The sequence below is a fragment of the Elgaria multicarinata genome, chromosome 8 (assembly GCF_023053635.1).
Source record: "Elgaria multicarinata webbii isolate HBS135686 ecotype San Diego chromosome 8, rElgMul1.1.pri, whole genome shotgun sequence".
NCBI lineage: Eukaryota > Metazoa > Chordata > Lepidosauria > Squamata > Anguidae > Elgaria > Elgaria multicarinata.
In genome coordinates, this window is record NC_086178.1 from 98,507,299 (window position 1) to 98,651,477 (window position 144,179).

The window sequence follows — 144,179 nt, forward strand, 5'->3', positions numbered from 1 at the left end:
TAAAATCCAACGTGGTCCCTAGTAGCTGGCTCACCAGGGGAAACAATATGTCTCTTTGAAGTGCACTGTGGTGCCTGTTAGGAGTACTATTAGTGTGGACCCTGGAAAAAATGTTGCCGAGAGAAGAATGGTAAGGGAAAGAAGACCATTCCCCCTTCTTTTGCTTCTCCCCTGCTTTTCCCACCACCCCTAATTACGCTCTATGGAGCTAACTCCAGGTACAGCTGCCTCCCCTTGCTGGAGCAGGAAAGTGCCCAGTTCAAGCAGAAGAGCTGCACTGGTAGCTTGGCTAGCCCCTGTGACTGCTTTGGGGGACCCAAGGGGTGAGTGAGTGAGTCTGTTTTCTGTTCCCCTTTGGACCTAAAGGCAAGACTCAGGAAGACCCCCACCCCCTGCCCCATAAACCGATCAGTCTATAAACCGAAGGAGCAAACCCTTATGTAAGGTAGGGGTGGACTCCAACTCCCATCAGCCTCAGCCAACATTCCAGGGATGATGGAAATTCCTGCCCAACTTGTAAAGGGCCACTGGTTCCCCAACCCTGGTTTATTTATTTATTACATTTTTATACCGCCCAATAGCAGAAGCTCTCTGGGCGGTTCACAAAAATTAAAGGACTCCTTCCTCCCAGCCCAACTCACATTATCCCTCCTTCTTCGTCTTACCCATCCCTCCCCATTCCTGCTCACTTTCCTCCCATCTCCTCTACCTCCTCCTCCGTTGAGGCTGGCTGTGGGAAAGGAAGTAGTCGTCCTCTGGAAGATGACTCTGGACTTCCTGGCTGTGCAGGAAACCCACTGATGACATTGCAGGGAGAGAGGAGCTCCTTGGAAGAAAGGTGGGATATAAATGTAACAGACAAACAAATGAATAGAGTTCACCTCATCATTAGGCGCCCGACTGAAGCGAAGACAGTGGCAACCTCGCAGTTTCCATTCTGTCTCTATGCTGACACCCACTGGCTGAGGGATTTGTGCCTCTGCCCTGTTCTTGGGTGGCCAGGGATCTACAGCAGCAAAATGGTGGCATTTGTGGATAGCCTTCAGTCCCCGGTGCTTTTGGAGCATTTTTAAAAATGCCCTGCAAGCTTTGGGGATTCCCTCCAGCTACAGAAGCCTAATGTATTTTTAATAATAGGAGTCATGAAGTAATTGGTCGTATTGGATGGCTATCTGTTAATTTCCTATATTTTACTAGGAGATTGCCATCCAGATTTGTAAAAGTAATGAAAGATTGCAGGGGGGGGGAGAGAAGAGAATTAACTGCTTTATTGGATGAGCTAATTTGCTATTTTAGGTACAAATCCAAATACTGTACAATGAGGTTCCTTTCAACATTAATCTATCGTCTTCGATCTTTAGACCTATGCCTTAAGATCTCCGTCACAGCTGGTGCACACAACTGCTGTAGTAGTTTTTATATAACTATATTAATATCCATTTATAATTAATTATTACAGAATCACTTAAAAGTAATGACATAAATTACAAAGTAATAAACAAAAGTCAGAGTAACCCCATTAGGCTACTTTAAAATTTTAATTTTAATGCTTATTGCGTCTTCCAGGACCAAATCTCTCAACAATATTTGAATTAGTATATGTGGATTTCAATAAATAGAGAGCTAAACTGTCCCAATGATGGCCATTGCTTTTTCTCCACGGGGGGGCCTTTCTGTGTACTGCCTGTCAATCTAATTTTCTGAACTGTTACAAAAGCGGAGTCAAAACTACTTCTGTCTCTTTGTTAACTTTAGGCTCTTATTGCGTACACATTCGTTTCACGTCAATCTCCTCTTTTCCGGGTTTCTTCTTTTTTAAAAAAATTCTTTGGCCTAATTTGCCCACACTGCTGTTTAATCCTATTGGTTGAAGCAACCCACATGATTTTGTTGATGTCATGATGCTACTTCCACCATGATGGCAAAACAAAATCACATGTGCCGCCTCAGCCAATAGAATTAAATGCCAGTGGAACAGAAGAGGGCACTGAAGGCAGAGGAGGAGGGGAACAGAATGGCACTGAGAAGCAGCTGCACATGGGGAAGAAAAGGGTACTGAGCAGCAGAGACCCAGTGGGGATATCTGGCCACTTGTTCAGACCAGATATTTGCTTCAAATATTAAAATTTGAGACTTATTTGGTGCAACCCTGCCAGTTCTACTTCTGTTGCAAGTTTGTTTTAGCGAGGGAAACAGACCTTAAAGAAACCAGTGCGCTTATTTGCTCAGAAGCAATAGCAGCATGGATTTAAAGACACGGGTGTGATGGTCTGCGCCGTTTGCAAGTAATATTGCACATGGCGCCACTTTGCTGTTGTGGTAAAAATTAAGAATGGAAGCAAAACCAACACTTTTTGGCAAACTCACACTGCCAAGCCCATGGCATTTGGGCTATGGTGCTGTAGCTTTTGGGCTATCAACCTCTTTCTGGAATATCCTGCTTTCCCAAGGAGCCCTAAATTACCACGCCCACTGAGATGATGAAGTCACTACACTTAGACCTCAATGACAGTCCTTGAGATGGAATTCATGAAAGCTCTCGGCTAACATTAGCCGAGGGGTTTCCAGTGTTTCTGTCTTCACCAATGCCGTTACAAGCATCAGAGTACAGGAGGGCACCACCAACAGACCCTATTGAGCCTCCATGGTGTTGCGGACAGGGGACTTGGCTATTTGCTCCCTAAACATTAGTCATGCTCTCAAAAAGCTGTGGCAAGTTGAGTATACATCCACGTAAAGCAGTGATTTCCAAGCTGTTTCAAGGAATACTGGGATATATATAAGCTTATTGGCAGTAACACTGACCAAGCATCCCTGAAAACGTATCTACCACTACAGCAATACACAACCATAGGAAAATGTTGGGTGTATTCCAATATATACTTTCAAATTCCAGGTCGCCACATGAGCTAGCTATGGACCTTAGAACATGTCCCCAGGTCTCTCCTCAGTAGATGGCGACATAGGATTCCCTAAAAAGAGAACTTAAAACCCACTTCTGTAGGGAGAATAAACTGCCTTTAGGATTCTCCGGGGAGGAGCTTGTGAGGGCCAACTGTGCTGTAATAACAGGATCATAACGGATGATACAGCAACGGTAGCACGTAAGCACACCTAACCCTCTCTCTAGTTATAATTCCTGTTGTAGTTCCATGTTGGTTCTTCCAGGAGTACCAGACACCCATGGGAGCAAATTCTGCAGAATGTTTTAGAAGCCAGGAAAAGGTTTTCTATACATGGCTTGACTTCTTAGTTTACAGAGCTAAGCAAATAGCTTAATAAAAGCAGAAAAAATAACATTTTGAATAGGTTCGTTCCTTTCCTCCTTAAAAACATCAAGAGTGCTTCCAGATAAGGTTTTTACAGCACCATCACTCTGTCTCATTCTTGGGATTTCATAGGGGATTGAGAGGGTCAGCTTCCTCTCATGATCCTCCTGTGTTTTCCCACCCCTTCTGTCATCTTTTTTTTTCTTACCACAAAAATCCTGTTATGGAAAAAAGATGGAATTGATGCACAATGCCTTCTGAATGATAGTGCTAGGAGCCCTCTTTCTGGAAGCACCCTAAATCTGGCATATTGAGGTGGGGGTTAGGGAAACATAGAGAGAAAAGAGTAGCTAATGAACTACATGGCATTATAAAGCTACTCCGTCCTTTGAAGCAGAAATGGCCAAGACTTGGTTTATAGTAACCAAAATTAAACAGAGTGAAGCAAAAGTAATGTTGGCACATGCCTGTTTTTTTGTTTTGTTTTTCTGTAGCACTTTTCCTTAGCCCAATGCTATAAACATTTGCTTTTTCGGACTACCAAAGCTTGTTTGAAAGCATGCACTTTGTAGGACCTTAATATTTCCTGTGTGATGATTGCCAAGATAGTTTATTAAAATAGTGATAATAGTTTATTGCATTATGATATTTTGGATAGATCAATGTATGCAGAATATTTAATCTAAGTGTCATGGTTATGAACTGAAGAAAGCTGGGTTTCTTTTTTTGGTTTATAGATTATAAATATGGATAGTTTTTTCCATCCTGACATTAAAGGGGAACACACTTTTAAACAGAGAGAGATTATTCTTGCAATTTGCAATAGATCACTTCTGAGTGGATAATGTTTCAGTGGGAGATGGCTTGCTTTGCTTACCAGCTAACCCAGGTTTAATGGCAAACAAGTTCAAGGAAGAGCTCCAGAAGGAGAGATGTACTGTCTTTAATGTTTTTGTTTTGTCATTTTGTATTAATGACATGAAAAGCAGGGGCAGAACCCTCAGTCTTCCCTCTCTGCTGCATCTGTAAAGGGGGATCCCTATAGGCAAAAGAAGTGTGTGGTGGGGGCCAATTAATAATTGCATTATGCTGGGCGGAAGGGCGTGATGTCATTGGGAATGACCAATCACGTTGCATTGTGCATGACTCAGTGGCGGCCAGCAGCTTCCGTAGACGCCTATAGGGGTCCCCTCCATGGCACAGAGCTGCATGCAAAGGGCAAAGGATTGTACCTCGGCTGTTTTTGCTATAGTAATAAGCTATTCATATTAGGAAGTCTATTATCCACCAACCCTGTTTGTATTTCTGCTGTATGTCAAGTCTAAGCATGATTTTTTAAAAGGAAAAAATAAATCTTTTCAAAAGAGTTTGGGAGGGGATCATGTCACACTACTAACCTAAGTGGATTTTAAAGGGGGGGGGGTTGTTGTTTCTATAAAGTTTGATGTTTCAGTGTAATTGGCTTGATCATTTATAACTGAATCAGAATGGTCTCCTTCATAAATCTGTTTTAATTAAAAGTCATGTAAGAGCAACAGGAACAGATACACAAGTATTTGAAGTTTACAAACTACATCTTTGATAAGGGAAAATGGTTTCATGACATATGTATACAGTTGCTATTAAAATGTAATCTATATATTCTATATGATTGTATAATATTTTATACAACAGTACAAATAAAATATTTTTCTATTTATTATGTTGAAACACAGTTTGTCTGTTTGTTTGTTAGCTAATATAAATAACATAAATAACACTGTCAAACAACACATTGGAAGTGCTGACATTTTTCTAGGCTGCGAGAGTTAAATCATGCTGCAATTACACCCTTTCATGCTGTTTGGAGATATCCCAGTTAAGTTGTTCAGTAGATTAAAATGAATGCATATTTAACACCATTTAGAAGCCAGTAATTTTTTTTTATTTATTTTGCTAAAGCTTGTTTATATAGATTTGTTACATTTGGCAATATGAAGAGAAGGGGGAAAAAGAAAATTTAACACCAATTGCAGCATCTAGATATATAAATGGACGCTAGAAAGAAAAACCAAAGATTTCTAACAGTTGAAAAGCACTGGTGGACCAGGAAGGAAAGTGGGAAGAAATACTAATGACAGAACTACATGCTATGCTCGATACAGGGCTGCTGTTGCAGGTGAGAACATTGTGCCCATGTTAAGCTGTCCTTCTCACTCCCCTGTAACATTTGGGCATACTTACCTGTACTGTAACGCCACCATGTCATATGTTCCCCACCGCCACCAGCTAATTACAGGGATAGGGGGAAAACACAAAGATGAGGACATCACAGCAACATGGGTAAGTGTGTCTACCCCAAAACATTACCGGGGAGAAAGGAAAAATGTGATGCAAGGTACCATTTTTGGCAGCTGCCCTGTGATAGCTGTAACGTGTAGTTCTGCTCGGAGAAGACTATTGAAGAGTTTCGAACACTGGTGTTTTCTTTTGGTAAGAACGGCATTATGCATGCGTCTGATGAGAACGGCTGACGATGGAAATAGGCAACAGAGAAGGCTCCTAAGGAAGAGGGGGAAGGATTGGAATTAACGTCCAACGCTGATGTTACACGTCTTGCAGCTGGGATCTTTCTTCGCATTGGTAGTCGATGAGCTCATTAGCTGATGCCCGGTAATTTCTGCAACTGTGCCAAGGGAGAGATCCACAGGATCAGTGTAAATCACTTCCAAGATTACATCCTGTGCATGGTGGTAAATCATGACCCCGTCTTCTTCAGTGCAGGTCAGAAATTTGTTATCCTGCAAGTTCAGCTGAGGGAGGCGCTGCTTACAGAATTCGTCTCCAGGCGATCCGACGGGTGCAAGGACGAGGATGACATAGTGGTAGGCCGTGTACATGCAATAAAAGTCCCCAAAGTACAAGTTAGTATTTGGGTTGAAAAGTTTTTCTGCCGCAATCTCAAACCTGTATCTTCCATAAGGTGAGTCCTGCGGAGGCTTTCCAGTGTTGAATTCAGTGTTGCAGCTAAAAAAGATTCCCTCCAGCTTCCCGCTGATGGGAGAGCCATGGCTCCCACTGTTATCCTTGACCGAAGGCTGTAGAGCACTCCCGTGCTGCTCTCTAGAAATGAAGGATGGGTAACGGTTTATTTTTACAGTGGAATCAGCAGGACATTGATTATGCAAGACCATTGTCCCAAATAGAGGAGGGTTACAATAGATAAGGGCAGCATTTCAATTCAAAAATGGAAGGAAAATGTGCACAACTTGGAAGAAACAAACACCAAAGATAAGCCACCAAATTGATGCATCTTTTCCATATACACCTGGGGGTTGGCAACATTTCTGGGCCATGGGTAAATCTGGCAATTTGACATACTGTCCAGAGATCATCACAAAATGGCTGTCATGGGAGGCATGGCAAAGGAGGAGTAACTTGCTTAAAAAATGGGAGTACAAGGTAGAGGTGTGGGCTGAGCCACAACACACTAAAGGCCTTTGTACCCACAGTTTTCAGCACCATCAGAAACCTATTTCACAACGATCTCAGCTGCCAGTGAGAAAATGTTTTAAAAAGTCGGACGTAAAGGACAACTAGGCGGGTGCCAAGAATGAGTTCGGTCCAGGATCTGCCTTCCACAAGATGAAGGGCTCTACTCATAGAGGGTCCCTCTGACAGATTTTGGGCGATCCCCCCTCTCTCACACATTTAGCAGAGTCTCCTGACTCTCTGCAGCATTTTCAGGGGGCTGAAAGGGGTGCCATGGGAAGTCCACTTCTGTCAGCATAGTTGATCCAGCATCAATCTGAATCCAATTTAAGTCAAATGGTAACTTCCCTGATTCTGTAACACAGATTCTGGTTTTGTAGGCTCAAGTACAGCAACATAGAACATGCTACATGTTTGCAAACAAGTGTTTGGAAATAAAGCTAATTATTTGCTTGAGGACAGATGGGGAGGATGTGATGTCCAATGTGAATTCTTGGCCATTCATTCTAGTTCTATGCCAGCATGCTGCAACACTTTTTAAGTAAAACCACAAGGCAAGCTTTAGGTGTGGTTTATCTTCTCAAAACCTCAACCTTTCCATTTTATTTTTCAAAAACAAGACTGAGAAGGAAAGGGCTAAAAACTGAGATTAAATGACTGCAGAGGAACTAAATATCAAAACCAGAGATAATTATCGTTTTGAAAAAAATCATCCATGAAGGAAAGCCAGGTAACCATCCTTGAATGGTGACACAGTGACATCCAGTGGCCAGTTAAGCTAATTGAACCAGGCTGGTTCAAACACAACAGCACACACTAAATATATGTCAAAAGAAAACAGTCTCTCTAAAGAAAGGAGATGCACATGCGTAAGCAGACTTGTTCAATCCACTTGGTGGATTGGGAACGGCAGGAATAAATCAGATGTGCATCTAAGCGAGAATGCAGCCCATCCACAATATACTACTTTGACTGGAATGCAGATTTTGTTGTGCATTCCGATCCATGTTCTTATATAGCAAGTCACCTCTTATTTATGTACAACAGGATCTGGATGTCTTGGAACCAGGGAGATGGACTGAGAAATGTATGTACACTGTATACAGCACATGTACTTCACTGGGCTTCCTGGACACTGTGGGGCACATGTATCTACCTTCTAATGAGATAGTTTGTGCTGCCTTTGGTCCCAGCCCAAAAGGCAGGCACAGTAGTGGGGTAGCTTCTGATCATCTGTTTGGAAGGGGAGTCAGGATTCAGTCTCTTCCTGTTCTCCATATAGGTGATCAATGGCAGTGATGACTATATGCACTCATGGTAGCTGTGGATAGAGCAATCCTAGGAATTGCATACACTCATCACTTGTATGGAGGGTGTGTGTTTCACAATCCAACAGTGCAATGAACACAGAGCAGTCTGCATTCTTCCATGTATCCCCTCACTGGACTCTGGGCATTTGTGTCTGTTGAGCAGAGTATTAGGGCATGTCTACACAAGATGTTATCCTGGGGGTCGCCCCGGAATCATCCCAGTGTGTCCACATGACGCACAGGGGATCCCGGGAGCGGGGAGGGAAGATAACTGGGATAACCAGGACGGCTTTAGTCCTGACTTTTCCTGTGGTCTCGGGATTGTCCCGAGACTGCAGGAGGTGTGGGCGGCTGTCCCAGTTTCATCCCAGCTAAAAGCCTTCCCAGTTATCCTGGGGAAATGGAGGGATCTTCCCTCCCTGCCCCCGGGATCCCCTGTGCATCATGTGGATGCACAGGGATGATCCCGGGGCGATCCTCGGGATAAGGCATGGTGTAGACATGCCCAAGTAGTCAAAAAAAGGGGGGGAGAGGAGCAGGAGAACTGCACATGCATCTGCTCACAGGGGAGCAGTGAAAGAGCAGGGAGCAAATGCAGAGGTGAGGGCTCTGGTCAGACAAGCAACCTGCTCACATCATCATCAGCATGAGGTACATTTGGACCGTTGCAGGTGAACAACTGCTGAAACTGGGCTATGAGTGCAAGGGAAGAAGCAGGGAAGAGGACATGAGATGGCGGGGAAAGAAGCAAGCGAGGACATGGAGGACATGAAAGCAGAGATGGAGAGAAGAAAAGTGCCAGGCCGAGCAACAAAGCACAGGCGAAGAGGGAAAGAGACAGGAGCAAAATGGAAGACGCAGCAGCACATAGGACACAGCACAACAACATTTCATTGCAGGTCCCACTTGTCCATACTGAATTCAATGACAAATTATGAATGGCCATTTCATTTGTCTACATTCTTTCTCAGTTTTAGAGAGTTTGCTTTATAAAACATATTTTATAAAGCTGTTTTCAGGGACAACGCAGATGATAAATCGACATAAACAAACATCTGGTTACTAACCAATCTCCCCACATAGTCTAGTTACTGGTAAGTAATGCTAAATAATAAACATGTTGCAACAGGTCCATATGTAGGCAGCTTTCTTGTTATGTATAGAATGGAGAAGACCGTGTTCTTATTGGCTCTATGTGGAGAGTTGAGTCTTTGAAAGGTCCCAGTACTCTTACCTGATATAGTCAAAATATTCTTTGTGCTGATTCCGATAAAAGACCGAAAACTTAAGCATGCGTCCTGCAATCACCTCCGCTTTTTCCAAAAGCTGTGTTAAGTGAACCTTTGAATAATCTGTGAATACAAAACATTCTGCTAGTGAGAAGCAAAACACTGTCGCTTCTGAAGTCCACATGGTAAACTAATAGAGGTCAATGGGGACCCTGAAGCTGGTAACATTTTGGAAGGCTTCCAAAGTAGAATGACATCCCACACTTTACTATATAGGAATGCACAGAGGAATCCTTGGTCTAGATAGAAGACGAGAATCCGGCCTCTTAATTCCCCCCTAGATCACAATGTTTATACAGCAGCCATCCAGCAAACTGTTTCATACATTAGATAGCAACAAACCCAGGTTTGCCACTGAGTATATGCTCAAGAGCAGGGGTCAGCAATGCATCAAGAGGGAGTCACAGCCCCTTTGGGCTCTCTAATGCAGGGGTCCCCAACCCCGGGGCCACAGACCGATACTGGTCTGTGGCCTGTTAGGAACCGGGCCGCGCAGGTGAGCTGCTTTCACCCACCACCCACCACCACCCCAGCATACCTGGGTGCAGGGCACCATCTCGCCTGCCCAGCTGAAGCGAAGCTGGGGTGGAGGTGGGTGGTTTCGGAATGGTGTGCCCGGCCGGAAGCCGCTCTGGGAGAGCGACTTCCGGGCACGCCATTCTGAAGCCGCCTGCCCACCCCAGTGTCCTGGCTTTGCTTTGGCTGGGCAGACACCCAGCCGAAGCGAAGCCAGGATGCTGGAGTCGGGGGTGGGGGGGCTTCCCAAAACCATCCCCTCAACCCCCCACCCCCCGTCCATGGAAAAATTGTCTTCCACGAAAGGTGCCAAAAAGGTTGGGGACCGCTGCTCTAATGAGTGTACCCATATTTCAAACATCTGATTTTTCCACCTTCACGTATTTGTACATGTACACTTATGACTTCTTTTAAAGATGTAGGTCTGAAACACATAATGAGTTGGATTCAAAGTAAGTTAGTCACACTTGGGTGCCACTGAAATCAATGTATGAAAAGTCAGGTCCAGGTGGTCTCGCTGATTTCGATGGGAGGTAAGTCTAGATCTAAATATGGCGTGAAAGGCCCTTTTTAGAGCTCCCTTTCAAAGCCACGAACACCCCATTAACACAATGGACACCAGCTTCTGGAGTATTTTAGTGCTTAAGTGAACAGCACTAATGAGTAGTGAAGTGAATTATGAAGTTATTTCTACTAATAGCAGAAGTATTTAACTTACAAAAATCTAGGATTAATGTTACAGGAATCTTGGCACAGTCCCCTGACAAATGTTAATGTTACTTGGGAAGGGGGAAAATTAGGAGGCTGCACAGCTTTGTTCTGTGGTTAGTCCAGCTAATGCAATCTTCATACACAGAACCAAACAGCGACGCTAAAAAGACGCCGGGAAAGGTATGTATTGTAAAAATAAATAAACAGTTTATAAACCAGAGTATCTGGCACAAATAGCTTCTTTTCTATGGGCTGAATCTTCATTGCAGAAGGCTCACCTGCTGTACAAAACTCTATGATTTCGCTCCATTCTGAAACCATGTAATCGCCATCAACTTGCTTCGACGCAGTCTGTACAGCAACTGTGTACTCGGTTCTTGGGCTCAGGAACCAATGTCCACGGACAGTCATAGGCAGGGGGACAGCCTTTGCCACTAGTTTTGTGGGAACATCCTAATTGGGCAAACAAACAAAAAGGGAGGGGGAATCATAAGATAATAATAATAATAATAATAATAATAATAATAATAATAATAATAATAATAATAATAATTTCTTAAGTGCCTACCTAACATACCTAGACACTGTATAATAATATAAAAGTAAACAAGGTCCTGATTGCAGGCTTACATCAGAACATTTGGGAAGTGTGAAATTCGAAGGATAACTACATTCCAATTCACATATTACTCAGTGGTGTATAGATCAGATCAGTACATACTGGAATCCACAAAGCTCAAAACTCCTTAAGCATCCCTATTTACAAACTAAATAAATGGATTCTTTAACGTTCTACTGATGCTCTATTGACTCCTAGGCTGCTGCATGAAATGTGTCAATACTTTTATTTCTTCTTTCTTCTTCTTCTTCTTCTTCTTTTTTTTTTTACTTTCTTTGGATGGTTGCCTACCCTTGGTTGCCTTAATGGAGTGGTTGACTTGGGGCCAGGCAAAGTATTTGCTGGGAATCCCTCTAGAACTGTAAATGCTTTCTGATAAAATTGATGAATACTTTAAGTCAGAATGGTGTTATCTGTTCTGATTTAAAGTCATCATCAATCTGTTATTATACAAAAACTCAGTGCATGGATCATAGAAATTAATTTCTATTTCAAAACACATACACTTGAAAAAGTGAAAAACAACAACCAGCTCATTATTTTTCTCACGGTACAGAATATGAAAGGGAATCTGTGTCGTATGGCCCTATTCCTGCCAACACTGAAGCTCTGACTTTGGAACAAAAGTCTGGAATGCTCCAACTGCAGCCATTAGGTTTCTGGCATTACTTCTCAGAAAGCATTAAGAGCTTTAATTGCAAAATTAGAAATGTGGCCAGTGGATCCTAATCCTTTATTTAGGCAAGTTAGCTTTTGTGAGAAGACTTAATGAGTTTGTTGCAAACAATAAAATATACAACTGCAGGAAACTGAACAGGTAAAAGCAAGGGAATAAAAGGAAATACAACAAGTGATATGTTACAAAACAAGTAACATTCGCTAGAAAGGCAAAAGCAGCAATATGCAGCATTAGGTTGTCTTGGGTCCACAGTTCAAGAGGAACACACTAATTTATTTTCTAAACAACATAAAATAAAGCCCAGCATAAATGAACGCTAGAATTGTTCCTAGACTGGACTATGTCAGACTGCAGTTGGAAGATCAACCTTGAATGCTTCCTTCTACCCATCAAAAATAAAATCCTGCATGTAGAAAGCAAGTTACTCAGCTACTCTTGACATACTAATTTTCTATGTACAAAGATTTTAAAAAAAATTTTTTTTAGAAGAGCACTCATATTATGCAATTCCCCCTCCCGCAGTCTGAAGTAGTACAGACCAGAGACAATTTTACCACGAGGTTACAAATATGAAGGCCTGGGGAAAAAATGTGAAACTTACATTTCCCCCCACTTGCCTCCTCCCCAGGCCTTCAACTCTCTATGTGAGATCAGCAAAGACTATCTGCAATTTATTTCTAAGACAAAGGTTCCCTTCCCTTCCTATGCTAATTTGAATATATCTACCAGCATGTTAGGCACAAAGTTCTTGCAATACCAGTATAACGTACCTGCCTGGACCCTAAGGTCATCCTCAGGGGTCCTTTTCCGTGAGCCCCTGCCAAAGGAAGTGAGGCAGGTGGCTACCAGGAGGAGGGCCTTCTCTGCTGTGGCACCCCGGCTGTGGAATGAGCTCCCTAAGGAGGTTTGCCTGGCACCTATACTATATTCTCTCAGTATTTTAACAGTCTATTAATTTAATTTTAACTTTGCTGCTTTAAATCTGTATTTTAAATTTGTATTTCTGCACTGTATCAATAGGTAGAACTAATTGAGACACACAGGAAGTTAGATGGAAGAAGAAGTCAGGGACACAGACTTTGATTGAAGGAATACTCGCCCAATCAGTCAGGGCTGGAGAGAAGTTAGAAGCTATGTTTGTTTGAGGCAATAAAAGTTTTATTTTTATATAATACTGCATTCCTCATTTGCAACAAACCTATCTTTGAAACATGCACTGCTGCTAATTTTATCCTGTTGTGCTTTTATATTATATTTATATCACGTTTTTATACTTTTTGTTTTATACTTCGAATGGTTTTAATTTTTGTGAACTGCCCAGAGAGCTTTGGCTATTGGGGAGTATAAAAATGCAATAAATAAATAAATGTTGTGGCTTGAGTTGTTGCGTAACAGTTGATAAAACCCTTCCACGTATGTGCAGGAAAGTTTGGACAAAGGCTACAAAGTGTAGCATACGAAGTCGAGGAGGAGTTGAGATTTATTTATACGGAGCAAAAATGAGCCAGTTGCCCACAATTTTGAAAATGCCCAGCCTCAGATTGATACAGACTTCGAAGCTCAAAACACATGCACACAGCAACTGCATGTTGGCTGTAGGCAACACCCCACTAATGACCACCATCTTCTCTTATGGCCCTTGTACATGAGTTTTTTTATTCTGAGAAATGCCAGAGGACAGGATTGGCAGAGAAAATGAGACACCTGTTACTGCACAGAAACAAGATAAAGAGAAGCTGCATTTTTTCTGAAAATGTCTGTTTCCCCCTTAAAAAAACTGGAACCCCCCACCATTCCCCCCCCCCATGGCTTCAAAAATTGTGGAAATTTTACATCTCTAGGTGTGTGTGGTCATTTGATTCTTTGAAGGTGAGACCTAAAGACCCAATGGCAAAGAAGGCAAGGCTGCAATATATAGCCAAAATCCAACAGGTAATGGCTGGGGAATGGGTGAGAACGGGATTGGGTGGGGGGTACTTCTGAGGTTAGCTTTTAATAGATTATTGGTGGTTCTAGACAAGGTTTTTACCACGCCATCACATCCTGCCCCATTCATGGAATTTATGGGGAATCCAGACGACAACAATGTCCACTCAAAAGCCTCGCATGTTCTTCCATCCTTTTTTCTTGCTGCAGCAAATCCATTAAGGAGAAAAAAACAGAACAGCTTTGCAATGCCTTCTAAATGGTAATGTTAGGAATCCTCTGTTTGGAAGCACCATAAGAGCTTTATCACACCAGCGTTATACTGTGCAATCACTGCGAATTGCATGCAAAGGACTCAGAAGTTTTCCACCTTATAATCTGCTTTGATTGTGAAGTACTCCCATGCATCCTGCCTTAATTGTGCTCTAAAGCCAAAAGATTCGCCGTATTTAGCCCCTACTTTTTGAGCGTATCTTCTGAGCCGCCGCTGGGGCGCAGGAGCAGGATTTTAAAGAAATGCTTACATCTGCGTAAGCTTTAAAGATAAAGACACCAAAATTGGCACAGTAATAGATATTAGAGAGAGCTTTAAGCATACCAAATTAGAATTGAATTGGGTCATCCATTGATTTTTTTTTACATTCCCCCCCTTAAACTCACTTCCTGGTATGCAAAAGATTGCTGTCGCCCGGTAGCAAAAACAACAACCGCGAAAGCTTAGCACTACGGGGATAATCCGAGGGAAGCAGGTACGTGGGATGAAGCCCTATATGTTGCAACATGTTGGGCAGGTGAGTAGCAAGGGAGATGAACCTACCACTATCCCGCTCTCCCAACAGGTAGATACTTCAGACAGGTGCTCCTGTTTTGCAGTGAGGCCAGGCAAAGAAGAGGGTATAAAGATTGCCCTCCCTGCCTTCTCCACCTCTTTTCTCCTCACGTGCCTGAAAGAGGAGAAAAGGAACCCAAGTTCAGGCGTTGCCTTATGCCTCCTCCTTTCCTCTCAGGCTGAAGTCCAGTTGTCCCAGAACTCAAATACTCTTTTCCTTGCCATGTTGGAGAAATGGCCATCTCCCCGGCCCTCCTCCACAGACAGAACTACTATAGTGTCTCATTGACAATCAGATTGGTCCTTTTGATAGAATATTTGCAAGAGTTGGAAAAAATGATTTATATGTCTGTGGATTCAACATATAATGTTGGTGGATTCAGTACACAATACTGTGCTGGCTAGAGAGACGTAAGAATATTATAATGTTACTGTATTTAGGGAACTAACTAGTAAGAACATGTCTGACATGAAGAATGCCTTAAATGTACTACGGCCTTGTATGTTCTGTATATGTGTTTTTATAAGTAGTATTGTTCTGTTTGTTAAGTTTTGTCTTTTAGTGTAGAAAACAATAAAATAGTTGAATGGAACAACCAGCCCCTCTTTCTTCCCTCTTAAAAGGGGCCCTCCCTTCCGTGAGATGGGAAGGGGAGGCAATGTCTCTTGTAAGAAACCACCTGCTTATGATTTTTGTTCACAGGTCTATAACTTTAAAAAGAATCTGCTGCTCATTTAATGGGGATTTTTTTTTCTTTAATGGACCAAACCATTTGTTAATCAATTCAGTTATCTAAACATTGCAGGCCTGTTGGTTTTCTAAGTAGCTCTGCTTCCCAGGGTGTGTGTGTCTCTCTCTTTTAATAGTCACATTCACACCTCAATCAATTCTAGGCAATCCTATTGCCCCCACCCCAATAACTACACTGAAAGCGAGGAGCTCTCCTTTGGGGGGCAGGAGTGAGGGGAGGTGCCAAATTTGTGGAACCCCCACATCCTCATGCAACTGAAAATCTGGAAGAGGAACAAGTCAAGTTCTTGTTCCTTTCCTCTCAGATTTTGTATGTGTATTAGATTGTAAGCCTATGCGGCAGGGTCTTGCTATTTACTGTTTTACTCTGTACAGCACCATGTACATTGATGGTGCTATATAAATAAATAAAAATAATAATAAATAATGTGCAGAGAGGGAGAGAAAAGCCAAGGAAATCCTGCCTCAGGGCAATAGGGAAGGGCACCACAGGCAAAGACCTCATCGCCATGGAACGAGGTGGCCTGGCATGTAGGGTGACCATATGAAAAGGAGGACAGGGCTTCTGTATCTTTAATAGTTGTATTGAAAAGGAAATTTCAGCAGGTGTCATTTGTTTATATGGGGAACTTGGTGAAATTTTCTCTCCATCACAACAGTTAAAGGGCAGGAGCTATACTAGAGTGAACAGATTTAAAAGAGGGCAGGGCACCTGCAGCTTTAACTGTTGTGATGATGAGGAATGATATCTGCTGAAATTTCCTTTTCAATACAACTATTAAAGATACAGGAGCCCTGTCCTCCTTTTCATATGGTCACCCTACTGGCATGCCATCTCCAGAAGGGGAAAACTGTAGCAGGCCAAATCCAGAATCCCAGCCCAGTACAGCCAGGACTTCTCTAATCCCAAACCATGCAGCAGGGAAAGAGGCATGCACTGGCTAGCAGCCCCCAAAGTTAGGAAGCACCAGGAGGAGGAGGAGAAGGCAGCAAGGTCACGCCAGCCAAGGGCTCTGTACCTGCACTGCCTGCGATGCCCATCCCGCCTCCCTCCTGACATGAAGCAGGAGCAGCAGCAACAACGGAAGCCATAGTAGTGGCGATTTCTGCTGCAACCTAGGTCTGCTGGGCTTCCTCTACTGCACAAAGTGCACCAAAAATTTAACATTGCCACGGACAGCCAATCCATTGGGCCCCCACAACAGCCAACCTGAGAGCCAGGAAGAATTTTGTTGCCAAGAGCAGTCTAAACATACTTTTTTAAAAAGCAAAAAAACCCACCACGCTGCTTGGCTCTCACAGCCAACAGGGAAGAAAGCAGGTGGTCACAGCTCCTTTGCGTGACTGCTGAGAGAGGAACCGCTAGCTTCTCCTCCTGGCAGGGGCCAGGTGCTCTGCTCTCCGCCCTCCAGACAATGACAACAACCAAATCACAGCTCACAGCAGAGAAAAGGCAGCCGTCTCAGATTACCTATAAGAGTTAGCAATCCACTCATGATATTTCATGGCAGTGATCAAAACATTCAGGGCGCATGCCCTGGTGTGCCCCCCAGCACCCCAATGACTTGAACGTAAAAGGGTAGCTCCAATAGTAACGCAAGCTCAACTCTCACCGAACTGTCATGATCTCACAGAATTATGGTCTTACGTCTGAGAGTTTCTCAAGACAGCTCCGAATACACCTGAATTATATTGTCTTCCTTTATAAACTCTAGCCCTGCTTCAGTCATGCTGAGGATGAGATCTGTAGTCTTCACAACTACAAATTGGGTTTTTAAGATTCCTGCTTTTGATGCTGCTGAAGGTCTGTAGAAGCTGCTGTCTGTCTGCTTTATCTGTTAACAAGGCGTGAGAGGGGAGGTCTGGAAAGTTCATTTTAGAAGGAAGGCTTCTGCACCCTGCCCATCCACTCACTCAGAACACCACCAGAATTGTAAATTACCCCTGTGGCCCAATCCCCAAGATCTTTTTTTAAGCTTTAGTTCATTTGCTCTGGCTGTTAGGTCTTTAGCCTTGCCCTGGAGCTTTGTTTCTATGGCAACAGCATTATTTGCTATCTCCTCTGACCCTCTTCATACCCTCAGTGACAGTGTCCAATCAGGCTGTGATAGGAGAGAAGCAAGAGTACCTCACTGTTACCTGTCAACCCTCAAGGCTCTTATATGAGCCGGTATCTCAGCTATATAGGCTAGAACAGTCTAAGTTGGTCATTTAGGCCATCACCCAACTCTAGCATTGTCATGTTTTGTCTCAGGGAGGCAGGGGAGGGAGCTGTAACCGCTGGCTATTTTGAATAATATTTTTAGATAGCAACTTTCCTTTAGTGTGCCCTGTTCTTCCTAATACCTGGTTGTGACATTGAGAAATGCTAGCAGCTGTTCTAGCTTTTGACAGCTCTTGATTTAGCTCACAAAAATAAGGAACATCTTTCCTTCACTGCTGTCTTGTTCAGCAACAGTAATTCTTACAGTCGTATTTAATCCAAACCAGATTTTTCAAGGACTCTATTATATTCAGCAATATAAGGAGGCTTGCTATAATTATACGGCATCACTCTCATATTTCCTACAGTCATGCAACATGGATCTTCAGTCCAGATAGAGTATCAGCATGTGTATCAAGTGCCATTCTTTCTGGTTAATTATGCTTAGTCTTGATAAAAAGGTCCCGTGCCCTTGCATCTTCACAAGAGACCTTGATATTATGTCAGCAGTGCCTTATATCACACCCCTACATATCCATTCTGTAATTATTCAAATATCACTATTATCCAAAGTCAATGAATGCTCCCCATATTTCTTTAATCAGACAAAGAAAACCCAGTAATATGTAGCAGAGCTCTAGACCCAGTCAGCAAAGGAAAAAAGAGGGGTGTTCCCCCCCCCCCAGATTTCAGTATGGTAGGGGCGCACGCAAAGAGATTGTAGTTACATGGGCAAGAGTCACAACAAATATCAAAGATCCAGCTGTTGAATACACTGAAGACTAGCAGTGCAGTCCTATGCATGTTCATGGGGCTTACTTCCAGGTAACAATGCACAGGATTATATCAATGCTGGTAATATTATCAACAATTGTCAAAACAGCCGCATCTGCTTTAAAAAAATGGACTTGTGCCTTTGGCATGCATAGCTAGTCCATCCTTGTATTTAAGCACTAGCCTGGTAGGCAAAAACAACAAGGAATGGCATACAGGTGACTGTGCCCAGCATAGAAACCAAGCAAGCTGCCAGAGGAGCGGAAGACTCATCCTCTGTGCCCAGTGCAAAAATAGAGCAGGAGGGACAGAGCACTTGACCAACCCTCAGCAGGCTAAAACATTTTTTTTTAGAAAAAGAGGTTAATCATTTTTGTGAGTTTATTTACAAGGCTGAACTAGTACATACACTATTTTAATTGGTTAATATCAGACTTTGCATGGGAGCTGAGGCAAAACCAGCATCCCTCGTGCACTCTTATCTTGGGGGAGTGACATATAAAAATCCCTAATTTTGGGAATACTTAAGTCAGCCCCTTTTTGAAAAAAATAGTTCTGAGTACTCTACAGCTTAGTGATTGGGCCACTGACGAAGACAAACAAGCCGAAACGCGTATGGCCAGAGTCTAATGAGCCCTGTTTTTAGTTTATTACTTTATGTGTAAATGTATGAGTGCTCTTTTGAAAGTATTAATAATTTTAACTTCATTTTTATTTAATTTTAATTTATAATCATATCCTTAACTTCTTTTAATTGTCTGTTCTTGGTTAAGGTTAGCATCTTGTTTTTTGTGCCTATAAGAACTGTATGCCATTTAAAAAGAAAAAATCTAACCACCACCCTTCAATGAGCTGAGCAGAGATATAGATGCACCTGAGAAATAATCAAATGTGGTTGGAAGCACTGAGATCAGGTGGCGCTGAGAAATGTCCATCCACCTTTCCTCCCTAAAAGGCACCCGTGAAAGTGGAAGATCAAGAAACGTTTTTCAAGGCAGCAGCTTGAAATGCATTCCTGAGATACTGCTCTTCGTTTTCATCTCTCCACCACCACCACATACACCTCTTTTAACACTGATACTGCATTTGGTCCAAAGAGATGCAAGCAGAAGTGGCTATTTATCACTTCTGTACACTCACATTCTGAGGCTGATTTGATCAGCATCTACTTCCAAAATGCCAAGGTCGTGCTGGGATGTTCACACCCTACAAAGCTACTACCACACAGGAACGAGGAGCGCACACTGCAGCAGAAATTGAAAGAATGTGAATAGTTTTACTTGGGGAAAGAGAATGAGAGGGAATAAATAACATCACAGTAGCCCATAAATGAATGAAAGGGCAGTGACACAAATGTGGGCAATCTGCAGCCCTCAGCTTAATTTAATGCGGCCCTCAGCCTAATTTAAAAAGCTTTCTGTAAGCTATCAGTTCAGACCACTATGAAGAGAAGTCCAGAAGAGGGAGAGGGCGTGGCCTGCCCACTTTTGCTTATAGCCGTACCCACTGCTGGCTTTGGTCCCGCCCCCTGCTAGAATGCAGCCCCCGAAAGATCACTGCCAAGGGAATGTGGCCCTCAACCAGAAAAGGTTCCCCACCCCTGTGGAAGGAAGCAGAGAGGGTTTTAGTTTAAAATGAGGCTGTAGCTTTATGAACAAATTGCTACAAATTGGCCACAGACAAACTTTACAGGTATCTTGAAAAATAGCTTTATCGTTTTTACCCTGTCCTTCCCCCGGGGAGCTTAGGGTAGTATCCATGTCCATCTCTTTTATCCTCACAACAACCCTGTAAAGTAAGCTAGGCTGAGAGATAGTGACCGGTCCAAGCCACCCAGTACGTTTGATGGCTGAGCAGGTATAGAACCTGGGTCTCCCTTGTCTGAATCCACAGTGGCTCTCTCAGGGAAATGGGCTCATTTATAAAGGGTCTTTTTGTGGGAGTTTGTTCTGGTGCTTCAGTTGGGACCTGGGCCGGATCTACACTACTGCTTTAAAGCGTTTTATAACAATTATAAAGCGCTTTAACTGCTTTAAAGCGCTATAAAACTGTTATAAAGCGCTTTAAAGCAATAGTGTAGATCCGACCCTGCTGGGATCAGAATGAGGCTTCCTGCAAATAATGTAATCTTTTAATTTTCCTCCTGTCCTCAGGGGCAACAGAACAACCATTGTCAGTGACAGGTTGCTGAAAGGTTATGCATTACATTACATCTAGGCTATAACAGAGGATTTGGGAATGCTAGGTTAACATCCTAGGGCGCGGGGGAGATAGTAACTCCCCTGATGGAACATTTTATGGGATTGCCACTAGAAAGCCATTACTTGCTTTTGGTTTCAGCGCCATAGTAAAGCCGGTTATTCCTCATGACAGAATTTAATTGAAAAAACGCAGCCTCACGGATCTTGAGACTACAGATTAGGGCTCCCCAAAGGTTAAATGCTTCAGACATTACAATGAGGATCTAATTACATAACTGATGAATCATCGCTAACTAGGTTCCAGTCGAAAGGCATTTCAGATAATGGCAAAAGAAAAGTATATAAATGAGGCAATATTATAACGATAATTTTGAAACTTTCCTGACCCATAGCAAAGAGACTGGATGCCATCCTATGCATGTTTAAATAGAAAAAAAAAATGTCCTATGACTCCAAGCATTCCCCAGCAAAGCACAGCATAACTGGCTGGGGAACGCTGGGAGTTGCAGGACATTTTTCTCTCTAAGCATGCATAGGATTGCGTCCTACAGCTGCTTCCAAATGGCGGGCTCCTAGTGCTATCTCCTTAATGGTGTAAGAAGCAGTGGGAAAATGCAGGGGGGTTACGTGTAAACACACCCTGTAAAATTCCATGAATAAGGCAGAGTGATAGTGTGATAAAAGCCTCATCTGAAAACACTTGGACCCTTTCTACACCTAAGGACTATCCCAGGAAAATGGAGGGATCGTCCCTGCCTGCCCCTGCGCATGCAAATGACACACATCCCTTGTGTGTCATTTGCATGCACAGGGATGATCCCGGGACGATCCTGGGATATAGGGCTGGTGTAGAAACGGCCTTGGAGTCATATCCTGGATATGGCCCCATTAAGCCCCAAACAAGATTGTGCTATGCACACAGATGGATGCTCATTGGTTATATATACAGAGAACAACCTGGACAACCAACTCAAAAGGCTCTGACTATATTATATTATATTATATTATATTATCCTTTATTATATTTAGAACAAGCCATCATAGTTGTGGCTGATTAAATCTCACTTCCAGGGGGATAATAATAATAATAATAATAAATTTCTTACCCGCCTCTCCGATTGGATTGAGGCGGGGAACAGCAGCAAGCATAAAATACTAATTAAAAACATAGTATACACTGTTAAAAAAAATCCTAAAAGCATACTAAAAGAAAACAAAGACTGAAAAAACAGCATTATTAATCTTCAATCCACTATAAACTAATGCCAATTATGGCTTTAAATGAAAAATTGGCAAATTGTATTACTAATGTGGGTGATATTTACCACAATCCTACATATGCTGTTTGTAATCAAGCGTACAAAAAGATATAAGTCATCTTGCTGATACAGAGCCTTTAACGCCTCAAAACAAATCCAAAAGGGCTAGAAGCCTCCAATATATATATATAAATAAATAAAAAATAAAAAAGATTTTTTTCAGGAATAATATACAATTGTATCAGCAATTAATTATCAATGACAGCATTTTACAAAACAGCATGTGGATTTTTTTTTTTAGTTAAAGCACAATCTTGTACCACCCAACACATTCACTGTTCTAGGCGTCAGATAAAAAACGGGTGTCCGGTACAGTGTCCGTTTCGCAATGTCTTCATCAGTTGGAAGCTTATTCATAGAAGGAGCCGTGGCTGTAAGTTTCGGGTGGAGCCTTCCCAACGACTCTAATCACCTTGTAGTTCTCCTGTAAGAATCAGCCACATAATGCTCTCAACTGCTTGAAAAATGAAAAATTAGCAGGTGGAGGCAGTACGTGTGGTTTTATAATTTGCTTTATGGTGGGTGTTAGGCGTAATTAATCCTCTCACTAATCTGGAATGCGAATGACAGGCGGGGGGGGGGGGGGCTGGAGTACGGAAAAGGGTGAAAAGTCTCTGACGGACACCCTCTCCCCCCCATCATCACATTATATTGTTTATTAATGTAATGTGACTGGTGGATGTGAGGAAGTGGGAACACGTTCAATCAAGTTAAACACAACTGCATGGCTTGACAGTTTGCTTCTGGGGCCATTTCAAGGTGATGCTTACCTTTAAAGTCCCATATAGCTGGGGGTCTACACAGGGTGGTCTCTAGGATATACAAGTACTGCTGCTGGTTCACTGAGATGGCCCCAATGCTATGGAATGATCTCCCAGTGATCATTCCATAGCATTGATTTTATCAATGGTTTATTTCCTTCCTGACCTTTCAAAAGGGATGTAAGACTGATCTGTTTCAGAAGACATTGGGATAGTTTTTTTTTGGTAGGTTTTCTGTATTATGAGTTTTGCACTGTGTACATATTTGTACACAGCTAACATTTCAGCCTAATCGTTTTATGTTTTGTGATTAACCTTATCTTGTGATTTTTAAATAGTGTAACTATCCCCAAGCTATGAAGGACATTCTGGGTTGAACCATATAGCCCAGAGCTTCATGAGGATCCAGTTCGCACATAAAAATCACATGTGAGCCTGGACTGGCCAAATTCACATCAATAAGGTCAAGTCCAGAACTGCACAACAGGGCTAATAATTTTCAGCACACATGTTTGGAGGAGACCAACTGCACTGTTTTATAACAGCCATTGATCTGATCTACTTATGCCTATAGCATCAACCATTGATTTTGGGGTGCGTGTGTGTTGTTCCAGTGTTGCCCTCTTTGAAATGGCTTATTTGTGCTGTGAGACTAAATGCATCTTTCGCTTCTTCAGAGTACTTCACAGGATGAATTCTTGGTTTTAATTCTTTTCTTTTTAAATCACCTCAAAGCCCAATGCTATGGAGAACTTGTGCAAAAGATGTAACCATCCAGACAGAATCAATAACAAAATTGATGCACTTGACAATGCAAACACAACTGGTCTGAGACAGCTTTTAGATGCTGCTTATATAACGACAGGAAAGCCATTTCGTTTGTTCTCAGTAATGCCTTGCAGAGTAAATTAAGCCAAACATCTCGGGCAAAGGACTTAGATAACAATATTTTAAGTAATAACACAAGGCTATAAGAACCATCCAGGATGGTTCACACATGTGTACCAGCTGCTCCCCTGACCCCCACTTCCCCATATTATCTCTCATGTCTGTGGCATCATGTGGAGAAAGGTCAACGTCAATCAGGATTATGCTAGGAAGTTCTGTTTTCTTAATCAAACTTTGGATGCCTGCAGGAACTTGATAACTTATTGTTGACTTTGGGGTGCTGCCCTTTTGCTATGGGACATACTATTCACCAGTCCCCAAAACAACATTTCCTTACATCTTACTTGTAAATGGCATAAACCCATTTGCATTAGTCACCTCTCCTGTGTGGCTGTTCACCCCTTCTAGGACCTCCAACTAGACCAGTCCTGAACACCTCATGACCCACAAAGGCAAATGCAGCACAACAATGACCTATTGTGGTTTGTCTGGTGCTACACACACCTAGATATCCTCTCTGGCTTTTGCACTCCTGGACAGGCAAGAAAACCAAGAGTCTAATTAAGTCCCAGGCAGATCATAAGGTGTGATGGCCTGAACTAGAGAAATCAGCTAAATATATCACAATATGTTAATGAAATTCTCGTCTAGGGTAAAGACTTGAGCATGGCTCAATACAAGCCTCTTCTTTGGTAAAACAGCCCTGAAAGATTTAAAATTCCCACCACCCACAAACTATCCCAAGCAAAAAATGTTGCAGGGATCTGAGCAGAATTTGAGGCTTAGCTCATGGTGATGCTCTTCCTTCTGCCAATAAGAGACAAAAACATACCTTGTGCTTAAATTTGTTGGAATTCTTATTCTCTTTCTTATTTAGGTCAATGAAGTAGTGAGTGATGCGTTCCTTGGACTTGGAATCCATGTCCCACGAAATCTTGAAGGAATCGCAGGTGATGTTGCTGATCTTGATGTTGTGTGGAACAGGAAGCTCCTCCATCTCTGCAATCCCACTATCTTGTGATTTATTTCCTGTACAAAGATGGGCAAAAAAAATTGTCTTCATTAGCAAGAGCACCATGAGAGAGTTTATCACTTGCACTTTTCAGTGAAATGAAAAGAAATTGTTTCCTTTAAACAAAGCAAAGGATGGAAATCCCAGCCCAGGGGTTGGGGGAATCCCAAAGGGGGATCCCAGAGTGGGGCACCAAGAAAGGCAGAGCCAGGACAGAAAATGTCAGGTCAGGGCTAGAGGGCAGAGCAGAAATAGGCAGGTTATGGGTGGAACCCAGCAGAATTTGGAGCTTTTCAGATCCCCAGGATTGGTCCACAGTCAGCACAAAAAGGTGGTAGAATGGGCTGTACCACTATTTATTTTTTATTTATTTAAAAAAAAAACCACATTTATATGCCGACCCTTCGTTCTATTTGGATTTCAGGGCAATGTACTTTTTAAACAACAACAACAACAATTAACACAATTGATTTAAATCCAGTTTCAAAACCAGGAGCTTGCCAAATTGTAGCAACAGAAATTCACGATTAGATGTCCCTATACCGGAACTGGTGTGTGTGTGTGTGTTCACATTTTTTAATGCTTCTCCATGTAGAAAACCCAAATGGAAACCCTTTTGCAAGTAAAAATTATCAAGAAGACTAGTTCAAGCTCAGCCTGATCCTTGCTCTGTTAGTTTTCTACTCACAGCAGTGAAATTTAAAAACAAACGCAGGGAGCGTTCAGAAATGTGATCGCCCACCTGCAATCTGAAATGGTAGGGTGCATTCTATCACCTCATTTTGCTGCTTGAGTAGACAACACTCAAGTGGTTACCTGACAGAACAATATATTGCTGTTTGGATCGGTACCAACCACCTGGGAACCCCACACAAGGAGACAGAAGTAACAAAGGAGGAGTTAGAAAATGTGCAGCTTCATGCACAACGCATGAGCAGTTATGTTCACGTAAGCAGTGCCTGCCAACTAATGCAATGGGACTAAATGTTCCCACATGACTAAATGTTCATCAGCGTTAGTTAAGACTTCACAGTCTGGTTCACAGTAAATCATAGAAAACGTGGAGCTGAGCCAACATGACTTTTTTCTTTTTTGTTTTTTTTTACTATCCTGAGAGACATATGAAGTAATTAACGTCAGAGAGAACTGTTACTGTTCCAGAAATTATTGCTTTGCTCATTTAATAGCGAACCACAGCCTCTAATACTCAACTGGAAAAAGAGCACAAAATTTAATCTTGTGCATTTTGAGCAGAGACATTATGAAGGCTTTAATACTTACATGTAGGAATGCAAATGTTTGAAGATGATAATAATAATAGCAGCATTTTTTTTTATTGTGCAACCCTTCTAGACCGGAATATTTAGGCTGGCGTTAAGCACTCGGTACCAATGGTACAAAATGATCCAAGGATTGTATTTATTAGAGGACACAATCCAGCCAGATTTAAGCAGTTTTAGATCTCACTGGTATCAGTAGAAGAGTGTGGTGTAGTGGCTAAAGTGTTGGACTGGGAGTCGGGAGACCCACGTTCTAGTCCCCACTCAGCCATGGAAACCCACTGGGTGACTTTGGGCCAGTCACACACTCTCAGCCCAACCCACCTCATAGGATTGTTGTGAGGATAAAATGAAGAGGAGGAGGAGGAGGATTATGTACGGCGCCTTGGATTCCTTGGAAGAAAAAAGGCAGGATATAAATGCAATAATAAATAAATAAATAAAAGTTAAGCACTTGCTTAAACCTTTTCCAATGGATTCAACGGGGTTCAAAATATGCTTCCCTTAGATGAGATCATGCCCTCTTTATTTATTAAAACGTTTACTAGCCACTTTCAGCTTTGGCTCTCAGAACTGCATGCAGGATAAGATATAAGGAAGTGAGGCAGGTGGCGACTAGGAGGAGGGCTTTCTCTGCTGTGGCACCCCGGCTGTGGAACGAGCTCCCCAGAGAGGTCCGCCTGGCGCCTACACTGTACTCCTTTCGTCGCCAGCTGAAGACCTTTTTATTCTCTCAGTATTTTAACACTTAATTTTAACTTAAATTTAAATTTTACTGTTCTAGCTCTGTATTTTAATCTTATATCAATTTTTGCTGCGTGGTTTTATCCTGGTTGTGCTTTTTATACGTTTAAGGCAGGGAGAGGGAATTAACGGTTTAAGGTACTTAATCAAGGTTTAAGGCACCCACAATTCCTGGCTAAATTCCTTCTGTTTAATGTTTGCTGGGCCACTCTTTATAAAAAATCCTGGGATTATGTAACCCTCTCTCACTTACAGTTACTGACTCTTAATTGCCTGCTAGCTCGGTTTGCCCGTGTGTGAAATGGGTTTCCTGGTCTACCATCTATCTCCCTTTCATTTAAATCTTGGAGAGGTGGGCTTGTGTACAAATGCCTTTCTCTGTGTTGTGACATACTCTGGATAAATTGGTGTTGTTTTTTTTAAACCTTCCCTTTAAAAAAAAAAGCCTGGTCTCTATTGGTTCTGTGAATTTAGTATGCTGATTATGTAACCCAAACTTACTCTCCCTCTTGCAGTCATTGACTTTATTTGCCTGCTGCCTTAGTTTGCCTATGTGTAAAATGGGTGGTTTCTTCCTCTCTCCCCTCCCCCCGCTTTCAATAAATGGGCTCTCCCACAAACTGCTTTCTCTGTGTTATTATTCTGGAAAAATATTAAAGGGGGGGCATTGGTGAATTGAACTATGTAGCAAAAGGCTTGTGTATAGCAAAACAGGTGCCCTTGGGTCTACCTCTGATACCCTCCTTGGCTCCGCCTCCAGTGACTTCCCCTCCACCCCATCAGTTAGATTGGCCACGTCTCCAGTGCAGAGACCTAAACACGACCCCCCCAAACCACCCCTCCTAGTGCCCCCCCACCTGGAGCCCCCAACCAAGCTCTCCCCACATGTTCTGACAGCCACCCCTGGCATGAACTGCAACCCCAGACACCCATCCCTAGCACAAGGCCCCACCCAGCAGACCCAGGCAAGAGCTTGTTATACGAATTTCCACTGTTTACCTGTATTGTAGGTTGCCAAGCAATGCCTAACAGGAAATCAAAGCTACTAACCAAAGATGCCACTCGAAAAGTGCCTTCTAGAGTGGCCCCACATATGGGGACTCAGCCTCAGCGCTGAGTAAAAGTTACATAGTCTAATGTTTGAGGAGGTTCCCACGGGCTGAGAACAAAGAAACCTTAAGCTCAGTGACGTAAATCATCAAGTGAACCAATAGGGTTCAAGTGCTAACCTAGCAAAGAAGCTACATTTCCACTTGCATGTTTGCAGATCTCAATAAATGTTCGATTGCACTAACAAGCACACACCAACACTACTAACCACATGATGAATCACATGGACCAATGAATAAAGGCTGATGGTGCCGATAACCAAAATGTATAAAACATCCCCTCAACAAGGGAGGGGGCGTGACATTGTATTTGCATGAGCGACAGTGTTACGCTTAACTCGAGTTCGGTAAACTCAGAAAACCCAAGAGGCCTCCAAGTCGTCTTTCTACCCAGTGTATACGTATCTGGCCACTCTGTTGCACTTGGTCCCAAACATATATTTATGTAACAAGCTCCTCCCCAAACCTGTGCCCCCAGCCACCAGACCCTCACGTCAGCCATGAGCCCTTAACCCTAGCACCCACTCCCAGCATGAATTTGTGATTATGGCATTGATATTATAGCATTATGATTATGGCATTCTTCTGAGAAAACCCCTTGTGTGGGGTGGCTGGGTGGGCTGATGTATTCCCATGCTCTAAATCTAGGGAAATCTTCTCTTACAACCCCAGTGTTGATAAACACCAAAGTCTCCATACCTTTCCTAACAAAACCTGTGATATCAGTGGCAAAACACGCAATAAATATTGAAACAATAAAACCTGAGAGCAGGCTTCTGAAACTCGCCATCCTCTCAAAATCAGATGTCTGGAATCCCAAATCACCCTTCCAAACTTGGGAATTGGGTTAGCTTTGATTTCTTTGTGTATGAAGTTTGTGAAGAATGCATAATACTGTGCCTTCACAAATGCAATTTCAACTTCAGATTTGCTTTCTGACATTTATTTTGGCTCAGCTCTCTAAGATAGCAAAACCCTTTGGACTAGCCCATTAGTATGCAAAGCATTGCACAAATCCATCTCCCGTTAATGCAATCTGCTTTTTTTTCTTGTTCAAGCCACACTGTGCAAATAGCCGAATAAAAGAACATGTCTTTTTAAACTGTATCTGAGCTTTTACAAAAGTGTGTCTAGCAATTATTTCTCCAACCTTTGGTGACCAGTCCAGGTGTATTAAGGCTGTACTGCAGTTTCCTAAGAGTACTCCATCAAATTTCTGCAGTTTGCTTGAGAACGAAAGTGAGAGACACTGACCAATTGCCTACTGACCCCCACAAGGAGCAGCAACTGTACTAAAATTAGACATTCTCCTGCATAGCAGCTCTTTCCTGCAGTGATGCCACCAGCCAGTGCTAACGTGGCAAGGGTTATGTGATGTTTATCAGCTTCTTACTGCGTATGAAGGTGGAGAGATGCAAACAGACAATGCAGAAGGGGAAATAGGCAGAGGAACAAGGAAGGGTGAAAAGGACACTACAGCACGGAGCTGGGAAAGTGTGAAGGAGAAAGAGATAGAAAGGCAGACGGGCGTAAGGAGAAAACTAGAGATGTATGAGAAATTAGTTTCAATTTTGTTTTTTAAGTAGGATCTACTCAGTTCACGCCTCCCGGATTGAACATGGACTTGAACGCGATCTCCAATCAAAGTCCATGCACATGTTCAACAAATATGTACAACATCATGTGTCTACTTGAAAAATACACACAGACTTGCTTTAATCAATGGGAGAAGAATGTGTACATTTCAAAGATGTGGACAACTGATGCATACATTTGGGGAAATATGCATAAATATATGCATGAAAAGAAAGAACGAAGTTTGCAATAAATACAGAAATGAGTAGCAATAAGCTCTGAGGTGGAATTTGAAGAACCTCAAAAAGCTCAGGTTTGGCTTATACTCTCATCACTAGAGAAAGCCAAGCTAGAGCATTTGGCATTAACGCAAACTCCTGAAGTTGCCAGCCAAATGACAGTGGCCCTTATTCCAAGATAAAAGATCTGCATCTTCTAGGACTTCTCTTTAAGTTGACAGAGGCTTGTGCAGTGAACAGATGCATTGCAGGCAGGAATTCAACAGGTGCAGTTCTCACCTAGATGGGGATGCAGTGAGAGCAGCACCAAGCCTCCAAAAGGGGGTAACATTTTGCCTCAAAGGTGCCAAACAAATAAGTAATAGCCTGGTTCTTAACAGGCCTGCAAGTGTCTGGGTTTTCTAACAAAAGAGGATTAATGAAGATAATGCAAATTGGCTTCCTTGGTTTATTTGTAAATAACTATATAGGTTCTCCAACTACTGGTTACACATTTCAGCACTATTCAGAAGTCTAGCAGAAAATACTCTGTGATTGTAACATGTTCAACAGCTGCAGCAGCCATGGCAACAAGGTGGGTGGGGAAAACTCCTGACCATTACTGATCAATGACTCTAGAGATGCGAGCTATCTTCATGAGACAGCAATGGAAATGCCCATCAACTAGAAGTATGCAAAATTACTATATGAGGAAGAGGTAGTGGTCTTATAGTGCTGAATTGTTTCATGTTTGAAACCAAACAAGCCTAGATGGGAGTATGCCTGGCAGGGGCATAAGTAGCAGTTTCTATGTCTGAATCAGGTTCTCAATTCTACACCAAGGACCAGAAAGATATGGGAGAACACATTCCAAGGACCAGAAAGATATGGGAGAACACATGCAAGTATATTGCAGAAGTAGACACCCCTGGACTGAACCTGATGTTCTACGGTTGCAGAATTATCCTTGGAGGATAGCAAGTATTTGGAAATGGTTAAATCCACATGGTCAGGTCATGAGGGATAGCAACTTGTCTTTTTTTAAAAAAAAAACACACCCAATGGTACAGAATTTAACACAATACAAATCCAGTGTTGTGGCACAATCAATATACTCAGAAGAAAAGTAGTTCCAAATGCAGGCCTGGGTCTCTGGATGTGTCCAGGAAAGGAGTGCCTCCATCAGGCAGTGAGATTGAGCAACAAGAGAAGAGGCAAGGTGAAGGAAAGGAGCCAGACCATCATATGCATGGATCTGTCCCCATTCTCTTGCTCATCAACATTTCACCCCCTGACTGTGCTGGTCCCGTATCCTCTACACCAGCCTTCTTCAACTTGTGCCCTTCAGATATTTTGGACTGCAACTCCCAGCATTCCTGATCATTGGCCATGCTGTCTGGGGCTGATGGGAGCTGAAGTCCAAAATATCTGGTGGGCATCAACTTAGGGAAGGTGGCTCTACACAATCATAGCTACTGTTTTTTTATTGCTAGTGTTTCTTCTTTATCTTTTAAACACAAGTCTTTTCTTGGTCAGACCAGCCTTGGAATCTCAACAGAATGCAAAATAAATGACCTCCGTTGTCTGTTCCTTGTCTCCGGTAATCAGAGGTATGCCATTTTACAGAGAGTAGTGTTGATCATGGATTTTGCACAGGGGAAAAACAGAGAAGAGAAGTCACTACTTCCCTAGAAGAAAAGGTACAGATCCCTTTATGGAACATAAGGAATCTTTTTAAAAAAGGAATAAATACAAGCCGTCCAGGAAAATCGACTAAGGCATTGGATGCTGCACAATCTGCAGCTTGGATTCATACAGTAGAAATCCAAACTCATTGGAATCCGCTGCAGATTTCTCTGGAACTGAATGTTCAAACTGCTTCCATTAAAAAGCATTGTGCGACTGTGATGCAATATGGAAGTTCTATCTATGACAAGTCAATTTCTTTGGATGACCTCTAAGTCCTACAATATGAAAGAAGAATCTCTCTCTATTCACTCTTGCCACATCATTCAGAAATGTATATGGCTCTTTTCCTGGTTATTCATCTTTTTACTCAAGTAAAAACAGGCACAACCTCATCATAAGCTTTTCTTCGTAAGAAAGGAGCTTCAGCCAGGGAGATCATCTTGAAGCAGAATTGAGCACAGGATTATAGTCATACTTTTCTTTATTCCCCAGCCTTTTTAAAAAATGGGGAATCAAAATTGCATACCGCATTGCAAATGTGGATACTCCAAAGACTGATACAGTCAAATTAGTTTTGATGGTTTATTCTGAATTCCTTTCCTTTAAGCACTGAGCTTGTCTTTTCCACACTGAGCTAACATTGATTTTGAGACTGAACTCTGAACCCACCCAAAGAACATGCACAAAAGGTTTCAAGAATGCTTGTCCCAGATGTTCAGAAAAATGGTTTTGTCTCAGCGCATTTTTCTGTTTAATAACAGCACCACATATTTCATGGTCTAGAACCTTGTTTATTTGTGTTTTCTCTTTCGTTGTTTAATAAACTATTTGATTACATCGTTGACAGAAGAATTTTGAATTAACTCATGCAAATAAAATAAAATAGAAAGCCTAAGGTGGGTCATAACCTGCTTTGAAGAAGATATTTATAGTTTCTATGGCTACTAACCAAACAGAAAAACTGTATTACTTCGTATCTAATAACTGTGCTTTTTGAACGGATGCCAGAGGAGAAACAGATTTCTCCACAAATTTTTATTCTAAAATCAGATACTGGTAACTTCAGTAAGTTAAACAGGGGAGGGAGAATTCTTTGAACTGAAAATGTGAAGAGTCTAGTCACTGGGTTGAAACTAGATTTAGTCATAAAGTAGACTCATTGAAATCAATGGAACTGAAGTTAATTACAACTAACATAAATCCCACTAATTTCAATGGGTCTATGAGAAATTCGTTATCAGTACACTCTGTATAGGTACCTGATATCAAGTTTTGCATAATACAAAATCCAAAGCTTATTTGGAAGTTTTTGCCCAAGTGACACAACTACCAGAATTTGGAGGGAAGAAAAAGAAAAACATTTTCTAATAAGATAGTGGCAAAATTCCTCAGGGATGTTTCGCATCGTAAGTGCTGCTTCACACCTTAAAAAAAGTAATGTAAAAATTGAGTGTGGAAAATGCAGAAAAAAGGTGACATTCAGTTGTGCCCACACAATGTTGGTTTTCACCCATATATATAATCACCAGAGAGTCAGGATTGGTTAGAGCTCCCTGTTGAGTGTACATTTTGTGGCAAATCCAGATTTGCTGCTGTATAAAGACGTGAATTGATCTAAATTGCCAGAGTTAAAAGTAGAGTTTGAGAGGTTTCTGCTTAGAAGATGAATGATCTGTAGAAATTTCATAGGAAGTTAGAATTTTGATACAATTAGCAAACAAAAACAAATTTGTCATGTAAGGGAAATGCAAGTCCCTAAACTCTCCAAAACAAAACCACAAGATTACTCAATTGACAAGTACATTCAAACATCCATAGCTGTATTTTCATGCTTATGTTTTTCTCCTCTGATTTGTGAATAGCATGGACGTTAGACTTTGCAACTTCAGCTCAAGCTTATGAATAATCACCTAGGAGAGGAAAATTCACCTACAGGTAACCAACTGCAATTTACATATATGCATAGACAGGTAGGCTGCTAAATGTTTGATGACTGATATTTTCAGACTTAACACTTCAGCCATATGATGACATGTAAATGTACAAGTTTTGCTGCCTTGAGTTTAATCCAACAGGAAAAGAAGTGAAAACACAGAGAACCCTGCTCATGGACAGAAAGTTCATTTTCAGATTCTGCATCAAGAAATTGATATTGCCTAATTATATTTGGTTGATTTTGGATAGGCACTTATGTTAGACCCAGCTCCTTTCAAAATGGAGAGAGAGAGAGAGAGAGAGAGATTTTCTACACGAGGCTGTTAATCTGCTGTATCTACTTTCACTTTCTTTGCAAAATTAAGATCCAAGCACAACACGAAGACCGCTTCCTTTCCTGCTTTTTCGTTATATAAGTGTAACGGAATAATGCAAATACACAAGTGAAAAAGTGGTTTCTTTTGCTTTTACAATTAAATACTGCATTTTCCCTGCTCTAAAAACCCTTATCTATAGCGCCAAGAGCTCTTGAGATACAGAAGTAAAACTGGAGGGTCACGTCATCTAAAGAACCCATAAACAACCATATGTACGGAGTGACAAGTGCACAATAAATGCCTCATGTAGAAAAACCCAGAGAGAGTGCCAACATGAAAACTGTCTCTATCACAGGGACCTCAGTAACAAAGCCCTGCCCTAGTTGCTCAGACCAAAGAGCAAGCCTAAATTGAAAAGTCTTATAACCCTTTCAGGGACAACCATTTGACCAATGTCTCTGCCCAATTATTGTTATGAGGCCTCCCTACTGGTTTTCCTGCAGTCCTCTTGGTTGGCAAGACTTGGTTGGCATACAGGCTGGGTCCCTGCTCAACATCCTTCAGATTGTTGGTTGGTTCAGGGCTTTTGTGGTCCCTGAATGAATTCCAGACCAAATTCTGTGATGTTTGTCATTGGCTGTGCTTCCCACTATAAACAGAAGTGTCAATGCCTAATAAAGTGCTTGAAATGGGTTTTTTTTTAATCACTAAAGCAAAGACTTAGAAAAAAGTTTTAGAGGTGCTGTGCTAATTTTAAATATATCACCAAAAATAGCTGTTCCAGTCATGCACTTTATGGGGAGTACCACATATACTCCTAACCCACAGACCCACACATAGCAAGAATATGTCTGAACCAATGTTAGCGATGAAAGCTGTGAACAATTGTTTTTCATTTCTTCCCACTACCATTCTATCACATGTCTGATTCACAAATGGCTAATTGTATAATTAAGTTATTATCCATATGAGCAGTGACTAAAAAAAGAGTCAGAGCTGTCGAACACAGTGCTAGTTCATGTTGTGCTATCAGACTCCCACTCTTCATTACTGCCTTCCTTCCAGAGCAAACATCCAAAGGTTTGCAAAATTACTTTTAATTGCAAAAAGAACAACCCTTTTAAAGGGCACACATTAAATAGCCGGGTTTGTTTTCCTCATTTTCCTGATTTAAAAACAAAATAGCTCTTCATTCCCTCTAGGTCGCCACATGCAAATATAATTAGTTAATTCTTTGATAGTTGCCTTTCCAACACACAGTGGCACTTCCTGCAGCCCTGCCTCCCAATTCTCTCATGAACATATAAACTCCTCTTAAGGTTTAAGATTATATAGAAGTTATGGGGTGACTATCCAGAGAAGCTGCGAATATATCCAATATGTACAATAAGGTGTCCCCAACTTTTTGGGGCTGGCAGGCACATTCAGAATTTTGAAGGAGTATTGCAAGTGTCCTCACAAAATGGCTGCAACCGGGGGCTTACCCAATCATAAAATGGCTGCTATGCTGGGCGTAGCTGGTCACAAAACACTTATTTCCCAGAAGGCAAACTAGTGTGACTGAAAGAAAAAGTAAGGTAGATTCAGAGGTAGATTCTGAGCTACAGTACAGAAAGCCACTCTTTTGAACTCAAATACAGATGGTGCTGGAGGGCTGCACTTCATTTTTCAGTGTGTCAGTCTCTCACCTAATTTTTGTTTAAATCTTAAGAAATAAAACAAAGATCATGATGAATAGGAAGTCTGGAGGGCACCAACTCAGGTGTCTGAGAACACAATGGTGTCCATGGGCATCACAATGGTGACCCCAGGAATAGGCAAACTGTGCAAGAATAAAATACTGCTGTCTAGTCCATCGTATGTTTCAATTACCAACTGGGTACTTCTAGGATGCTTACAAGCAGACCATGTAAGCAAACGTCCCTTATACTTTGTCCCCAGCAAATGACAGAGATATTAATGGAGGACAGATCTATGATAGATCCTCATAGGTCTATCTTGTCACTTTCTTTTAAAGCTGTCTAAGCTAAGCAGGGCATGAGTTGGGATTGTGATCTTGCATCAGCCTGCATTCAGGTGATCTGGTAGCAAGGGGCGCTGCAATGACACTTTTTTGTAGACAAAAGGAAAGCGCAATTTCAAGGGATTTAAGGATCCAAATATTCTTCAGGACTCTTCAGAGGGAGTTTACTCTGCACATTCTGTCCGTGACTGTGTCAGTTTACGGAACTGAAAGTTGACATGATCTATCAACACAATTTCTACATAGACAATCTCTTCCCAGGAATTCATGCCAAGGTATCCCTGATTTACAGGGGGAAGAGTGGGTTATAAAGCAGAAACAATTGCTGGAACATAAATGGAAGATTTGTGCCAGAGCTCAAACCCTAAAAAGAATTAATCTGAAGATCTATGCTGTGATGGTATAACAGCAAATAAATATTTTTCTCCTCAAAGTCCACTGAGCATCACCAAGTAACAGCATGTAAGTGGGCCTTCTTGGTAGAGGCATTCACTCTCCAGAACACCCTCTCCCACTTGTTGATCAAGAAATGTGCTGAGCTTTAAACACCTCTTGAAGTCATAGTTACTTACACAGACTTTTCCTGACTTGTAATGGATTATGATTGTCTTATCGTAATGTGTTTACGTATTCATTGTTTTTTCACTGGATAGCGACCTTAGAATATTAAACATATTATAAAAGTAGTATAAATAAAAGTAGTATAAATAAATTACATGCCATTTAGTGGGGCTATCTGGAGTGTTAAGGGGACATCCATTCAAGCCTTTTTCTCCTCACTGTTGGACTGGCTTCCACAGCTGAAGCAGACCCAAATCCAAGGGATTTACACCAACACCTTATAACAATGACTGCATGGATCTGGGATACAGTTATTGTGATCTGAGAATAAAATGCTTGGAGAGGTCTGTCCAACCAAGTGAGTTCTTTATCTTGACCCTCACTGGTTTAATATATCAAGGACTGCCCCCAAATAGTTCATTAATTTAAACAGTAACTTTGAAAGCACATTTCACACCACTGGATTGATTGCTAAGGGATACTCACAGAACCTTTTAAAGTTTCAATATTGTTTGATAACTTTCTGTGCCTCTGGAAGCTCCTCCTCCTCCTCTTCCACCCTCACAATCCTCAGTTTCATTTACCCACACTAATGTCAGTGAATCTGATTGGCTGCAATGACCCATGTAAGTGTGTAGAGCATCTATGACACATCAGATATGGCATTATGTTGCAAGTGGCAAAATCGCTTGGGTTGCCACAGCAACAGCACATAGAACTTAGCAGTATTATCTGTGGACCAATGACAATGAAGGCAGAGGGCAAAGTGGAAGGACAACTGTGCTGAGAACGGAATAATAGGAACATGGCTCCTTAGGCCATCTCGGACTATTTGTTCACCCAGCCCAGTATTGTATATCCTAACTGGCAGCAGCGAGGTACTCAAGCAGAGGGCTTTCCTGTTACCTGATTCTTTTAAATGAAGATGTCAGGGATTGAAAGTGGGACCTTCAGCATAAAAACAATGTGCTCTACCACAAGAGCTATGATACCTTCTAAATGCGTAGTGCCAAAGAAGGAAGCACTGGGGATGCTCATGCAAAACACACACACACACACACACACACACACATCAAATTAATAGTTTTGGCTGAGCCCTGATAAGATCTAGCCAAGGATGACTCAAAAGAATATATGAAGAGTGTGCAGAATAGGTAGAAATTGTCTTACCAGGGTTCACATGCCGATCAATTATGTCAATTGGCTACCTACTATTTACCCATGGTCAATGTGTAGATAAGAATTAACTTCTTTTTTAAAAAATAACATGTTATTTATTAGCCAGGGCAAAAGTGAAGGAAGCTGGAAACAATCTAGCAGCATTACAAAATGTCTCCCACTGGGTACCTGTTTGAACAACAAGCAAATCCAAATAGGAACACAAGCAGTCATCAGTGCCTAGGGATAAAATGTTGGACTAGGAGCAGGAATACCCAGGTTCAAATCCTCCCCTACCTATGAAGTTAGGTGACGTAGGAATATTCACAAACATTCAACTTAATCTACTCCATAGGGATGTTGCAAGAGTACAATTGGGGGAAGGTATGTACACTGTCCAAAGCTTTGTGGGGGAGGTGGAATAAAAATGTAATAAAATAAAATAAATTCATTATGATGTTTTAAAGTTAATGACTTTGTTTCACAATGGCCATCTGGTTTTTTATAGTTCACAGAAGTATTAGACTTGATGATTGCCATTTTTTTTTGTTCTCATAATGTTAATGCTTAAAAACACTCAACCATAATTTGATAATGTTTGACCAAACAATTGACCAATTCTTTTTTGATTGGTCAAGTACCCTCCTCTGTCATTACAGAGTTCATGTAAATGGTCCACTTCCAATCTTAATGACATAAAACTCTTATTTATATATTATTTGTTTGCTTGCAGGCAGCATTTCTCAACCTATATGGAGCTCATGTCACATTTGCTCAGCTGGAAAGGCTTTGGCCTGCAACCGGACGGGTGACTGCACGTGGATGTTGTCTGCTATGGATTACTCACACAGGTAAGTCACCAATTCACACTAAAGCCCACCCTTGCCTTTGGAAAAGATTCATTTGAATCATCCCTATATTTCATTTCACACAGACTAGTTTGTGGCTTACTGCTTCTCCATCTGCCCATCTTTATTTAGCGAAGGTGATTTTACAGTCCTCCCTTCCAAGTGAAAGCTGTGGGGGAAGCTAGATAGAATGAAGAATATCACAACCCCATATTGAGTTTGCCTCATGTATACTGCAGTAGAAGAGACATAGGAAACTGTCTTACACTGAGTCAGGCCACTGGTCCATCTATCCTAGTACTGTCGACACTGATCGGAAGTGGCTCTCAAGGAATTCAAGCAGGATTCTTTTCCAGCCCCTCTACTGAGGATGTTGGATCTGGAACCTTCTGCATGCAAAACATGTGCTCTACCACTAAGCAATGTTCCCATGCGGCATGACGCACATGGCTGCAAGAAAGGCAAATGCTATTTTGGGCTGCATTAATAGAAGTATAGCTTCCAAATCGCGTAAGGTACTGGTTCCTCTCTATTCGGCCCTGGTTAGGCCTCATCTAGAGTATTGCGTCCAGTTATAGGCTCCACAATTCAAGAAGGACGCAGACAAGCTGGAGCGTGTTCAGAGGAAGGCGACCAGGATGATCAGGGGTCTGGAAACAAAGCCCTATGAAGAGAGACTGAAAGAACTGGGCATGTTTAGCCTGGAGAAGAGAAGATTGAGGGGAGACATGATAGCACTCTTCAAATACTTAAAAGGTTGTCACAAAGAGGAGGGCCAGGCTCTCTTCTCGATCCTCCCAGAGTGCAGGACACGGAATAACGGGCTCAAGTTAAAGGAAGCCAGATTCCGACTGCACATCAAGAAAAACTTCCTGACTGTTAGAGCAGTACGACAATGGAACCAGATACCTAGGAAGGTTGTGGGCTCTCCCACACTAGAGGCATTCAAGAGGCAGCTGGACAACCATCTGTCAGGGATGCTTTAGGGTGGATTCCTGCATTGAGTGGGGGGTTGGATTCAGTGGCCTTGTAGGCCCCTTCCAACTCTACTATTCTATGATTCTATGACGCTTTCATGTTGTGCATTTCTCCACCGCCAGTCCTCATTGTCGGCTGCTAATGGGCAGAAAAACCTGCCATGCCATCATCACATCCCATTACTAAACTTTTTTTTATTACACAGATCTGCATACTGCTTTCAATAAAATTGTCAAAGCACTTATCATCACCATCATCAACAACAACAATAACAACATCCAATTGAAAAATCACTCTTTGGCAATAAAACTAGAAGTATAACTGGCTGGGTCACACCTCAGGGAAGGCTTGTTTAAAGCGGTAGGTCATAAGCAGGTGCCTGAAAGTTAAATCTGTAGAACCCTGCCTGGTGTTAATAGGTAATGTGTTCCAGAGGACGGGTAGGGTGCCCTATTACATGTGGCAGCTTCAGAAACACCCCTGAAGATGGCAAAGACTGGGCAAGGGAATAAGGAGTGAGGCAAAAGTAATGGGGTTCCAAGTTGTTTAGGGCTTTATATGTTAACGACAAAACCTTAAACATGGCAGTGGCAGTCCCGTGTTTTAGGCTATAGGAATAGTTCCACCCAGTATTATAGATGAACTGGCTCTTTGTTGAGCTCTTCTCATATCGTTTCCCAACCTCGTTAAATAATTTCTGCGTGATAATGATGGGGTAGAAGACCACGTGTTCTGACATCACTTGGTTTGTATGTATTACATCAATGCCTTTTAAGCACAATTAATATATATTTAAAGCTGCATTTCTTCTGATGCTTCATTAAAGGGAGAAAGATCCAATCATGATGCTTACAGAATCTTGTCACAGCCTTCTTAACACCATCCATTCTTTTTCAGCAATCATTATGTCTCCTGGTTCTTTGCATTCTGCAACAGTGAATTAATTTGTCAAATACATTTCACAAGCTCCTTAATCAAAACCTTTTCCCCAGCATTTTTTTTTTGAAACCCACCAAGCTACTGATTATTTTCACCATTCAATACACCTCACAAATGTCTGGAGTCTTGAGTTCAAAACACACAGATCTGATTAATTGTTCCCCCATTTTGAGTTCTTATTTTAATAGACAAGATATTCTAGTTCCCTTTAGTTCTTGCACTCCAATATGTCAAAATGGAGCCATTATTACTTCCTATAGGGAGAATGAAAAAGAAGCTTTGAAGGGAAAATTGGAAGGTGGAGCTAAAGGCTCCTAAACAGAATTGTACCCTTCGAGCAGCAGTTCAAACACACACACACACACGCAAGGGATTCTGATGTTCTAGATGGTCACTATGACCAGAATTGTGCTTTTTAACCCAAATTCTGTGCTTTCACAGAATTGTAACATATGGTCAGCCCTGGAAATGTCTGTTCTACAAGATAGAACCATTAACGGGCAGTACAAGTAAGCATCTGTCTACACACTTCCAAATTCTTCTGCCTCCTCTTTTCCCAGCAACCAGCAACAAAGTAACAGTGTAGGACAGTGGTTCTTAACCTTTTTGGTGTCACACCTCCCTTGTGAAAAATCTTATGACCAACGCCTCCCATGTGTTAACAGCCCAAAATCTAGGCTTAGGCAGGACGAGTTTGCGTTTTTTAGTTCTGTCTCTGAACTAAAAAAAAAAGCATATTCAATGAAAAGAACACAAACACAAGCAATGAATAGTTTTGTAGCCGACTGTGGAGGAGTCTTGTTTGTTTGTAAATCACCCCTCAGCACTTGGAAGATCCCAGCCGCACAATCCAGGGAGAAGAGGCCTATGCTGGGAGTTGTAGGCTAGGGTGACCATATGAAAAGGAGGACAGGGCTCCTGTAACTTTAACAGTTGCATAGAAAAGGGAATTTCAGCAGGTGTCATTTGTATATATGGAGAACCTGGTGAAATTCCCTTTTCTATGCAAGATACAGGAGCCCTGTCCTCCTTTTCATATGGTCACCCTATTATAGGCCTTTTCTCCTGTGCTCCTAGGCGAGCAGTTGGAGACCATGTGACCTCACCCTCTTCAAATAGCATTCAGATAGAACTCTTGGGCTCCTGCATTTTCAAGGGGCGCTTTTAAAAATATAAAAAAAAATTGAAAGAAGAAAGGAACAACTGCTTAAACTTCAAAAGGTGGAAACCCTGTCCCTTTCCCCAAGGAGAAATTCTCCAAAAATTTCTCCTTCCCCAAGCCTTTTTCTCCAGAGTTTTCATTTTCCTCCCACCCCTCCACGAAATGCCAAAAAATGGAACAATCAACACTTTCAGCCCAGCTCAACATTTTGCAATAAACAGGGGGGGAAAGCGACTTAGAACAAAGCAGTCATTTACCTTGAAAGATTGATTGTTCTTCACGAACGCTAACGCATGTGTAGCAGGTAACAATAACTACGATAACGCAAATGAGCTATGTCATAGCTCCCAAGATTAGTAGAAAGAAATAAGTAGGGCCAAGCTGCGCTGCTATGTACTTGTAAAATGAACAATTTATAGTTGAGAGGCTACTCACACCTCCCCTGGAGTCAGTCCAAACCTCCCCTGGGGAGGCGTACCCCACCGGTTAAGAACCCCTGGTGTAGGAGAAAAGGAGCTGCAAGTGACATGCTGAAGATCATCCCTAGTTAATGGTTGGTCCCTAACAAGCTGGGAGCCCAGTGCTGCCTCTGTCCTGAAGGCAATGGAAATCTCTACATCAGCCTTCTGCAACCTCACACCGTCCAGATTTTTGGTCTACAGGTCACCATCATTCCCACTCATTGGCTATAATCACAGGGTATTATGGGAGTTGGAGTCCAAAACATCTGGAGGGCACCAAGTTGGGTAAGGTTGCTCTATGTATAGAGGCTATATACCAGATGTTGGAGATAACCAAGAGCAGAAGGACATAATTTTTATGTCCTGTTTATAGTGACCAGGGACACCTGGATGACCACTGCTGGAAGCAAGATGCTGGACTACATGGACTTCAGTATGATCCAGTAAGGCAAGGCAACTCTTACGTTCATTTATATTTAGTCTTAACTGGTTGGCTTTAAGCGGGTCTGTGTGCCACTTGCTATAGATCAGGGGTAGTTAATCTCTTTCAGCCCAAGAGCCAAATTCAATTTTAGAGAAGCTCTCAAGAGCAGCATCCCAGTGGTGGGCAGGCTCAAGGCAAAGGGGCTGTAAAAGGTTCAACATCCCTGCTCTAGGCAGTGGACACCTTAAATTTCTGGAAGCTTTTTTGGCTTGTCAAAAGGCCTCGTTTGCTCAAGTGAAGAGCCAAATAAATTATCTTTCTTTTAACAAAAGCCAAAGAATGAACACCATTCACACATTTGAGTGCAAAATCCAGTAGCCATTAAAAAGTCAAAGACTAAACACAACCTGCCAGTTCTACTAAGATCAGCAGGCCCACCAAAAGATTAATGCTTCATGCTCCTGTTCACAGGCTTATCTCTCTCTGCCATAGTCAGAGTTAAATTTCAAGTTAAATTGTCTAATCAATTTTAAAGCCGTTGTGATCATCACGACTACAGCTGAACCAAAATCCCAGCAAACAAAGCATCTTCTGTGCATTTTATTATTCTCTTTATGGTTTGATTTCCACCAGTGCACACTGTATAGGAAAAAGAAGACTGTATATTTCTGTCAAGTTTTCAAAGGTTTGCCCTGTCACAGTCAGAGAGAAAAACAACAATACCTGGAAGAAAATAAAATCAAGTAAAAACAAAACAAAATCCTGAAAAATGGTTGAGAGTGCTGAATTTGCTTTAGCTTTTGAAAATGGAGGATGACTAGAAAGGAGGGCTTGGGAGGTTTACATACTGCATTATATATTAAACATGAATCAGCACTATAGGATGCCACAAGAGATTCTAAGTGGCATTAACAAAACATCATAATAAAGACTCGGGAAATAAGAGCTGATCTATACACATGCAGGATCAGGCACTGAAATATAAGAATTGTGGATTGTACCACTTCAGACCATACACTATGTAGGGAATCCTGTAAATCAGGGATGGGCAAGTTGTGGTCCTCCAAATGCTTTGGCCTACAACTCCCATCATCCCTCACCATTGGCTATGCTGGCTAGGGCTAATGGGAGTTGTAGGCCAAAATATCTGGAAGGCCACAAGTTGTATGTAGTAAGACAGCACTTCAGAAAGATTTAAAGTACTCCAACTCCCAAAGTGCAAGCCTTAATATAGGTAAGGACTTTGAGCTTGGTAGTAAAACATACAGAAGGAACATCCACACTACAGATAGAAACCATTTTTAAACCAGTGTTACCATTATGACTTCATCTAAAGAATCTGGGGAACTGTATTTCCATAAGAATGTTAATATATGACTTTCACCAAACTACAAATCCTTGACTGTCAGTCATGACACTTAAAAACAACCCTGAAACTGTTTTTAACATCGTATTGTAGTTATACTGACAGAAGCAAATCTCTATAATTTTGAATAAAGATGTGATAAAGGTGTACTGTCTTCTGTTCCCCCAACCCAGTTTCGTAAAGTCTCATAAGGCAAGTCCTCTGAGTAATGTTAAGAATCAATATCAGGTTCCAAATCGCTAATGTGACCTTCACATTCCTCAGAATACGCATGTGACCATTCATTGGCCTGGTGAGTCTACATCCAAAACAGATGCTTGCTACAAATGAGTTACTCCGCCTAAGGGGTGGAAAATATTTTTCCATTCAACATGGCTATTATTTCAACTCTGCAAAACAGCAGGACCTCTACTAATGGTACCAATTGCTTTTCACAAAAAGAGGGCCACTACCTATGAAGAATTCTGACTGCCAAAATGGGCTTTCCAAGGAAGCTTCTTATTTCCCAAGCCACAAATGCCTGCAAGAAAAATCTACCTACCAGAGAAAGATATCATAACATGGGAAGAAGCAGTTTGGAAAAGGAAGTAAATTAACGTCACTCAAGGTGGGTGCAACAGCTCTAATAGTGTGAAGCTTTATAGTGGATTATATCCCAAGAGCATGAAATTTTCAAAAATAATGGTATTATAGCTATGCTAGTTTTATTTGTGTTTTGATATATACTACATATAACTTAAACCTTGATTTTTAATTTCCCCCCTGGAATTTGCCAGTTTAATGAGGAACTGTTACTAATTCTTCGATGTAATACATCCACGACTGGAGGATACAAATGGGTAAAAGGGAAAAATATCCTCAGACTGAACCAGGCAAGCAAAGCTCCAAGGATGACTCTGTTGCTGAGCTATACCATTCCAAGTCAGAAATGAGATCGGAATACCCAAAAAGTTTCTCCATGTGAAATACTCCCTCTACACACACACACCACTAATGTGTACGTACTTACACACCACTAAGATTCTAGATTAGCCTTAGGAAAAATGTTATACATGTAAGGTGCCCCCTTTTTTTGCCATACAGTTGCAGTACAGCTCAGCCACAGATAACCTCATGTGAGGATTCTGCTCATCTCTTTCAGCTCTCAGTTTTAGGCTTTTTGGACTCACTTTGGTGTTGTGTTTAAAGTTCCACCTAGATCACTACTTCACACAGGGGCAAATTTATAATGGATGATGACCCAGAATACAAACAACCACCAAAATATCAACCCTCAAGCTAGAACAGATCATTCTTCTTGCATAATAGTGGTATCTCACGGTTGGACAAGGTCATTCTCTAGATGGATTTCTGCTTGAAAGGGCATGAGTGAGTAATGGACCTGCATAGTTTTTAAATGCCAATACCGATTGTCTCTAGCTTCCCATTAGTTTCCCCAGCCATGAAATTCATAATGCTTGGAAAGATGTACTTTAAAGGAGTTGAGAGAATTAAGGCACAATCCTATGCATGTTTAGACAGAAATAAATCCTACAACTTCCAGCATTCCGGCTGGCTGGCAAATACTGGGAATTATAGGACTTATTTCTGTCTAAATTTGCATAGGATTTCACCCCAAGGCACTCGGGCTGCAAGTAACACTGACCAGGAGAAGGTTACCCCATTCAAGATGAATGGTAATAACTTTTAACCATTATCTAAAAGAAAACTAAACCTAAATCTGGTTAGTTGACTATTTCTGGCATTCCAGTGGGAAAATATTTTCTGAATTTCGTAGCTTCAGGAATTGGTTCCATACCCATTTTTTGTTAAAATGAAGCCCTAAACTTCAACCAAAGCCGGCATATTCCTAGAGCAGGGGTGGGCAGAAAATAGATGTCCAGATGTTTTGGACTTCCAACACCCACCATTCTTGCCCATTGATTATGCTAGCAGGTGCTTCTGGGAATTGGAGACCTACATTCTGCCCACCCCCATCCCCACCAGTAGAATATGTACCCTGAGAGCATCTCTAAAATGGAATTTGGACCTTGAGATGAAAAAAATTCTGAATCCCAGTATAGAGGACACAGAAGGAGAGAAACCCCCTGTGGCGTTACACCCCACAAGTCAATTCCAAATGTATGTCCGCAGTGTGTAAGTCTGTGGTTTTTAGAATGTTGGCCTGAGTGGGCGGAGTTAGAATGTCTTGGGAGGGGGGAGGAGTGATATATAAGGGAATGACTGAGGGGATGGAGAGTTCTTGTTCTTTTCAGGAAACCTTTTCAGGGAGACTTGTTAGGTACTCTTAGAGTCTGTAGTGCTCTCTGTGTTCAGGTCTGGAGAATTTGAGAGTCAGTGTAGTGAGTGGTGTCTTTAGAGTGTGGTGTGCACGTAGTGGAAGTATATTAATCAATACTGATAATAAAGAAAGTTCAAGAGTGATTGTGTGAGAAAAAGGAAAGCGCAAATGTGAGTGACCGGATTGTATGGAAGGTTTCAAAAAGGTTTTTAAATGTTGTTATTTGAAACAAAGCTTATGAACTTTTAAAAATAAATTTTGATTGTTTGTTTTACAACTACCACAAAAATCCCACGTGTCTGTTTGGCGTTTATCATCTTAAGTTTACACATTCAGCACCCACTCTGAGAATCATTCACCTAAGCAGATATAACTCACAGTGCATTATTATATATAAATTAAAATCTATTCTCCATTTTAAACCCCTTTCTCCACATAGTTTGGAGGAAGGTGGTTTTTATCCCTTGCCTCAGGCGTATCAAGTGGTGGTGCTTGGCTTGAGCAGGGAGTAGCCTCGGCCGGGTCGGGTGTTCAGAGCCTGTGTCATGGCATAATAAGTGGTGGGATCCGAAGTAGACTCTGTTCATTTATAGTGACAGAAGTCAAAAAGGATTTTATTTGTGAACAGGACAGAGGGTGGTTACTGTAAAGCACCTCGGAGGTCCTTAGCTGTGAAAGTTACATATTACCTAAGTCAGAGGTTGCGCTGATACAATTCTCTGACAGGATATTTTTGTCTGTGGTGAGATACATATTATAAAATATCAAGTTTACCACTTCTGACCTTAATTGAAAACTCTCAGTACCATTTTATTTATTAAGGTTAAGTCTCTGTCTAATAACGATGGAGATCTTAGGGTTGAAGAAAGATGCTCTGTCAGACAGATGTAAACGTTTAAATTTGCCAACTGAAGGAAAGTCAGTTGATGAAATGAAATGGGCTCTTATAGAATATTACAGAGTTCGTGCTGCAGGTGAAACTGAGGTAAATCCTCTGAGGCAAGTGCCTGTAGAAATGTCTCCTCAATACATTCAGCTAGAAATGGAGAAAATAAAACAACAAAGAGAACAACAAGAAGCTGACAGACAACTTGAATTAGAAAGAATAAAGCAAAGAGATAGAGAATTAAAACAACAAGGGGAGTTAAAAAGAGCTGAGTTGGAACAACAAGAAAGGCTAAGTGAAGCAGAAATAAGATTAAGAGAAAAAGATAGAGAGCTGGAGCTAGAACAAATTGCTTTAGAAAAGAGAAAATTTGAGCGGGAAGATCAGAGGAGAATTGAGGAAGGGGCTAGACCTCCCAAATTATCTCCTAAAGACTTTACCCCTTATGTTGAGGGGCAAGATCCCCAAATTTTCTTCAATACCTTTGAAAAGGCAGCCATAATGTGGGAAGTAAAGCCACAAGATTACATGAAGTTTATCCCTAACTTGATCAAGGGAGACCTGGCTGAAATTTATAACAGTTTTCCTGTGGGGGAAGCTTTAGATTTTGCCTCATTTAAAACAGCAGTTTATAAAAGATTTCGCTATGGGCCTGAGTATTTCCGGAAGAAATTTAGAAGCCTTAATGCTGTGTCATCCAAATCTTTTGTGGAGTTGGGACACAAATTAGCGGATCATTTTGAGAAATGCTGAGGTGAAAACCAAACAAGATTTAGTTGATCTGATGATTAAAGATCAATTAATTTTTCAAATCCCTCAAGATATAAGATTGCTGGTGAGAGATAGAGACCCAAAAACTTATCAAGATGCAGCTTCCTTGGCTGATCAATTTTCCTTAAACCGGGGCTATCATATGACCAGCAAGTCTACTAAAGAAAATAATATTAAACCAGGGTATAAACCTAATGGGGGTAAAAAGGAAGCTGAGGTAAATAAAAATCAGTTGCCAACAGAAAAGGCAGGAAACACCACCAAACCTATGTTTGGAAATACAGACCTCACATGCCATCATTGTGGGTTGGTGGGGCATATTAGACCACAATGTCCCAGGCTGAGGGAAGAGAGAGAGAAAAGTACCTCAGTAAGGAGAGTGGATATAAATAAAGATGCTGAACATCCCCAAAGTACCCAGTGTTACACATTAGTGTGGGAAAATGTTTTAATAAATGGAAAAAAGCATAAAGCTATTCTAGATACTGGAGCTTGTTTATCTCTGATTAGAGCAGATCTTGTGATGAATGAGATTATTCCTCACAGAAAAATTAACATCAAACCTGTGAAAGGGCCCATAATTGAAATTCCTGTAGCCGAGATGGAGGTTACATGGAGGGGAGTCACAGGGAAATGTATTTTAGGTGTTAATTCCTGTCAGGAAGAACCTCTAATCCTAGGTACTGATATCATGGGGTTAGAAGGTAGAAAAGTTTTTATTATTACACGCTCACAAGCAGCAGTGGAAGGCTTGTCAGACTATTGTAGCGAATCTAGAGAGGCTGAGGGCATGCCTCTGCAGTTGCCTAGCGAGCCAGCTGAAGGAACTGCTGTGCTAGGAAACATCGTTGCAAAAACTGATACCACGTTTGCTTTAAACACAGGAAATGATCCCAGCTTGGAGGTTTTAAGATCCAAAGCTGAGGCACAAGAAACCTCTTTTAGTGACACTCAGAAAGAGCAGGTTTTCTGGGATCGGGGACTCCTATACCAAAAGTGGTTGCCCAAGAAGAAACAAGGAAGTTGGGGGGCTGAAAAGCAGCTTGTACCAATACCATATAGGGACCAGCTGCTGAAATTAGCTCATGACTCCTTTTTGGCAGGCCACATGATAGATAAAACCCAGAAAAGGTTGATGACTAATTATTACTTGCCAAATATTTTTAGAGAAGGCACAGAGTTTTACAAGTCCCGTGAGAGTTACCAGAGGGTGGGGAAAAGTAGGGACAAGGTCAAGGCTCCCCTAAATCCCCTACCACTTACCAACCAACCCTTTTTAAAAAATAAGACTGGACCTGGTAGGACCCTTCCCTAGACCTACACAGACAATAAAAATGTTTCAATTAACCAGTATAGACTTTGCCACAAGGTTCCCAAATGCTGAAGCCCTTCAAAATGTTGATGCCTTGTCAGTAGCAAAAGCCCTATTAAAAATCTTTTGTTGCTGGGGTTTCCTCCATAAAATTTGGAGTGATCAAAGCTCAGTTTTGTTCTCTAATGAAATGAGATGTTTGTGGAGGTGTTGCGGTGTCAAGCATATAACATCCACTGCTTTCCACCCCCAAACAAATGGGCTAGTTGAAAAATTTAATGACAAGAAAGAAGTTATAGAGCTGGCACACACAGGTTTGGCTGGAGCCCAAACCAGGCAGAAAACTTGGTGTGATGAAGAGGCTAGAGACCGGAACTTTGGAATAGGAGTTGAAGTCGTGGTCTTCTTTCCCAAGAAGAATAGTCAGTTCGATGCTGTTTGGGAGAGACCTTACCTTATTCAAGATAAGACTGGAACCCATCCCCCTATTAAGTCATCTGCTTATAGGGTGGATAGAAGAGTACCAAAGGCAGTAAAAGAGAAGTTTGTTCTGACCTCAGACACTTCGGAGGTCAGAATTGGAGCAAGGCTGGTGCAGACAGTGGACGATTTGGGACATCTCGTGGCCTATTCCAGCAGAGAATTGACACACAGAGAGAGGGACTGTTCCGCTGTCCAAGAGAAGTGTCTGGCCATTGCTTGGGCTATGGACAAGGTCAAGGCGTGCATGTGGAGATGGTGGTTCATTTGGCAAGCGGGTCATCGGGCGCTGTTGTGGCTGCAACCCATGGAAAGCCACAACCAACTTTTGCAGCAGTGGTCGTGGCGGATCCGGAGCTTCCATGCAGAGATCCAGCATGTGGCAGGTCGGGAGAACATCATCGCGGATGGACTGTCTCGTCAAGAATCGTCCAATTCAGCAATAACGTGAGACTTTGTTGTGGACATTATGATGCTCCTGGACTTTAGAATTGGAGCCAAAAAGTGGACTAATAAAAATGTGGCTCTTTTAACATTTGATTTTCCAAAAGGTTTGTATGTACATATATTGTTAGTGCTATTAATTATTATGTATAAATGTTTAACCATTTTATTTCCCCAAATCCTATGTACAGGTCCTGGTATTAAACCAGCCCCATACTCGGGGGGGGGGGGGGTTTAAAAGAGGGGGGGAATATGTGGCGTTACACCCCACAAGTCAATTCCAAATGTATGTCTGCAGTGTGTAAGTCTGTAATTTTTAGAATGTTGGCCTGAGTGGACGGAGTTAGAATGTCTTGGGAGGGGGGAGGAGTGATATGTAAGGGAATGACTGAGGGGATTGGGATAGCTAGTTCTTGTGCTTGTTCTTTTTTTCAGGAAAAGCTTTTCAGGGAGACTTGTTAGGTACTCTTAGAGTCTGTAGTGCTCTCTGTATTTATGGCACTTAAATTCTGGGAAATTTGAGAGTCAGTGTAGTGAGTGGTGTCTTTAGAGTGTGGTGTGCACGTAGTGGATGTATATCAATCAATACTGATAATAAAGAAAGTTCAAGAGTGATTGTGTGAGAAAAAGGAAAGCGCGAATGTGAGAGTGACCGGATTGTATGGAAGGTTTCAAAAAAGTTTTTAAATGTTGTTATTTGAAACAAAGTTTATGAACTTTTAAAAATAAATTTTGATTGTTTGTTTTAAAACTACCACAAAAATCCCACGTGTCTGTTTGGCGTTTATCATCTTAAGTTTACACATTCAGCACCCACTCTGAGAATCATTCACCTAAGCAGATATAACTCACAGCGCATTATTATATATAAATTAAAATCTATTCTCCATTTTAAACCCCTTTCTCCACATAGTTTGGAGGAAGGTGGGCTTTATCCCTTGCCTCAGGCGTATCAAGTGGTGGTGCTTGGCTTGAGCAGGGAGTAGCCTCGGCCGGGTCTGGTGTTCAGAGCCTGTGTCGCCCCATAAGAAGTGGTGGCAGACATGAGGTCTGGTGTTCAGAGCCCCCCCCCCCCCCAAAAAAAAACACCCGGCAAGGGCAAAACTACTGCTCTGTAAGCAATGCAAAATGAAGACTATCTCCAAAATCTGCAGTGCAGATATTTTCTGAGACACATATAGCATTTTTGTTGTCAGATGGTTCCAAGTTCTTCATGCCTGGCAAACTCTTTCTGCATAAATCATGTTTCTCAACTCTTTTCAAAAGCAGCCAGCGCTCCATAAATAACACATTGCTCCTCAGTTTACCACAGGGACTCATGTCCCCAAAGATTTAGAGGCCCGAGAACTTTCCCTTCAAAGAATGTTTCCTCTGCTTCACAAAACCATAAGCTGGCCTGAACTACCTTCAAGAATCTCAGCTTTCATAGCTTCTCTTTTTTTCTTGTGGGATATAAAGAAATATCCTGAAGAGGAAACTTGATTGAAGAGTACTAAGGCTAAACTCAGTTGTATTCATTTGGAAGCAAGTCTCACCGACTTTAAAAGGAACCCACCTTCAAATAAGGGTATGTTTATATTGAAGCACAAACTATCATGGCTTCCAAGGAACTCTGGAAACAGTAGTTTTGTCCTATGGAAAGTATATGTGTGCGATGAATCTCAGGAAATGTTTACCTATTTCCAGATGAGTTAGAAACTTGAAATTTGACATGCTGATAGATCTGGCTACAATGTACCAGAAAAATGTAAAAACACAGAATTTTAGGTTTTAAGTATTTTTAAAGAATTTAATAAAAACCAAGGCTTACACCTACAATTCCCAGCATGCCTTGGGTGGGAGCAAAGACTTATTGGGCTTTGGCAGCCATCATCTGGAAGTGGCTCTCCATCCTTGGTCACATGTTGCTAGGCTCCATCGGGAGCAGTAGGGGAGGAGGGCACAGCTCCAGGGCTGTTGCTGATGGCAACGACCAAATTAACTGTCAGTCAGTCAGCCAGCCAGTTCCCTCATAGCCTACCTATGGGCACCGATTGCACAGTGCAGCATGGGCTGGCTTAGCCAGACTTTACTTCCCATGATCCTCGGTGGCGGGACTCCCATTGGGCAAGTCAGCACTGTGGCGAAAGGCATGCTGGGAGTTGTAGTTTTTGTTTTCTGTGGAGACAAGTAAAATCATGGCAGCATCCCCTATGGTTTTTTGAGGAGAAACTATTTCATTTAAACCAATTAGCTTGCACTATAGATATTCTACAAGTGTGCTTACAATCACAGCCTAAACTAAGCTTCATAAAGCATTCGTAGGATGCAGAAGCATGAGACCAAACTGGCAGTCATCCTGGTCATTCTTTTGTAAAGGGCTCTAAAAAGCACCTCTGTATTTAGAAGTAGCAAGGAGCTCCTATGAGAACTGAAGCTACATTAGTGCAAGGAGCTACAATCAACAATAATCACTGGGAAGTCAGACTTTGGGGTCAGTTGGGGATATATATTTTATGGCATAGTCCTGTCACATAATTTATTTTTTCTTTGAATTCCCAGGGATTGAGGATTGTATGAAATCTTGAAAGCGCAGCCTTCACCTGGAGAAAGTACATCATGCATTCATCCACACACAGAATTCAGTAACAGGCTATGGATGGTGGCTCTTCCCCAGTGCTGCTGTGGCAATGCCAAGGAAGACTCAATTTCAGCTTTAATATGAGAGAGGGGAGAAGGGGAAGGGATAGTTAAACTACGGGATTCTCTACCCAGGATGCAATGATGCCCAGAATTTGGATGGCTTTAAAAGAGGATGGACAAATTCATGGAGGATATCAATGGCTACTAGTCCTAATGGCTATGGACTACCTCCAATATCAGAGGCTGTATGCCTATCTACACCAGTTGCTGGGGAACATGAGCAGGAAGGTCATCTTGCACTCATGTCCTGCTTGTGGGTATTCTGTGGACAGTTGGTTGGCCAGTGTATGAACAGAATTTTGGACTAGATGGACCCTGATCCAGCATGGCTCTTCTTGTGAGGATGCCTCTCCTGGATAGGGATAACTTGGCCACGGTGGTACAGGCATTGGTAACCTCAAGATTGGATTACTGCAATGCGCTCTATGTGGGGCTGCCCTTAAAGCTGCTCTGGAAGCTGGAGTTAGTGCATAATGCTGCAGCTCAGCTGTTGTCCGGAGCTGCTCCTTTCCAGCATGTAGCTCCTTGGCTGAGGGAACTGCAGTGGCTGCCTATTCGCTACCAGGCCAGGTTTAACATTCTTGTACTTGTGTACAAAGCCCTAAACAACTTGGGACCTGGATACCTGAGAGAGTGCCTTCTCCCCTATCAACCTTCCCGGTCACTAGGTCATGCTCATGGTGGCTCCACATAGAACTATCCTCCGACTGGAGTCCACCAGGGGAAGAGCCTTCAGTGTGGTGGCCCCCCTCCTATGGAATTACCTGCCTCTGGAGGTCAGGAAGGCACCAACTTTGTATTCCTTTTGGCGCCTCCTGAAAACATTGTTGTTCCAGGAAGACTTCCCTTGATGACCAGACATGGTTCACTTTGCATTTTGCTTTTTTAAAAATCTATTTTAATGTGTTTTTATTCTGTTTTTCTTTTACTTTATCTTGTACACTGCTACAAAATTTTGAATGGGGAGTGGTATCTAAAATATTCATCATCATCTTTATTTGCAGTCAATTGACCAGAAAGAGAAATACAAATTGTTTCAACAGGGAATCAATACATTGAATTAATTTCAGAAAACATACCATTAAAACATATATGAAAATAATACATAGGGATCAAGAGTGGAAGGGAGCAGAATCAAAAGAAGGATACATAAATTAACATTAGGTCTTGGGATGAATATATTCCAACAATTATACAATCATACGTGGTCTAGTAAGGGTTGTAAATAAATAAATAAATAAGCAAAGCAGGAGTCACCATTCTCACCTTATATATTGCTGCCCCAAAGCTTTAGGTCAAAGGGCAGTTTGGAGGCAAAAAATGGGCCCTGAATAATAGCTACACAAATACAAGTGGCTTAGGAAAGTGTACAGTTGGGGCAGCAGCAAAAAAAATCTGCCTTTGATTTTCAGAAAAACATCATTTAGAACTCCAGGTCTGTAAACACAAGGAACATGCTGAATGGGTTTAAAGACTTAAGATAGCTCTAGTACCAAGATATTGGCATATATACTTTTTTAAAAAATCACTAAAATGAAATACAGGTGGGTTTTTTTTAAAGGACGGGGGTGGGGGAGAGAGAGACTGGTTCTACCAGGCTATCTGGAAATTGACTAGCTCCACAAACCCATCACCAACAGCTACAACACCACAAGCAGGTTTGACACATTTCTTTCCAATATTATTATTTTTTACAAGGGACAGAAAAGTGTAAGAGCTATCTGCTGACATTTATATGATGAAAAATGACTTCAATTTAAGGAAAAAATGAAGACTTGAGAAGAACAAGTGAAGTGAAACTGATATTTAAAGGATGAATACTAGGTGACCTTCTACCAAGTAATACTCCTGCCAAGTAATACAGAAGGAGTACTGGCACTCCATAGAAATAGTATGAAATAGTATGAAATTCAATGTGAAGGGAAGGCAGAAGGGGACAAACTATCTATTTTTGAGTGTGTAACAGAAGGAAGATGCATGGAGTTGGCATCTCGTCATTCTATCTTTAATTTGGGATCTAGTGTTTGGAATAAATAGTCAGCAGCATACACATACCCACCAAGTGGAGGCTGCCTCCATCAGGCAAGCAGTTCAAACATAAATCTGAGGAGTTACTGCACTGCTGCAAACCCATCGGTCCATGAATAGGGCTCGCGTCCCCCCATGACCTGGCAGTGATTGGCTTCAAAGAATCAATGCAGCAGCTAGATGTTGCAATAAAACAAAGAATCTTTGGCTATGATTCCTAAATTAGGAACAACAAGAACCAATTCTTCTAATTCCTATAGACAAGAGAATCCCAGAGTACTGAAATGATCCTCATATTGGATGCAAAGACTCTCTATGGTGGCACAATGCCATTTTGTCTATATAGTTGAGCAGATGCCTTTCTCTACAGAAATATTTGTTAATAAGTACTCTATTGACTATTGGAGGTATAAATGGTTACTAGGGACTATCTTAGAGAGCAGCTGTGTTGAATTGCTACAGACTCCGACACAGTGCAATTTTATTACCAGACTACCCAACAGCTGTACTGTGCAAAATTAAGATGGATGTTCAACAAATTCATACACTGGGGAGTGCAAATTTCACTCCACTCCTAAAAGAACAAATATTCATCAACACGGCATGAAACATTTCTTAAGTCTATCTATCATTTTTTTTCTGCCTACAATCTAACCCATAGCTCAGACTTCCTCAACCTGGTGCCTATCATATATGTTGGACTTCAACCCCATCATTGGGACATTTTTATTTATTTATTTATTTATTACATTTTTATACCGCCCAATAGCCGAAGCTCTCTGGGCAGTTCACAAAAATTAAAACCACAATAAAACAACCAACAGGTTAAAAGCACAATTACAAAATACAGTATAAAAAGCACAACCAGGATAAAACCACACAGCAAAATTGATATAAGATTAAAATACAGAGTTAAAACAGTAAGATTTAAATTTAAGTTAAAATTAAGTGTTAAAATATTGAGAGAATAAAAAGGTCTTCAGCTTATCCTTGTTGCAACTGCTTATGGAACAATTTGTGTGAATGTATCCTGGACATATAGGCTAACATTATACTTCTGTGTTTGCATTTACACAAGTGTGAAATAATATTAAAGCAAAGGACTTTTCAGCAAATTTGGAATTGTTCTAATGCTAACCCAAACTGAAAAATATTGGGCTTCCTGCAGGCACCTCCTGAATCACTATTGGAAATAGGGCACTGGACTGGATGGCTCCTTGATCTTGTGTTCTTAAGTAGTTTGGCAGATATTTTAAGAAGGCAGTGTTCTAAATATGTAGCCCTGCTTATGAGTTTGTACATGCCAGTGTCTAAAAACTAATTACAGGAACAAGGTTGATGTAGTAGCTTGATTACATAGTTTGTGTCTCGTCCAACAACAATACATAAGAAAATAAGAAGAGCCCTACTGAATCAGACCAAAGTCTGCTCTAGTCCACAGTGACCAACTGGAAGCTCATAAGCAGAACATGGATGCAACAGCACCCTCCCACTCATAACTCAGAGGCATTCTGCTTTTGATGCTGGATGCAATATATATCTATCATGACCAGTAGCGACTGATAGCCTTCTTCTCCATGCATTTGTCTAATCCAACTTTAAGACTGGAAGGTGGCCAATGTAACACCAATTTTTGAAAAGGGATTTTTTTCTTGAAATCTATGCATAACTCCCCCCCCCTTTTTAAAAATGAACAGTATTTCTGATGGAAAAAATGATATTCCTATATATGTAATGTTTCTTTGTTTTTCTTTTTCACAATTTATTTTTTGTTCTGTTTTGTTAATATTCACAATAAAAAGGGGGAAGGGATCCGGGGGGGGGGGGGTTCTGGGAAATTACAGGCTAGTTAGCTTAAGGTCTGCTTTGGGTAAATTGGTTTAAGGCTTTATTAAAGATAAAATTACTAAGCATATGGAAGGAATATGCTTAGTCTGATCCAGCATGGCTCTTATGTTCTTAAAGCTCTCCAAGTTGGTGCCCATCCCTCTATCTGATGGTAGAGAATTCCATAGTTTAACTGCATGCTGTATGAAGAAGTACTCCGTATTATTTGGCCTGAATCACTTACAACTTAGCAGATTTCAAGTATTCAAAGCACTTCACAAGCATTACTGCAGTACTCCTTGCAACGGCCCTATAAAATTGCCTAGTAACTATTCCTGTGTTGCAGATGGGAAGCTCAGGCTAGGAGGTAAAAGATCACCTTGATTTATGGCTGAAGTGAAAACTGAACCCTGGGCACTACACAGCATCCTTTCTGAAGTGGTTAATAAGGAAACCGAAAGCTTTCCTATAAAGTGCGGTCCAATTTTTCTACTCCATACTTGACTGTCTTCTCTAGGAACAAAAATGATGCAAAACTTATCAACGGCAAAACCACAATTAAATTTCTTGTTTCCAGATCCGTTCTAACCCCCAAATTGTGTTCGTCATCGTTCTCAGCAATTTTCCTTCTCAGTTGATTTATATTTACACATCCTGTTCCATGTTTGTTTCTCTCATTATGTTTGAGTTTCCCCCACCCTCTTATTTTGTAGCTCAGATGAGACAACCCATCCTCCTCTACAGTGCTTCTCTAAATATTTATATGAGAAAACAAAGTCAGTGGGTTGGAGGAAGCCTTTTTTAAAACCAGGGCACTTTTCCTCAACCTGATGCCCTCCAGGCGGGTTGGACTAACACTCACATCCACATGACAACTGGATAGGAAAGATCTTTGTCTGAAACCCTGGAGAGCTTCTGCCAGTCAGTGCAGGCAACGTAAAAGCTAGTTGGATAAATGGTCTGTCTCAGCCTAAAGCAGCTTTCTAAATTTCTATCCTTCCCCGTTTGCTAATCTGTTGTTCACCCAGGTGTGTTCCAGGCTAGCTAAACCACAATCCAGACTAAGGGTGCAATCCTATGCATGTTTAGAGAGAAAAGAAGTCCTACAGCTCCCAGCATTGCTGGCTGGGGAATGCTGGGAGTTGTAGGCCTTTTTTCTGTCTAAACATGCATAGGATTGCACCCAACGTTAGTTGAACTTGGATCCCACTTAAATCAATGGGACAAGTTAGTCATGTCCTAAGTCCCACTGAATTTATTGGGAACAAAGTCCAACCAACTGAGCCCAGATGCAACCCAATGTAATTCTTAGGTTGTACACTAGCCTTTAAAAGCAGACTTGTAAAAATGCGGACGTGTCTGGACAGGTAAAAATGGTCTCTAGGCAATGAGGCAGGGTAACTTTTGTAATGTGTAAAACAGCTGGTGTCCTTTCCACTCCCTTTTCAGGACTTGATATGCTACAAATGACTAACGGATATCCATGAGCAAGCAGGCACATTAGTAAGGATGACTTCAGGGCCATATGGACTTGTTTATAAGAATGCCTTAAGAGAGGATGCATGTGAAAGAGTTTCACCTGAACTTATCAAACAAAGCAAAAGACCAACTGGTGCAATGTGAAATCCAGGCAAAGTTTGCCAAACCACACAGTCCCCACATAGCACTCTTCCCCCCCCCCAAAAAAAAACAGCTACAGAGAAAGACAATGGCATCTATAAAAAGCTTAGTACAATGTTATTTTGGGTTTTGCATTCTCACTGAAAGCTAAATATGTTCATGCAACATCAGATGAATGCCATAGCAGTTCTCTCTGCAGCATACATTCTTTGTCTAGATTGAACTTTGGGTTCCCAGTTAATCCCATCTGAAAGGGATATGATTTCTTGAAAAATGAGACTGCCAACATTTAAAAGGTGGCTGCTAATCTAAACATTAAAAAGCTACACTCCATTCACAGTAAATTATGTACTAAAAATGTGGAAATAAATTCCACTCAAGAATAGCCAGAGCAAGTCAGGATTGCATCCAGTATCCAATAATCTCCAAGATATTTTAAGAGTACAAGCAGAGTGAACTACTGAGGAACATTGAAAAAGTACAGGTGGTGCTATTCTGTGCAGAATTCAGCTTCCTAAGAATCTAAGGGCCAAACTAGACATAACAGCAAAAATATATGAATACATCTCCATCTCAGCATCCCACATATCAGCACTGTTGATTATTATTATTATTATTATTATTATTATTATTTATTTATATAGCACCATCGATGTACATGGTGCTGTACAGATAACACAGTAAATAGCAAGACCCTGCCGCATAGGCTTACAATCTAATAAAGTTGTAGTAAACAATAAGAAGGGAAGGAGAATGCAAACAGGCACAGGGAAGTGTAAACAGGCACCGGGAAGGGTGAAGCTAACAGTATAGAGTCAGAACCAACATGGGACACACACAGCTACCTGGAGCATCCATAGAGCTCCATCACATCTACTTTTTTTTTTCTGGTATGCACCCACAATTTTGACCTCTGTTTCTTTAGCGCGGCAAGTGCTGGTCCCTTTTATGATCATAGCTATATCGGGGGACTCTCTTTTCAACTTGTTTGCTTTCCCATTATTGCACCCGCCCCACCCCACCACTTCTCCTTCCCCCTCCACTTCATTGGTTCTTGTCAGGTGATGGATGTGGGAAGATCTCCCCCTGCTCGCTCTGGCTTTGTGGTCTAGCATTTTACCGATTCACCGTTTAATTGGCTGGGCGCCATTTCTGCAGGCAAGGAGGATGGGGTTGGAGCAGCAAAAGCCCGTTCAACCAGCTCATTTCGTTCGACACAGTGTACTTGAGGAGAACCGCCGCACCCTCCTCTTTTGTCAGCAAGCACACATTCAAAGCACCCCCACAACAAAACAAAAAAAGTGAGGATGTCAATACAGGAGGGTGGAAGGATGCTTTAATCCTGCATGGGAAATAAGCTGGACTTTCCCCGCTCTAAGAATTCACAAAAAATGGAAGGGAAGAGATGGGGTGATTGCGTTGCAAAACCACAAACCAGGCAAGACAAGAGTGTGATAATAGAATGAAGAGAGAAAGAATAAAAGAAGATGGGCCTGGTTCACACAAGAGGTGGAAATGTACAGTCCTGACATGGTGGAATGGACTGCACTAGTTCATTCAGACTGTGGGTGAACACACAAAAAGCACATATCCAAGTGCTTTTTGTGTGTTCCTTGGTATTTTTAAAAAACCACTCCTCTAAGTAAAGCCCTAAAACGACAAGGAACTAACTGAGATAGAGTCTCTCTCTCTTTAATACAAGAGGGCATCAGAAGTGGCACACACTTCACCTGCAATATGATGTGATGCACTCTACAACCTCATTGCACAGCATGTACTGAGCAGTCCATGTTCAGGGACAGAGAGTTGAAGATCCTTCCAAGTAAAAACTAGATGAGAGCTTAGAAAGTGTCAAGAAGTCAATACAAGCCTAAAGGAAAAGATAGTTCTCGAAGTTGGCTGAGCAAGACAACAAGGAGGATACTGCAGTGATCTAGATAAGAGATCAGTGGAGTTTGAACATACAGTCCCTTCACCATATGTACCAGCTACAAATTGGCATCCACGTTCATGCACAAGACACAGTAATTCTGCCTAAGTCTGCACTGCAATTTAGTTCATTTTGGCCAATGCTGTGTTGGTTCACACTGCTGCCTTCACATCTGTATCTGGTTATCTGCTCCTTTCAGTACCCTTGCATTAAATATGCATGTTGCCGTGTCCATATGCATGGAATTCTACTGGGACTGTAAGAACTATTTGGCCATCCTCTCTCTCCCAGGCCCATGGTTTCAAGTATGTGAAGGCAGGTTTCCATAAAGAGGCATCCCCCTCCCCCTTTCGGTACTTGGATTTTTGCACTTATCAGGACATGGCAAAAGAGTTGCAGGCCTGTGCCATTTCCACTACCACATTAATTCTTCAACAAATCCGGGCCAAGTACGTGTGATGGCAAGAGACCAGAGGCTCTTTACATATATTTCCACATTTAAAGCTGGGAGGGGTGCAATTTTAAACACAAAACAATCCCAAACTCTTCCTCTCCAACCCCAGTCTGTCCCTTGGGGTAATTCCCAGCTCCTCCACCCCAGCTGGGCTCCAACACTTGGATTTTTAAAATGTGTTTTACTTCTATACTGTGATATCAGACGGATAATTTTTGTTATAAGGCGGTTTATAAACATGGAAAATAAAATAAACATAAATACATTAGAAGTGGACTAGGGAGAAAGGGTGCAGGGGGAAAAGCAGCAGACCATAGATGTAAGGTGAAAAGATCACCTCCTGGCCCATTATGTGCTTTAAATTGCATCCCAACCTGCTTTACACATACTTGGAAGCAGATCAGCATTTTGATTTTATTTAAATTTTAAAAATGTATAGCCCATTCTTCAATGTAAACACATTTCCAGAGTGACTTGTGAAATTATAGGCAATGAAGTTTAACATACAACAACAGAATAAAACAGCAACATAAAGCAATTAGTGGAAATCATAAGCCTTGAAAATAAGAGAGGCCTTTGGCTAGTGCCAAAAAAGACAAACTAGCTGCCAGATGAGCCTTCCGGGAAAGAACATTCCATAAACATGGTGCCACAACTGAGAAGGCCTCTCCTCAATTTCCAGTTGTCCTCATGTTAGAAGGGTGTGCCCCCAGACTTGAATGAACTGACAGCTTCATGTTCAAGTAGATGATCCTTCAGACACTCAAGTTCCAAGTTGTGTAGTGCTTTGAAGTAAAGCATCAGCACTTTGCCCAGAAGAGGTTAACCACCATATTGGTGGACAGTTAATCTGCCCTAAAATAGTACTTCCGTCGTCTCTGGGTTGAGCTTCTATTTATTGAACCTAAAGCAACAGCTTTAGAACATAAGAAGAGCCAAGCTGGATCAGACCAAGGGTCTATTTAGTCCAACATTCTGTTCACACAGTGAGTATCCAGCTGCCCATGGGATACCCACAGGCAGGATGAGTACAATAGCACCCTCCCCACTCCCATGTTCCCCAGCAACTGGTGTATATATGCATACTGTGTTTAATACTGGAGGTAGCATAGAGCCACCAGGACTAGTATCCACTGATAGTCTTCTCCATGAATTTGTCCAATCGCCTTTTAAAACCATCCAAATTGGTGGGCATCACTATGTCCTGGAGTAGCAAATTTCATAATTTAACTATGCACTGTGTGAAGAAGTACAATCAGCTTCATGGGATGACCCTGGGTTCTAGTACTATGAAAGAAGGAGAAAATGGCTCTCTGTCCACATTCTCCACACTATGCATTATTTTGCACACTTTCTCCACACCATGCATTATTTTGCACACCCCTATCATGTCTCTGCTTACTCACCTCTTTTCTGAGCTAAACCATTGCAGCTCTCATAATCTTTCCTCATAGGGGAGATGCTCCAGCCCTTGATGATTTACTTGCCTTTTTCTGCACTTTCTCCAACTCTACAATATTCTATTTTAGATGCGGTGATATTATACACAGTATTCTAACTGTGGTCACATCATCATTTGTATAAGGGCAGTTTAATTGTTCTTGACAGTTTTATTTTCAATTCCTTTCCTAATTATGCTTAACATGGAATTTGCCTTTTTCACAGTAGCTGCACTCTCAGTCAACATTTTCATCGACCACTTTCAGTTTAGCATGTGTACTGCATCATCTGGATAAGATGAAAAAGTGGTAGAGTTGAGGGTCACCAATATATTAGCAAGTGACACCTCTCTCCACATCCACAAGTGACCTCAAATCAGCAGCTTGATTGAAGATGTTGAGAATCATAGGAGACAAATGGAACCCCTAGCATAAAAATCACAGGGCTCAGCCGCTCTACCAGCATTACAGCTAGTTTGGCCCAGCATACAGAACAACTCTTTAGCCCTGCTGTGCCTAGGAATGAAAGCTCACTTGAGGTCGTTTCAGCTTCCTGCTTTCTTCAGCTCAATATCTCTTATAAAATGATGTAGGAAGTAGCTACAGAAAGGCTGCTCTAGATAAAAACTGCTTGGCTGTGCGTTTAAGCTGTTTGTGCCTAATAATTTAATTATTTTGCCTCTATCTGCCATGTCTCATTCTGGACCTGGTACCAGCTCCAAATCCCACCTGGTCTGCTTTGACTCTTCCCTGACAATTTGCCTTAAGTTTTCTTCACCTGCCCTTTGGGCCCTGATCTAACTATATCATCCCATCTTGGCTTACTGCCTTACAGGGTAGCAATTCCCAACAGTTTTTAAAATTCAGTCCTTTCTCCTATGGAGGTCTCAGAATGGCACAGTCCGGTTATCAATCAATAGCAAAAGGTCAGCCGAGAGAGTTCAGATTAGGTAATGCCCGTTGCTTGAATAAATGACAGAAACATGGAAGTGGTGAAAAACAAGTCATTTTAGTGTATTCTAGCAAAATCCATTTCCCTCTAAGCTTGGGATAAGATTGCCAAGGTTCACCGGAGCTCTCAGCAGATTTTTTTTTTCCAAAAGTCCAATTATTGTTTTCAAAACCATCTATGCAAAATAGCGCCTGCATTCAAGCGTGAACAGAGACAAGAACACTTTGTGATAACAATAAAACTAAAATTGATTAATGATTCAGCTACAAACACCACAATGGAAATTGATTCAGCTACCAACACCACAACACATCATAACATATTGAAAGAAATACTTTCAAGGTCAGACAAGGGATGTGACAAAACATCCAAGCTTTTGAAATAAAGTTTCAGCTAAGGCTTTCTTTACAATGGGAAACTTTTTTCAGTGTATTATAGATTATATTTGGTTACATTCCTAATACAAGAAAGAAATGAAAGCAGGTTCTGTGCCAAGAAATCATCATACACACAGGAAAAAAGAGAGAATATTCACAGTAATTATGATGGGATGTGTTATGGGGGGGAAATTAACATCCGCTTTATGTATCACACAGCATGAGCGGGTATAGCATAGTAGCTAAACGTAGAAATTCAGACATCTCTACATAAATCTTACCTCCGCATTAAATTCACTTAATAGGCTTACGGAATCCACTATTGCTCAGTGGAGTGTCTATTATCAGCTTCGGCTGATACGCCAGCTGCGCCCCTTCCTAGAGTCGGAAGACGTAAAGACGGTAGTGCACACGCTGGTAACTTCGAGGCTTGACTTCTACAATGCGCTCTACATAGGGCTACCTTTGTGCCTAGTCCGGAAACCTCAACTAGTTCAAAATATGGCAGCCAGGTTGGTCACTGGTACACCTAGGGGTGACCACATTACACCAGTCTTAAAATCTCTTCACTGACTGCCAATTAGTTTCCGGGCAAAGTATAAAGTGTTGGTTATCACCTTTAAAGCTCTACGTGGTTTGGGTCCAGGCTACCTGTGGGATTGCCTTCTCCCGTACAATCCACCCTGCACACTCAGGTCCTCTGGGAAGAATTTACTCCAGCCAACAAAAAAAAGGCTGACAACTATTACCCAGAGGACTTTTTCTTCTGCCGCTCCCAGTTTGTGGAATGGCTTGCCGGAAGAGATTCATCAACTTAACAGTCTTCCAGAATTTAAGAAAGCCATAAAGACTGATTTCTTCTGGCAGGCCTACCCAGTTGAATTTGGTGTGCTGCTTTTAATGATACCCAGTTGGTGTGCTGCTTTTAATGATGCACTGGTTTTAAACGTTTGAATTACCATATTTCTTCGATTCTAAGATGCACTTTTCCCTCCATATAAATATCTCTAAAACCGGGGTGCATCTTAGAATCGCAGGTGCATTTATTATTTCTTAGAATCAAAGTTTTTTTCTCTGTTGGTGGTACTGAAATTAGTGTGCATCTTACAATCGATGGTGTCTTAGAATCGAAGAAATACGGTAGTTGTATGTATTTTATGGTGTTTTTATTTGTGTTGTACCCTGCCTCAATCCAGAGGGAGAGGTGGGTAACAAATAAAATTATTATTATTATTATTATTATTATTATTATTATTATTATTATTATTATCTCAGCCCAACCCAACCCCTTTCCCAACATGACCAGAAGCAGTAGCTCAATGTCACTAGCTGATTTAATCCAGACAAAACAGAAGATTATTGACCTTTGAATAGCCTGTTTGGGATGGTTACAGTCCCCCGGAAGAATCAGGGCTCCAGCTTGGGAGTGTTCCTAAACCCAACAGTGCTTCTGGATGGCAGATGAAGCTGTGAGTGCTTGGGCCTAGCTTTGGCTGGTGTGCCAGCTGCATTGACAACAAGATAAGGTTCTTGTCGCATGCACTAAACTTCAGCTGGTCCAAAATGAGGCAGCTTGGGGGCTTAACCTTGGTCAGTTTTTTTTTTGGGGGGGGATACTGCTATTCCAGCAGCAGTACTAGCTTCTGGTGCATTTCTGAGTCCAATTAAAGCCCCAAACTGTCTCCTCCTCCACGATCCTGCCCATCTACTGATGGTGTTGCTTGTGCAAACGACAACATTTATACTTTTGATGATGCAATCTGAGACATGCTTACCTGGGAAAGCTTCAGTAAACAGAGTAGGACTTATTTCTGAGTAAGCATACATAGGATTCTTTTGTGAAAACTGCTTTGCAAGGGTTTTTACACCATAAGCATTGCTCTGTAAATCTCATAAATATGCCAGAATAGTACAAGTTTACATGCTTGTTATAAATTATGCAGTAGGAACAGAGAAATGCAGAATTTGGAAATTGTGAAGTACAGGTAATGCAATTCGGGTAGCATTCCAAGGCCACTATCAAGGTGCTTTATCAAGGCACCTAAAAACAGAGTTGAAATTCCACACATTGCCCTTAACTTATTTTAAATATTTATTTTATTATTACATTTATCTCCCACCTCTTTTCCTCTTTCAACAAACCCAAGGCAGCTGACACGGTCGTCAACCTCACCATTTTATCCTCACAACAATTCTGTGAGGTACATTAGTCAGTGAGGCAGTGACTGGCCCAAAGACAGACAGACAGTCAGTCAATTAGTCTCTCTCTCTCTCTCTCTCTCTCTCTCTCTCTCACTCTCTCTCTCTCACACACACACACAGTCCGCCCAACACTCTAATCATTACACCATACTGGTTTTTATCTGTTTTTTAATCTACCATAACATGAAACAGGGCAAGTTTCTTTTAAAACCAGTTTGCCTTATTATTTAACCCATTTATAGTGTATTCCTCTTCCAAGGAATTCAGGGCAACATACATGGGATTACTTCATTTTATTCTGAACATTAGGTACGCTAAGCCAAGACTCGGCAACTAGCCCGAGGCCACACACAGGATCATGCCTAGCTGGGGATTTAAACCTAGCACTCTTTACCCACCTACTCCAAGCAGTGCACTCTCAGTGCTATTAGTATGTCTGTCCTTTAGAAACAGTAGCTTCCAATTAATTGTACAGTGCTGTTGTGTAGGGATGGACAGGAGAATTTTGTGCGGTTCACATTTGTAAGCAAATTGATCTAATCTGTTGCATTAAAAATTGCAATATGATGCAGAAACTGGACAGAATAGCTTATGACTGAACAGTTGAGAAACTGATACGGACCAGATATAGATTGATTCATCCATCCCTACTGTTGCAGCTATCCAGGCCAGGATCCACGTAAACAAAATGCATGCATGGGAGAAAACTGCATGCGCAACTGGAGTTTTGCTAACTGGATGGCTTTTCTCTTTGGCAGAGTAAACAGCAAGCACAGCTACAGCTGTGTGCATGATTCTTTCCTATCAATACATATCTAGATTTTGGCTTTCGTCATTTTTAGTTTTTCATCCTGCAGCTGCTATTTCTCCTTAAATAGGTGCAAGGGGTTCATCTTCCAAAAGAAGACGGGGACAAAGAAATAGGCGCAACATTCACTCTTTAAAGCATATTTCTAAGGAAGATGCACATGAGTATTAATGGCAGGAAATTTAAAACAAACAAGGGAAGGAGAAGAAAGTTATTTTGGAACATGAAAAGCAATGGAGAATTAATGAGGTAGGAAAAGTCCAACAGCTGGGAGATTGGTTAAAGAACACAGCTAATCAAGACTATTAATAAGGAGAGCCAGAATTCAGAGAGGGGTCAGGATGGGAGAAAGAGTCCAGGTCAGAGAGGTAGGCTGCAACTAATCTTGGTCTCTTGCACTAGATCTTTCTTAGGAATACATTTGCTCTGAAGTAGCTTTTATGATTTGTGCATGGTAGATTAGATACTTGACAGCAGCAGGGTAAACCCAAGTTATTTTGCTGCCAGAGGTGAAGGAGAAGATGGGCACTCCTCCCTCCCCCCCCCCCGCCCAATTCCTTGCACAGAAGGCAACTGGATGGGCAGTTGAGTCTAACTCTGGAGATGGGACAGGATCCTCCACTGCCGGCAAGGGCAGCAGGTTAGTTGAGGGGACACAGGGCAGGTTTCATGGAACACACAGCTCTGTGTTTCCACACCTCCCTACTCCTCGCTTACCACTCCATCTGGTGCCTGCTTACTATCCATTCAAGGAAACGCTGCAATGCAGCACCACCAGTGTCCGTCATATGAGCAGAGTAACACTTGTGCACACAGGACACCTACTGGAGTGCGAAGCCTGGATGGCCGGCATGCTCAGCCATGGGCTTTGCCAATGACTCTGTGATGCGTTGGGAGAAGGTGACTAGACAAGACAGCCAGACAGTCCAGGCTTGCAACAAGCAAGCATCACTGCCCTCAGCTCAGGAGAATGGAAACAATCAAAGGGGGCTCAGGAGGAATGGCCAGCAGCAGGCGCTGTCACCCCACAGCATCTGTCCCCACGAGCAGCTGCCTCCCTCAATCTAATGGCAGAGCCTGCTCTAGCGGAACACCAGGACACTGCTCACACCAGAGTCAAAAGTTTTAGCCTCCCCCCCCCCCAAAAAAAAACCCACAAAGGGTAAAAAGGAACAGCTACAACAGATGACAGGATAAATAAATCAGAAAAATTCCATCAGAAGCAGAATCAAGGAACAAGTGGCACACCGATATAGATAGACATCAAAAGATCAAGGTATCTGTAGCTGTGTTGGTACTATACAATGAAAATTGGCAATCTCTTTAATTGGACCAGCTAGAGATCTACAAAACAATGGTGCAACCCTCAAAACTTCAACAGTTTTGCAAGTTTTCAAAATGTTCGGCGTACCATATTCTGAAAGATTTGAAGATCTTCCAATTTATCTAAACATCAGGTTGATGATTGTATCTTATATACAATAGCATATGTCCATAGTAACTGTAGGAACATTAGTAACAGAATATAACTGCCACGGTGGGTAAGTCAATGGCCCATCTTGCACAGTACTGCATTTCCAACAGTAGTTGGACAGAGGTCATAAGGAGGGTGTGCTAGCCATCCTAGTTTGTCCGCAGAATCTGGTATTCAGAGATATATTTTATTATTTATTTATTTATTACACTTATATACCACCCCCATAGCCAGGGCTCTCTGGGCGGTTTACAGAAATTCTAAAATTAAGATAAAAACGGGTATACAAAATTTAAAATTCTAAAACACAGAACATATACACATAAAGCATTAAAAACTGTTAAAAAACTAAACACGTGGGTGATTAAGATGTGCTGCCATATGCCTGGGCAAAGAGGAAAGTCTTAACCTGGCGCTGGAAAGATAGCAGCTTCTGAACATGGTGGATCCACTCTTAGCTTTCAAGGCTAATATCCACAGACAGTCCCAACATCCATGAATTAGTCCTTTTTTAAAGTCACTTGCTCCTGAAGCAACGCATTCTATAGATTCCATCCTTTTGCTAAGAATTCCATAGCTGTTCGTTTGTATCACCCAGAGTCTACTGACAATCAGTTGCATTAGTTTTCCTGAGTTCTAGTTTTTAAGCCAGAAGATAAGTATGTGAGGGACCTAGTTAAATTAAAAGACTATAGACTATTCTATTGACATAAATAAGGCTCATTTCCAGTTAGGTATGTTGTCTCCTAAGGTAAAACACTTCTTGAAAGATATACATTGCACAAACACACACAACTGCATGACAAAACACAGTCCACTCACCACATACTGTCAGGCATGTGACCATCCCCTCCTTTTTTCAGTCCAGGAAGGCAGCAAAAAGACAATGTTTATTAAGCCACTTGTTGAATATCCATACACGGATGACGAACTTCTTTCAAGCTAATGGGACACATATCTTAGGCCTACGTCTGAAGATAATAAAATTGGAAGAGACAGGATTGGTCTCTCACAAAGACAAACACTGCATTATGAACTGACTGGTCATGGTGAGCAATTGATCTCTATCAGAGCTTGGGATTTTTAGTAAAAGCCATATCTGTAACGTGATTGAGCATTTTATTTTCTGCCACAAAGCCTTGTTCGATGGGACCACTAACACATGGAACTGAACATCATTTGTGAAAGAGTTGAACAAAGGACCGTGGCAAATGGCCGAGATTCAAGCAAGGTCAGGTGTTCAGCGAGGTACCACAGCTGCTGGGTACAGTTCTAAATGCAATTAAAGGCTTGATTAATGATCCAGAAGAAAGAGAACATATAATGGTGACTTTGCCAATGATATTAAATTGGAAAAGGTAGCTGCAATGTGAAAATGACTGGATATCTCAAACAAATGTTTTGTTTTGTTTAGAAAAGAAAAGGAAGAATGGATGCTGAACAATTCAGGAAAATAAACTAGACAAAAACCACACAACAGAAAGGAGTGACAGAGAAAATTGCCTGCTAGGAAGTAAACTGTGAAAGAATTTACAACAATTTCATAAACTAACCATGGAGCATAAAATCCTCACCGAGTGCCTCTTTTCAAAGAAATCCCAATGGAATGAATAGGCACTATGCAGAGGTATCCCTTGGAGGTCTCTTTGCAATAACTGAAGAAAAATACTTCTGGCTAGAGGCAACATGACTTTGGAGCCAAGATATGACATCATAATGACTGCATATTTTACATCACTTCCCATCCAATCATAGCTTCTGAAACAGCTTTCAACATGAACCTTAAAACTAACTGGATAAACAGCTACAGAAAATGTGACATAAAGAAGGCCAACTCCCTTTTAGGTATTATTAGAAAAGGAATTGAGAATAAAACTGCCAGTTATCATACTGCCTTTATACAAATCTATGGTGTGACCACAGAATACTGTGTACAGTTCTGGTCACCGCACCTTAAAAAAGGATATTGTAGAACTGGAAAAAGGGCAGAAAGGGGCAACTAAAATGATCAAGGACTGGAGCATCTTCAGTCCCTTGATCATTTTGTGTGCGTCCCCCTCCTTTTTATTTGTGCTCATGTACCCTATTCAGGTATATTGCCTGAATAGGGCTATGCTATAATATTTAAACAAGACAGCTGGGGAAAGTGCAGAAAAAGGCAACTATGAGGGAAAGTTACAACAGCTAGGATGATTTAGCTTGGAAAAAAGGAAGCTAAGGGAAGACATGATAGAGGTGTACAAAAGTATGCATAGTGTGGAAATGTGGATAGGGAGACTTTTTCTCCCTCTTCCATAATACTAGAACCCAGGTCGTCCCATGAAGCTGATTGGTGGAGGTTCAGGACAGATAAAAGGATGGCTTTAAAAGGGGGCAAGATAAATTCCTGGAAGAGAAGGCTATCAATGTCTACTAGTCCTGATTGCTATGTGCTACTATCTCCAGTATCAGTGGCAATAAGCCTATATACACCAGCTGCTGGGGAACACGGGTGTCGAAGATGCTGTTGCTCAACTAAAGCTCAACTAAAAACTTTTCTTTTTCCTAAAGCTTTTAAAACTTGATGTTGTGCGGACTTTATACTGTTAGTTTTACCCTACCCTGTGCCTGCTTACCCTACCCTGTGCCTGTTTGCATTCTCTTCCCCTCCTTATTGTTTTACTATGATTTTATTAGATTGTAAGCCTATGCGGCAGGGTCTTGCTATTTACTGTTTTACTCTGTACAGCACCATGTACATTGATGGTGCTATATAAATAAATAATAATAATAATAATCGTGTCCTGCTTGTGAGTCCCTGCTTGACAGCTGGTTAGCCACTGTGTGAACAAAGTGTTGGGGCATGTCTACAAAAAGGGTTTGCCCCAGGGGACTTTGCAGTAGCGGCACATCATCTACATGACGCAGCCACCATTACGAAGCCATCCAGGGCCAAACCCTGGAAACTCCGCTCCAAAAAAGTTGGGCGCTTATCCTGACTTTTTTTGGCAGCGTAGCCCATTGCGCCCCCTGATTAGTCGCCATGGGTGGCCCCGTGCCTGTAAAAGTTTTTTTTTAAAAAAAACAACAACAAAGGGGGGAGGGAGGAGAGGAACGGGGCCATTCCTCCCCCCCTCTTTTTAATTTTTTTTATTATCTGTATCTCCGCAGCTGCACAGATACAGATAATACAAATAAAAAGAAATTGGGGGGGGGAGAGGAATGGGCAGCCAGAGGGAGGAGAGAAGAGATGGTTTACCCTGAGTCCCTGCCCCTCTCCTCACATCCTCCCTCTGGCTGCCTGTTCCTCCCATTTTTATTATTATTATCTATATCTGTGCAGCTGTGGAGATACAGATTTTTTTTTAAAAAAGGGGAAAGGAACAGCCCTGTTCCTCTCCTCCCCCCTGCCCCATTTTTATTTTTATTTTACTTTTAGGAAACGAGAAAGTTCACACTTGAGTTCCTTTCTGTGCAGATGTTGGGAAGGAATGCAAGTGTGGACATAAGGTGCCTTCAGTGCCAAAGCACCGCCGTAAAGACAGGGTCCTGGACTAGATGGACCCTTGGTCTGATCCAGCATGGCTCTTATGTTCTTAGGTTGGCCTTTCCCCTCCCTGTTTGTTATCGTGATTTTAGAATGGAAGCCATATGGCAGGGTGTTTTGTATTCTGTTATATTTTGTTCTTTACAGCACCATGAAAATTGATGGCGCTATATAATTATTAATAATAACAGTGCCTCTAAAAAACAAACAGCAAAAGTCTGTTTAATTTTATTTATTTTTTAAAAAAGGTGCTGCTTAAAGAAGAGTCACAGAAAAGACCAGGCGAGAACAGAGCTAATGATCCACAAGAAGAAATTAGAAAAATATATGGCCTTGAGACATCTTACATATGGATTTGAAGTATTTGAAGAATGTGAGTAAGGAAAAACGGGGGATTGCGAAGTCAAAACAAATATATAATTTTTTATAACATTTTAAATAGAGGCCAAGGAAAGGAGCATTCTAATGTCTGTTCTGAAAAAGGTCTGCTATACTGGAGTCCATTTGTGCTATCTTTACACAATGCCCAATAAATTAATGGAATTCACTGCCCCAAAACGTGATAGCCACAAATTTAGATAGTCTTAAAGGGGGATTACACTTCCCTGTCCTTTAATTTGTCTATCAACTGCTATAAGCCATGTAGTGCTATGGGACCAGCTTAAGCAACAGCAAGGTCTTAGAATCAAAGAACCATAGAATAGTAGAACTGGAACAGGCTTATAAGACCATCAAGTCCAACCCCCTGCTCAATGCAGGAGTCCACATTAAAGCATACTTGACAGATGGCTGTTGAGCTGTATCTTGAGTGCCTCTAATGTGGGAGATCCCACTACCTGCCTAGGTAATTGGTTCCATTGTTATATTGCTCTAACTGTCAGGAAGTTTTTCCTGATGTCCAGCTGGAATCTGGCTTCATGTAACTTGAACCCATTATTCTGTGTCCTGCACTCTGGGACAATTGAGAAGAGATCCTGGCTCTCCTTTGTGTGACAACCTTATGGAAAGACCGTATTCTCCTTTACAAGCCTTCAGGAGAGAACCTTTTCTTGGTCCCACCATCATCACAGGTATACTTGGTGGGAACGCAGAAGAGGGCCTTCTCGGTGGCTGCTCCAGGGCTCTGGAACTCCCTCCATAGGGAAGCTAGAATGACTCCCTCCTTGGTGTTCTGCCAAAAGCAGGCAAAACCCTTTTTGTTCCAGCAGACTTTGGCAAATAGTTTGGACCTCTGTTTATGCATTGGCCTGTTTAAAAATTGTTACTTCTATTTTGACTGTTTTAATATTGAAGCACATTTAATCATACCTTTAACTTTTGTATATTTCTATTTATTTAATTATATATGTTTTAATTTTGTAAAACTGCCTTGAGGCCCAGTATTGGGAAAAAGGCTGGATACAAATAATAATAAAATCATCATCATCGTCATCTTTCAAGTACTTGAAGAGTGCTATTATGTCTCCCCTCAGTTTTCTCTTCTCAAGGTTAAACATTCCCAGTTCTTTCAGTCTATCCTCATAGGGCTTTGTTTCCAGACCCCTGAACATCCATCTTGTTGTCCTGCTCACAGACTTTCTTGAAAACATTTGGCTGATCACTGTGGGAAATGAGATGCTGTGGTCTGAACCAGCAGGTCTCTATTAAGAAATAGTTTACAGAACAAATGTAAGAGCCATACGTGTATAGAAGCTTCAGTGAAAAAATATTCACACACACATGGGGTTGGATCCAACATTGCGCAATGTAACTTTCCCATCCTCTCCTCTCCCTGCATCTCCCCATGTGATCCCCAAATCTGCTCCAGAGGGTCACCCTACCCTACCAAGGAGATTAGTGGAGTGCGGGGAACTGAGAAATCAGTTTCATTACCAGCTTCCCTTCCACTGGCACAAAGGCACCTTTGGAGACAACCCATGAAATCCAACTGGCTAACCAAGCAGAGTTTTCATCCCTACTTTTTTTACACACACACAGCCAATACAATGATCACATATAGGCCTGTGTCTATTAAGACCTTAAAGAAAAGACAATGCAAGGAGTATTTATGATGAAGAAAAAGGGGATTAAAAGATTTAAGAGATTTGTGCCTTCAGGAAATAGCTGAGTTGCAATCTGGATCTCCTCCTGTTGACTTTTGAGACTTATGTGGTTGATGCTATACTAATAAATATTTTGGTTTCACTCTCAGTATAAAAAATTCTTTTGAGTTGTTATATTGTCACCACCTCCCCCACACCTCTGCAATTATGTAACTTTTAACCCAGATATTGGAAGATAGAATGTGCATGCCAACAACGGCTCAACGAACAAACAGTAAGATAACCGAACGAAACCAACATTAGATAATTACAGTTTGTATACATCTACAAATACTAATGCAATTCAGAAACACAAGAGATCTTCAACTGCTAAGCTAGAGGCCACAGATACCTAAGGTTTGGAAAAGGGATAGTACAATGGAATGAAAGCATATTAGTGTGGATTCAGTAAAATAATGAGTATTACAACAATTTACTGTAATTGCTATTTCACATAAATAGCAGTAATAAGGCAAACATAAGACAACAGTGGTTGCTACCCACCCACCCATTTTGTTACTCACCACTGCACAGAGGTTACTAATACACTGATTGCAAAGAAAAAGGCAGTTGTATGTAAACATACATCAGTACTACAGAACTGAACACTCTCTTGAGATGGATGGGGGCCCTCTTGTATGTAGAAGAGTTCCACGTGTACATTTCAACCTACATAAAAATAGAATTCTGGATTGGGGCTGAAAAGTTTATTACGTTCCTATGGCCCATTACAATCTACAGAAGAGGTTCGGTAATGACTGAAGGGTAGTTTGAGCCTGTGCCCAGAGGCCTTTAGCTACTATTGTAAAACATTTATTCAAAACAGGCTTTATAATACCTGTAGACTAGTTTTTCCCTGCATCTGTTTAATTTTTTTGTTGTTGCAACACCTAATATTGATATTTTATTTTATTCAATTAATATTTGCTGTGAACCACTTTGAAAAAGGATTTTGCTCTGGAAAAATGACATTTGAATCTTTGACTAGTACTTTGGAATAGACAGTTGTAGTTCTGTGTTAATGTTTTGGATTCTCAGATGGCCATCAAGGAAATTAATGAGCTGGAAAAGCAAGGGATCAAAAATTAATACAATATAAATTACATTCTCAATGTAGTCTTATCATCAACTGAAGTATTTTATCCCAAATGTTTAACGAATATTTTGACCTTATATTAGCTATAAATAGGACTAAATCAGTGGTTCTCAACCTGGGGCGCTCCAGATGTGTTGGACTGCATCTCCCAGAATGCCCCAGCCAGCAGAGCTGGCTGGGGCATTCTGGGAGTTGTAGTCCAACACATCTGGAGCGCCCCAGGTTGAGAACCACTGGACTAAATGGTTACAAAGCAAGCAACATTTCAAGTCAAAGCAACTTACATGATTGTAGAAAAAATGCCGTAGTTTTAAAAAGAGTTACAGGACTACCACTACCGCAATATGTTAGTAGGTTTAAATATATGCATGCGTAAGAAATGTTGATTTTAACTACGGAACATAATGTACATTGTGCTATGTGTTCCTACGTCCCTTTCACATTTTTTATATACATCATTGTCAACCAGCATTGTTAGTGGTTGCCTGATTAGATTTACCTTGTGTGAATTAAATGAAAGCTAACGGATTCCAAATAATATATATTTCCCTGATGGGAAAGGTTATCAAAAAGAAAGAAAAAATGGGCTGCAACGCTGTACTCTAGATTTCAGTGAGACTTGCACACACACCAAGTGGGTGAAAGACCATGAAATGAAATCATTAGTCAGTTTGAAAGGAGAAAGGTAAAGGAGCTGAACACCCAGTGATTTCAAAGGAGTGAGAATTGCCGTGATTAAACCCAAACCTGCCCTCCCCCTTAAATTGCTGCTGTGCAACAGCCATTCATTTCAATGGAGTTTTCACAGAAGCAAGAGCCACTGAAATGCTCCTTGCACTGCAGAACTGCTTGATGGATTGCACCCCATAATGCTTTTTAAAAAAAAAAAAAAAAAAAAAAACACCTTTGTCCTGTATATGGTGTTACACATTATAGGCAACTAATCATATGTTGCTCTGCTAAAAGGTTGGGTCACTTTTTCCCCTTCTGCTTTTCCATGCAGGCATTTTTGGGTCTTAAGTGCCACCTGTTGGAAACAAATTATGTTTCAAGTACTTTTCTACACCCAATTCTGCGCACTCCTGATAAAACGTCATGTGAAAGCATGCGTACATATTCTTTCCTTAAATGCCTGCTTCTAATATTCAAAATAATGCCTCTGTGAGAATGCCCACTTCAAAAAACACCAGCGCTAATAAGCTTTGCACTAGTGGGGCACTTTGAGGATCAGAACAGCAGTTTAATTTTCACACATATTAGCTAGGTATACAAAATCTATGGGATAAACAGTTGGCATCCCCACCCACCCACTGTCAATATCTGGGGATGGGAAGAATACCCCAAGTATATTCCTATTGGATTTCATCATACAGAACAATTAATTGAATGTTATTAAGGCAACCCAACATGGGTTTTATCCAAATACAAGATCAGAGTCATAAGATACAAACATTACATTATTCACTATTATTGTTCTCTTGTACAGAACAATTAATTAGACTATGCTGAATCAATTAGCAACCTACCACAATTAAGTTTGCAAGCTTTACTACACTTTGCTTGAGACAAGCAAAAGAGAGTGAGAAGTGCATAATGCATCTTCAATATACTTCTTTCCCAAATATCTCTTGTATCAATGAACACAAATGTACATAAAATATATTGTTTCATATTTTAGAAAAACAGTGCAATTAAGTAAAATTGATGAAAATATGCTACATTACTGTGAATATGCTACTGACAGAAAACAAGCTTTACTGCTTTGTTGTTGCCAATGCAATGTAGGTAGGCTTCCCTCACCAGAAATGTTAGTGTAATTGTAACCAAAAATATAAAGCCTTGTTTTCCCATGAAATATACATGGTATTTGTGGACACTCAAGTATAAACCCCAAAATGTGGCTTAAATTCATAAACTGAACTTGACAAATATTCAACTTTAAAATGATGAAGTCTTGTACTTAAATTGTCCTGGTTTACTGTTGTACTTAAATGCCCCATTATAACAAGCTGGCTATGAAAAGCATTCATAGCATACAGCAAATTTTGGTGGTGTTTTAGCATTTATTCTCTAAGGCATTACTGTCTAAAAACACGTTCTTCTGGTGTTGTTTTAGCACAGTGCTTCCACACTGAAGTTGAGATGTAATTGTATAGAATTAAAAATAAACATTCTTATAATTGCTAGTCTTCAGTGTGGATGCATCAGTATGTAAATTGGCTGTTCCACGATCCTCATTACAGCCTTACAAATGTCTGGGTTTGTGCAGCTCAGACAACCCTTTTGCACTTTAAAACAAAAGTTAATTTGTTAGACCGTTTAAACTTCCCACTCAGCACAATCAGCATTAACAAGCTAGGGCTATATCACCCATCCCTTGCTTTTTAAGATTCTCTACATCCACTCCCTTTCTCTCCCTCCACCCCGCGAATCAACATTTGTGGATACAGAACAAAGGACGTAATATTCGCATACAAAATGCATCGCCTCGAATCTATATTCTGCACTACGTCGGACTGAACCCAGCGAATTTCCGCGGAGATGGGCAATTTTGGAGCCCAAGCCCAAGCCCGAAGAGATGCCGTAACTGTCCATGGTGCTGAAAAATACAACCTCTCCCCCTTTTCCCTTCCCTTTTTATCAACGCAGGCTGCTGCTGTCGCCGCCAAACCGGCGTCTTTTGCCCAACCGGCATGTACCTTCCACCACCCCATTTTCAGAACGAGAGAGATCATTAATTTGGCTTGTGTTTCATTTGTTACAAAACACATACGTGAATTGGCAACAAGTTTTTGCATCAGCAAAAAAGAAGAAGAACGGAATAGGGAGAGAGAGAGAGCTCTCTCTTTTCCTGTTCCTTTAAGCAAGGGATCTCTATTGCGCGCACACCCCACGCAGGACGCCACAAAGGGCTTCGTGCGAGGAGTTCGAGATCGTGGCTTCGCAAGAAGCGACCCCACAGCCGTCCGCTCACGGGAGCCAGATCCGGACGCTCTGGGTACGCGCAAACGTATGCCTAGACCCGCGTCCTTACAGCCCAAAACGTTCACGTTGGAAAGCAGGCGCCCCTCCTTCCCGGTCCTTTAACCAGGCAAACGCTCTGCGAGGCGCAGAGACATCATCATCATCATCATCATTATTATTGGGGGGATCCCCTCTACAAGGTGTGACCCTCTCCCTCCCCTCCCCTCCCCTCCCCTCTTTTCTTGGTTTTGTTCTTTTGTTCTCCAATGACAGAGGAAGACTGTTGGGGGGGGGGGAAGCATTCCCACCTAAACAGGCGCACGATTGGGGAGGGTTAGATAGGGTGGCAACAAAGAACCACACGCCAGCGGGGATTAATTTTGCATTAACAACCGCGATGGGGGTGGGGAGTAACGGCAGGGCGGAAGCATTTCCCCGCCCGGCTCAGCTCAGCCCTCCTTCACCAAGCGCCCGCCCGCCCTCCCCACCGCCCGCTCAAGCCCCGGCACCTCCAAACTCACCGTCCCTGTCACAGAGCTGAATCGCCTCCAAGCTGAGGTTCTTGATGACATCCTCGCAGGGGCTGGTCGGGCTGCTCATGTGATGATCCAAGCGAGGCACCTCCATTGTTTCCCCCCCTGCTTCTCGCCTTTCCGATTTCGATCTGCTTCTGCTTCTCCTGCCCTTTAAACCACGGTGTGGGGTGGGGGGAAAGAGGACACGCTTCGCGATAGCAGCAACTGCAGCAGCGGCTCCCGTCTCGCCTGCGTCTGCCTCGCGCTTTTCCCAGGCTGGCTGCAAAACTGCTGGGTGCAGCAGAGGCGCGCGCGCGCTCTCTCTCTCTTTTCCCTCTCCGGGACTGGCTGGCAAGGCGGCGGGCGCGGATTGGAAGGCACGGGGAGAGGGGAGGGGGAGCGGGAGCGGGCTGCCCGTCACCGCAATGGAGAGGGGGAGTAGGGGGAGGGGCGGCACAGGGAGAGACGCCGCTCGCACTCGTGCCACGCCTGGGGAGGGTGCTCGCCGTTTAAAGGAGCCGCGCGCCGCCGCCACTGCTGAGTCAAGGGCCAGCGCTTGCACCAACTCTACCCCTCTGTGTAACGCAATGCCATGCCGTCGCCTCTAGGCAGCTGCCTCTCCCCGCCGCTCCTTATGTAATGGGTTTATCAGCGAATTAAAAGCAGCAGCCATGGCAGCTGCAAAGAAGGCTCTAATCCCCACGCACCCCCGGCCGACGCTGGCGCGCGTCCGCGCTCGCGCACGCTCTCAATTCCCGCCTTTTCGCTACTCCAATTACACCGCCCTCAGCAGGAGTGCGGAGAGAACGTGCTCCTCGGCCCCACCCTCAGCCGCTTTAAAGCAGTTAAAGCGCTTTATAACTGTTATAAAGTGCTGTAAAGCAGTAGTGTAGATCCTGGCAGCCAGTGTCATACTTTCTCAGCAAGACTACAAACGAGGAGGATCTTGGAATTGTTGGCGACCACAAGCTGAATATGAGCCAACAGTGATGTGGATGCAAAAAATGCAAATGCTATTGTGGGCTGCATTCATAGACGTATAGCTTCCAAATTGCACGAGGTACTGGTTCCCCTCTATTCGGCCCTGGTTAGGCCTCATCTAGAGTATTGCGTCCAGTTCTCCACACCACACTTCAAGAAGGAGGCAGACAAGCTGGAACCTGTTCAGAGGAGGGCAACCAGGATGATCAGGGGTCTGGAAACAAAGCCCTATGAGGAGAGACTGAAAGAACTGGGCATGTTTAGCCTGGAGAAGAGAAGATTGAGGGGAGACATGATAGCAGTCTTCAAATACTTGAAAGGTTGTCACACAGAGGAGGGCCGCAATCTCTTTTCAAGCCTCCCAGAGCGCAGGACACGGAATAATGGGCTCAAGTTACAGGAAGCCACATTCTGGCTGGACATCAGGAAAAACGTCCTGACTGTTAGAGCAGTATGGCAATGGAACCAGTTACCCAGGGAAGTTGTGGGCTCTCCGACACTAGAGGCATTCAGGAGGCAGCTGGACAACCATCTGTCAGGGATGCATTAAGGTGGATTCCTGCATTGAGCAGGGGATTGGACTCAATGGCCTTATAGGCTCCTTCCAACTCTACAATTCTATGATTCTATTTTCTAGCCTTCATAGGAGGAGTGGGGAGCGATATATAGGTTATATTTTGAATAATGTTCCATAATGCTTTCCTTTTCCAGGACGCTTGAGCTTATGAGATGGATTTGTAATGTTGATTAAAATCTTGTTATCTCGCTTATTGAGATGAATTCAATAAGCAATTCAATTCGGCAATAGCAATCTATCTTGCAGGTGTTGATAGGAATATTGCGTTATGATGCTAGCATGATATGAATTTGGTACAGCTATTGAATTCTTTTCTTTCAAAACGTTATAATTATTGGGAATCATATTGTATGTGATCTTGCAAGGTGTATTATCACTAGCCTCTCCAATATAATTCTATGTATATCCACTTGGAAGTAAGCCCCACTTGCTCCCTCCTTCCTACTTGAAATGTTTTCTGTCTGAAAAAGCAGCGGAAACTTTTGAGACAAAAGAACAGACCAATTGCCTACCTAGTCCAGAACCCTGTTTCCCTAACATGGCAAATTGCAGCTTGGCTGGGTAGGGGCATTTAAATCAGGGAAATTATTCCAGGGAAAGGATTTATCTACACTCCCAACAACATCTCATCTGCTTTGGCCTTCATTGATCTGCATTCATAGCTAACATTTGTTCCCTAGATGAACTTAAACCAGTTCAGCCAAGCTGCTCAAACTAGTGTAGTTCAATCTGCATGCTCAGATGCTCAGTGATGTATTACTATCAAGGAAAGAATGAAAAATTTGCTTTGACTTCTCCTGTTTCTTTCATTAGAATGAAGGTAGAGTTGCCACCAAAATGTTGTTTTATTTAAAAAGTTTATATACCCCCCCCGCAAAACTAAGTTTTCTGAACAGTTTACAAGTAAAAGAAATTAAGATCATAAGATATAAAAATACGAATTGTGAAACAAAAAACAGCAGCAAAATAAAATGAACATAAAACTAGCACTAGAGAGCAATATAGTGCACAGATGAGAAGCTGGGGGTGGGGAGAACTCTCCTTGCCCAGCACTTACTGTGCAATGTAGTCTTTTTCAACCAAGGTGCCACCACCCACCTCACCTCATTTTACGTGGACACCCTGAGAACACCCTCATAAAATGAACTCAGGGTCTAGGCAGGTACATTGAAAACAAAGTTCAAAGTGAATTTGAGGGTTTCTTTGCTGGCTGAGAATCTGATGGATTTTAAGGAAAGCCAACCCTTTTGATGAAGTAAATAGATTTTCTTTGGGTGGGAAGAATATTACTGTGAATCTATAAGCTAATAAGTTCACTTTTGCAAATGGAGGCAGAACATTGTATTGAAGGCAAGTGCCCCCATTTGATGACTGTAATATTAAGCATTGGCTTGTAAGTGTGAAATATCCTTCAGCTATCAAACATCAGACAGTGCTTTCATGTGTGAAAATACCTCAAAACAGTATTTGTTAATTGAGACAATTCACACATTCTCTGCAAGTCATTGCAGGCCAGTTCAGATGTTACCTGCTTAAACCACAAGAAATGATCCAAGAGTCCCCAGAATGAACCCACGTGGGAGAAGTAATAACTGACCTAGGTTATCCCTAGTAGCCACCATGCTCACACAAATTGCTCTCAGGAAGCAGCTGCTGGAGATGACCCAATTCCGATGTTACTATCTCTATATGGCTGCATTTCCAGGGTTACCTGGATTGTTCTATGTTGGAAAAGCATCAAACTTGCAAATCAGTTCTGAGAAATAAGACATTAAGGGATGCACTATCAAACATACAGGCATGGGTGAATCCAATATACTACCAAAGAGAAACACACCCAAAATATAGTAAAACTAAACAAATCCCACAAAAGAAATTTACACAACATATCCAAGGTGATAACTACTAAAAGTCATAACAGATACATCACAAATCTTAATATATTGTATTTCTAAAATATGTTATGTACAGAGGACCAGGAAATACATTGTGAAGAGATGTTGAGTCATTTTTTGTATTGTTTAGATGACAATATAGCTTCATGTTTTATTCTAAAAAAAATATTATTGCTGTTGTCTGCTGCTGCTGTTTGCCTTTTGTTGGTAAATTGTTAGAATTCCAAGAATAACAATGCAGGTGAAAGAACAGAAATGCAGAACAGCAAAGACATCTGATGTGATTTTACACAGACACACACACACATACACAAATATATACACACAGCTGCTGACAATATTTCAGATCCTCTCCCGATTAAAAGCCAATAAATACACATTAAAGATGACGGATTCTAGAGTTCTACATGGCTTAGTGGGGTGATAACAAGATATGGGGATTTTCACCTCTAGGTCGCTGGTTTAAATGCTGATCAGGGCTCAGTTGTGCCTGGAAGTGGCTACCAGCTGTCCAGTGGGCGCCTTTGAAATGAGTTGGTCTCGGTCCATTTCCTAGCAAATAGCAATTCACTTCCCAATAAACTCATTTGGCACTTTTCACTGGCAGTTCTTCCCTTAGGAATGGAACCAATTTGGTGAGTTCTTGTTTTCGAAAATGAACATTTTATCTTGCTTGATATAACTTTTGCTGAAACCACCAGATAGCCTTCAAATGAAAATATTGTTTCACACTTATCACTTGCCCAAGGGGTACAAAATCACTTTCCTTGGGAGAAGACTATTAGAGATTTATGATATTTTTGTAATATGTTTATTTACAAATATTCAAGGGGAAGCAGGTATAGACATCCAGACAGACATTGCTAGTCCTTAATGCATCATCGATTCCTAAAAATCAAGGATGCTTCTTGCCAGACAATGCAAAACTCAGGTGTGTTTCACTTTTTCCTTCACTTGCTACATTATTAAAAAAATAGCAAAGTGTTATCTTCCTTCCAAAGCAGGTAGGACATGTCCAATAGCAACTAGCCACTGACCATCAAATGCCATTAAGCAAGTAATGAAGCTATTAAAAAAACTATGGACCTGGTCATCCCTTCACTTGCAACAACACAATAGAACTCTCACAATAATATCAATGTATTTTTATTGAATTGTAGTAGGGTTCAGGTTGTAACTATATGCCAGTAACTATACCTCCCCCTCAAGTTATCTAGGCATCTATATGGGTGTATGTAAACCAAAAAACAGAAGGTTGCATCAGGGATAAACCAAAGTATACTACATTTACTTCTCTGCTCAGAGGGGTTCTGGGATTTTAAGACAGGAAAGAAACAGGCAACACACTCACCTCTCTTAAAGCCACAGTGGAAGAGATAACTGTAAACCATATTCCCATGGTTATTTCTGGTGCAATAAAGTTAAGAGTGGGAGAAGGGACTCTAAGGACTTCTTTTGTATCCCTTGTCCTTTCTTTCTCTCCCCCTGGTTTTGTGAATCATGAAACATATATGTGGGGTGTGGGAGAGAGAAGAGTAAAAGTAATGGGAATGAAAGTTAAAGGCGTCGTGCAGAAATTGAGGATGAATCATAGACAAGATGCAATGATGAGCTACTACAGCCTGAAAGGACAGCACTGAGTCAATGGAGAACGTGAGAGAAACTAATGAATGAAGCAATAGTATATGTAGTATGTGTAGACAAGAGTGGAAAGGAATGGGACTGGAGAGAAATTAATTTAAGCACTGGCAGTGATTCATTACGCTCACCGGAAAGAGAACAAAAAAGGGAAATTGGAAAGAACAGAACAATATCACATGTTCCAACTGTTCTTACTGTGCAAAAAATTTCAGGTATGCAAACCAAGTTTTACTTTTTGAAGAATGCTACTATCACTGCTCAGTCTTCCTGGACTATGTTTCTTGGAAATTTTGTTTTGTCACATTTTACAAAATAACAAACAACCCGTGTTGCTCCCCCCCAATCTGCATACTAATATAATTTTCTTTAAACCCTGTTATCCTTTATCATGCAATAGAAACAGACTAAGACGAAGAGAAATTGGATATAGATTCCTGTCTGCTACAACACTCCAACTGTATTGAGTTCCTATCTCATGTGTATGTCTATAGTACAGATTATTGTAGTTTGGTAACTTCACGCTACATCCTCAGGATCCTTTCAGGAGGAAACTAAGATGGTTACTGAACTGTAAACAAACTGATGTCTATTAGTAGTGTAGGTATATCCACAAAGAATCACAAAACTAGACCAAATATCACCAAATTTGTCTCATGCTTTCCTGGGGGCCGTTGCCACCATGCTAAACTCAACCCCTGTGCTTTCGCTGCTGCAGGGGGGTGCTAGTAATTCTGATGCTGCAGTGAAAGTGCTGGGTTTCTGGACCCGCCCCCTGTCTTCTGTCCGGGTGGGATGGTGAACAATCAGTGGTTGCCATCTGCCCAGCCATGCCCCCGTGCAGCTCTGGAGCAACTCTAGACAGCAGATATGCCATACTCACCTTGCTCTGGAGGAAAAAGTATTTGGAGTTTTGTGGAAAAGCCCTGCAATGGCTTCGAGGTGGCTGCTGTGTCATATAATCGACACAGTGCCACTACACAGCCACCCTGGGTCTTTTGGCTCTTATAGGCGGCCTCCTGATTTTCCTGCTAACTCTTCATCAGCTTTAGTCACCACAGACTCCAGAAGCTCCAGATTTCAGTCCTTTAGTTCCAAAACCCCCAAAAGAATTATCTCATTAATGTATATTATTATTACTCGCTTGTTCATTTATTTGAACAAGTGAGTAATAATAAGTGAGGTCTTATGGTCACTATTCCAATCGATTGCTTCTTAGAGTGGCTTTACTGACCAATCCAAATGCAAAGAGAAATCACAAGTTTAAAGTGTTGTTGTTAACATATTAACCCTAAACAAATTGGGAACAGGTTACTTTAGGGATTGTTTCATCCCTTATGTCTCTGCTTGGTCTTGTAGTCTTCATTGGGAGCACTTCTGATTGGGACCATGTGGTCTGGAGCACTTGTAGCAGAGCATTTATTGACACAGAACTCACCCCTCTGGAATGCATTACCAATTGTCATTAGATAACAGCCCCACTGTTTTGACATTCAGATTTTTCTAAAGATCCATCTCTTCACACAGGCTTTCCTGAGGTGTGACTTAGCCAGATAGTCTGCAGTACACAGTAGAATGTATCATTTTATTGCAAGTCAATAATTATTTCTGTATTGTTTTATTGTTGTTTTATTGTTCTATTTTAGTGGTAATGATATTGTATGTTCACTGCTTTGATAACTTTGTGGAAAGCTATTTATAAATTTCTAAAATAAATAAGTACATTATTTGTACTTGTAACATTATTTGTAATCATGAGTCATTACAATTTGTAATGACTCATGATTACAGCACTTGAGTACAAAGTACAGTATAATATTCATATGAATAGATACTGCATAAGCTGTTCGCAATTTAATGTAAGTTGACTGAATGTAAATTGGTTGAAAGTATTATTAAAGACAAAATTAGTAAGCATATAGAACAGGGCAAAACCTTCTGAAAAAGAATCAGCACAGCTTCCACAAAGGTAAGTCCTGCCTCACAAACTGTTTATAAAGTTCTTTGAGAGTGTCAGTGAACATGTAGCTAGGGGTGTTCGGTAAACATTATCTGCTTGGACTTCCAAAAGGCTTTTGACAGAGTCCCTGAACAAAGACTCCTGAACAAACTTAGCAGTCATGGAATAAGAGGTCAAGTCCTCTTATGAATCAGTAATTGATTAAAGAACAAAAAGCAGAGAGTAGGATTAAATGGTCAATTCTCCCAATGGAGAGAAGTAAATAGTGGGGTCCCACAGGGATCTGTATTGGGACCAATTTGTTTCAACTTGTTCATAAATGATCTGGAATTAGGAGTGAGCAGAGAAGTGTGGCCACGTTTGCCGATGACACCAAATTATTTAAGGTGGTTAAAACAAACGGATTGTGAAGAGCTCCAAAGGGCTGGGAGAGTGGGCATCCAAATGGCAGATGTGGTTCATTGTAACCAAGAGTAAAGTGATGCATGTTGGGACAAAAAATCCCAACTTCAAGTATAACCTGATGGGTTCTGAGCTGGTGGTTACAGATCAAGAAAGAGATCTTGGGGTTGTGGTAGACAACTCGATGAAAATGTCAACCCACTGTGCGGCTGTTGTAAAGAACGCAAACTCCATGTTAGGCATTATTGTATGCATAGAAGTAGAAAAATGAAATAACACCAACAATGGAAGAATACATACTGAAGATATTAGAGTTAGCAGAAATGGCAAAATTGACAGCGATAATGAGAGATAAATCAACAGTCTCATTTATATCTGAATGGAAACCTCTGATAGAATTTTTGCAAGAAACAGAGAAAAATGATGTATTTGTTTGTGGATTCAATGTATGAGAAATAGTTAACTTGGAAGAAAGAAATGAATTTGATTATTGTGTTAAATGTATTAACAAGGAGAGAATATAATTTACATCTCTGATGTGTAGAGAGCTGAAAACATACTTTAGCCTTGGTTTATGTATTTCTTTTTTTCTTTGAAGGAATATCTGCTTCCAGATACATCAAAATCAACTCAGAGAAGCTTCTATAACATGAGGGAAATTCTAATTAGATTGAATATATATGAACTGAAGGTTCCTTTGTCTTGTGCCCATGACTAAACAATTTATGTTGAGCTTTTTTGTAATTCTCACCCATTCATAAATTAACTGACCTATTTTATTCATTCTACTCGGAGAATCTTTACCTTCTTTCATAATTTCTCATTTGTATCCTAGCTAAGCATCACTTGCACATACTGGCCGTGATATCTAAATCCGTGAGTCAATTACCCACTCAGGCAAGCTATGAATTTGCCCTTTATTCTATGGAAGGGAGAGTTTAAGAACTGGTTTGATAATTTTGACAAGCAAAACATGTTGGACATTGTTGCAGAGAAAACTAAAGGTGAATCCCCATGAGATATGTGGAAATAGGGTTAAATTCCCCAGGGGTGATTTGCATAAGTCCCATTGATGAATAAAAGTTAAGCAACAGCATAATTTCTGTAAGGTCTCATGAAGGAGAACTTCTGTTACCTGGCACATATGTCCATACTTAGTGCTTTATCTTCTGTGCTGTTTACAAAGATATTAGACAAAGTAGGATTAATATATATGGGTTTCAACTGTAATGGATGGAAGAGCTACCATTTTTAATTCAGTGGCCGGAATATGATCTATTCAATTGCATCTTGGTCCAATCAAACTCATTATTTCCCTTGGGACATACTGTGGTCATGCAGAACCATTACTTCATGCCTTACAAGATATAATACCTACTTTCAGTTCATCTTCTAGCTCTTTCTGGAAGAGGCAGAGCCAGGCTCTCTTTGATTCCTTCTGAATGATCAAAAGTAAGGAACACTGATTTATTTATTTATTTATTTATGTATTACATTTCTATACCGCCCAATAGCCGGAGCTCTCTGGGCGGTTCACAAAAATTGGTCACAACCATTTTCCATTGAACTCTGATACAGATAAGGATGGATCCAGTGGAACACCTGGAAGTGCCTCAGAGATTCAGGATCATGGCTAAACATCATCCCTTCTGTGTCACCCGAAGAGATTGGCAGGGAGGAAGCCAGGGTGGTCTGAGGTGTGCTCAATTTCCCCACTGAGCAAGGAGATCTATCCAGCATGGAAAGTATAACATGAGCTGTAGGGATGGCTACTTGGGTTTTGATGGGTTGAAATGAAGAACCGTCACTGGAACTTCAGAATGCATCTGTACTGTTTGACGAGGTCCCAATTTTTGTGCCCTCATAGGCAGCTATACTTGATCTATGACCAGAATGCCTGGAACTTCAGAGAGAGGATCTACTCTTGTAATCTTTATTGGAATATTGCTTGGTGTTCTTCTTAAATAGGTCTAAAATGCAAATGAAGGGGTCAGTGCAGGTCTGGGAACCACAGTGAAACCTTTGTTTGGGATCCTGGTTTGCCCAGCCTCTGGAGCACAAATGAGGGGTCTGCGGGTGACAGTCCCGCCACTTGAGGGGATGCTGAGGTGAAACAAAACAGCCCCACTACTCGGGTAAGCTCGGAGCCGACTTAATTAAATCTCCTCAGACCTACACAGGGAAAGCTGAGCCCTCCCGACGCTCACTGCGCATGCGTAACAACCGTTACCAGAGGAGGCTTCTTCTGAATTAATCTTTATTGCCGCTACTCATGATACTTAGGCCACAGCTAGACCTAAGGTTTATCCTGGGATCATCCCGGGTTCGCCCCTGCCTGAGCACTGGATCCCCTGTGTGTCACCTAGATGAACAGGTTTGACCCCTGGACGATCCAGGGGTAAACCTTAGGTCTAGCTATGGCCTAATACAATTTTCTTTTTCTTTCTTTTCTTTTTTTTAAAAAAATAGCTACTTCACTATTTCAAAGGGGACTAGACAAGCAAATTTGAGACCACTTTACTCAAATTAGAACCTAATCTAAAAAAATAATGTTGATCAATGTTAAGATTTCCAAAAACAATACAATTTAGAGGATTTAGAAGCTGCTGTTTTGAAGGTATTTCTGTCAGATGCAGCAGAAAGAGCAGAAGCACGGGGAGAGATGATTTTTCTGTTTACATTTAACTAATAGAAATCCTCCTGGGAAGAATGGCATCTTGCTAAAAATAGCTCTATTGAGAGTACTACTGTCGACATATGACACATATTTATTGTGCCTGGAGAAATACCGGGGAATGGGTTTGCAGGCATCATGAAAATGATAGATAGCTAATGCTATGTAAATTGGTGTAAACACTTCCTACAAGACAGTGGCTCTTCAATTGTCATCCATGGACCTTTACTCACTTTCAAGCAGTCCCTGAGACCATGATGAAAAATAATACAAAGGGTAGTATCCAATGGTGGTACAGTGCTATGACATTGCGCTAGTGTAAATCAATGTTAGTGCAATATCATTACCACTTGTTAGTGTAAAGGTTAAGAATGGCAATTTGCTGCCAAAATTTGGCATCAGCACCAAAATTCAGTGGCAAATCACCAGATTTCCCCTTTGCACTAGCAAGTATACTAGCATTAGTTCATGTTAGTGCACATTATTAGGGTTAGTGCTGCCCACTATTCTTGCTGGTTCATCAAACAAACTGTGCAGAAATTGGTGATGAGCCCAAACATATTGTCAATTATGTCTGGGTAGCATCAAAAATGCTGAGACTAGCTCTGGGTATACACACACCACACCCTCAGACTCTGTCGGGTTCCAGGCTGTTCAGTCTACAGACATGTATATTTACATGGCAACAGGTAATTGAAAATAATGATTATAAAAATTTAGAAATGTATTTTTAACATAACAATGCTTAATTACATTGGGATTCTTTGCAATTAGCACATCTCACTCTTCATCTACGTTATATTTGACCAGTTGGTGAAGTATTTTTGTCCACTTAAATGGTCAATAATATGCTGTGATTTCTAAACATTTTGCATATTGGAAAACCAGGACAAAGATGGTAATATTATGCAAAACATAATACTTATAGACATGAATGTAGGCAAGTAACCTACTATCCTTTTGCACACAAAGTCCTCTCCAAGATACAATCTGTTCAGGGCTGAATACCAACCCTAAATCAAGTTTCCAACCAACATGTAGTTTTTGTGTTATTATTTTTCGCCATTTTCAACAACAAAGGGTTAATAAGAGCCTTTTGAATCCATATCCAAACAACAATCAGTGTTGGAAAGGTTTAATACAGAAACCTTTCCCCATGAATTGCAAAGCACAGGTTCTCAACTATTATATTAATGCCCCTGCATTTGGCTTTCTTCATCAACTCTTATTCATTCTTCTTGCAAACAAGACACTACTCTCTGGGAAGACATTAAGGACTTTCAAATTCATAAATGGTCTTCCACTACTAAATTGAAAATAAATGAGCAAAAAGCTCATCCAATTTAAGCAAATACACACTTCTGCTGTGGGGCAGCCTCATATTTACCTGAAACAATTTTATTTATTCATTTATTTGCCGATGACATTCGATAAAATATTTGACACCACATTTCATAACCTTTTTAAAAATGTTTCATACAGCCAGCTGTTGATTGTGTCAGTGCTGATATTTCATGATAAGAATTTCTCTGATGTGCTCATGTTTGCAGAACCATTGAAGGAAGGGGAGAAGAAAGAATATAAATAACATAACACTAAATTGTTTTCTACATTCATTGGTCGCAGAAATCCCCTTTCTTTATCAATTCAAAGAAAGAAAAGAAACCTTTCTGCCCCTGGTTTTTTGGTGCTCTATAAACACATGAGCCTCATGTGGCGCAAAGTGGTAAAGCGGCAGTTACTGCAGCTGAAACTCTCCCCACAGCCTGAGTTCAATCCTAGCGGAAGCTGATTCTCAGGCAGCTGGCTCAGGTCGACTCAGCCTTCCATCCTTCCGAGGTCAGTAAAATGAGTAACCAGCTAGCTGTGGGAAAAGTAACTGTGACTGGGGAAGGCAATGGCAAACCACCCCGCTACAAAGACTGCCAAGAAAACGTCAGCAAAAGCAGGCACCCCTCGAGGAGTCAGCAATGACTCAAGTGCTTGCATGAGAGGTTCCTTTCCTTTCCTACAAACACCCATTTGGTTCAGGACACGATTCCCCCTAACAATTCCTCTCTCTTGTGCTGTCATCCTGCACAAAACTTAGAGGCTCACCAGGTCATTCAGAAATCCTGGCCTAGCTCAAGGAATGGGTCTATCACAAACACTACAGCAGTCAGTGGCAGCTCGAAGTTTGATTTCCGTGTACAGAACGGAAAAGCCTCCAGCATTCTCCACAATAGCAGTAATCTCTTTTTAAGCCACTAGCAACTCGGGGAGTAGAGATTTCTTCTCTCAAAATGATGCAAGGCTTTGCTTTGTGTTGGGATCAAGCATCAAGTGGAGAAGGGTTGCTGCCAGTCCACATTCTGCCTTCCCACCCCTTGTCCCCTATTTAGCCCTCTGGGTGGGCAGTGGCGGGTAGGAAAGCAACATATTTCCTGTGAGGCAGGAAGTTAGAAACCAACACGTCACTGGCTATTAGACATAATGGCTGACTACCAAGCCCAGCTGGCATCTGTTAAACCCTATTTGAGAGCACACCCTATAATGCATCTAAGGGGAGCTTTAGTAATAGAAGATCTGTCTTTTAGTTCTTTAATAAAGCTGTATATATATATCCTCTCCAGAGTCTGATGCAACTTACAGCAAAGATTTAAAATGAGAAACAATACAGAATAAAACCCCATATAAAATACAAATGCAACCTCTTCCCCAAACAGCAAGCACCATAACAAATATAACAGCCACAGTAAGAAACAATTCAGTCTCAACCATCAAACGCCTTCCCAAAGAGATGGCTTTTATGCTCTCTCTGAAAGGCTGAGAGAGAGAGAGATGAAAAATCCTCAACCTTTTCAGATAGATTATTCCATAACCCTTGGGCAATTGCAGTAGAGGCTCTGCTCCTCAGAGTATGGGTTGTCGTTGAATTGTGGGTTGTTGTGTTGTGTAAACACAGCCACACTAAGAAACCATGTTTGGTCAACCATGAACAACCCAAAGTTCACAACCCAACAACAAATGTTGGATTCTTTTTGTGAGTTGTTCATGGTTAACAAACCATGGTTTGTTAGTGCAGCTGGGTTCACACAAAACAACAACCCACAATTCAATGACAGCCCATGATTCAACCCATACTCTGGGTTGTCGTGGTGTATGAATGTATGTTTAACCTTCTTGACTATATCCACTCATTTCCCACTACTGATCTTCTCCTTGAGAAAACCCATGTTCCACATGCTGCAGGAACAAAAAGGAAGGCCCAACCTATAGAATGCAAACAATGGAAGGGCTCATATGATGAAAGGATGCTTCTGGTATGTCGGCCTCAGACCCTGAAGGGCTTTAAAAATAAGCACTAGCACTTTCAGATTGGATGTAATCAGAACCTGGTGCAGTTGCCACAAAACAGGTTGAATATGCTCCCATCTACCAGTATACCACAAGAAGCAACTCATGGGAGCATCTAAGGTGTCTTCACGGGTAGCCCCACATAGAGTGCGCTACAGCAGCCAATCCTAGAATGTATAATGGATCAGCATTTCAAGATTCCTCCTCTCCAAAAAGGGATGCAGTCTGTGTACCAAATGGAGATGATCAAAATCACAGAGAACAAATATCCATTTGAGAACAAAGTGGATTACACAAAACCTACTCTGACAGGAAAATTGCCACCCCTTCCAGGGAAGTGGGATTTCCCCAACTCCGCTAACTCAGTCTTGTGTGGAGTCAGTTTCAGCAAGTTTAACTTCCTTCACTCAATAAACTTGTCAGTCACTACTGAGCTTTTCCTTGAGAAACCCCTGAGAAGCTTTTGAGGAACCTCTAAAGCATATACAATTAATCAAATTAATTGCTGACCCCGTTGACCAGTATACCGTGCTAAGAGCACTACTGTCAACAAGCTTACATTTATTAATTATTATTTATTGCATTTTATTTTAAATCTCTGGATACAGTAAATGAGTTTCATATGACTCTCCCCGCCCCGCCCCCCAACAGTAAAGGATTTACTGTTGTTCTATCTGGGGAAACTTTATCTCCACGAAACAGTCTCTCAAAATATCAAAATATCAAAATATAATTTCCTGCTGAATTAAATAATTAGTTAAAAGCAAGCTGTTAATTGACTTAAAAAAACACCTTCCATCAGTTTGCAGCACTAATTTTCTATGGAAGCATTATTTTAAAACTCTAAAGACTGGTGTGAACACTCACGTGCAAGGGCAAACAAAGGAAAGTGAAACATTTTACTTGTTTTGCAAATACATCAAGGCTCAGTAACGTGTGTACTACAACAAGTCTTTTAAATGTGTACATGGTCTTTTTGCTCTAGTTACCTTATTATGCCAATTTGTGCAAATTTGGATATCAGTTTCCAGGTGAAAGCAATCAGAACTGAATAGAAATGAAATTTCAATGAGTCCCAACCACCACCACTAAAAAGTTAATTGATTGATTGTTAGCAGTTAAAAAAAAACTATGTCTATGCTGCAACATTCAAAAGATAATATAATTTGCAACTGTCTAGGACTTGAGTTGCACCTTTATTTATTTATTTTATTACATTTTTATACTGCCCAGTAGCTGAGGCTCTCTGGGCCGTTCACAATTAAAGCCATAGTCAGAATAAATTTAAAACTTTAAAAGTTAAAAATGCCATATAAAATCAAAATAATGAACAGTCCAGGGAAAGCCTGTTTGAAAGGATATGATTTCAAGAGGTGTTTAAAAGAGGCTACATTTTCCACTTCTTGAACTGCACAAGGGTTTTCCAGATAGTGGGTGCCGCTACAGAGAAGGCCCACAATTGAGATTCTTCTAGGGTGACCATATGAAAAGGAGGACAGGGCTCCTGTATCTTTAACACTTGTACTGAAAAGGGAATTTCGGCAGCTGTCATTTGTATATATGGAGAACCTGGTGAAATTCTCTCTTCATCACAACAGTTAAAGCTGTTAAAGATACAGGAGCCCTGTCCTCCTTTTCATATGGTCACTCTAGGTTCTTCATGGCAACATTCAGTTATATGTCACTGGCACCCAAAATGTGACAGTTCTCAGTTAGGCCAAATTAATTAACAGCTGGCTCTTTTTCATTGTATGTGTGATCCTAACATTATCTTCTTTTCCAAGAGCTGGAATTGTTTTCTGAACATAGATGCTGTGTGTAGCTACTCTCTGTAATTAAGCACTCCTCTGAATTCTATTATATTACCGCAAACTATATATTACCATTGAGTAAGAGGCCTGAATTTTAGCCAAGCCAACCTGGGCATGATCAAGCCAAAAGTGAAGTGCTTTTAAGTCCCACTGAATTCACTGTCTCTCCTACTAGAATCAAGTCAAAGTGATTGTCGAGGAAATCAAGGTATGTGGCCTTTCACCTGTGCCCACTCTGTATTGAAAAATTGCTTTGGCCCCTTGTATTGTAAATCAAAAGATTCATGCTTTTAGCAATAACTAAAATATATTAAGACCGCACCCACTTGCACAACTAACTGGCTGTGTTGAAATACATACCACAAGACCGTGTGCTTGCAGAGGACAACTAGAGAGTGTAGTGGCTATTTTAAAAGCAAGCTAACTGCAAAGGAACAGATGGTCAGGATTGCCTAAGTTTCTCAGTACTCATTGACATCTTGTTTTTCTGGCCTTAGAACTATTTGCACTCTGCACATGCGTAAATGCCTTTCCTGTCATTGGTTGAAAAAGCTTACCTGTTACTGTATTATGATTGGTGTATTGTATGGAGAAGTTGTGCCTTGGTTTCTAAGGGGAACTGGCCCTATAAGTATGTTAGCTAGGGTGACCAACTGTCAGGATTTCCCCGGATTTGTCCTGGTTTTTGTTCTTTCCATGGTGTCAGGGGGGATTTTCTATAATTTTCAATAATGTCCTGGAATGACACACCTTCCTCTTTAAGGCTGCCATTAGCATGGCAGCAGGGAGTGACATGCTTTCTTGAGGCACATCATTCCCCCACCCCGAGCTCCAATTGAGGTCTTAAAGGGGAAAGTGGGTCATTCGTGGACATTATAGAAAAGGCCCCAATTGGAGTGGATGGTGGTGGTGCAGAATGAAATCCTTTCCCCTCCTCCACTCCAATCAGGTTCTTTAAGGTGGCGGGGGAATAACGTACTTTCTGCAGGACTCAGAAAGCTGCTTCCCCACACACACACTAGGTGCCCTCTTTTTTGGTTTCCCAAATATGGTCACCCTAATGTTAGCCTTTCCTGAAAATAGCGGGCAGTTCCTGAGATCCTCTGAGGGCTACCACCTTGCAGAGCTGCTTGTAATAAACTTTCTAAAGAGAGGGAAATTGTGTCTTGGAAGTCTTTGACCACCGCTCAGCGATCCCACTTACAGGTGACCTGCCTTTCTAGGATTCCTCAAGAGTGATACAGGAAATGCTTCCCCATGGCCCATTCCCACACATTCCAGTAACATTCAAACTACTTCATTCAACCACACGATGTGATTCCTTCTTACAGGCAGTAACAAAGTAATATGGGAGTAGAAGTTGCTCCTACACCACTGGTACCCTATGTCTAAGCGGTGGTGAGAGAGGATCCACTGGGGAGAGGTACAATCTGCTTGTAGCACAACATGGGGACAGATAGCAGCTGAATAAGGTGACAGGTACAAAACGCTAAAGCTATAATACAACTTTTCTTTATTCTGCATTAGGAGCCAAGCCCATCAAACTGACAGTGTGTAGGAATTACTAGTAAACTCACTGCTATGGTCTCCAGAACACACATTGCATTTTAATGACCATTTAAAAAAATGCCTCGATTCTATTTTCAGAAATGATTGGTGACATTTGACCAAGCTCTACATTGCTCATCAATATTAATAATGATTCATAAGCCAACAATCAGTTTCCAGCAGTCACAGTAAATTTCAAGCCCCGGGCATTTGACAAAGATCTGCCAATTGTAACCTCCGAATTACAGGGTTGACGATTATGTAAATTATACTGTTCTTGCTTATGCAATCTGACATTATATAACTGCAAGTCGGGGGAAAAGTGAACGGGTTGAACTCCAGAACAACAAGGGATTGAGATATCCATTCCATTCATGATGTTGTGCCATCTTTTTAAAAATCCTTCCCACCGGTGACTGTTTACATCGCAAGTTAGTGAAGTTCATAAATATGTTAATACGACAATCTTTCCATAAAAATGCACGCCGACAAATAGAAGTGGTGTGCAAAATGAATCCCAGATAAATGATTAATTATTTCTCTTTGCCCAGAAAATCATTAATATTGATAAGTTCATTTGCAGCATGGATGTTTACAAAATGCAACGTGTACAGATATTTGCAAAGTGCATCTTGAATTCTATATATGAAATGTTATACATGGCTTCTTGCAGGGCAAGATTCCAGGGAGAAAAGCTTTGCTGAAAGAGATTTCTCTGCTGCTCAGTCTTGTGAGTTTCTAACAGTTTATAGGGACTGACAGTTCAGAAGATGCTGATTCAGAAAGCAGAGTTCATAGCTTGTACAACAATCTGCTTAAATGTCCAATATACACAGGTTAAGTGGGAAGATGCTAGAAGTAGGTTTTGTCAGAAGTAAGTTCCACTGAGTTCATATTAGACAGTCTACCACCCCCACATATTCAGGGCCCCAGACAGTCAGAACCAAAGATTTATCATACCTCTCTATTACCGGTGAACTGTATCTTTCTTATGGGTGCATAAATTAGGTAGGGCTGTGCTAAAACAGGGCTGGCCAGACTTCAAGCTTCATCCCACGTACCTGCTTCCCTTGGATTATCCCCATAGCGCTAAGCATTCACGGTTGTTGTTGTTTTTGCTACCGGGCGACAGTGATCCTTTGCATACCAGGAAGTGAGTTTAAGGGGGGGAATGTAAAAAATCATTAAACAATCAATGGATGAACCAATTCAATTCAAATTTGGTATGCTTAAAGCTCTCCCTAATATCTATTACTGTGCCAATTTTGGTGTCTTTATCTTTAAAGCTTATGCAGATGTAAGCATTTCTTTAAAATCCTGCTCCTGCGCCCCAGCGGCGGCTCAGAAGATACGCTCAAAAAGTAGGGGCTAAATAGGGCAAAGCTTTTTGCTTTACAGCACAATTAAGGCAGGAAGCATGGGAGTATTTCACAATCAAAGCAGATTATAAGGTGGAAAACTTCTGAGTCCTTTGCATGCAATTTGCAGTGATTGCACAGTATAACGGTGGTGTGATAAAGCTCTTCAGCTTCTGCGATCACTAACAGCCCAAGGTCCAGCTTAGGGTGACCATATGAAAAGGAGGACAGGGCTCCTGTATCTTTAACAGTTGCATAGAAAGGGAATTTCAGCAGGTGTCATTTGTATATATGGAGAACCTGGTGAAATTCCCTCTATCACAACAGTTAAAGTGCAGGAGCTATACTAGAGTGACCAGATTTAAAAGAGGGCAGAACACCTGCAGTTTTAACTGTTGTGATGGAGAGGAAATTTCACCAGGTTCTACATATATGCAAATGACAGCTGCTGAAATTCCCTTTTCAATACAACTGTTAAAGATACAGGAGCCCTGTCTTCCTTTTCATATGGTCACCCTAGTCCAGCTACCAGAACCAGGTCCAAAATAGTAGCTGGGAAAAGGTATACCATACACCTGTAGCATAATCCTATGATTGTAAGTTTCAGGCTGCAGCCTTGGAAATTTATTTATTTATTACATTTATATCCCACCTTTTTTCCTCCAAGGAACCCAAGGCAGCATACATAATCCTCCTCCTCTCCATTTTATCCTCACAACAATAACCCTGTGAGGTAGGTTGGGCTGAGCATCTGTAACTGACTGGCCCAAAGTCACCCGGTGGGTTTCCATGGATGAGTGTGGAATCTCTCGACTTCCAGTCCAACACCTTAGCTACTACTCCACACTCACTCTCAGTGTGGAACAAGGGTGCCCTTGAGCACATGCTTGCCTAAGTATTTGTTTTCAGTACCAAAACTGAGCTTTCAGTCCTTTCACATAAAAATTCACTCCTGCTTCACCCACCCACACTGCCGTTCGCCCCTCCCAAAGCATTTTTGTTTCAGCAGCCTATTTTTTAGGAGGGGGCAGAGAGAAGCCTTTCAGTCCTTATTATTGTTAAACAATTGGGATTAGAAATTTTTCCATGTACTGCAAGTCACCCAGATCTACCTTATCATAGAATCACAGAATAGTAGAGTTGGAAGGGGCCTCTAAGGCCATCGAGTCCAACCCCCTGCTCAATGCAGGAATCCACCCTAAAGCATACCTGACAGATGGTTGTCCAGCTGCCTTTTGAAGGCCTCTAGTGTGGGAGAGACCACAACCTCCCTAGGTAACTGGTTCCATTGTCGTACTGCTCTAACAGTCAGGAAGTTTTTCCTGATGTCCAGCTGGAATCTGTGACTTCAGCTCGTTATTTGGTGTCCTGCACTCTGGGATGATCGAGAAGAGATCCTGGCCCTCCTCTGTGTGACAACCTTTTAAGTATTTGAAGAGTGCTATCATGTCTCCCCTCAATCTTATCTTCTCCAGGCTAAACATGCCTAGTTCTTTCCATCTCTCCTCATGGGGCTTTGCTTCCAGACCCCTGATCATCCTCATTGCCCTCCTCTGAACACGTTCCAGTTTGTCTGCGTCCTTCTTGAATTGTGGAGCCCAGAACTGGACACAATACTCTAGATGAGGCCTAACCAGGGCCAAATAGAGGGGAACCAGCACCTCACGTGATTTGGAAGCTATACTTCTATTAATGCAGCCCAAAATAGCATTTGCCTTTCTTGCAGCCATATCACACTGTTGGCTCATATTCAACTTGTTATCTACAACAACTCCAAGATCCTTCTCGTTTGTAGTATTGCTGAGCCAAGTATCCCCCATCTTGTAACTGTGCATTTGGTTTCTATTTCCTAGATGTAGAACTTGGCATTTATCCCTATTAAATTTCATTCTGTTGTTTTCAGCCCAGCGCTCCAGCCTATCAGGATCATTTGAAGTTTGTTTCTATCTTCCAGGGTATTAGCTATCCCACCCAGTTTTGTGTCATCTGCAAATTTGATAAGCGTTCCCTGCACCTCCTCGTCCAAATCATTTATTTGTTTATTGCATTTCTATACCACCCAATAGCCGGAGCTCTCTGGGCGGTTCACAAAAATTAAAACCATTCAAAGTATAAAACAGCAGTATGTAACCATAATATAAAATACATTAATAAACATTAATAAAAATGTTGAAGAGCACTGGGCCCAGGACTGAGCCCTGCGGTACCCCACTCATTACATCCCCCCAGTTTGAGAAGGTACCATTGATTAGGAGGGAATCTACACGTCGTACTGAAGGCGCTTGCATGCGCCTCCAGTACGCCCCCAAAACGATGGTGTAGATTCCTGCCTACCTGCCCAGAAGAGACGGAGGAGGAGGAGGCGGCTGGGGAATCCGGCTGCATCCTTGCCGCCGCTGCCGCCTCCCCACCGGCCTCCTGCTGCCGGGGTAAGAGCGACCTGGGTCGGAGAGCTCGGCGGAAGCAGAAGCCGAGCTCTCCGACTCGGGTGGCTCTTACCCTGGCAGCAGGAGGCCGGTGGGGAGGCGGCGGCAGCGGCGGCAAGGACGCGGCCGGTTCCCCAGCCGCCGCCTCTTCCGCCTCTTCCGCCGTCTCTTCTTTCTTCCGTCTACACCATCATTTTGAGGACGCAAGCGCCTTCAGTATGACGTGTAGATTCCCTCTTGCACTCTTTGAGTCCGATTCTGTAGCCAACTGTGGATCCACCTAATAGTTGTTCCATCTAGCCCACTTTTAGCTAGTTTGATAGTCAGAATGTCATGGGGCACTTTGTCAAAAGCTTTGCTGAAGTCAAGATATATTACATCCACAGCATTCCCACAGTCCACAAGGGAGGTTACCCGATCAAAAAATGAGATCAAATTAGTCTGACACGATTTGTTCCTGACAAATCCATGTCAGTTTCTAGTAATCACTGCATTGTTTTCAAGGTGCTTACAGACTGACTTCTTTATAATCTGCTCCAGAATTTTCCCAGGGATGGATGTCAGTCTAACCCAAACCTGTGTTAAGGGATGAACTGTACTTCCTTGGAAAACTGGCTAAATATCCTGGGACTCAAAACTGTGACAGAGCAAAGATGTGTGCATTCTTCAGGCAGGACAGACTGACTTAAAATGCAAGGGGTCGTAGCTTCAACATTTGCTAGAGCGCCAGTTTTGTATCCAAAAGTCTGTTTCATATTAACTTATCCTCTCCCACAACCTCCTTGATTTTTGTCCCTACTCCTGCCTCTACCTTGTTACAACCTCATACCCCGTAAAGCCCCACACAGCTAACAAAAAACCAGTTCTTGGGTCCAAAGGTTTATCAGAAGGAGCGTTTTCTGGGAGTGTTTCCTGTATACCAATGTGGAACACAGAGTCAGACAATGTTTGGAATACGTGACTGCCTCCTACAGTGGGCTGGTTTGCACAATCACAGCGAGGGAAACAGGCCACGGTGCCTTGTTCCCCCTGCCGCATGTGCTAGTTTTGTGCTGGCCAGATTCCCCTAATTACCCTCACTGGCATGGTTTGCCATGTCATCTGAACCCAGGTAGGATGGCTTGAGAGGCGAGGTGGGGAGACAGCTATTCTCAAATAACCCAACAACAGAGTTACTTGTTGAAATAACCTGCCTGCATGAAGTTAGGCCAAAGGCCAACTTGTGATTTAAGGCCACTCCCTGTGCCTTGTTTCAGACCACATTGTATCTGCTAGTTGGTTTTTAGTTACAAGAAATTTATATTGCTTTTCAAGTAACATTCCCAGAGCTGTGTACAAACCGTATTAAAATCTTAGCATAAAAACTGACCCCAAATTATCCAACAAAATCAAGTTTAAAAACAGAAGCGTAATATTTCAAAAAAGCAAACAACACTGGATATTAATAGAAAGGGATAAATCTCAACAGCATGCCAGAACAAAATCATTTTCACTTGCTTTCCTTTCGGGTTTATAGGTCAAAGCCAGCACCTTGAATTATGTTAGAACCAATATTAATTTTTCAATATAAGTGTAACATGACAATACCAATTACACCCATCGACAATTGTGTAGTAGCATTTTACACCAATTTAAGTTTCTTCAGCCCCTGGGCAGATACTTTTAATGACTAATTCCTTCTCATTTTTTAAATGGCAAAACAGCACTATTTTATAATTTAAAAAGGAGGGAGAAAAATGATTAGAAGAAATCATTAATTCATCTCCCTCTCTCCTTGCAGGGAAGAGGAACTGATTCATTAAGAGGCAATTAGGAGGCTATTCAACAGTATTGCTACTGGGATGCTGAACAGGAAGCTGTAACTGGGAACAGAAGCTGCAAGGAGGAAGCTGTTTGTTAAAGGCACAATAGCCACAAAAAGCCTAAAGAATGCTGAACAGGAAGCTGTAACTGGGAACAGAAGCTGCAAGGAGGAAGCTGTTTATTAAAGGTGAGTTTCCCCAAATGTACTTTGCATCACAAAATTTACACAGAAGTAGACCTACAACACAGTGCTCCCATGATATTGTTGTCTTCTGTCAGCTGTGTAATGTATCCAAATTTCAGCCTTTTACCACTTACCATTTTCTTTCTGGACCCCCCTCCTGACATGAGAGATAAAATATCCCAAGAATGTATTGATTTATGTCCCCCAAATCAAACAATGTTTTGTGGGTATAAAAGGTCCCCATGTTTGTTTGTTTTTCCAAAGAAAACTGGTCTAGGGAAGCAGGCTTAAATTAAATACTCTGGGTGTCAGTAGGTTGGCACAAACAATGGGATTGCATTGGGGAACTTTTACCTCACCAGACAGATTTGTTATGGGATTAGAAAATACCTCACAAAACCAAAAATGTTAGTTCTTAGTAGTAATAAAGTTCTACCTAAAGTTTTACTTTGACTGTTTATGATACTTTTCTAATAGTTTGAGTTTAAAACATACGTCTGCTGACATCTAACACATTTCAGGTTGTGGGGAATTTTACCATCCCAGGATGCAATAAAAAATGGCTTGGGATAGTAATATGCCCCCACAAACACATTTATGTACTCTTTTATGGGTTTGGGATGAGTGTTTAAATTACCACCACAAATCAGGTCTAAACAAGGACAGGAAGAAAACGACAGGAAATGTTGGAATTCAATGAGTTGGCAATGACCATCCAGATTTCCCATAAAAAGGGAGTGAAGGATGGCACTTTCAAACGCAACTGCTACAACAAAAGCAACCCAGATTTACTGCCAAGCTACAAACCTAATTCTTCAAGGTGAGTACAATCCCATCTAAAACTGGTATTTCCCCTTCTAGCCTATCCACTGAGTCAACCACTATGATACTTCCTGTCTTGTCTAGACTGGGCATACGTTTATTCACCCTCACACAGTCCATTAATAATCCCAGCATCACGGGCATCAATACCTCACCAGGATAAGATGAAAATAATAAATAGAAATGGGTATCAACAGCACACTGATGACACTGCATTTCATATCTCTGGTTGATTTACCCCCGGTTTCAGGTAGATATTTAAAAGCACAGAAGACAGAGTTGAACCCCATAGGATAATACTCACAGAGGAGAAGTAGGCCACAGCTAGACCTAAGGTTTATCCTGGGATCATCCAGGGTTCGCCCCTGCCTGAGCACTGGAGCCCCTGTGTGTCACCTAGATGAACAGGTTTGACCTCTGGACGATCCAGGGATAAACCTTAGGTCTAGCTATGGCCGTAGTCAAGCACCAGTTTCTGGAACTGACTTTTCTGCAAAGCAATACCACCAACTCCAACTCCCTGAAGTGGCTTTTGGACCACCTGAGAAGTCCAGCAGAATCAAAGAGTCACAGTCCCCTTCCTATGTCCATCTGGGCATACGCCACCCACCAGAGTGACCAAAGAAGTCCCTGACCCAAAACCTGGCCAAAACCCGATTGAAAGGGATCCAGTCGACCCATGTATGTGGTGTGTGTGTGTGTGTGTGTGTGTGTGTGTGTGTGTGTGTGATATTTAAATTTCAGGAGCAGCCCACTAGTTCTACACACTTGTCATTAACAATTTAAATGTGTCTCTAAGCTTGGTATGCATGCCAAAAGCACAAATCCTTTTAAAATAAAAAAGGGGTGGGAGGCTGATATTCATATTGATAACTTTGTTATAGACAAGATGAGATATACAAATTCAAACAAAACAAACGCTTTTAAAAAACAGTCTTTCCCTCCCCCCTCTTTTGGGGTGGGTGGGAGTTTCATCTTTAATATATCAAATATATAGTCTTTAATCCTTGCTGAAAATCTACACACACACACACACACACACACACACACACACACACACAAAGTATCTTTGCCAACTGCACTCGCCCACATGAAATTTGAAATAGCGGCCTTGCATCTCACACGGCACACTCTGCTTTCAGCAGTGACCTGACTATGCACAGGCAGCAGAGCGATTGTCACTGCTAACTAAACCCCACTAGTTGAGTATGCAGCAGTCAGACAGAGGATTGCTGGAGGGGAGATGGAGCCTGATTCTTCTGGAAGAAAAATAAAAAAGGGAACATTTCTGCTTGAGTGGCAATGAGGTGCAACCCATGGTGAATGTGCTCTGTTCATGTGAGACTGGAACCGTGGGACCAGCCTCCGGCACAGCAGAAAGGGTTGCAGGACCGTCTCAGGGTATTTTGGTGCTCCACTCCAAATACTACCACTATTTTTTTTCTGAGCAGCATGAAATGGATTCATAGGGCCTCTTCCGCTCCAATATCCTCATTACCATACCATACTTCTTTATTGCGATCCATAGATCCATGAAAAAACAAGAATCAAACATGAAACATCATACAGTTAGAGCTATTATCAACTGTCTAATACACAGAGAGCTCTAATCCTGGCCGCCACTGTAAGAAATTTAGCAACAGCCAAAGTTACTTTTGAGGACTTATCTTCCAACAGAAACCTGACATAAAATTTGTCTGAGCTTCTGGACTCTTTACTCAACAATGGGGTGATCATAAGATGGCGGGTCTGATTATAAAAGCTACAGGACAGAAGGATATGCTCCATCGTCTCCACTTCCATATTCCTACAGGGGCACCGTCGTTCCTGATAAGGGACACCAGCATATCTGCCCCAAAGTAATTCAATAGAATAAACATTGCTTCTGGCCTTGGAGAAAGCAATACGAATATCCTCATTGGCTGTGCCCACCCACCGACACCCCCCTCTCTCACACACATAAAGTTAGTGAATTAATTGCATCATACACTAGGGAAACTATTGTGATTCAAAATGGTACACAGCTGCAACCTGGACTGGCAAATGCAGCATATTCCTTTACTGCATGCTAAGAGTTGCCGGGCCTCTATAGGTGCTGCCTGTCTGGGGATTATTTGGCATCCTGGATCTCTTGTACCCTAGGTAGCCGCCTACTTTGCATTCCCCTAGAAAAGGCCCTGAGAGGAGCTGCAGCCAGGTGGGTGGGAACCCATGAATGGATTGATCTTATCTTGTGTTGAGAACTGTGAAGGTGGGTACGGGCGAAACCACGTTGATGGAGATCTTGTCACAGTAGTAGTGATTAGCTTTTGACTCTTCTGGAATTTCTTGGCGCCTAGAGCTACTGGCCATCAGCGATATGATTTCTGATGTGTGTAACCATTAAGCTTTGCTGTGGGATTTCCTCCAATAAAAATCTCTCACTGATTTGGGTGTCCTCTGTCAGTTTGCCAGGATGTATGCTTGTCTGAGGGACCAGGAGAACTGACAGTGAGACTTCTTCATTGGAGGAAATCCCATGGCAAAGTTTAATGGTGTCTGAAGTTTCTACGGATCTTATTTCAGGCTTATTGGATGCCACAATGCCTGTTTAATAAGGGTTTGTCTAATTTGCATAATTATTGGAGATGTAACTCATCTAATGCTTCTTTTATTCATATGTTTTGACAATGCCCAATAGTTGCCTCCTTTTGGGAGGAAGTCATAATAAGGATAAACTTTGTATTTAAACAGTCTTTAATTTGGAAGGATGTGGACGTCCTCCTAAACTACCTACCGATTTCTTAGAAGTGAATGCATGGTCAGAGCAAATGGGTTTTCCGAGCCCTTATGACAGCTAAAAGACTGATATTATTATGTTGGAAGGATAAATGTTCACCTCCCACAATGCAATGGGCGGAGGATTTAACAACATAATCAACATTTGAACAGATGGTATATAGGTGCCACTTGTGGGTGAATAAATACATGGATATTTGGTCTGCTCTTCTTGAAGCCTATGCATAATTCCCCCCCCCTTTTATAAAAAGAAAAAGAAAAGAAAAAAGAATGCCGTATTTGATTAAAAAGTTGACATTCCCATGTATGTAGTTTTTGTTCTCTTTTTTATTTCACCATTTGTTTTCTGTCCTGTCCTGTTAAATTCACAATAAAGGGGGGGACTTCAGATGTTTTAGCAGCATTTCCAATATGGGGTGATATCCAATGTCATTTTAACAAGTCCTATTCATTTCAATGGGTCTACTCTAACGCAGAATATAACCCATAGTCTTCCTTCAATGCTGAGAAGTAGTTCCAAACTCTCTACTCACCTTCAACTTCAGATTTGGGTTAAAAAGAGAGAGAATGAGAGAAGAAGAAATTAAGATGGGGAAAACACTGGGGAAATATCTTTATTTTCAAACACACTTAACCTAAGCTTACTGACCCTCTACACCCTACCAAGTATTCCCTTGCAACCTTTCTGCTTTTAGTTGCTGCATTATTTTCCATCATGAGCAATAAGCTGGCTATCCGGATCTCTTTATTCATTGTGACATTCAGGTACTTAAGCCTAAGGCTCTAACAACTTTAGAAAGGTTGAATAGGGTGATATTTTTTTTCCTTCTGAAGACTGATGCTCTTCCAGAAAGTTAACTCTTTTATTTGTACATCAGCAATCTGGAAAAAATAAATGTTAAAATCTCATTTCTGGTTGGTATGATGGTGATGATTTGTCCAATTTTCACCAAACTCCCACCCCCAGAATGATACATGTGGCTGATCAGCCACATGTAAGAGAGTTAGGTTAGAAGTTGGCTATAAGAAAAGGAAGCTTTGATGCCAAGAAAAGAAAGCTAAGATCGAAATCTTTTCCAGAAATAATAGAGACGTTTCACTGTTATATTGCCCTAAAACAATACAGGCATAAAGGCGCACTGGTAGCTGAGTGACCTAATAAAAACAAATCTATAGAAAGCACCGTCAAATATAAGCTTTAGGGCTAATCAAGTCCTTCACTATCCTTTCCACCTCTCCTGCATGGGAGTTCATCCCACCAACCCTCCTATGTTAGTAGTCAAGGTATAGAGATCCACATTTGATTCTCATTTGATCCACATTTAATTTCCAACAATAAACTAATGACAAACTAAAAGACTGGAATATGTTGGACGCCTTTTAAGCAGTCAACCCAACCAACTGTCGATCGAGTCTCATAATTGGAACAACAGAATCAGTGTGGTTGAATTAAGCTGAATTAATTAAGGTGAATTAAAATAATTTTAAAACATGATGGCAAAAGACATTACAAGTGTCCATTACAAGTCAGGGAAAGTCTGTGTAAACAAACATGTTTTCAGGGTGCCCTTCAAGCTAGTCACATTTTCTGCCTCTCGAACCACATGTGGGAGAGTATTCCAGAGAGTATTCCAGAGAGTGAGGTAGTACTATTCTTACTAGTTTTGTGTGGGCTTTATCAGTGCCCAGTTCATTTGCTCTTGTGTTGGCCATCTAAAGCATCAGGGGGCTTCAATGAAAGTTCCTGGCAGTGGGGCTAAACCACCATGTTCCCTGCTAGGGCCAGCCCTACCATTAGACAGAGTGAGGCAGCTGCCTTAGGTGACAGTTTGTGCCACACAACCTGCCTTGTGCCCCTTAAGCTAACCTACTAGCCTTTGGTGCTGTGGAGGGTGACCTGTCACCAGTGTTGAAGTACGATTCAACTGCTAGTCTGGTTGGCTTCTATACATGGAATGAAAGGAGTGCCATCTTGTCCACCTCATGCAGCAAAATGTCTTGCTCCTTGCAAGACATTGCTCCTTGCATCGCTGTGGCAGCTTGCACTGCAGTGTCACCACTGCAGATTGTTGGGAGTGGTACTACAGCTTCCAAATCAGAAGTGATTAGATGTCACGAGGAGCCAATAGGATCCCAATCTGGTTCTGTAAGGCTGCCAACTCTCCTCCATAGTCTGGGGAAGTTGTCACACAGGTACAGTCCACACCATTCAATTGCATACTTAATAATTTGTATAGTACCAGCTGCATTACTGCAAGCCAACAGCCCAGAGAGTACAGTGATAACTGGGATCGAAAAGAACCTGGGATCAAATCCCAACTAAACCTCTGGACTACTATAATTTGCAATGAGTCCAAATTTTATCAGTAGGCTTACAAGTTAAGGGCGTACTGGTTTATTTTGTAGAATATTGTCCCAATGTGTTAAGATACTTTGGTTATAGTGTGTTTGTTTTTAGTAAATATGCAGGATGGCCCCTCCTCCTCCTCCTCCTCCTCCTCCTCCTCCTCCTCATTATTATTATTATTATTATTATTATTATTATTATTATTATTATTATTAACATTGAAGTGGTAGCTTTTGCTATTAAGTTTTAAACCATTGTACGTTTCCTTCGGTATCTAAACAAGGCACCTTTATGGAGTTGTGGGAAGTGGTATCCAAATTGATTGGAAATCCAATTTGAAAGTACAGAAGAGAAACAGACACATAATAGGTCAGCATGTTTTACTAGTTTGAGTCACAAAGGTGATACTTCACACAGCTGGCTAATAGGGGTATACAAAGTGGGTCTTCTCTGCCTCAAAATTTGAGCCAGAGCTCTGTTCAGGTGATTCTCTGTCCCAATTTCAGAGTGTATCTCCTTACTGCGCCCCATCGGATTACCCATCCGAGAAGCGCCCATTTTCGGATAACCTCTTATTAATGGAAATTAATCAAATGCTTATATCTCCCTCATTTTTAAAGATAAAGAGATGAAACTTTTCATGGTGATAGTTAAGGAGGGCTTTAGCCATGCCAAGTTTGAATCAGTTCTGTTCATGCTTTGATTTTTAGGATTTTTCAAAATGGAAATTTAAAATGCTTATATCTGCGAAATTTTTAAAGATAGATGAAAATTGGGACAGTGATAGCTCTTAAGGAGTACTTTAGACATGCCAAGTTTGTAGCAGATCCATTCATGCCCTGATTTTTTAGGAATTTTTAAATCCCCCCTCAAACCACTATCCCCTTAAACACAGAGACAGACACACACAGAGAGAGTTTAATCCACCCCTGCACATTTATGGAGGGAGATTTCATCCTTTACTTTGCTGGTGCAGAGCTCCACTGCTGCTGGTAGAAGTTTCTACTCCAGCCTTCTCTAACCTGGTGCCCTCCAGATCTATTGGACGAGCACTCTCCCCTCTGAACTGGAAGCCCAGCCAGCCAACAGGAGTAATAATTTAACTGAAATAAAGAACCTGCCTGTGCCTGACTCAGGTGTAGAAGCTTTCTCACTCACGATGCCAGCCAGCCGAGCAGTACTTTCACACTGAGGAAAGGTGGATGATTGACTTCTATGAGTCTGAGCAGAAATCCGTCCCCTCTCCCCCACCCCACCCCCAGCCAGAATCAGCAGCCAGTTAGTGTTTCCCATTCCCCTGAACATTGCAATCGGAGGAGAACATGGTCAAGAACGGTGTTGTGCCAATTCCTAATTGGTTAGCCACAGATGTCAATATCAAAGCTACCCCTCACCCCGCTCAGCATCTTCCAAATATGGAGATATTCAATTCAGACACAGACACACACAGAGCAGGCTGATTTCAGAGACTTTAGAAGCTCCGGTTGGGCATGTCTCTGCTCTGATATTAATCGATGAGTTTGGAAGCAGCCAAGATCGAATACTCCACGGATATTCATGGTTACCAGATAATTCTGGGGTGGAGTGCACACCCCTACTGGCTAACTGCAAAGGTAGGCACTTGCATCCTTCAGGATAACAGCTAAAGCTTCCCCTTACAGTGTAAGGCTTATACAAAGCCATAGCTTAGTAGTACTGCAAACATACTTAGCATTGTGAAATTCCCAGATTCCATCCCTGGCATCTCCAGCTAAAAGGTAGCCAGGCTGGGATCTTGCATCAGATGCTCAAGAGTTACTGCCAGAAGAACTTGAGAAGAGCCATGGTGGACCAGACCAAGGGTCTATCTATCTAGTACTTCTTTTTATCTCTTCTAATTGATTTTATTGGGTGACATTTCCTAGTTCCAGTATTATAAGAGAAGGGAAATCTCTCTATCCAAATTCTCTTCCATGCACTATGAAAGGGATATGGAACATCTTTCCATTTGGGGGCTGAAGGAAAAGGGGCAAGGCCAAAATACCAGCATATTTTAGCTTAAAGCTCTTATGCCAGTAACTCAGCCTCAGGAGACAATGGATCGAGGGTCGGTCACAAATGTTTAGTAGGCATCGAGATTGCAAGGCACTGAAGCTCTTTTGTCTGCTACCCCCATTCCGTTTCCTTAGTGCAAAACAGTTCATGCATTCTCAAAATGCTCTCTGACATAATGAGGACTAGAGATTAATTGGTTCTCAACAAAAGAGGTCCGAGTTTCTCTAGATTCTATGTTTTGCACCACATAATATGTGCAGGATGAATCTGCTGGTGTCTAGAACAAAGCAATCCTATATATCAGGGGTGGGGAAATGGTGGCCAGAAAGTTTGAAGTTGCAGTTGGACTGCAGGTCCCATCCACCCTAGCCAGCAGAGCCAGTTCTGAGGATTGATGGGAATTGTAGTCCAAACACAACTGAATGGTCACACATTCCCCACCCCTGCTGTATATGACAGTATTAAATCACTACAGCATAAACAATGTTACCCTCCCGCAAACCCCCCCCCCCCACAATGTTTTCCTTATCTCAGCTTTCTGTGTCTCCCCTGTAAGAGTGATTCTGGTCCGCTTGCATTGGCTGCCTATACGTTTCCGAGCCCAATTCAAGGTGCTGGTTTTAACCTATAAAGCCCTACACGGCTTGGGACCACCACACTTGATGGAACACCTCTCTCGACATGAACCTACCTGTACACTGCGCTCAACATCTAAGGGAAGCTCGGAAGTTGGCAACAAGGGAGAGGGCCTTTTCGGTGGCGGCCCCCGACTGTGGAATGATCTCCCTGATGAGACTCGCCTGGTGTCAACACTGCTATCTTTCAGGCGCCAGGTCAAGACTTTTCTCTTCTCCCAGGCACTTGGCAGCATTTAACAACACTAAGTTTGTTTTTTAACGGACCCCAGAACTGTTGTTTTTTAAATGGATACTGTTGTTTTTATATTTTTGATGGTTTTAAATTGTGTATACTTTTTTAATGTTTACTGTTTTTAACTTTTGTACACCGTCCAGAAAGCTTCGGCTATGGGGCGGTATATAAATGTAATAAATAAATAAATAATTCTCAACCTTTAGATGTTCCTTCTTCTACTATCCTACAACACACTATGACTTGGCATTTCACTTCTAGAAATCTGTGTCAGATCATTTCATGATTTGTACATCCTTTCTGAAAATTTAAAGACTTGGGGTTTGCACATTACCCCAATGATATATATTCAATTATTTTATAGAATGTACTGAAAACAAATATTCAGACTAGGGTTGGGACAAAGTTTACAACACAAGATGAATAATACTATATAAGAAAGAGGCACTGGCCTTCAGGTATTAAAGTGAGAGATAGACTCTTTAATAAGGAAAATGTACTTATGGAATCTTTAACTGTTGTTTGGAAGTTTAAAACATGTCTGAAGAATTTTAGTTTTATTTGGCCATTGTATTATTTACTTTTACGGGTCTATATTTTTAAATTATTGCATGCTCAGTTAAGTATTCTGTTTTAAGGGCTTTAGTTGTGTTGCAATTCATTTGTGTGGCTTTGGGGTTAAAGTTGTATTATATTTTGAGATCTTTTACCATGTGAGCTGCTGTGTTGGGTATCTGAAAAGGAGGGAGGCAAATGAGTATATAACTAACTAAATAAATAAATAACAAAATACTATCCCTCCTACTTTGGGGATAGGGTTCAGCACCTTGGATAGCACCTTTAGAGTTCTGACTGAAACCCAGAATGGATTCGCTGCCTCACCAAAATCGGAGCCACCACATTCCAGTAGTTAACCGTCAGTCATGACCCTTGCTGTCCTGTTTTGAACTACAAAGCCTAACATTTTTGACCACTGACCATGCTGTCCAGGGCTGATGAGAGTTTAAGTCCAAAATATTTGGAGGGCACCAGGTCGGGGAAGGCAGCTGTGGAGCATAACTCTCAATTACAGCGTTCAAATCCACATTCAAACATGCAATCCATGTGCAAGAATTATGGCTGTGATCCAGAGAGGATGCTTGGCTTAAAGCCCCCTTAGACAAAATTTATTTCAATATTTGGCTTCAGACTCAATCCTCTGACTACGGATTGTAGATGAAGCTGCCCATCACCTGTCATATGCTGCTGATTATGTTGTTGTCAATGTCCCCGGTCCAATTTTAAATCAAGCCACTGGAGGCTATCAATCCCCCCCCACAAAAACCCTGAGTAACACTGTAATATTATAAAAGCCCTGTGGGGAACTAAATGCAAAGCCATTTAAATGTACACACACCGACCCACATTAGTGGTTAGAAGTTAATTCTTTATACACATGGATTCCACACGCAGAAAATGAAAGGTCCCCTGAGTTACTAATATAACTAAATACTGCAAAAATGTTCCGCATTACAATTACTTCATAAGTGCTAGTCCATTTTCATGTTGTAACACATTGGAGACCACCCAGGATCCGTCTGCAAGGAAATAAGAGCTCCTTGAAATACTTCAGTTTAATAGAATAATTTCTTAGAGCTGTCGGGGCATAGTGGCTATCGGTGTGAGCTATGAGCATGGTACAGGATTCCCATCTCACCTCAGACACAAATTCCCAAACAGCGCAATCCTATGCATGTCTTCTCAGAAGTAAGTCCTATAAAGTTCAATAGGACTTACTCCCAGGTAAGTGTGTTTAGGATTGCCATCTAAGGGCACAACCCTGTTTAGATAGAAAAATGTCTTACAGCTCCCAGCTGGGGGGCACCACGGTTGGGGCAGGGTAATGCAGTCCAGCTTCATCCCACGTACCTGTTTCCCTCGAATTATCCCCTACAGCGCTAAGCTGTTGTTGTTGCTAGCTAAATCACACCCTGGGCGCCAGCACTCCTAAGATCCTTTGCATACCAGGAAAAGGGTTTAAGGGGGAGAAATGTAAAAAAATATATATATATCAACAGATGACCCAATCTGATTCAAATTTGGTATGCTTAAAGCTCTCCTTAATATCTATTACTGTGCCAATTTTGATGTCTTTATCTTTGAAACTTACGCAGATGTAAACATTTGTTTAATTTGAAGCTTAAACATATCAAATCCTATTCCTGCGCCCTCAGTGGCTGCTCGGAAAACAACAAATGATTTGCTCTTAAAGGGGTATCAAAATAGGACGGGTCTTTTGGCTTTATAGCACTATTAAAGCAGGATGGTGGGAGTACTTCACAGTCAAAGCAGAGTAGCATGTCAGGGAAAAGATAGAACTAAAACCTTTCTCCCTAAGATGTCATTTTCTTTGTGGAGGCTTTGATGCATGTATGGAGGAATCCTCACTCACTTCATGTGAATGCCGTCTGGAGTGGTACAGTTGAGAATGAAGAAGAGTTCTTTAAAAATATATATATATAATGAAAAACTAGACTCCGAGAATAGCCTGAAGACTGCAATAAAAAGAGCACTATAACTTTCTTGATAAATAACACATCCATTTTAAAAAAAAGAATTCAAACTTACTCATTCCATGAAAACAGCCCTTTCCCTCCCCTTCTCTTCAAGAGCAGCTGAAGGAGCTGATGAACCCTCCTGTTGAGTTTGATTAAAAAGAAGCAGCAGCATTTGACTGTTCATGCTTTTTTAAAGGCACATATTCAAACTAAAACATTTATGCTCTTGAATGAGATTCTGATCTGGAGCGGAAGTCAAAATGAGCTTAACTGTTATCTTCAGTGAACTTCAGACTTGTCAACATAGCTAACGATTCTAAATAACTTTGCTGTACAAAGGTGTAAAAGAGCCCAGCAGGGTGGGGGACAGGATGCATGAATGTGCATGTATATAATTTAAAGGACCAAAGCAAATACCACGAGACACAAATTTCTGCAGAATTTCTTGCTAATAATAATAATAATTATTATAATTTATTTATTTCTTACCCGCCTCTCCCTTTGGATTGAGGCGGGGAACAACAATGCCCTAAATTAAATTTAATAAATTAAATAAAATTAGTTAATGTTAAATAACATTAAACCCAGGTGGGAGCATGTATTTGTATTGACGCTGAATGTAATATTTATGTAATATTTGACCTATGTAACCAGAACTATAAATTATATATAAAAAAAGAATAATCATTAAAAAGAACTTCTTGCCAATACAGTTGTTTCATTTTTCTACAGTTCACCATGTTAAAAATTACCTTGCTCAGCTCCTAAAATGCTTCCAAACACAGCTTTTATCACACCTTCGCCCTATCTCGATCAATTAATCTTATGGGGGGTGGGGTGGCCCAGATGTCACCATTTTCCTCCTGTAGCCCTTGCGTTTTCTCCATCCCTTCTTCTCTTTTTTTCCCCTACCACAGAAAAACTGTTAAGAAAAAAAGATGGAATAGCTGTACAATGCCTTCCAATTGGTAGTGCCAGGAGTCCTCCGTCCGGAAGCACCCTTATTGTTCAGTAACAGCCTCTTTACACTATGGCTGCATGCGTCTATGCAAGCTTATCAGTGATCAAACTTTAACTGAACACTGTGGAATGGACTTAGGGACAAAGTACACATTATGTTAATCGCATAACATGTAGCTGAGATGTGTTTTTAAAAACAACCACAAGAACAACAAACCTTTGTGCATGGCCCAAATTTAAATCTGGACCACTGTGCGCTAGGAGGAGTGGATTAAACATCTCCCCCCCCCCCACCGTCTGAAATTACATACATATGGATTTTAAAAAAAAGGGGGGGGATTTTCCATTGTCATCAATGGGGGCTTTTTTTCTTTTTAAATCCCACATGCTGGGGAGGGGGGGATTGGGGAAACAAATGTGGGGGGAGGTTTAATTCTCCCCTCCCAGTGTGCAGTTGTCCCAGTCCAAATCTGGATCGTATGCCCTTACTCAATAACAACAACAACAACATCCACTAAGCCTCAGCTATCCACTACACAATTAGCGCAACATGTAGTTTGACCCTCACAAAATAAACATGCAGGTGATTACAGGTGTTACTTCCTGGCCTGGTCTCAATCTCATCCTGCCATTTTGGCTGGCTTAGTCTGTGCAGGCTCCTTTCCCCAACACAACAGCCCTTCAGCGGTCTTCTTCTTTTTTTAAAGTCTTCCCACATTTTCCTCCCACTCCCTGCTTGCTCCTCCCTGGGGGACATTGCCACTTACACATTGGTTGAGCAATAGCTGCTTTGGCCTTCTTAAGCAGCTGTTCTTCTCAGCTCTGATGGTGATACCTTCTCCTTCGGAGCTCTCCGTGACTTGCTCACTGCCAAGTCCTCTGTATTCCAGTTGCCTGCCTCTTTGGGGGTGGGGGTGGGGGTGAGGGGCAGAGGCGTAGCTGAGATGTGGAAAGGGCCTGGTTGGCTCCCATCATGGGAAGCCCTTAGAGCCAAACCAGTCAAAAGACAGGCCCTGCCTAAGAGAGACACTTGAAGGACAGCTGAAGAAAAGCACCATTAATTCAAACTAAAGGTCAATTCAGTACAGAGAGAAAGCTTTCATAGTGTGGGGACTCCTGGGATATGCGTAGCACAGACAGAGATGCATCCCCCACCCCAGCTCCTAATATGGGGTTAGATCCAGATGGAGGTATAAGTAACTGGGCTGGTGGAAGAAGGCTCTCTGCCAAGCAAATCCATTGGATTGCCTGAGTATTTTGGTTGTCACTTCCAAGCACGCTTGAAATTTTACCCAGTTTTCCTCTCCCAAATCCGGAAGGAAGGAAGGAAGATAGATTTGGGTTCTTGCCCCCCCCTCCAATGTATGTACTTGGAAAGAGGGTTTAAACTGATTTAATCATATGTAGCTGGGAGACAACAAAGCCAGAGCAAGGTGGGGAGGCTTCTACATCCATCACCCAACAAGAACCAATGAACTAGAGGGGGAAGAAGAAGGGAAGGGGTGGGGCAGGCGCAGTAACAGGAGAGCAAACAAGTGAAAAGAGAGTTCTCCAGTATAGCAACGATTGTGAAAGGGACCAGCACTTGCCGCGCTAATGAAACGGAGGTCAAAATCGCAAGTGCACACCAGGAAAAAAAAGTAGGTGTGATGGAGCGCTCCATTCCTTGATGAGCTGAGTGTGGCGGGATGTTGCAGAATGCTGGGAATTGGCTTTTATGTGGGGACAAGTGGGACATACAACATGCATGTCCCATTGTGGAGCACTCCTGTTCAGCTTTCTCCATTCCACCCCCTCCCTTTTTTCCATTCCCACTCCCCGCAACAGCATTCCTCCCGAGCATGCTCAGTTCCCCACCACCACCACTCCATAAATATTTATTTGCACTTTTGCAAATCTTGAGGTCCCTGCCCACCGGCCCCAGTCCTGCTGACAGCGCCCTTGTGTGTGGATGCAGTTATGCAAGATTGGAGAACAAGTTTGCTGTTGGTAAATAGGATGAACGATGTAAACACTTGTACCACCTGCCCTTCGTGTTCATGTCTTCCATATCCGCTCTTATGTACAGTCCCTGTGGAAAGGGTATTGAACTTCTTCTGAGCCTATAAACCCCACTTTGCTTTTTCTTCCAGCAATAGTACTTGCTTCATTAATATGATAAAGATTAAAGGGCCTTTGTTATGGTTTTTGGCACACATTTTCAGCTGACTCTCTGTGCCACTGCACACATTGAACTGCATGAGAATAAACACTGGCTTGTCCAAGAGATTATCATTCTGTAAGAAATTCTTGGACTTCCCCTGTCCAGCAGGGAGAGGGTTGCCTGTCTGACCTACTTGTTTTATTTTGCCATTTCTAGATCACCATAGAAAACCACTACAACAGGGATATTGTTGGACTGTAACTCCCATCAGCCTTCACCATTAGCTCATGCTGGTTCCGATGGTGGGAGGTGCAATCTGACAACATCTGGGGGACCACACTTTCCCCATCTCTGCTTTACCCAGAGATACTGAGATGCAGATTTAAGGCTAAAATGAGAAGTGTTCTTTCCCCTTGTCACAGGTATGTGTGGGACAAGTGCAGTCACTCCAGTTTTAAGTTGTTTTAAAAAATGCAGACATGCTGTGCATGCAGTCGGAGGTACTCTTATGATTTTACATATTCCTCCAGGGCTAGCACTGAAATCAGGTTCTACGGCAGATGAATGAATCTAGGCTTAATTTCTGTTCTGGATTTCAATTACGAAAATATAAGGTCTATTCAGACAACACACTAAGCCATGGTTAGGCTGCTAAGCCTTTTTCAGCAAATGGTTAGTGAGCATATTTAAACCATGGTTATTCAGCAGGGGGTTGGATTCAATGGCGTTATAGGCCCCTTCCAACTCTAGTATTCTATGATTGTATGATTCGACATAACCACTAGGGGTGTGCGGAGCAGGTCTGCTCCGCTCCTAAAATTGGAGCGGTGCTCTGATGAGGCAATTTTCCACTCCGATTTCTAGAGCGGCTCCACTGCTCCACCCCACTGGGAGAACTGTTTCTTTTTCAGATAATCACCCTATTATAGCCTATGGGAAACCAAAATGCTTACAGCTCTGTCATTTTTAAAGGTAAGTAGCGATTTAGCCATGCCAAGTTGGAAGCATATCCCTTCATCCCTTGATTTTTAGGTGTGTGTTTTTTTAAAAAAAATCCCCTCAAACCACCACCCCCATACACATATCCACAACTATGCAGGACCTTTTATCCTTTAATTTGCTGATGCACAGTTGTGCATCTTCAGTTTATAAAAATAGAGATCTGCTGCATTCCTTGACCATTTACTCTAATCAGGTGAAATGGAGGTGAGGGTGCTCTTGACTCCTTGTCAAAACAGGAGATACTAGTACTAGCAATAGCAGACTTTTCTCTCGCTGTCCCTTCTTCTCTTGATTTTACACCAGGCCATGTTGCATCCATACTTACAGTACACAGATCAGCCTTTGGCACAAGACTCTTTTCCATATCCTTACAATATTGGCTTGTGAGACTGTATGGATCTACACTGCCTGGCAGCAGTTCATCACTTTATCCTGGGACAATTCATTTACATGGAATGGTTTTCATTATTTTCATAATTTCATTCTTTTTCATTTCCCCATAATCCTTCCTTTCAGCCAATGTCAATTTTTCAAGAAGTGAAGAAAATTGGTTGTAGTTTCATTCTAGTTCAGACACAGCTGCCATAATTTAAACATATGTTATATGGTACCAAGTCAACATTCATGGGGGACTTTGATTTTTGTAGGAGGTTAGTTTCTGAAAGTTCTGTAAGCTCTCTGGAGAAAAGATGAAGTGCATAAAATTCCAGTAGAATTTTAGGATGCTTTTAGGATGTTTTTTAACAGTGTATACTATGTTTTTAATCAGTATTTTATGCTTGCTGTTGGTTCCCCGCCTTGATCCAATTGGAGAGGTGGGTAAGAAATAAATTATTATTATTATTATTATTATTATTATTATTATTATTATTATTATTATGAGAGTGGAACTTGCACTGTTTCTCTCCTGCTTCCTCCCTACTGCTCCATGAGCTAGCAAACAAATGAGTTCCAGGACAGGGGAAAATGGGATATATCATTTGCGATCCCTCCCCCTAAGCACTGTGATTGGAGGGAGGAGACTGTGGCTATTGGTTAGCCACAGGTGTCAATCTCAAAACTACCCCTCCCTCACCCTTCAGTGTCTTCCTAATACAGAAAAGTGTTCAGTTAGTTCATCAAGTTAAAACAACCCTTCATGAAGCCGGATACTTTGGATACCTTCAGAGTTCCAAACGACCTTCACTCCTCACCATGGAGATCTGCCAGTTTTGAAAACAGCCAATATCCACTCTGTGAGATCAAACCTCTGATGGATCCTCGGTTTTGCAGAGCGGAGAAACCCCCCCCCCCCAGTAGCTACCATGGTTAGGAACGGTTCACACAACCTGCCAAGTCATGACACACTAAGCCACAATGTTTAGCTCAAAATGCTTAACCACTGTGGCTTAGGGTGTTGTCTGAACAGGTCTTAGCATATCACCACTGAACTAGTGCCCTTCACTTGAATATAAAGAAAAGTCGTTGATTTGTGAAAGGGTTCCCTCCAATAGTTTGCCTTAGCAATCTCTGCCAAAGGCTGAAAGACAGAGATGTGTTTTGTTTTTTAATTAACACAGTTAAATAGGATTTTGTTTTTCTTTTAAAAACACACATACCATTTAAATCAAATGACGAACTTGTATTCTGTGGGCTCTTATCCTGCTTTTTAGCGATAAGCACCATGCACAGTGGATGGCTAAAATGTAACTAACAGCCCAAAACACAATAGGGGCAAAGAACAAGCAACATGCTCTAACATCAAGGACAAGTTACTCTTAATGACAAATTTCAAATGTCTACATTATTCACAGCACTGCTGTGTGGCACAAACAAGTTACCAAACCTTTGCCTGATTTGTACATTGCAGTATGTCTGATGTTGCCTTCCACTGTCCTTTCTGAGATTGGCAAGCATGGAGGGAAGAACTTAAGAACATCAAGAGTAATCAGTTCTCAGAGTTATGTCATACTCTAGCGTCACACCAAGAAATAGAACCCAGGGAAGAGTATCTGTCTGTTAAAGAATGGGGCTAAGTGGACAGAGGCTGGCTCAATGCTCCCATTGAGTTCTATGGAAGATGGGAAGGGTTGTAGCCCAATGGTGAAGCACGTGCTTCACATCCAGAAAATCCTGGGTAGCGCTGGGAAAGGCTCCTGCCTGATACCTTGTAAAGTCAGTGTAGACAGTACCAAACTAGGTCAACTTCCCACATTCTTCAAGGAAATAGGCTGCAGACTGCTATGTTTTTATCCCATCCCACCACCAAGGATGTCAGGGAGGCAAATACGGAATTTCCCATCCAACCTTATTTATTTATTTATTTAAAACATTTATATCCTGCCCTATATCAATAAGATCTCAGGGCGGCGTACACATAAAAGCATACAGTATAAAAACAGTAAATATACACAGCTAAAAACAAATTAAACCATAAACCAAGTTAAAACAATACATAATTTAAAAACAGTAAAACTATTAAAACAGTTAAAACAATGTGCCAACTTATTGAATTCATCCATTAAAAGCTTTGTTAAAAAGCCATGTTTTCACTTGGCGCCGGAATAAAATCAGCATTGGCGCCAGTCGGGCCTCCAAGGGGAGGGCATTCCACAGTTGGGGTGCCACAACAGAGAAAGCTCTCTCCCTTGTCCCATCATAGTGAATGTGTTGTGCTGGTGGGATTCGGAGAAGGGCTCCTCCAACAGATTTCAAGTCTGGTACCATGAAGTAGACTAGGCTGACAGACAGTGATGCCCAAAGAATTGCCTTCCTGGATCAGTCCACAGGGCTCCAACTGGTCCCATATTCTGTTTCCTTGAACAGCCAGATAGATATCTGTGGCAGCAGAAAAGCACAACATGAAGAAGATAGCTATGCTGTCATTTGTTCTAGGCATATGATCTGCACAGGTTTACATGGAGGTTCCATTGAGCTGTCATGGCCAATAGCCATCCACAGACCTATCTTCCATACGTTTGTCTAATCCTTCTTAAAGTCTCCTGAACTTGAAACCTGCAGCAGAGACAACTCAGCTGCCCATGTCCAGTGATGTAGTGGTAAATTCAGAAGTCCAGGCACTCATCGTGATAGTAATAGCCACATCTCAAGGAGAGTCAAGTGCAGGCAGCTTTGTGTCATGGCCCCTCCTGAAGAGTCTTCTTCTGGCGAAGGACTTGGCCAGAAGAAGACCTCTCCTTTCCCCAAGGATGTTCCAGAGGCAGCCTCACAGGAGGATAGTAGTCATACAGATGAAGAAGAGGCAGGCTTGTCTGGAATGCCTAAGATGGGCATCCCTCCTCCAATTCTTCCATCTCAGAATGACTTGGATTCAGTGCTGGAGATAGCAAGAAAACGTAGCTTCTCCAGAAAAGCACCAGGTTACAAGTAAGGAATTCAGCCCTGTGAAAGACTCCCTCATGTGTCTCCAGTGATCCTGACCTTCTTCGACCTTTGGACTGGATATGACTTGCCTCTTGGCTCAACCTTGTCTGGATACCATGCTCAGAACATTGCCTGAGGTGACTTTTGGACTGCTTCTTGGACAACTCCTTATCAGCTGGCTGTGAGTAGAAGTGGTGTTGAAGTGGCCATTTATCAGTCATTATTACTTCTGTTGGTAGGGCTCCCGACCTAATTAAGTGGACTGTGTTTGGAAAGGTATGATGTGACAGGACAGTGTGTGTACATCTGAATAATGCCTTTTATAGGTATTTTCTAAAACTAATGGGCCTTAATTATTATTTATTGCATTTATTTATTTATTCATTTATTTATTACACTTATATACCACTCCCATAGCCAGGGCTCTCTGGGAGGTTTACAGAAATTCTAAAATTGAGATAAAAACAAGTATACAAAATTTAAAATTCTAAAACACAGAACATACACACATAAAGCATTAAAAACCATTAAAAAACTAAACATATGGGTGATTAAGATGTGTCGCCATATGCCTGGGCAAAGAGGAAAGTCTTAACCTGGCGCCAGAAAGATAGCAGCGTTGGCGCCAGGCAAGCCTTGTCAGGGAGATCGTTCCACAGTCTGGGGGCCACCACCGAAAAGGCCCTATCCCTCGTTGCCACACTCCGAGCCTCTCTCGGAGTAGGCACCCGGAGGAGGACCTTAGATGTTGAACGTAGTGACCGGGTATATTCACGTCGGGAGAGGCGTTCTGTCAGGTATTGTGGTCCCAAGCTGTTTAATTTTTATACTGCCCAACAGCCGAAGCTCCCCGGCTGGTTCACAAAACCCGAAACCATTCAAAGTATAAAACAAACAGCATAAAAACATGATATAAAATACACATTAAAATTGATTAAAAACATAGCATACATGATTAAAACATCCTTGAAACATCCTAAAAACATTCTAAAATTCCACTGGATAGGCCTGCCAGAATAAATCAGTCTATTGCTTTTTTAAATTCTAAAAGACGAATCTCCTCCAGCAGGCCATTCCACAGCCATTCAAAACCAAGGCATCTCAAAATACTTTGCATTATAACAGGGATAGTTCACAACAATATACTGTTGTTTGAAAAATCCATTCCCCCCCCCCCCCCCCGCCCAGCTACTGTGGGTGTGGCTGTTAAGCTCAAAGGGAACAATTAAGCCTAAAGTTGTTGGCAGATGACAGCCTTGTCCCTGTTAATCAAAACGTCCCTGTGCTTTGAGTCTGTGCCTTGGCTCCACTTCACCTCTGCCCATGTCTTTTACATTTAGGCCTGACCTCCATGTGGGACGGGGAGGCTCCTCATTTCTTCCAGGTATTGATGCCCTTGGTCCTCTGGAAAAGCTAGAGGAGCAGGCTAAAGTATGCAATCCAAGAATAAACCAAAATGCAAAACATGTTAGCCCTGACCTCTACATCAGCCATTGCTATAGGTGATGTAGATGGTATAAAGGCCAATTGCCAGGCTCTGTGAGGCAAAGTAAACTTAGAATCCTCCAAGACATGGTGTGCCATCTCTAACCAAGTTGAGAACTGTGATCCCCCAGGCCAGGAGGGAATGTGAAGGGGAAGGTGAGAAAGCCAAAGGCCTCCTGCCATCTCTTGCTTTTATACCTCCTGAGTTCTTCTACCTAAGGTTCAAGTAGCAGTCAAAATACAGTTCTGAAATTACCATCACCACCGCATAATCCATATCATCACCATCAGCATTCCATTGTCTGGAAATATCTGTTTCTAGAGAATATTATAGTATAAGGGTGCAATCCTTTGGCCACTAGACCCTCCCATTCCCCCTCATAGCCAGCACAGTTCTTGCCATAACGCTTATGTCTTCACACTCTTAAATGGAGTGTGGAGAGGGCAAGAAGGGGGTGGTCCTGGGGGAGGTGAGGAGACCGCAGAAGCCATCTTATGCAGCTTGTAGCGTGCTGCACGCTGCCCTCCCTTGCTGAAACTCCACAGCTAGACAAATTCAATGCAGGGCAGCCAGATAGACATCAGCCTCTGAGTTTGGAGCCTGACAACTATTTCCGTGTTAGCCTTCTGTTTATGAATTCAAAGGTTAAGTGCAACACACATATAGACTAACTGTTTTCTAGCTGTTTCTAGAGAGGCAAGTAGTATACACTGCATAGTTTATCAGATTTCTCAAAACCACGCTTTGGAATGTCAACATGAGCAAAACCTCCAGAAATGATGCTTTGCTTCTTGCCTACAGTTTCCTCCCCCTTTCAGAAGGTTTGTATCAAAGCAATTTTCCTCCAGGGAATAGGGATTGATGTTGCTCTATCATGACCAGGTCACTACTTGTTATTTAGAAAGGACTCCTGGAGAGCTGTGCAGCGCACAGTCTTTCATCTCAAAGAAGTCTAAGGGTCTAGCTCTCTTCCAGCCTGCTTGAACGTCTGAGCAGATTGATGATGCCACAGTAGTTTTTGCAGTCCCTAAAGCTACAGCTAAAACGCTTCAAGGGGACCTATTACCAGGTGAAGAGCGCACTCATACATCAAAGCCTAGTGCCTTCAAAAGTCATCTTTTGTTAGCTTTGAACAATTACTATACACGTGTTTGTAGAGCTTCCTCTAGTAGTTCCTTCCACAGACCATGTATACCTTCTAGTTGGATTTCTTTCTTTCTTTCTTTCTCATTTATATCCCGCCCTATATCAATAAGATCTCAGGGCGGTGTACAGATAAAAGCATACAGTATAAAACAGTAAATATACACAGCTAAAAACAAATTAAACCATAAACCAAGTTAAAACAATATATAATTTAAAAGCAGTAAAACTATTAAAACAATGTGCCAACTTAGTGAATTCAACCATTAAAAGCTTTGTTAAAAAGCCATGTTTTCACTTGGCACCGGAATAAATTCAGTGTTGGTGCCAGTCGGGCCTCCAAGGGGAGGGCATTCCACAGTCGGGGTGCCACAACAGAGAAAGCCCTCTCCCTTGTCCCATCATAGCAAATGTGTTGTGCTGGTGGAATGCAGAGAAGGGCTCCTCCAACAGATCTCAAGTCTCGGGCAGGCATATATAAGGAGAGGCGCTCCCTTCAAGTATAGAGGTCCCAAGCCGTTTAGGCTTCATGCGCCATGGTGTAACCCAGAAGCCTCTCCAGATCATGTTGCAAGTTTATGCGTCTGTCTGTCCTTCTCCATGTTCTAAACTTCTTCTCTGGCCTGGACGGGAGGGAAAAGTAATAGGTTGAGAGTTTCAAGAACCTGTGATCTTTCATTTGAAAGAAAGCCCTTCACCCAAATTACCATTCAACCTAGGAAATGAATTGCAGGAAACCATAGCAAAGCTATACACAGACTTCACACCTCAACATCTTGATCATCAAATCCCTCCCAATATTTAGAGTGGCCACATGAATCAGCAAAAAAGGAAATATATCACCAAAAAGGAGGACATCAATTTGCATGAAATGTGAATATGCTAATTTATAGAAGCAAATTTAAAAATGAATCATAATTTAAATAGAAACAGAGTCCATCTCACCACAGTGTAAAAGTTTGTGACTAGGTGATCTGTGTGCTGCCCAGGTGCTAACTGTTGATAGGCAACAGTTCTTAAGGTTTTTTTTATCTTTAAATTTAGGTTGAAATTTAAACAGATTTAAAATTTAGCATTTTAAACAGAGGACAGTCTTCTGGCATCCCTTCAAATAGAGGATTGACTTCTGTAAAAGAGAATACATGACCATACGACCCACACTTTTTGCATGATTACAACAACCTGTAGATCTGATTGAGTATGACTGTAGTAAGGAAGGGATGGGGGTTCTTACAAGTACCCCTGGTACTCCAAGCTGCTAACCCTTAAACTAGCATGTAGGAATTTCTCCTATATGTCAGAACTCTAGATCCAGCTGTTCTGAGCTGCAAACAAGCCATGGCTTTAATTTCCTAGGAAACCCTGGCAATGACTCTAAAGTCCTTTGGAGTTCAGAAAGAGAATTAACAACAACAACAACGCCGTCGTCTCTGTACAGTTGACCCTCCTTTCCTCCTTGCAAAGCTGATCAGTTCATCTTAGTTCTCTACTTCTTCTTTGTCCCAAATTATAATGAATCAAAGAAAACATTTCTGCTAAATGGGAAAAGGGACAATGGGGGAAAATACAATGAAACAAAGAAATGTAAGCTTTTAGACTAGGCTGGACTATTAGACTACTCATGCAATGAATGGGAACCTCTGTAATTCAGGAGGCAGAACGTCAAGGCAAAAGGCCCTTTAGTTTTTATCATCCAAATAGTCTGGCTAGTTTTAAGTTTTCAGTATTAAATACTAAAACTCAACATTCAAAATCCCCCATTTAATTTTGTGCTTATTGTGCTTATAAAGCTTATAAGGCATATATCCTCTGTCAACTAAAACAAATGTGGCTACCTTAAAATACAGTCACCACTAAGCCATCTAAAACCTTTTCCAGGTGGCCGTGGTGGCCATCTATCATAGGGTTGCCAGGTGTCCTCTTTTACAGACGACAGTCCTCTATTTGAGGGCCTGCCAGAGGATTGTCCTTCATTTTGAGGGCACCCTGTCCAGTCTGAGTCCAATATAAAGATCAAGAACCGTCAGAAGGAAGAGCCCAGGGGCCTTGCAGTTGCCCACTAACAACATCTGGACTGCAGACAGAGCAGGCACACCGTTCACCTGGTCACAGCCTTCTGCACTATGGTGAGATGTGCTGTATTCCTATTGAAATTATAATTATTATAATTTCTAAATTTGCATCTATACATATACATTAGCACGTGCTTTATGCAAATCAGTGCCTTCTTTTGCCCTTTTTTATGAATCGTTTCCCCTTTTTGGTGATTCATGAGTGGCCACCCTATCTAGATCTGCCCTAATTTGGGAACTCTGCTTTTTTCAGCCTCATTTTTCAGTCTTCAGCAAAGCCATGGACTACAAAAAGGGGCTGAAAAGATCTCTAGGCTCCATCACAGCCTCGATGGTTTCATTGGGAGAGTGATGAGCCCCAGAAGGCTTCCCCATCTGGACAGAAAGTTCCTTCATCTCCATCCCCTTTATTACTTACCAGAGGTGGTGGCCAGCAGTAGAGAAGGTTACATCCATATTTAGAAGGCCTCAGACTTCATGAGGACGCTGCTGCATATATGGTGTGCCAAGTCATCCAGAGACTATAGAACAACAGATCCCAGGGTCCTTTGAATATACCATAGACATGGCAATACCTGTGGCCTTTCTAAAGCCTGAGGCTTTCTCAGCCTGCACATGGTCCTTCTTGAATGACCCTCTTTATCTTCAGTAGGCAACATGAGAGCCCTGCTCAGGCCATAAGGGGCAAAGGATCCAGACATACTTGTAGGTCCGATTGCACTCCCAGTGACATCACCAGAAACGTGATGAGGCTTAGAAGGTTGGGTCTGCAATTGATCCTTTAAAATGCGGATTGATTGAGGGGATGTCCACTGGATGTCTTAAATTAATACTTAAAAAGAGAGAGAGATTAATGTAGGATGTCCAACAGAGGTCCTCTAATCTACTTTTAATGGTTTAATTGTGAATTGTATGTGGAATGGTGGGGCAAGGGGAGTCCTCCATTGCTAGTCCTGAGCCACTTTTATTCATTTTTGTCCTGCCTAAATATTAATCAGTTTCAATATGAAAGTTTAAGTTAAGGATGTGTTGAGACTCTCTGAGACATTTTGTTAGTCTCATTCATACACTTTTGGCTTTCCTCAAAATTCCTCAGATGCCTCACCTGAGAAGGAATCCCCACATTCGCTTAAAATGGCTTTAGATCAAATTCCAGTGGCAACAATCAAATTCAAAGTAATGAATACCTGCAGAAGAGCAAGGCCCATATTTGCACCTCGACTCTGGCAAAGGTCACAATAGTAGAATTTCTGTTTCTGAATTTTCATGTTCTTCTGCCTGGCTTTCTCACTACAGTGACCAATACCATAACGCCAAAAAAGGGGGGGGGCAAAAGAGGACACAGATTTGTGTGACATTGACATGTGCTCATTCCTACGTAGAGATGCAAATTTAGAAAGAATTTCTGTAATCTAAATAGAAATACAATGCATCTCCCAACAGCAGGGTGGAACGGAAGAGGCGTGACTGTGACCAGGTGATCTGAATGCCTGTTCAGTCTGTTGTCCAGGTGTTTTCTGTAGGTGGGCAACTTCAAGGGCCCCAGTTTGCTCTCCCTTGTTAGGGTTCTTTCTTTTTAAACCAAACTTGGACTGGCCGCCTAGGCATATGCAGCATTAGTGTGTGCAACCAGGGATAGAGAGAGAGAGAGAGAGAGAGAGAGAGAGAGAGAGAGAGGCAAACATGTGTTGTGCAGACTTCTACTGTTACTTTCTACTGTTAGTTTTACCCTACCCTGTGCCTGCTTACCCTACCCTGTACCTGTTGGCATTCTCTTCCCCTCCTTATTGTTTTACTATGATTTTATTAGATTGTAAGCCTATGCGGCAGGGTCTTGCGGTTTACTGTTTTACTCTGTACAGCACCATGTACATTGATGGTGCTATATAAATAAATAATAATAATAATAATAATAATAATAATAATAATAATTCATTCATTTATTAAACACTGTAGACACTGATGCCCTCCTCTGCGTCCGGCTTGCCAGACCACAGGAGGGCCATTGGGGGGGGGGGGAGGGGATGAGGAGATGCTTCTCCAGTCCCACCATCGGTGGGGCTTTGTGCTGACACTGGCCAGAGGAGGGGCTTATAAGGCGATATTAGCCTTCGGGGGCCCTCCTCCTGGCCTCTTTGAAGTGCGGCTTCTGACAGAGAGGCTCCCAGCAGGGTGATTCCTTTTTGCTCCTGCAACTGGGAGTAATGGTGTTCTCACAGAGGCAGCCGTTCTTTGGCATCGCAACGAGCAACTGGAGGGCAGCCAGGGGACCATTCCCACTGCATCTGGTTTCCTACTCAATGGCCCCCTCAATTTGGTGCTTATTGCTAAAGACATTAGGGTGTGCCTGGGCACACACCCGGCACACCTGTTGTGCACACCTATGACTGGCAGCCCAGTAAATAGATGTCTTGAAATAAAGAATGGTTCTCTGGCAGCCCTTGAAATACAGAAATGTCCTCTGTAAATGGGGCACATGGCCATTTAGTTTCCTAGAGACTGATATGCCTTTTTCTCTGACAGACTTGGAAGAAGGACTTTGCAACCCTAATGCAGAATAAATGCCCTTTGGCTTCTTACCCACCAGCTGAATGAGTCAGAAGCACTTCGAGGTTACCCTGGCCTTTTCTCACTGTAAATGACCCATAGAACTCTTTCTCTCTCTCTCTTCATTGTCAGAACTCAGATGGCTCCCTAAGGGCTGTAGCCTTTGTAGCACAAGCATTTGGCAAGAGCAACCACCATTATGTCCATGGCTTTGGGTCATGCAACTTGGTCTGTTCAGCTTGTAAGACAAACAGTCATACTGAAGCCAGCTACTGCTTGATGGTGATGTGGATGGCAGGTTTTCCACTTCTGCAGTGTAGCCTTAGGGTTCAATCTTATACATAATACACTATGCACAATCCTGTACACTTACCTCGAAGTAAGAGCCACTGAACACTGATACTTACTTCTGAGTAGACATGCACAATACTGTGTAAATGGTTGAGGGTTCAAAATTAGGCTAAAGTCCTAAGTATGCTTACTAGGAAGTACATCCCATTGAGCTCAATGGAATTTACTTCTAAGTAAACATGCCTAGGAGCGCTCTGTGAATAACTTTTATTTACTATTGTTTTTTGTTGCTATTTTACTGTATCTTATAATGTTTCTGTTGGTGTACCATGTATATAAACTGCACTTGTGTGAAGGATGGAATATACATTTATCAATAAATAAGTAAACTTTTTTTAACCTATTTGGGAGAGAACAAAACACTAAAAGGGATTGTCAAACTGAACTGGATCCACATTCTTCCAAAATAAAGTTCTTTCTGTTCTGGACAGGATTACTTTCTGTGATGTATAGCAGCTTTCAGAAGAAAGGGCAATTTTTCAGTCTCTCTTGTGTGAAAAAGACAGTTTGGGAAACTGTTGTCCTAAAATTAAGTCTGATAAAGAATTAAAATGCACTCTGATTTAAGGGGGGAAACACACATTCCATTTAAATTAGCCAAGTGCATACATATTAAAACCTCGCTTCTGTCAAGAAGATACGAACAAGGCTGTCTACAGAAAGCTTCTGGACAATGGTGGCCTTCATGCAGCTTTTCTTGTTTCAGAATACCAATTGAGCGCTGGCGGTTTAAAGTCAACTAGGATTTCCAACCGGCCTTTATACTTTGCCGTTAAATAAGTCTGTCCAAGAAATGCAGACAAAGATACAAACAACAAAGTTCTCTAAATGGGTTACATAAGGCATTCAGAACATCCCAATTCATTCCCTTCCAGGAACGCAGCTGAGTTAAAAAGAACGCGCACAGCAAGTTGGGACACTATGAAAAACACAAGATATTCTAAGAAGAGAGGACTAGTTATATAACTTGTGTGTTGAGCAATGCAAATGGCTCCCCACCCCACCCTGAAACTGAGACTCTTCCAGGGATCACTTCCTGCAATCCTAAAAGTCCCAGCTAACATTTGTTCTAAATATCAGGGCAGTTCCAGCAGTCATCTAATCCACCTTCATGGTCCCACCTAAGCAGGTCGCTTCATTCTGGTACATTGCTAGGTCACCCCTGCCCAGTGGCAGAGCAGGTTTTTAAGGGCCCACCCTCAATGGGGCCCCTCCCACAATAAGTCTACTTTCTCACTACCATCGCCACCAGCTCCTCATTCTCTTCCTCATCACTGCTACCAGTTGGTTGCTTGGCGGGCAGAGAGCCAGTGAGCAGGTACACAGTGGGATATCTTCCTCCTCCCTACTACTGTTGTCTGGGTCAGAGCAAGAGACAAGTCAACAAGCAGGATGCAATGGTGAAGAGGAGGAGCAACTCCAGAGGGCTCTTGACAGTGTTCAAGTGCCCCCTGGATGGTGGAACCTTGGCAAATGTGGGTCCTTGGCAGGTACCCAATTATGTCTGTCCTTGATGCCAGCCCTGCCTGTTGCCTCAGGGCCATGAATGGGTCACTTGCTACACTAAAGTGAATTGCATCAGTAGTACCTCAACCTTCGTTTTATTTAAGGGTCTATTTCAGAAAAATTAAAAAAGGAGTGGCAGAGAGGAGAGAATGAGAAAAAGACAGACCTATCCAGGTCAATATTAGACAGCCACTGGGTTCATACGACACGATAGCCCACAATGGGTTATATAATCCATGGATGGTTATTTAACCCACCATAGGTTATCATGTTGTGTGGTGGGATTTAACCATTGGTTATTTTTAGTGGCAACAAAGTCGCTAGGCAAGAGCAGTCAAAGTGGTGGCTGCCACTCTACTTGAGCCAGCCGAACTCTATTTTTGGCAGCAAGGTATGATGGGATACAAGTGGGAGGACTGCGAGGAGGAGGCAGTGAATTAATCAATGCACTGTGGATTAACGATCCATTTACAGTTGCTTATAACCAACTCATGGTTGGTTATTTCTTTGATCGTGTTGGGAGTACCCACAAAATAACCAACTGAGTTGACTATTAACTTACCATTGATTATCATGGTGTCTGGACACAGTCAGCATTTCTACATTGTGGGTTATGTTTAAAGGAGGGTCTCAGATCTGAAAAGGCAAAAGGGCTTCTGAGCTAGAGTGTTCCCTTTAATCTGTATAATGCTGATAGGTGTGATATCAAACGGGGTGTTTTCTCTCTGTGTGTGTGTGTGTGTGTGTGTGTGTGAAGAGAGCACACATACGGAGCAGGCATTTGTAACTATTTACGTCTCCTATGGCAGCTATTTTGTGATCGTGCCCACAATATTTTTTATAAAATGTCAAATGACTCCAAAAAGGATGGGAAGCCTTATGTTACGAGAGAGGGGAAACCCTGTTTGAAATATTTTGAAAATGTGCAGCTTTGCATTTTAAACTCATTTAAATTATTGCACCATTGTGACTTCAGGAATAAAATAAAAAGGTGTTTGCTTGCTCCTGCTGCCCTGAGGCTAAACAAATTAATTTGGGCATAAGCACCATTTTGTTGTAGAAGAAGGTAATGTATTTTTGAAGTAAAAGTAATAAGAGGAATATCAGTATCCATGGACACGTCTAGCTGGCCATGCGCTGACTATAAAATGCCTTATGAAGTAATAAGGAAGAAAGGATACTGCAGTGGGAGCAATGTCATTCTAGGGAGAGTCTGCCCATGTTTGCCCAGGAGCTAATGTGGGGCTGGTTTGCCCCTGCTCCCATCACTTGCTGCTCTGTGGGTGGTCATTTGGGGCCCTTTTGTATTGCAGGACCCTGGATCTTCGCCCCAGGCTGCACCACGCCTGAACTCACTGCAAGGAAATCCCATCCAGTGGTGTTTCTTGTTTAAATGGGGGGAGAGAACGGAAGGAATGCCTGGTGAGTTAATTTTGGGACGTATTTGTTCCCCGAGCACTTCAGAGAAAGTGCATTAAATACCAGGGAACCATTTTCTACTGAAAATCCAGGAGGACATTTTGAGATCCTTCTCGGGAGAAAAATTCAAACAACCTCAGGGTTGTGTGCCCATGTGTGTTTAATGTTGTTGTTGTTGTTGTTGTTGTTGTTGTTGTTGTTAAGCTTCAGTTGATGTCGAATTCCTCTGCAGCTGCCTAACCACCAGCTCAAGAGTGCTTCTGGCTGCAGCTGGCAAGCTAGATATTCTCAGATCGACAGAAGCCCTGTGTGTGTTCCACAGTCATAATTTGAAAATTATTTCTCAGTCCATCGTCTTACAAGAGTCACGGGAAGAAGATAAACAAGTAGAGTCCTGACCTTGGATGAGTGTTGTTGCAGGGGGGTGGGGACTTAAATCTGATGCCATCGCTGTCATCAAATCAAACTTCCTGTTTGTATCAAACCCAGGCATTTTCTATATTGGGTCCAATAAACTTACAGTTGTGAGGGAAATATTACAAATTGTTGACAAATTTGATCTATTTTACTTTGTTGGGAGCCACCTTAATGTCCTGGGGGTGGTGGGGGGGAGGGTTGCAAGATATACCATTTTGAAAATAAACAAAACACCACAGAAGCCTGGGCTCTGAAAGCTACACAATTAAATCGAGGTTTGAAATTCATTGCCCAATTTCCAGGTACGACGGGCAATTTGTACAGCATGCGGAGTAGCCACAGAGACATGTTGTGAGCTGGAGAGCTATAGCTCTTTGCACATATTAGTCATGCGCTATTAGCATAATTGGTGTTAAGTCTGCTCAAATATAATGGACGCCAGACCAGGTGGGACAAAGTCCCTCTTTGCCATCTGATTCTTACAGGCAGATGGTTGAACGACTGTGCATTTTGGAAGCCAAGTAGTAATCAAAATGAGATCTCTGCCCCTTCAAAAGTGTTGGAAGCCACAAGGGTTCAAAATCAGTTTGGCATTATTTTACGGTCTTTTTTCCAATTGGAGAGCAGTGTGGAGATGGACCACTTCCAGATGTTTAACTTAGGCTCAGCTTAAACACGTGTCATGGTCAGGCATCTGCTGGAACCCAGTGCCCTGACAGGGCCAAACACTGATGCCTCACTTAGGTCCGCTTTCTATAGCACTCCAATGGTTACCTGAGCAACTTGGAGCCGCCATTTAATTTTCTATAATCCCCCCGGGTAAAATTGTTCTGGAGTATTGTGGGAAAATAAAATGGCAACTCCAAATCTTTGTGCCACTCATTGATGGGTTGTTGCCTGACCGCAGCAAAGCTTTTAGGGGATCCTACTCATGTAAGAGAGCACCATGCCAAGGACTCTTCAAATCTGGGACTAGCTCTGGTTCAGAGATGCTTTGCTTCTTACTATGTGGTCTGTTAACACTGCAGCATAGACTACATATGTTGGGCATAATCTACTAGACGGTTCTCCTGATGAGCCCCATTGAAAGGAATGGAAAGCATACAAGAGCACTCTTTATTGATTCATGCCAGGCCATCAGTATACATGGCACTCTATCGAGTTTCATAAGTGAGGCACTTACAATCTATAACTGATAGTTGGGAAGAATGTGAGCAAATGCAGTTAATTTTGGATTAGGATTAAAGGGTTAAGGAAAAGGCCTTGTGGTGAAAGTGGGTTTTGAGGGGAAGGAAGGAATGGAGAGAGAGAGAGAGAGAGAGAGAGAGAGAGAGAGAGAGAGAGAGAGAGAGAGAGAGAGAGAGAGAGAGAGAGAGAGAGAGAGAACGAACCAATACTAGGGTGGGCATATGTTTTACAGTGGGCAGTCCTCTTTTTGAAAGGTTGTCAGAGGACAGTCCTATTTTTGAAATCATTATCTGTTTGATGGTCTTTTTAGTCCAAGTCCACTATAAAGATCAAGAATCATAAGAAGGCAGACCAAGGGCCTTGAAATTGCCCATCTACAATTAATACTTGAACTGCAGACTGAGGAGGTACACATGTCACCTGTGCACAGTTGGCCCCACTATGGAGAAATGTACTTTATCTGTTATGCCTTATGTGGAGGAGGATTCATCAGATGACAAAGGGGAAAGCCAGCATGGCGGGCCCCAGCCGGAGCTAGTCAGAGAGCTGGAGGCTCCACCTGCCAGTACTCCCCTGAACCATTATAAGAGCAGCCTTGCCCCTCCAGTGCTGTTTATGGACTCCCCTAATTGTAGGACACACAGTCAGAGATGATTCATTCCTCTGAATGGTGTAGACTCAAATGCCAGCAGCAGAGAAACAAGAAAAGACCACAATGTGGGGCCTCCCTTAAAAACCCGCCACTGACCTAATTAGCCAGCTATGCTGATTAACAACCAGCTATAAATCAGCACAACTGGAACCAATTCTCTGCTGCAGTCAGCTTTGAGTTAACTTCAGGGTGTTGCCTTACTTCTTGGGCCTTGCTGCCTCCTGGACTCTCAACAACCCACTTGGACCACCCTCCTGGACACTCTCTGACTAGCTTTGAGGTTTGGCTGAACTGAATTCTGTGGGTCACCTCTGCCTTCTACTGCACTATTTGGATTCCTGTGTATGACCTTGGACTGGACTGGCAGCTGTCTCTCTCTCTCTCTGTTTATACTTGGGAGTATCTGGGCCTTAACGAGGGTACTTAACAGCCTCAAAACAGGACAGTATTTCTATTTAAAATATAGTAATTATTTTTAAATGTGCATCTATAGATAAAATTTAACACATGAAAATGTTATGCAAATCTGTGTCTTCTTTTGGCCTTTTTGGGGGGCAATGAATCTGAGGCCATCCTGGGCATCATAAACATGTTTGGGGATGATGGTCCATACATGAAGCTGTTGAGGAGGAAGGGGAAATGGTCAGGAACATCTTAAAGAACAAGAGGCCTTCAGGCACCTAAGGGTGGTACTTTTCCTCAGCCCTGTGGCATTTCAGTGGGGCTTTGGCAGAAGTCCCTTTGTTATATACTTGAGGCATATAGATTTTGGATTATAACCTTTGTTTTTATTATGTTTTTATGGTATGAAAGATTTTAACTGTAAAAAGATAAGTAATTCTTTTTAACATGGATTTTAGATTTTCTGTTTTTACCGTATGTAAAACATACGGTAAGAGCTTTTAGATATAGTATGACTAATACATTGGTACCTAACCCCGATTAGATTGAATAAGATAAATGAGCAATACTCAGCAAACTGTTGGAGAGGTTGTGAGGAAATAGGAACGTATTTACATATGTGGTGGGAATGCAAATATGTACAAAGATTATGGAAGGTGGTGTTTTTTGAAATTGAAGAAATAGTGGGAATGAAAATAGAACAAACACCAAAGATTGCATTACTGTCACTATTTGAAGATATGAAATGTGGAAAAGAAACTAAAGAGTTGATATCGAGTTTGCTGACTGCAGCACGATTGATGGTAGCTAGGAACTGGAAGATTCAAGGGGAATACTCTATTGAAGAATGGTATAAAGAAGTATGGGATATAGCTATTAATGATAAACTGACTTGTAATATTAAGTGGAGAAAAGGTATAACTAAAATAAATGAGTTTGAAGGAATCTGGAAACAGTTCCTAATATTTGTGTTTACTAAGGGAAGTGGGAAACTGCCAGCAGAAGAAACGATAAGATTTTGGAATCAGGAATAGATCCCGAGGTGGGGGGAGCACTATTATGTCAAGAATGATTATGTTATGGTATAATATTTTATAGTTAATATCTATTCAATACATATGTACTCAACATTTACTCAACATGTATGTAGTATGTAATAGTTGTTTTGATGTTTTCTTTATTGTAATGTTGTACGTTTAATTAATGTGAAAAAGCAATAAAAAAAAAGGTATGACTAATACATGTTAGAAATAAAAATAACTATGATGTTCAAGGAATGAACTTAAGCCATGTGTCTTGGTTTTCTGCTGTGATTACTCCTGAAAAAGACGGAAATGACGGAGTCAGCTTTGCACTGCCAGAATTCTTTGGCGTTCCATAAATTCTGATGGGATCCTGCCCTCTTCGCAGCATGTGGTGCTCTCATTAGTCTTGTTACACCTGTTCTTGTGAGCTACATCTCTAAGATGTAGCTGTCTCAGCAAGAGCTCTTTTGCTGGACTTTTACATGCTCTCTCGCACACATTATTGCTCACTGGTAACTGTCAGCCTGAGCTCAGTGCGCCTCTCATTTCCTTACGTTTGAATGGCACATTTCCATTGATCTGGATGTCGAATTTGGGCGCATTTGCTTGCAGCCTCTGCTGCCATAGCCATGAGTCATCGAGTCTAGTGCTTAGAAAGTGGAAAGACCTGAGTAATAAGAGGAAATAAATCAGGCAACATTGGATATGACACCTAGAGGACATCCTTTCAGGTGAGCCGTTGAATTCCAGTGTGAAAATCTTTATTTAAGCACAAGGCAGAAGGGGAAGCTAACATTGCAAGCAAAACCACAAAATCCAGATTATACTGCAGCAACAGTACAAAGTCCTAAACAACTTGGGACCAGGGGCTCATCTACACCAAGCAGGATATTCCTCTATGAAAGCGGTATATAAAAGGCAGGTGCCACACTACTGCTTTATAGGGAAACTAAAGTGCACTGACAACTGTTGGGGTCCTTGACACATCTACACCGAACAGGATATAACACTATGAAACTGTTATGAAAGCGGTATGTGTCATGGGCCCCAAAAGTTGTCAGTTCAGTTCAATACCACTATAAAGCAGTAGTGTGGCTCTTGCCTTTTATATACCGCTTTCATAGTGGAATATCCTGCGTGGTGTCAATGAGCCCCAGGATACCTAGCAGACCGCCTTCCCTTCCCTTATATACACCCAGGCGACATTTACGATCTTCAGAGGAGGCTCTGCTCGGCATCCCAACACGAAGAGAATGTCGTCACGAAGTACCCAGATGGCAGGCCTTCTCTGTAATGGCACCCACTCTCTGGAAGACCCTCCCTCGTGTGGTTCCGGAGGTGGAAAATATAATAACTTTTAAATGCCTTCCCTGGACTGTAATTTATTCTGGTTTTATGTGATTTTAAAGTTTCAATCTGGATTTTATGGTTTTAGTTGTAAACTTCCAAGAGAGCTTAGGCTGTTGGGCAGTATAAATGTGAAACAAACAAACATGGGAACTGGTAAGACCAGCATGCAATAAATGCTACCCAACACAACCAAGTAGAAGAACTGTACCACCTACTTGCAGAACACGCGCTAGTGCAGGGGACTTCTTTTCTATTGAGGTCATCCGTTGGGGGCCACATGTCAATAGTGAGTAGGGCCAAAGGCAGTGATGGATAGAGTCAGGGCCCAAAGTGGGTGGGCCACCCATTTTGTCTTTTTTCTACTCTATTTACCACCCCTGCCACTTCCTTTACTCTCTCTCTTCCTCTTCCTCCCCATGCAGCATGGCCACCAGGGAAGGGATAGATCACTGTTGCCCAAAATCAGCATTGATCACAAGCAGAGGGCTGAGGGACTCATGAAATTAGAGCAAGGTTGCCCACCTCTGCTCTCGTGTGCATGTCAGCATGAATCACAGAAAGTGCTTGAAACAGCTCACCCATAATCTCTCTCCGTGTTGGAATGTGTAGCACAGCTCATCATGTGAAGATTCTTGATGATGTGCAACATTTCCATGCCTGCAATAGATGCCTTCAGAACATCTGGCACCGATGAGGAAACCATATGAGTAAGAAAATCTACATGGCAACCAGTGGTAGATGTTACTGCCAAGGCATGATAAGCTGCCACACAAGCGGCCTTCCATGGGAATAAGGCATGTTTGCCTGGCTGGGACTGCAAAAACAGGGAGGTTGTCGATACAATGGCTGGTGGGCTGGGCTCAGCTTGGTGGGTCAGAAGTTCTTCAGGCCTGGAAGAAGAAAGACCTCAAGAGTTAAAGCCCTTGCTAAAGCATGCTCAGCTCAACACTGGTCCTGCTTGCAGATCAGCACCCCTGGAGCCTAGCTCTGGTGTAGAGTTTCTATGCCGAAAGTGGGCAATCTATGGTCTGTGGACCACATGCAGCCCCTGATCTGTCCCAGTGCAGCCCCAATGATCTACCCAGGTGAGCAGGGAAAGAAGAACACTTTGAACGTGTGAATCCCATCAGATCTGCACTTTCAAAGGTTGTTAGTGTGGGGGGTGGGGGAGAGAATGGATGCATGGGTGGGTTTGTGCAAATGGATTCATGAGGCTCAGGCCCTACTTACTTAGCTCCACCCAGTGTGTGTTCCCCAACAGATTTCTGAAAATAAGATGGTTGCCTGTTCTTGCTCTATGCTTTTCTCTAGTAGACTGCATTTTCGCCAACTCTCCAGACCCGAAGCTCAACACCTTGGATAATTTAACAGTAACCCATTAAAAGGAGACTCTGGCCAAGCTCAGACTTCCTTTGTTACACCAGAGTCAATTTATTTCATGACTCATTTTCCACATAGGATGAATCTTCCACTCTTCAAAATCTATGACATTGCCAAAGGTTTGGGATGCAATATGAGGAACATTGAGAAAGAAGTAAGTCCTGGCTGGGGGATGCTGGGTGTAGTAGGACTTATTTCTGTCTCAACATGCATAGGATTGGGTCCTTGGACATAGTAAACCCGTAAGCAGCAATTGGTTGGATTCAATGGACCTGTGCTAGTCTAAGCAATTTCTATAGTTCTGTATCCTGGGACTCACTCAGGAGGATAACCGTTCTAAGGAAAACTTGGAAAGACTCTCACAATATTCACAAACTGAAGTACTGGGGCACAGGAGGAGACCGGAAGCTGTAGCCAAAGCCTCCTTTATTTGTCTCTTTAATCAACAAAGGCTGTGTTGCTGTGTTGATTTTGCCTCCCTAGCCCACCACAGCGAACTTGTACTGCTCCTTTTATGTGGCACAAATGCTGGTTTTGTTTCTACAAAACTCCCAGACTTCCATTTGCGACGGTAGTTCAAAAGTTCAACAATTAAAGAGTTCCAGCAAGGAAGGGAGAAAGGAGCAACCAAGTGAATCAGACATTCAGAATGGGAAACAACACACGCTAATTCACACATGTATGCGGAAAATGCAATCTGAGAAAGGAAATCAAAGGAAATAATTCCTGGAAAGAGAACAATAATACTTTTGAACACAACTGTGGAATCTTTTGGATCAAGGATGGTTCAGAAAGTTTCTTTATGATAATAAAAGAGGATGTGTATCTGTCCGTCAGCACCATAGCTCCAAGACTGTGGAAGCTAGACACCTGAAACTTGGCATACCTATTAAGAGGTCTCTAAGGGTGTGCACCTCAGAGTTATATGATTTTTAATAATAATAATAATAATAATAATAATAATAATAATAATAATGCATGAATTATTTTTAATGTGTGCAGGTGTTTGAACCCTGCAGTACCAGCAACAATCACTAGGTGGCAGACATCCTCAAACAGCTTCTGGCTTTGCAGTTGACACAGTTTGAAGCCAGAGGTGAAAAGTCTGAGAAACAGACTTATACAGCTCCCCCCTCACCCAAGCTGTAGAGCAGCACCCCTCAGGGGAATGCACCCCTCCCTCAGAGAGCTATAGGCGTGCACCATGGCAGGGGCTGTGCTTGGGATGTCAGTGGGCATGGCCTAACTCATGGCTTCACACACACAATGTGTCCAGCTCTGAAACCTGCATAAATTTGCTTGAAAGCTTCACTATATCAAACTTAAAAGCTATTCCAATCTATGTGAAGCTGTTGTATATTTGCTCATTTTAATACATAGGCTGCAATCATACACATTTGGGAATATTGCACCTGAAGGCTACAATCCTATACATGCTAACCTGGGAGTAAGCTCCATTAAACTCAATGGGATTTCTTCTGAATAGACTGTAGGACTGCACTTAATTATATTCAATAGGGCTGTGCATGGACCCCCTGATCCGCTCCGCACCTGATCTGCAAATTGCGGATTGGGCCTGATCCGCCTCGCATCGATTCGCCTATGGTCCACTCTGCTCTGCAGCTCTGGCTGTGAATCGGAGCTCCGCAGCGGCAGGGGTGGCTCCAGGTAAGGCCCCCTCCCTCCTCCCCCCTTACCTGCATCTGTCACGTTCCGGCGGCTGTTCAACTGAGCCTGAGGACTCAAACAGGAAGACCAGGCTGCAGTCGCAGCCTGGTCTGGTTTGAATCCTTGGGCTCAGCTGAAGCCGCTGCTGGAACGCGATGGATACAGGTAAGACCCTTCCCCCCTTCCCCCTTACCTGGTTCCACCTCCGGCGCCACATGGACTGCGGCAGCACCGGCGCCAGGTAAGGCCCCCCTGCCCCCTTACCTGCATCTGTCGCGGCCTGTCACCAGCTTCACTTCAGCCCGCAGCTCAACCCGGAACTGTAGGCCCCGCTTGGGGCCTACACTTCCGGGTTGAGCCACGAGCTCAAGTGAAGCCGGTGATGGGCTGCGATGGACCAGGTAAGACCCCCCTCCCCCTTACCTGGCTCTGCCTCTGTCACTACATGGGCGATGGCAGTGCCAGGTAAGGCACCCTTACCTTTTTTTTGGTGCTCCGCCTTCATCTTGATCTGCTCCATGACGCTCTGCTGCCCCCCAATCCTCTTCGCCTCCGCCTTAAGGGGAGGCGAAGCACCCCGATCCACTTCTGCTTCTCCGACCTGAAGAGAAGCAGAGCACAGCCGTAATGTTCAAAGTATTTCACATCCATTAATGAATCCGTAGTTGTCCTGAACCTTTAAAGCAAAGGTTGTACACACATGCCTTATAACCCTGTAAGTTAGGCCAGTACCATCCCCTTATTATTTACATTTATATCCTGAATAGCTGAAGGTGGCATACATGGTTCTCCCTCCTCCAGTTTATCCTCACAATATTCCTCTGAGGTACGTTAGGCTTAGAGATAATGACTGTCTGAAGGCTATCCAAAGGGCATCATAGCAGAGTGGGGATTTGAACCTGGGTCTCCTCAGTTCTAGATCAACTCCTGAACCATGCTGGTGCTATATGGGATGTACAATATGCACCAACAGTTATCAGTGCACCAATACCACTATAAAGCAGTTATGTAGATCTAGCCCTTCTCAGTAATATGAATATATGAAGCTGTCAAATAAGGAGCCAGCCCACAAAATCTCATATTACCTACTGTGACAGACAGCAGCACTCCACAGCGAAGGGTCTTTCCTAGTCTTGTTCTTTGAGATCCTTCAAGTGGAGATGTCAGAGGTAAAACCTGGGATCTTCTGCATTCAAAGTGTGGCCTCTCTACCACTGTGAAGACATGGGATCCCCCCACATTCAATGTTGTAAAGCAGGGGTGGGAAACCTGTGGCTCTCAGATGTTGTTGCACTATAGCTCCTACCACCCCTCACCATAGCCATGTTGGCTAAGGTTGACAGGAGTTAGAGTCAAATAACTTCTGGAGGGCTAGACATTCCCCATCCCTGCTGTATCGGCATGTCTAGACCAGGAGGGTGGAGGGGGAGGATCTCACAATATGGTGATCACGAGATTCTCTCCCTCAGTCTACACGTGGCACACAACATCCCGGTAGGAAGAGTACATCGCACCCGCCATTTTGTTTTTTGTTTTTAATCGAAAATGAGCACTCAAGGGCTCCAGTGAAAAGGTGAGTGTTTTTGTGTGTGTTTTAAATCCCATTCCCCCCACCCCACCCCCGATGGGCATGGAGCCCCGTGCCCGGTTCCCAGCTCCTTGCGGTTACTCACAAGGAGCCAGGACGAAAACGGGACGGCAGCCCACACCTCCCACGGTCTCGGGATCATCTGAGCCCCGGGAAAAGTCAGGATAAAAGTGGTGCCCTTTATCCTGGGGAAAGGGATGGATCATCCCTCCCTGCCCCCAGGATCCCCTGTGCGTCATGTGGATGCACAGGGATGATCCCGGGGCGATCCCCAGGATATTGCCCCGTCTAGCCATGCCCATAATCTCTCTCTGCTTTTAAAAAAATAAAGAAACAAAATCAGTTAGGAAAAACCTCTTTGTGGACAGTTCAGAGAGTCACCTTTTAGCTGTGAAAAATAATTACAACCATGACTCATTGCCATAGCAAGAGAACACAAAGGAAGCTGCAGAAAAGCAAAGCTAAAATTAAAGGGAGAAGGTGAAACCTTTTTGATGCAAGAATCCCAACTACTTAAGGGAAGGCATGAAGGCGAATCTAGAAGGACTCATCCTGCAATCAAATTCAGTGTTTTGCTATTAAATTTGGGAAAGAGAAGCCTCCCACAAGGAAGGTTATTAACTCACTGCAGTGTCAATGTGTAAATGTCAAGCAAAGATTATTTTAAGTAAAATAAAATGATCCCGTGCACTAACGAAAGGTCATGGCAATATTTTTGAAAAAGGTTACATGGGTCTACTTCATAAGTAAAGTAGACATCAGTGTCAGCCATTTCAGTGACCTTAAAGGGAATCTATAATTTAGGAGGAGGAGTTAGATTTTCCTGGCTAGGCCCCCTACATTATTTCAGTACCACAGGATATTATATCCTGAGTAGGGCTGCACAGTTTAATAGGTGGATTAATCTAAAATGGAGGAAAGTACCCCACAATTAGACAGGGCAGGGTGACTCACTGCGGACATTGATTTTGGGTTACCGTTGTGGAGAAAAGCAAATGGTCATTTCATTAGATTTTTGCCCCAATTTTTATCCCAAGTGGGGTGCCATTTTGATTTTCTGACCCTGACACCAAAATGGCTTGGATTATCTCTCTGGTGGAGGGAGGATTCTTAATCAGCATGGAATTTTTTAATTAATGTGTCTGCAAATTAAGGAAACTTTTGTGTATTTTTGAGGTTCTTTTGTCCTGCTGTGCTGAGTGCCAGTAGAAAGAACCAAAAGGGATATAATGCTGACTGGATAGCTTTTATGTTGTTGTCCAGAGGGTTCGGTGTGTCAGCCTGTGGTAGCAAGAAGAAAAGCAAAGAATCACACGACACTTCAAGGTGCCACAAGACTCTTGGTTGCTTTTCCTCAGTTGTCATTTGTCTTACAGCGGGTGCTTCTAGACAAGGCTTTTATTGAGAAATCAGCTCACTAACAGAGCAACCCTATGTATGTCTACTTGCACATGTTCCATTGTGCTCAATGGACTTTATTCCCAGGTAAGCGTGCATGGCTGTAGAGCTTAACAATACTGTAATTAGTTGAGAGCTCTTCTTGTGAATTTGAGATAGTACTGCTGGAGCTGACTGCCTAAGATTCCACAATAACTGATAATGAAGGTTGACGATTTTGCTGACTGATTCCTTCTCCAAGGGAAGGAATCAAGCAGAGTGATCAAGCACAGTCACCAGTAGTGTAGTGGTAAAATTGAAGTACAGGTGCTCATCATGACAGTCCCCAAAGCCACACACCCCACAGAGATTCCAAAAATCCTGGCTGCTGTGTTGACCCATATCAACAAACCAGTTTTAGAAATTTCGTCTCCATCAGGAGCAGGTCTTTTGTAACATTAATGGTTCTATTGCTCATTTGAGATCAAGGCACCCCAAATACTTGTGCATTACAAGAGGGATAGCTTACAATAATATATATTGGGGGAACCCATTTCTCTCCAGCTACTGTGAGGATTGCAGCTAACTCAGAGGGAACAGCAAAGCCTGAGGGGGTGGCAAGTGATATCATTGTCCCTGCTAATCAAATTGTCTCCACGCTTTGACTCTGTGAGCCCAGGGTCCACTACACCACTGGGAGTGATCAAGTAGAGGGATCATGAGCAGAGGGATCACTCCCTTCTCATTGATTCGGCTGTGCAGCTCTGCACAGCTGGCTACTTCTCCCCTTTAGCCCGAAGTCATCCTGCTAGGTTTGCAGAAATGCCACCAACCTCCTACATTTGCTTTACAGCTGATTTGGAAGAGGATGCATGAGAGTGTCAAGGAAAGGCCTCCCTAGAGTTCCTAGAACTCCAGAGTCTGCACAGTACAGCCTTATTATTATTATTATTATTATTATTATTATTATTATTATTATTATTATATTTATTTATTTATTTATTTATTTATATAGCACCATCAATGTACTGGCACCTGCGTTTCCCATCTTCTAGCTGGCTTGCAGTTGGAATCCTAGGCAGTGCAAAAACTACCCATCCTTACTCCAGTGCTCCTCTTATACTAGAGCTGACAGTTCAAATTTGCTTGCAAAAGTTCTAATATATGTTCTCCTAGCTTGATTAATTTAATCAAGTATTTAATTTAGCAGATTTATAGATATTATTGCCTTAAAATTGCATGAGTTAAAATTACATTTTAAAAAAACAAACAAACTTAAATTTGAATTTCAAAACAACATTTGATGATGCTCTCAACCGAGAGCCAGTGTGGTGTAATGGCTAGAGTGTTGGACTGGGAGTCAGGAGATCCGGGTTCTAGCCCCTACTCGGACATAGTTCCACATATTTTCAGCCCAACCTACCTCACAGGATTGTTGTTGTGAGGATAAAATGGAGAGGAGGTTTATATACACTGCCTCAGCTTCCTTGGAGGAAAAAAGGCGGAATCTAAATGCAATAATAAATTTCTAAAAGTCAAATTTTGACATCCAAGATGTTGCAGAGTTTTGCTTCATCTCTCTCCTCAGAACTGTGCTATACCTTCTTGACTTCAGCCTGGATATTTATTTACTTAATTATTTGCAGTATTTTATCCCGCTCCTCAGCTAAAAAAAGGCTCTGGGAGTAGTTGACATATAATCTATAAAAGAAGACAGTCCTTTGCCCATAGACTTACAGTCTAAAAAGACAGAACGCACAAGGCAAAAAGAATAGAGAAGGGACACCAGGGGGAAAATAAAGGGCCTTCCTAGACCTGCTGGCTTACGCTGGCAGGGAGGCAGGGCCGAGGCGCGCTAACGTTAGCGCGCCTCCCCTACGCTTCCAAACGGCGGAGCCGCAGGGAGGACGCAAGCCCTGCGGCGTCCGCCATTTTTTGTTGTTGTTGTTTAAAGGGGCCGCGGGTGGCCCGAAGACTCCGGGAAGGTAAGTGGGTTTTTTTTGTTTTTTAAAAAAACTGGGGGGGGGGGCGAAGGATGGGAGGGTGGGTGGCACGGGGGGAGGGCGGGTGTGATCGCGCCGCCGCCGCCCGAGCAAGCAGCCGAGCGGCGCTTGCCCGGGCAATGCCTGGGATGGGGCGGCATTGCCCGGGCAAGTGCCGCTCGGCTGCTTGCTCGGGCGGCGAGCGGCGCGATCGCACCCGCCCTCCCCCCGTGCCACCCACCCTCCCATCCTTCGCCCTCCCCTCTCTTCCCCCCCCCCGCCGATGGGCACAGCGCTCCTATGAGTGCTGTGCCAGGTCCGCGGCTTTTTGTGGCTCCTCGCGAGTAAGCGAGGAGCCACGAAAAGCCGCGGAAGTCTCCACATTTCCCCCAGCCCCGGCCTGAGGCCGGAGCTGGGGAAAAAGCGCGCCATAAGCGACTTAGCTTATGGCGCGCTAGACCAGGCCTCACTGCGGCCTGCCGCCGGATTCCCCTGTGCGTCATCTGGACGCACAGCAGGGAAACCGGGTTGGAAGGCGCGCTAAGGCCTGGTCTAGCAAGGCCCAAAGTCTTTTAGCAGGGCTGGTGGAATGGCCCTGCTTCCTGCTCTCATCTCCCTCAGTACAGCCTGCTAGAATGGAGATGTCTCTGATATAACAATGCTTCCAAGGTGTGTCTCTTCAGAAGACCTAAATGTCAGGGAAACAGTTCACAGTGGCTTCAGGTTTATACTGGGTTTGGCTAAGCCCATATCGAGTTGCTTTTAAGGTCTCACAGTTTTATGTGGAAACCCACTGAACAACAACAATATCTGAGCCCACTCTTTCCAAGGATAACATTATGTCATGACTAACCTAAAGCGACTGGCCACTAATGTCGCAATACCTCTTCCAAAGCAAAAGACAGTGAACTAAAAAAATGGTCTGAAATCCAGCTGCCTGGAGGGGTTTCTTCAGTTCCCATGACGACACAAGTGTATGGAGAGCACAGAGACATGGCGTATCCAATTCATTCAACATGAACCACTGAACAGTAATTAGATGCTAAATGCTGCCGACTCCACCAACTCGGGAGGGTGGATTTGCACAGACGACTTCGATGGGCAATGTTTCATTACTTTAAAACTTTGGCCAGAGCTCAAGGCAGCTTACAACAAAGATTAGAGCCTCCAAACAATAAGAAAAGCCCAGTCAAATGCAAACACCAAGGCCATAGCTAGACCTAAGGTTTATCCCTGGATCGTCCAGGGGTCAAACCTGTTCATCTAGGTGACACACAGGGGATCCAGTGCTCAGGCAGGGGCGAACCCTGGATGATCCCAGGATAAACCTTAGGTCTAGCTGTGGCCTAAGTCCCACCACCACCAACGCCTGGAAACAACCATACAATTCATAACTGCAGTAGCAGAGAGACCTCAGTAAAACTCCATAGCCTGCCAGTAGCTCTAGGACCACAAATATATATTTTTCTCTTGTGTCTGTGCTTTCTTTTTCACCTTTCCTTTTTGCCCCTGGAAGGATGATTCATAAGTAATATGGCCTATCCTTCAGCCATTGTAAAGAAACTAATCCACAAACATGAACTGACGTTCTTTTTCCGTGCTGGCCTTAAACGGTTGAGAGACAAAATCTGTGTCTACCAGTTATGGTTTTTTTAAAATTAATTTTTACTCTAGAATAGGCACAGCCCACGCACCCCACCCCCGATCTGGATC

General features: G+C 42.1%; 1 protein-coding gene across 2 annotated transcripts; it reads right to left on the reverse strand.

Annotated features, from left to right (window-relative positions):
• Positions 1 to 4,767: 4,767 nt before the first annotated feature.
• On the reverse strand, positions 4,768 to 111,818 carry PHYHIPL (phytanoyl-CoA 2-hydroxylase interacting protein like). 2 transcript variants are annotated; one of them, XM_063133100.1, is made up of 5 exons: positions 111,516 to 111,818; positions 24,349 to 24,545; positions 10,845 to 11,019; positions 9,285 to 9,402; positions 4,768 to 6,371 (listed from the first exon to the last, which is right to left on the reverse strand). In XM_063133100.1, exons 1-5 carry the CDS (start codon positions 111,517 to 111,519, stop codon positions 5,837 to 5,839), a joined length of 1,029 nt encoding a protein of 342 aa, XP_062989170.1. In that variant the 5' UTR covers positions 111,520 to 111,818; the 3' UTR covers positions 4,768 to 5,836. The 2 variants fall into 2 exon arrangements, with proteins under 2 accessions (XP_062989170.1, XP_062989169.1); XM_063133099.1 differs by lacking the exon at positions 111,516 to 111,818 and adding an exon at positions 77,471 to 77,582.
• Positions 111,819 to 144,179: the final 32,361 nt, after the last annotated feature.

What these genes read in the sequence shown, in the direction of transcription:
- PHYHIPL (XM_063133099.1), bottom strand. Translation starts at nt 77,576, where the DNA reads ATGGAGGTGCCTCGCTTGGATCATCACATGAGCAGCCCGACCAGCCCC. An exon ending in CCAACAAATTTAAGCACAAG is followed by an intron (nt 11,020 to 24,348) that starts GTATGTTTTTGT and finishes TTGCCCAATTAG; the next exon opens with GATGTTCCCACAAAACTAGT. An exon ending in GAATATTTTGACTATATCAG is followed by an intron (nt 6,372 to 9,284) that starts GTAAGAGTACTG and finishes CTTCATTTCTAG; the next exon opens with AGAGCAGCACGGGAGTGCTC.